Source organism: Pseudorasbora parva, chromosome 4, assembly GCF_024679245.1.
Source record: "Pseudorasbora parva isolate DD20220531a chromosome 4, ASM2467924v1, whole genome shotgun sequence".
Classification (NCBI taxonomy): Eukaryota; Metazoa; Chordata; class Actinopteri; order Cypriniformes; family Gobionidae; genus Pseudorasbora; species Pseudorasbora parva.
The window spans coordinates 40,124,587-40,252,531 of NC_090175.1; the positions used below are offsets into that span (position 1 = coordinate 40,124,587).

At 38.5% G+C, this 127,945-nt stretch overlaps 4 protein-coding genes across 10 annotated transcripts; 3 read left to right on the plus strand and 1 right to left on the minus strand.

The window, feature by feature from the left end:
* Positions 1-3,409: 3,409 nt before the first annotated feature.
* Positions 3,410-61,614, plus strand: gria2a (glutamate receptor, ionotropic, AMPA 2a). Of its 5 annotated transcripts, none has more exons than XM_067441759.1 (16): positions 3,410-3,734; positions 3,942-4,082; positions 34,335-34,574; positions 39,108-39,304; positions 39,457-39,510; positions 41,194-41,352; positions 42,349-42,516; positions 42,610-42,714; positions 45,717-45,824; positions 45,915-46,121; positions 52,261-52,628; positions 53,219-53,417; positions 53,703-53,950; positions 56,224-56,338; positions 57,322-57,571; positions 61,303-61,442. In XM_067441759.1, exons 1-15 carry the CDS (start codon positions 3,662-3,664, stop codon positions 57,565-57,567), a joined length of 2,628 nt encoding a protein of 875 aa, XP_067297860.1. In that variant the 5' UTR covers positions 3,410-3,661; the 3' UTR covers positions 57,568-57,571; positions 61,303-61,442. The 5 variants fall into 5 exon arrangements, with proteins under 5 accessions (XP_067297860.1, XP_067297858.1, XP_067297861.1 ...); XM_067441757.1 differs by having other exon boundaries at positions 3,411-3,734; positions 57,322-57,456; positions 61,303-61,614; XM_067441760.1 differs by lacking the exon at positions 56,224-56,338 and adding an exon at positions 55,660-55,774 and having other exon boundaries at positions 3,413-3,734; positions 57,322-57,537; positions 61,303-61,613.
* A 17,708-nt stretch (positions 61,615-79,322) lies between these two features.
* Positions 79,323-85,444, plus strand: tmem144a (transmembrane protein 144a). Its single transcript, XM_067441762.1, has 12 exons — positions 79,323-79,565; positions 79,665-79,817; positions 80,927-81,049; positions 81,177-81,276; positions 82,829-82,909; positions 83,044-83,122; positions 83,510-83,586; positions 83,858-83,976; positions 84,107-84,226; positions 84,337-84,434; positions 84,523-84,576; positions 84,673-85,444. The coding sequence occupies exons 1-12, from the start codon at positions 79,493-79,495 to the stop codon at positions 84,754-84,756; spliced, it is 1,161 nt and encodes a 386-aa protein (XP_067297863.1). The 5' UTR covers positions 79,323-79,492; the 3' UTR covers positions 84,757-85,444.
* A 295-nt stretch (positions 85,445-85,739) lies between these two features.
* med28 (mediator complex subunit 28) lies at positions 85,740-87,983 on the minus strand. Its single transcript, XM_067441763.1, has 4 exons — positions 87,766-87,983; positions 87,421-87,487; positions 86,507-86,619; positions 85,740-86,351 (listed from the first exon to the last, which is right to left on the minus strand). Exons 1-4 carry the CDS (start codon positions 87,925-87,927, stop codon positions 86,154-86,156), a joined length of 540 nt encoding a protein of 179 aa, XP_067297864.1. The 5' UTR covers positions 87,928-87,983; the 3' UTR covers positions 85,740-86,153.
* Positions 87,984-93,675: 5,692 nt separating this feature from the next.
* Positions 93,676-127,441, plus strand: npy1r (neuropeptide Y receptor Y1). Of its 3 annotated transcripts, XM_067441766.1 has the most exons (4): positions 93,676-93,893; positions 99,324-99,361; positions 104,163-105,008; positions 126,999-127,441. In XM_067441766.1, exons 3-4 carry the CDS (start codon positions 104,283-104,285, stop codon positions 127,413-127,415), a joined length of 1,143 nt encoding a protein of 380 aa, XP_067297867.1. In that variant the 5' UTR covers positions 93,676-93,893; positions 99,324-99,361; positions 104,163-104,282; the 3' UTR covers positions 127,416-127,441. The 3 variants fall into 3 exon arrangements, with proteins under 3 accessions (XP_067297867.1, XP_067297865.1, XP_067297866.1); XM_067441764.1 differs by lacking the exon at positions 99,324-99,361; XM_067441765.1 differs by lacking the exons at positions 93,676-93,893; positions 99,324-99,361 and adding an exon at positions 93,918-94,466.
* Positions 127,442-127,945: the final 504 nt, after the last annotated feature.

Consider the following 127,945-nt stretch of genomic DNA (forward strand, 5'->3'; position numbering starts at 1 on the left):
TGGGGACATTCCATAGACGTATAGCCTAATGGTTTCTATACTGTATAAACCCGATGTTCTATCCCCTTACACTGCCCCTGCCTCTAAGGAAACATTCTGCGTTTTTACTTTCTCAAAAAAATTCATCCTGTAGCCTATGCATTTAAAAAAGTAGGGACGGGTAATGCCCTCATATTTCACCCTTTCCATGTAACACCTATACCCATGTTATTATACACATTTGTGTCCTGATATTTAACAAAAACATGACCCCCCCCCCCCCCACACACACACACACACACGTTTCATCATGATGTGTTTATCATCATTATTTTATAATCAGTAATTTTTTGTTAGAATGCACCTTATTCATGCAAAACAAGGGCAATGGAGATTTGTTCTCAGATTCAAATCAGATTCATTCTATTTCTCTGAACACAAGGTCAAAAGTCCTCATCAATTGTAGCATATCCAAAAATGCAATATTAAGTTACAGTTTTTTTTGGATTGCTTACACACTAAAATTAAAAGTAGTACACTATTAGCAAAACCTTACACTTATGAAGCAAACCATATTTGAACAACTATAAGCACATTGTCAACCTCACACTTGTTGCAAAACTCTACACACAGTGATTTGCAAAACACTAAACACACTTAACATACATTACACACAAAAATCTATCATGTGGTCACTTCCTTGCAATACCAAAGCACTGACTGTCAAATTAGCGCACCATCCAACCAATTGGTTCAACACAGTCATCAGCTGTGCAGACACTTGTTTGCTTAATTGTAGACACACCAATCAGGTGTATAAGCACTATAAAAAGCAGCAGGTGAGGTCATCGGTCTTCAAGCACAATGGAAAGAGTCAGAGAAAGAGTAAGACGAGGAGGAGGACAAGGCGGAGGCCTGTGAGCAGATGGAGGTAGCAGCAATGCAAGGATGGATTCTTCATTCAAGACGTTTCTTTCCAAGGTGTCTTACTAATGACAACATTGTTGATGAAAATCTGGCCAGATCAAGCTAGGCGAAGAGACAATGTCTAGGTTGTTTTTTGTTTTTTTACAGTAAGCTTACAGTACAATATGTAAAGCGACATTTTGTTACAGAATTACAGTTTTTTTGGATTGCTTACACACTAAAATGAAAAGTGTCGTACACTATTACAGTTTTTTTCAACTGCTTACACACATTTTCCAAAGGTTTCCTCTTTTTTTCAAAACTTAACACACAAATTCAAGAATTCCACACACAAGATGCAAAATGCCTCACATCTCTTTCAAAATGAAACAACACAGTCAAAATATCACAAACATATTTCAAAAGCAAACATTTGTCTTACGTTGTAAACACCTTTACCATAATGTTATATTTTAAATTGTCATATACACACTGTTATTCAAAACCTAAAGCTCTTCTTTTAAAAGCTCACATGTACATGAATGAATGTAATTGGGAGAGAGCTGTTGAATATATAAAGTAAAAACAAAAGCAAAATTGAAACCAAACTTTTTATTTATGTTTTTATTTTTTTTGCTCTTTGTGGTTGAAAATGTAGTATTAGTGTACACAGTTTGAAAAGAAGAAAAAACACATCAAAAATATGTAGTGTTGTAGCATGTAGTGTAAAACCAAACATAATGTGTGTGCTTGCAGATTGTTGGGTGTATCTAGGCTCCATCTCTCCTCCGGGCTGGGTCCGGCCACAATACTTCATCCACGTCACATGCTATATTCCCTCTTGCCAGACACCGTGGAAAGAACCTTCTTGTATGGCGTATCCAACCTTGGATGGAGGCAGCATCAGTGTCTCCACAACTCCTCTTACTCTGTCTGCATTGTTTGCATCCATTGTCCAAAAGCTATTACTTGACCTTTGGCCTTTTTATAGGCCACTACTAAAGTTATGATTGGTTGTTGTTAAGTAAAGCAACAAGTGTTTGCACATGTGAGGAGTTAGTGTGAGGCACTGATGAATTAGTGTGGCATTTTGATTAGTTGTGTTTATAAAAGAAAATCAAGAAACTTCCTGTCAGATTTTTGTGTGTTGCCTAGAAAATTGTGTGTTGTGTTTTGCAAAAAGTGTTTAATGAAATTGAAAACTGAATAAAAGGCCAAAAAATAGTGTATGGTTTTGCAGATTTAGTGTGTGGTTCTGGTGTTTGAGTGTCAGGTTTTAAAAATTGTGTGTAAGCAGTTGAAAAAAACTGTAAAAAAAAACCTTACACTCAAGAAGCAAAACATCACCCCATATTTGCACAACTATAAGCACATTGTCAACCTCACACTTGTTGCAAAACTATACACACTGTGACTTGCAAAACACTAAACACACTTAACATACATTACACACAAAAATCTATCATGTGGTCACTTCCTTGCAATATCAAGGCACTGACTGTCAAATTTTCTCTATTTTTACAGTGTACAGTACTATATGTAAAGTGACATTTTGTTACAGTATTATGCATGTTCATGTCAACATTTTGGGCGAGTTTCTTCAGTCTGCAACGCTGGTCTTGTGTTGTGTTTGGTGGATTTATATTATATTTGTACTTTGTTGATGGTAGCCTACTCCAATCATAGGGAAGTAGAAGTGCTAAAAGTGTTTAGGTTTATCACAGCAGAGTGTAACTCGTGCAAAGAGAGTATAGAAATGTGAAACGTGTGTGTTTAATATGGTTACAAAGTGTGGTTTATGAACAGAAGTGTATAGTTTTTACAAGAGTGTTTAATTATGAAAAGGATCTGTATCGTTTCGCTATGTGTGGTTGTGCTAATTGTGTGTAGAGTCTTGAAAACACTAACCCTGTTTTGAAAATTGTGCTTAAGCAATCCAAAATAACTGTAACATCAAAGATACAGTGAAGAAAGTCAAATTCAGCTACATGTTGTACTTTTGTCCCTTTCATATTAAAATGCATGTGACTCAGTAGGCTAATAATTGTTTTAAATGCAAGCAGCACCATATTACAGTAGCTGTAGGCCTACATCAAGGCTACCATACATGTTCAACTGCAAATAATTTTACGCAGGGATCATGGCTCCATCTCGCTCTCTGCCAAGATGTCATTGGTGTGAAAAAGCTCAAAGAGCCCAGTAATATATGTAATGTGTGTATGTCAGTTATTGATTATTCTGGGTGAGGTGGTTAAGTATTCAGTGTGTATTTCAGAAGATGGGACTATCGGATTGCAGGGGAACATCAGTCACCATTTTGCCTCTAGGACACACATTAGCTTTTTTAATTCAATAAACTCATAACCACAAGAAATCACGAGACATATAGTCTATTAAACAAAGGAATAAGATCCACGAATCTCAATTCTATTTCCTGAAGCAGCTGAGCCGAGGTCCAAGAGCGAGAGCGCGCCTCTCTCTGCGCGCGCGGTCAAACTACGAGCAGATTCGGCTCCGCTCGGCTCTTTTCGTCTTCATCAGTATTCTTACCGTGTCCACTGAGTTGAAACGATTCTCAGGGACGGAGCCGCAAAGGAGGAGGGCAAGACTCCCGCATCATCGCTCCCGCTCTTTCCCTCACCAGCACCGCGGACTAACGAGAGCCTCTGCGCTTTAACTCTGGTTAATTCTAATATGTGTCGACTCTGTATGGTTCCCGCTGTTTTGTGAACAGTGCGCGTTTGGTGGATGTGGTCGCGTGGATAAGCAGAAGACGATGATTTTGTCGGGTCTCCTCTTCCCCGCGTTATGGGGACTGGCGCTCGGCGGATCTCCGAGCGTCCAAATCGGTGAGCGCACTCCACCTTTCTACGCCTTTTAGATCACGCTCATCAAATCTCGACTTCATGCGTCTGATAACAGAAATTTGATTATAAACGTCCTCTTTACTTGGGTACCATGTGAGAATTCCATGATAAACGAGATAAATCAGTCTATTGAGACGTGATTCTTCTTGGGATTTAATTATAAATCATTTTATTGTATTCTTTTCTCAGGCGGCCTGTTCCCCAGAGGTGCAGATCAAGAGTACAGCGCATTTCGGATCGGAATGGTCCAGTTCGGCACGGCCGAATTCCGCCTCACTCCTCACATTGATAACCTGGAGGTGGCAAACAGCTTCGCCATAACAAATTGTTGTAAGTCAACATTGAGTTTTTTCTACCGCTTGAACGAATTATATCCCCACACAGTACCAATCTAGATGCTGTTATAAATGAGCCTACCTATGCACAGGTGTGATCATATAGCCTAGGCAGTGTTCCTCCCTGTATTATTAATTCATTCTGCATTCATGCCATATTAAATATTACAGGAGCTTGTACGGCAGGATCTGTGTTGTTCATATTTGAGTTAACAGAGGATAGCTATATTGCCTGCATACATATGTTCTATTATTAACGCTGGCGTTGTATATTCCTTTACGCAACCCATGAAAGAACCGGGGGCTGGATGTGGGCAGTCACTTGGTTTATCATTCAAGCACTTTAGGTTGTAATGAGGCTGAACTGTGGCACATTTTGGTTCTGGCTGTCTGGTCGTGTAAACTATGCGTTGTTAAGATGGTCGTTATATAAACCAGTTTTTTGGGGGGTGGGGGTGGAGGGGGTAATTGGCATTCGCGGGAGCAGCATGATGATGGTTTCCACAGTAACGGAGGAGAGGAGATGGCCCCGTTTTACAGCATCTGCACAATTCGATGGCGAATGAAACAGCAGGTTGCCTACTTCGAAAGTATTTGTGTCATTCCTCGTTGAATGTTTTACGATTGAATTTCTAGATTTTGCGACGGCCTATATATAATTAAAGGGTTTTTGAGAAACGTTTGCAAGGCACGAGGGCATAAAAATGGACCGCGCGCTTCCCTCCCCCATGCGTCTTACATCTGAGGCATGAAGACCAGGAGGCTGCTGAACGATGAAACGCCAGCCGCCTTGAAAATGCGATTAATTATTAGTGCGTTTGAGTTTGTCACATGATTCTTCGAAATTGTTCGTCTTAGAGTCAGTTAGAGTTAGATCTCTTTAAAGGGTTAGTTCACCCAAAAATGAAAATTACCCCATGATTTACTCACCCTCAACCATTCTAGGTGTATTTTTTCCGATGAACACAATCAGAGTAAAAAAAACTATGTCCTGGCTAATACAAGCATTATAATGGCTGCTCAAAATTTGAAGCCATGTAATTCACACGGGTCTTTGGGGTTAATAAAGGCCTTCTGAAGTGAAGCAATGTGTTTGTGTAAGAAAAATATCCATATATATAATATTTTATAAAGTAAAATAGCTAGCTTAAAATGGATGGATGCACTTTTTTGGGCTGAAAAGGAAAACGGTTATTAAATGCCCATGAGAAGGATACAATACTAATGCAATGCAAGAAATTGCAGTTAAGGCATGACTTGGACAGTGAAATGCTCATTGGGTTAGCAGGGTTAACAGGAGTCAAGAAAATATGCATGTTAACTGCAAAAGAATTAAGAATTAAAGGTGCAATATGCAACTTTCCGTCCAACTGGAAGGCGCCTATTCTAAACAAAGGCGTAGTTTGATGACGCCAAGTGTGAGTGCAGTATCTTGGGACATGTGGTCTTCACCTCACAGCCAGAGGAAAATAGGACTCGGGCAGAAATCATGTTGATGGATGCGGTTATTAACGTTACTGTAGTATGAAGCAGAGCAGGACTGAGTGTTGTGGAGCTGAGCACGGCCGCTGGAGCGATTGTTATCCGAACACACGGCTCTCGAGTACCGGGACTTTTATTATGATGGGACGGGACACAGTTACCGGGCGGGCGCACTTCCGCTTTTTCCGGTCATGATTATAAGGTAAAGCAGCTCTGTTTATCATATTATATACATTTAAGTGTGTTTAAAATGATGTTATGAAATTACTACGTGTGCGTTCGCTCGTCGCTGCTGTGACATGTTCACACTGCTAAGAGAAAAGCGTTTCTGCAGAATAAAACTGAGGGTAACGCAGATATGACGTGATTGACAGGCGACTCGCTCAAACGCTATGCTGAAACGTCCTGGTCCTTAGTTAAAAAAGCAATTTTCTCACAATTTACAAATAGCTGGAAACATTTGGGATATTGTAAGTAATTGTAAGTATTGTAAGTATATTGTAAGTACAAAATATATAACACTGGCCTAGTGTTTTTTGGATATTTTACTGCAAAAATACTACAGAGTACCTTTAATTTGAAGAATTAAGTGTGAAACAACCAGGTACCCTTTAGTCTCCAGCACCACCATTTCCAGAACAGCAACCTACCCAGAATCTCCAGAAGTGTAAGGTGTTAGGATCTTAGAGACTTAAGTGAGGTAAAGACTCCTAAGTCCAAGTGACTCCCACTTGAGTAGAATCACAACGATGGTGTGTTGTAAAATCTGAAGAAGTGTTGTGAATACGGAAGACGTTTTTTTTTTAAAATAGGCAATATAGGCCAATTTGAGAGTGACTCTTGAAGGACCAGCACCATATCCTCTCGAAGAACTCATCTTCCAGAATCTGGCAGCAAGTTTTGGGAGTTCGTTTTTTAAAATCTTACTCCCAAAACTTACTACCAGATTCCGGAAGATGAACAATAATTCTTCATGTATTTTACAACACTTCAGCTTGTGATTTTCTAAAGTGGGGGTCATTTTTTAGGAGTCTTTACCCAACTTAAGTCTCTGAGATCCTGACACCTTGCACCTCTAGAGACTCTGGGTAAGTTGCTGTTCTGGAAAATGGTGATTCTTATGGTGAAATCTTAATTCTTTTGCAGTTAATGTGTCTTTTCTTCGCCTCCTGTTTTTGTCTGACCCTGCTAACCCAATAAGCATTTCACTGTCCAATGGTCATGCCTTAACTGCAATTTCTGGTATTGCATTAGTATGATAATGAATAATTTTTGCATTTTTAGTCTGAGTTAAATCTCTTTTTTTGGATCATTTTATCTGTAAAAGAATATGTGCCTAATAATTCTGCACACCTGAATATAAGGTGTTTTTCCATTTCTAGCCTTCATGAACAATTATATATCATAAATGATTAAAAACCAAATGAATAGTAGTTATTAGGATTAATGTGGTTTGGAATTAGTAAAATGTAACTGAAACAAAAATATGATCAGAAAATCAATGTGTTATTAACAAATAATTCCGCACGTGTGTGTGTGTGTGTGTGTGTGTGTGTTTATATATACATTTATGAGCTGAATCATGGCTGCAACAGACTGAACTGGGAAAAAACATAGACTTAACATAGATTTTACATTACATTTAAGATACATTTCGATGCATACATTTTAGAGTATTTATAATATGTCACATCAGAATGTCAAAAAACCCTGCTACGATATATTTACATCATATTGCAAATAAATTATTTATATTTTTTTGTTTTTGAAACAAACTGTTGACATGATCCGATTCTCAGAAATGAGTCAGACCTCTCATCCCCGCTTTGGAATCTAACAACAGGCTTTTGATGAATGATTAATATTCTATAGATATGTTACGTTTTGTTGAACGATTGTACAGTAAATAATAAAACAATTTCTAAATAGAAATCTATGCAATCAAAATTATACTATTTTACACTAGCAATCAAACACATTGCTTGACTGATCTATTTGAAGACAGAATCGAGCAAATCTGATCCCTGGAGACACTAGATTTGGCCTCTTTAGTGCAGTTTTCACCCAATTCAATAACCTGAATGAGTTGTCTCTCAGTGGGCATGGCTCCTTTTGATGTCAAACACTGATGCTTCACAATGTGAGCTTCACTGCGACAAGTCAGTCTCAGTGGCTTGAACAGCCGCTGATTCATGTGAATGGCCTGCCCACTCCCACACACCCGTCCCACATACACACATCACACACACAAAAACTCAATGATACTTCAGGCCAAGGTACGCATACAAAACATTATGGAAATTGTGTAGGCATTTGATTGTGTGGAATGGCGAGCTGTGACTGCATAGAAAATCTCTATTCAGAGCACCTGAAAGATGAATAGGCCTATTATTTTGTCACGCTATATGCAAACATGCTTAGACCTATAATGTTGTACTGTATGTTTATCGCACACAAGGGATTTCCTTCGGTGTTAGTTGTCACCCAAGCTCATTCACATGCAGATATATATAAGGATGGCACTGAGCAGGATTTTCTTTGAAATAAATAAGCATTATCATAAGAAACGCACTGCCAGAAAAGCCAACTATTTAGACATTTTATGGTCTGCCGTAGCAAAAAACACATTTATGGTGTAACATGCACTCTGTTATCGCTTGTTTGTAGCCTTGAGGTGGTTGAAGTGACTCATCGGAGACCCATCTTCTATTGACAGATATGTGCCCTAGAAAGGTTTTAGCATTGTTGTTGCTGTTATATGTTGTGTATTCTTCAGTGTGCAGCAGTCTCAAACAATGTCAACGAAATGTTTGTTTTTGGATAGTCCCATTTGCTTATGCATATTCCTTGATGATGTTAGAGTTTGTGTTCCTGGAACACAGAAGCCTTTCTTCAAAAGACTGAATAACACATTAATGTTAACACTGATTATACTATGCCTCCAGCTTCCCGCCAGATATGACACGCTACCACCATATACAACAACAACCCTTTATTGTGACGCATCAGCGATTGTAACATACCACAGCTCTGTGGATTATTTGATTATGGTTGGTTAATCGCAGTATTATTAGGTTAACTTATTTGTCTGGTTTACCAGGCAACTGATTTTTCCCATGCTTGTTTCATGACTCGTGTATCACTCGCTAGATCCTTTCTTGTCACATTATAGAACTCAGATCAATATTTATGGGCATTTATTTATTTATTTGTTAAATACCGGTAGCTCTGTAATAAATGGCATAACGTACAGTCAGCACTCAGCCAGTCATTTATTAAAATTGAAACCCCTTCAGGGTGATTACACTTTTCTGCAATAATGACTGACTGACTGACTGGACATTATGGATATTTTTTATTCTATTTTTTAAAGGGGTGATGAATTGAGAAATCAACTTTCCATTGAGCTTTTGATAGATAAAAGGTCATATAAGAATATCATGTAAGTTTCAGAGCTGAAAACTTCCTTGTTAGTCAAAGAAAAGCTTTTATAGACACCAGGCCAGAAAACAATCGTGTGCACATCTATACGTCATCGTGTTGCGAAACACCGCCTCTACAGAATAATAAGCACATGTTGTTCAGTAGCCCCGCCCACCGACTCATGGAGCTCTTTGAATCAAGCTAGCCAGCAGCAATAAACATGCCGAAGTTAGCAAGATGCTATTCCTGATTATGGAAGAACACAGTCGCTGCATAAGCTTCCTTCGGATCCTAATATTAGGAATGTGTGATACTCTTTAGAATGTATTTTTAATGAAGTTCCAGCTCATGTGGGGAAGACAATGTACGTCTGTTTGCTTTATATAATTGCGGAATCGTTTGTAAACAAGTCTCAGGTAATGGATTTGCAGACATAATTTGAGATTAAAACACAATGCTGGGCCTTCTATATTGGATCTGACAGGAATGGTGCAACACACTTATGTGATTAAAACGTGTTTCTATAGGTGATAGTATTGCATTGTTATAGATCGTTTTGATTATGTGTCTTACAGAACATAACTTTAGCACGCTGGACTCATGTCACGCGGCTGTGTGTTTCCAGACGGGCTACCAAAATGGCCAGTGAATCTCAAATAGTGAAATAATATTCCTTTCCTAATCTGTGCTGTTATACTCTCTCTTGACTTGACATTTGAAGGGCGCACACGTGGTTTGCGCTTATATTCACCAATCGGGCAGGCCATGTAATACAAACTTAATATTCCAATTAATATACTATTAATTAATATAAAGTGGGTGGATGAGAAATAAATCATTGTGTTTGTTTGATAAAGATGTTTACGAGCCCTGTGGTAAAAAAAATCATTCCGGTTGCCGCCTTCAAAACAATCTCTCCCTCATGGGAACTGAACTGACAGGGATGCTGAAGCTCATTAAATATGCAAATCTTATCCAATCCTAGCTGTGGCTATTTACTTCTAAGTCTTCAGTGTGTCACACCCATCAAAACACAGCGTTCAGAAGAGAGCCTCAAAACCAGTGTAGAAAATAGCCTATTACTTATGAGTTATGATGTTTTTGAATGTAAAAACCACACGAACATCATTAGGTATCATTAGAACATAGAGTGGTCTGAAATTGTCATCGTAGGTGCATGTCCACTGTGAGAGACATAATCAAAAAAAAAAAAATCACAAGTATATCAGAAATCACAATATATGATTTTTAAAAACTATTTATTTTTATGATACAGCTGCAAATAAGTATTTGAACACCTGTCTATCAGCTAGAATTCTGACCCTCAAAGACCTGTTAGTCTGCCTTTAAAATGTCTACCTCCACTCCATTTATTATCCTAAATTAGATGCACCTGTTTGAGGTCGTTAGCTGCATAAAGACACCTGTCCACCCCATACAATCAGTAATAATCCAACTACTAACATGGCCAAGACCAAAGAGCTGTCCAAAGACAGTAGAGAATTTTTTTTAAACCTCCATAAGGCTGGAAAGGGCTACGGGGAAATTGCCAAGAAGCTTGGTGAAAAAAAGATTCACTGTTGGAGCAATCATTAAAAAATGGAAGAAGCTAAACATGACTGTCAATCTCCCTCGGGGGCTCCACTGGGGGCTCCATGCAAGATCTCACCTCATGGGGTCTCAATGATCCTAAGAAAGTTGAGAAATCAGCCCAGAACTACACGGGAGGAGCTGGTCAATGACCTGAAAAGAGCTGGGACCACCAAGATTTCTGTTGGTAATACACTAAGACGTCAGATGCTTAAACCAGCACATGTCCAGGCCCGTCTTAAGTTTGCCAGTGACCATTTGGATGATCCAAAGGAGTTATGGGAGAAAGTCATGTGGTCAGATGAGACCAAAATAGAACTTTTTTGGTCATAATTCCACTAAATGTTTTTGGAAGAAGAAGAATGATGAACACCATCCCAAGAACACCACCCCTACAGTGAAGCATGGGGGTAGTAGCATCATGCTTTTGGGGTGTTTTTCTGCACATGGGACAGGGCTACTGCACTGTATTAAGGAGAGGATGACTGGGGCCATGTATTGCGAGATTTTGGGGAACAACCTCCTTCCTTCAGTTAGAGCATTGAAGATAGGTTGAGGCTGGGCCTTCCAACATGACAATGACCCGAAGCACACAGCCAGGATAACCAAGGAGTGGCTCTGTAAGAAACATATCAAGGTTCTGGCGTGGCCTAGCCAGTCTCCAGACCTAAACCAATAGAGAATCTTTGGAGGGAGCTCAAACTCTGTGTTTCTCAGCGACAGGCCAGAAACCTGACTGATCTAGAGAAGATCTGTGTGGAGGAGTGGGCCAAAATCCTTCCTGCAGTGTGTGCAAACCTGGTGAAAAACTACAGGAAACGTTTGACCTCTGTAATTGCAAACAAAGGCTACTGTACCAAATATTAACATATATATATATATATATATATATATATATATATATATATATATATATATATATATATATATATATATATATATATATATATATATATATATATATATATATATATATAATGTATAATGTATAATATATATGTCAAGCTAGACCATGACACCTTTAAATCATTTTTTTTAGCAAGGATGCATTAATTTGATCAAAAGTAACTGTAAATGCATAACATTACAATATATTTCTATTTCAAATAAATGCTGTTGTTTTGAACTTTCTATTCATTAAAGAATCCTGAAAATAATTATATCAACTTTACACAAAAATGAGCACCAAATTGGCATATTAGAAAGACACTGGAGAGTAATTGTAAAATTACTCTCCAGTGTCTTTTCTAATATGCCAAAAATTCAGCTTTGCCATCACAGAAATAAATTACAATTTATAGTATACTAAAACAGAAAACAATTTAACCAATAAATGCAGCCTTGTTAAGCATAATATACTTTCAACAATCTTACAGACCCCAAACTGTTGAATGGTAGTGTTTCATTGAGCCAGTCATTCTGAGATGAAACAATTTTCCCACTGATGCTCCATTTCAGTTATTTAAATCAGGGTTTTTAAAAAACTTTTTGATGCCACAAGATGATCTTGTGAGGGAGGGGCATAACATTTATATGTGTATTTCAATTGATACTGTGAAAAATGTATACTTTATAAATACATGTAAAATATTTTTCTTCCCACTACTAGATTACCTTTATATGTATAAAAGCTTAAGAGAAATATGAAACTCTAGCTTTCAGTAAAATAATATATCTAATAATCTCAAAATTGTTGTGGGTCTTTAAAAAAACGTGAACGAAAACGTTGTATTCAGAATTCTGTAAATCTTTTTGTATACTATATGTGACACATGAAAATAACAGTTTCTGCTGGCACACATATACTGTAATATACTCAGCATTTTTGAGATGATCTCTATGTAACTTCTGCTATTTCTTTCACACAACCACCAGCTTGTTGAAGGCAGCATGATGATGATGTGTATGTGTGTTGTATGTGTGTGTGCTATATTAAAGATATTCACATCAGCGTGTCCAGAAGGGGGTGTGGAGAATTTAGTGCTGAAGACAGGATGAAAAACGAGTGACTGAGCATTTTCTCTCCTTTACTGACAGTCCTTCAATCCCACGATCTGCAATCACCTTGAGAAACAAAGGGGGGTGGGGTGGGGGGTTCATTTAAAGGGGTTAATTAATCAGGAGAATACAGCTGACATTTGAATGAGGAATGTGTGTATGATGTGATGATTTGGAGCTCTGCAGAGAAAACGGCTGCTTTAAAGTCATTAATATGTGTGTGCCTGCAAGGATAACCTGATCATTACGTATATTTTTGAAGGTTAAAGAGGATTGTGTGTTGTCAGAAGATGAATGAAGCCATCAATCAGTTCAAAAGTAAAAGAATAAGAGAGTAGTGGGTGAAAAGACATGATGTCACGTGTTATTAAGAGGTGTGACACGCACATGTCCTTGGTTGTCGAGTAATGTCACAACTTGGTGCCTTAATACAGTATATAATTCAATTTATGTGCCATCACAGGCAAGTTTTAAAACACAGTTCGTTTGTTATTAATAATCGTGTGTTTTTGGTTAGCATCCATCAAGTTTGAGAAAAAAGAAGAAGAGTGAGATACTGTAATTCTGTAATTATTTAAAAATAGGCAGTGCCACGTGGTTGTTAAAAACATTATTAGATTTCCAGCAAAAATAACAATATTAATCAAAATCACACAAGCAAGTTGTTTTTTCTGGGTACAATAGGAACAGCTGTGCTGGTATTGCTTTTCAGTTCAATAAACAAAATTAGGATTGAGTAACTTACCTTGTAAACACAATATTGCCAATTACTTTGTCTACTTTCGCTTCGCCAATTAAAACTTTTAAATTAAGTCAAATCAGAAATGAGTCTCCGAGCAACACAGTAGTGGTGTTAAGTTCCTGATTTAATTTTAATTTAGTAAAATTGCCCCCAGAAAATAATAAGAATTGATGGAGCCAGCTAGACCAGGAACTTGATAGAGTTCTAGAGGTAGTTTTAGTAGGAGCAGCAGAAAAGAAAATTGATAGTATGACAACGATAATCTTCAACTTTGCCAGAGAACACTACAGCATAGAGGAGAGAAAGGGGATCAGTGGATCGCTTAAAAAATAGTTCAACATTAGGAAGAGAGAGATCTGCATCTGATAAAAGAAATAAAGAGTCTTAACAAGCAAATTTAAAGTGCAGATTAAAAGGAGGGCATAAAATCAATCAATCAATCAATCAACTTTATTTATATAGCGCTTTTACAATCACGATTGTGTCAAAGCAGCTTCACAGTGTCAAACAGGATAATATTGCGACAAAATTAGATTTGGCTGTACAGTCGTACTGGAGAAAACAGTGATGTTATCAGCTTATTTTAATTTATCATACAGCAACAATGTTGGCAGATCAGTATTTAAGTTTATAGAATTAAATAAGACCTAATTCATACATTTTATTTGTATAATAAGTTGAATAACTTTAATCATATTTTTAGTGTCCCCAACTGAGCAAGCCAAGCCAAAGGCGACAGTGGCAAGGAACCAAAACTCCATCAGGGCATGATGGAGAAAAATAAACCTTGGGAGAAACCAGACTCAGTCGGGGCGCCAGTTCTCCTCTGGCCTATAAAAGACCAGTAGACTACAAAGACACCTGTGTAACCTGAGGCCAAAGAGGCCAATTAAGCTCATTTTAAGGCAAGCTTAGTTTATAAAGGACCCATATAGGTTCACCACAACTTTGTTGGGAGAAACATGGTCTATTTCCCATATCCTTTTTATCATGGGAATTAACCTGCTTATAACAGTAGCAGGGAAGGAATCCAGAGGGACATTGATGGAGTCCAACATTTGTCGACCTCCAATAAGGGTGACCTAACTATAACAACTTCAAACCATGTACAAGTTAGGTAAGTTAGGTGGAACCTAAAGAAACTTGGTGATGTGGAAGCATGGGCAAGAATGAATTCAAGGATGTCAAGAAGTATGATGATCAGAAATGGAAAAGAGTGAAGGGAGAGGTTATACCATCAGTTAAGGAAGACCTAGCTAAATGCCTAGGGAAGTGGTATGATACCTCTCTTAATGATAGAAGCAATGTATACAGAAAAGAGAGAGGTGGAACAATGGTTACTCTTAATGAGTAATGGGTGTATTTTAGGTGTAACATGCAATAAACCAATCAGAGACTCATCTCTCATTCCCTTTAAAAGCAAGTTGCACTTGCACCGTGGCGGATTCGCTATTTACATGGCGGAATTTGTGAGCGGGAAGACTGAACGCTTCTCCAGAAAGGAATCCTTTTGTTCAGCATGGTCTGTTACCAAGAATTATGTGGCTACTGATAATTTCTGAAGTGCTTATGACATTGAGAGAAGAATGAATAAACACCTTTGCAGGTGGCTCGGAATTCCATGAAATGTCACGTTAGTTGGGCTATTCATCATATAACCATAACTACATGAAACAAGGCGGTAACATGCAACATTTTAGTAATTTTAAAGAAAAGTGTTGCAACAGGTTTAGTTTTACTTGGCGTGAAACATGGAAAACCAAACTTAATCAGCTGCACTTTGCTATCAAAACAAAATATCAGTTGCTCTGTTGATGGGCTGTAATTCTGGTGGTGCATCTGAAACTGTCTGCAATATGATTTTGTCAGGTAAGTAGCATATTTAAATTTCTAAATAAAATTATAGCAGAAACTCATTTCATAATTTCCTGATATTTCCAGTTTTTTGTTTAGTAATCTGTCCCAGGATAGCTGTATACAAGCATTTGATGAAGAAGATGAATAACAAGTCTTAATTAAATCTAGATGAAGGAGAAGTAGCAAACACAATCATAAACACTGGGTGCGTTTACATGCACGTTCTTAAGCCGATTATGTCTAATAAGCCGACAACGAACATGGTCATGTAAACGAGGTAACCCGTTTTCTTTAGGAGTAATGTCATAAACGGTGTAAGCATAAACCTGTCGGAACAGGTAGTTTTTTGCCTCTTACCTCGATTTCGCGCTGCATGTATACACATTAACCTGCTTTCTGTCGGCTTATTGAAGTGCGCATGTGTGAAAGGTGACAAAAACGTAAACTTAGAGCAGATTTAAATGCATACAGACAGAGCGAGCTAGCGTTTTGCATGAAATAAGGACATATATCACAAACGCAGACTCGTTTAAGACCCAGAAAATTGTAAAGAGGTGTTCTCTTTTCTCATGCAGCAGAAGTAGCCTAGAAGAGCTTCAGTCAGAACGCTGCATAACTGCATATGGGATAATATGAGCCGTAAATCTCCCGCTGACACGGTGCATGCTTTATTTAACATCACAACTGACGTAACATTTGAAAAACTCAGAGTCAGATATATGGACATAATTTTTTTTGCCGGCACTACAAGGAAATAACCCGGTTTATAAATAGTCATGTAAACGCGGTTAACTTGCGTTGTCCGTTTATACTGGTTTGCATGTAAACGGGGAAAACTGGTTATTTCAATAAGCTGATTTTTTTGGAGTTATCAGCTTACTGGTGTGCATGTAAACGCACCCACTGACAATACTGGATGATGACCTGAACAGAACTCAGTTTTTAAATAACAGTGAGATAACTGGAATAAAAGAAACAGGTGTGGGATTTATTATCTAATGATCAGGGACACAGTTAGTCCCAAGACAAGAACAGAGAGAAAACTAAACCTAAACAGAACATATACCTTACAGTAATCCCCCCCCCCCCCCCATAAAACCCTGAACCATCATTAATCAAGTTGTGGAGGAAGGGAAGGGGGCATTGGAGGTGGGCGTGGAGCTGATGGACCAGCAGGAGTCAGTGGAGACGGACACAGTGGTGGTGCCGATGATGGGAGGAGTCAAGGGCTGGATAGAACCCTAGGGACTGATCGACAGAGGAGGAACCTGGGTGCATGGAGTATCCGGCAGAGCAGAGAGGCTGACAGACCAAGGCAGCATTCATGGCCTGGAGGCCCAAGGTGGAGATGCTGGTTTACCTGACTGAGGTGGAGATGGGGGCTTGGCAGACCGGGTCAATGATGGAGGAATTGAGGATGACAGATGCAGCTGGAGGGAAGGAAAAACCTGCTGTGACTAATGGGGTGGAGGGACAAGGCGCAGCCGGAGACCCGGAAGTAGGGACAGAGGCTGAGCGACGACTGACAGAGATTGATCTGAAGGTGCTCGGAGGAGTCCTATGCCACGGTGGAGCCGAGGGAATGCAGAGCTGGGGCATAGCCGATGCTAAGGAGCTGGACGACACTTTCCAAACCAACAGATCCAGGGGACTTACCAGCAGAGGAGATAGAACTAGAAAAGCAGGTGAGAACAACAGTCGAGGGGCCTTTCCAGACAGTACCAGCAAAGCAAGTGAAGATTGGGGGTGAGGGGGTCCGTGCCTCAGATCTGTTCCTCGATCTGGACCGAGCAGCACACGTAAGCTCCGGGCCTCTGAAGGTAGCCGGGCCTGGTTCCTGGACGAACATGGTGGGTGCCTCGAGCTCGCAGGCAGTGATGGGGAGGCTGCCTTTCCAAAGCGTCCAGCTCAAATACCCCAACAAATTCCGGTTTGCGGGTTGGAGGTGAAGACGCAATGCAGGAGACCATAAGTTAACTTTTGTTGGTCCGCTATTCTGTCATGGGATGGCTGTAAGTGCACACAACAAAGAAGATGAGAAACAAGTAAAGTATTTATCAAATCAACACAAAGGATACGTAGCAAACACAACTATTAACAATGATGGTACCGAATGATAAACTGAACAGAACTCAGGGTTTAAATAACGGTAATCAGAAGGAATTGGAAGAACAGAAACATGTGTAGTTTTAATTAACTAATGAACAGGAACACAGACAAAAGGTAAGAGAGAGAAAACTAAACAAAATGCACGTTACTTAAACTCAATTGCGTATCCAGTAATACTAGAATATGTACTCCGTAGTTAAAAATACCTAGAGTAGCAGCTATTAATACACAGACTGTCTGGAACTCGCGAACGCAAGCTGTATGAACAATAACCACCAGTATTAGTAATGCCGTTACTGATAACATACTATTTGATCAGGGGGAAACATTTTGTGCCCTACAGTCTGTAAGTTCTGAGCACATGAATGACCAAGCAAAGTTGTATTTAAAAGTGGGAAACTCTGAATTCTTAATGATACACAAATCATTACAGTGAAAGGAGCATGCCGATTTTAAAAAGGACGTGAAAACGGATCTATAGGCTAATATAATATATCTGTAATTGTTATATAGAGATCAGTGAGAGGAAAGCAAACCTGTAGCGAACATTTTAGAGTATTGCACAATTTTATTTGTCATCCCTACTTTGAAATGTGTGAATGTTCATGAAATATTTACTATGCACTTATGAAGAGAGACTTTGAAACTAGAGCAAAGTGCCTTTTCTTTCATAAAGTCTCAGAAACATCTGCATATTCAAATTAAAAATGACAGGGGTAGAGTAATATGTTAATGCCCAGGAAGATATGCAAATGCTGGTGCATCTCTCCCTCATTCAAGGTCACATGTTCAAACACCCATTGTTTCTGATCACCACTGATTGATGGATAGAATTTCTTATCATTTGAATGTAATGTTTATACCAATAACAGCTGACAGATCCAATCAGTTGACAGTTTACCCGCTTATCTTTAATCTGAAAATCCATAATACTTCAAGCAAAAATATTTTATGTATATTTTTGCATTCAAACTATATAATACAATACGCTCTTAAGAAAATAGTTGTAAACCATACCAGATAAGGTTTTTTTTTTAGCTTGTAACAATAGCATATCATGGCACCTGTTAGTGGGTTGGATATATTAGGCAAAAAGTGAACATTTTGTCCTCAAAGTTGATGTCTTAGAAACAGGTAAAATGGGCAAGCGGATTTGAGCAAGTTTGACAAGGGCCAAATTGTGATGGCTAGATGAATGGTTCAGAACATCTCCAAAACTGCAGCTCCTGTGGGGTGTTCCAGGTCTGCAGTGGTTAGTATCTATCAAAAGTGGTCCAAGGAAGGAACAGTGGTTAACCGGTGATAGGGTCACAAGGCTTATTGGTACATGTGAGAAGTGAAGGCTGGCTTGTGGTCCAATCAAACGGAGGAGCTACCATATTTCTTGAGCTCAAATTGCTCAAGTTAATGCTGGTTTTGATAGAAAGCTATCAGAATACACAGTGCATTGCAGTTTATTGCGTATGTGGTTGCATAGCCACAGACTAGTCAGGGTGCCCATGCTGTGAACCCTGTCCATAGCCAAAAGTGGCAACAGTGGGCACGTGAGCATCAGAACTGGATCACGGAGCAATGGATGAAGGTGGCCTGGTCTGATGATGAATCACATTTTCTTTTAAAGGGGTCATGAACTGAGAAAACAACTTTTAATTTAGCCTTTGATATAGCCTTTGAAGAATATCCTGTATGTTTTAGAGCTGAAAATGTCCTTGTTAGTCAAATAATATTTTATAGACACCAGGTCCAACAAACACTTGATCTCAGAATGTGCCAGGCTGACTTCTCTGCAGAAGAAGATTAACGCCTACTTCATCACTGCCTGTTAAGCCCTGCCCACCAATTTGTGCATGACATGATGCAATAGAATAGATAGCCTAAAGTAGCATAGGCCTAGTGTAAAACCAGACACCAAGCAATAAACATGCCGTTGAGGATTATAAAATATTGTGCAGTGCATGGGCTCGACTGTAATGCAACATGAAAGTAACTGTGTTCATTCTAATGCCTGATCTGAAATGTAATGATTCATGTACAGTTAGATGTTATTTGTGTGTCAACTTGCGTTGTTTCTCTTAGTAGGATGAAAATAATAATGTTATTTATTAGTGATTAAATTCTATAAAAAAAGCGATCAAAGAAAGCTTCCTTTGCAATCATTGGAGCAGCACACGCTGGAGCTGTCAATCAAATGGAGAGTTTATCAGTGACTTGCATTTTATTCAACAAACCTCTTAACTATGTCATGTTTGCACTGTTAGTGAAGATGAAAGCATTCGTTAGTGTACATAAACTGAGTTGCAATGATGAGATCACTGCTTTTATGCGCTCAATAACACCCCTATCACTGCAACCTTTCATGCCACGATCTTAATTTAATGCCATTGATCTAAATGTAATGCAAGACTTTTCACTATTAGTTAACCATGAGAGATGTAATAGTAAAAATGCACTAAAAGAGAGATTAATACTATATCAAATGGAAAGACGTTAGCCAATCACAGCAGTGGGAGTTTACACACAGAGGGTTAAAATCAGACTAGGAAAAAAGCCTTTTATTTATAAATTATGACAATTTTGGATGTAAAAAAACATTCTAACATTATAAATGCACCCTACACTGTAAAAAATTATATGCTCAATAAGTTATGACAACACATGTTTTTACATTGTTTTAACTCATCAATATAAGTTAAGAAATGTTTAACTTGTTTTTATTAGTTATACAAGATGTAACTCATTTTTTAAAGTCAGTTTAACATAATTTAAGTTGAAATAACAAACATCCAAGTCGATTGTACTGCAAAAGTTCAAAATTTCCCTTTTTTTTTTACAGTTTAGGAAACATAAAACAATAAAACAACGCAGTTCATGACCCATTTAAATCACGTGGATGGCCAGGTGCATGTGCATCTCTTACCTGGGGAGCACATGGCACCAGGATGCACTATGGGAAGAAGGCAGGCCAGCGGAGGCAGTGTGATACTTTGGGCAATGGGTTAGAGGAGTCCGTGCCTCAACGGGTCAGGGATGTTTTAGAAGCAAAAGGGTTACCAACACAATATTAGTTCATATATAGAAAGATTTCACAGTGCTTCACTTTTTCCTTTCCTTTTTATAGCCTAATTCAAAAAGATTAGATTAAATTCATTATTTTCCTTAAAACTCTACAAACAATACCACATAATGACAATGTGAAATAAGTTTGCTTGAAATCGTTGCAAATTTATAAAAATAAATAAATAAAAAATTCACAGTTGAAGCACCTTTGACACCAATTACAGCCTCAAGTGTTTGAGTTTGATGCTACAAGCTAGGGACACCTATTTTGGGCAGTTTCTTACATTCTTCTTTGCAGGACCTCTCAAGCTCCATCAGGTTGAATGGAGAGCATCGGTGCACAGGTTCAAGTCTGGGCTCTGGCTGGTCCACTCAAGGAAATTCACAGCGTTGTCCCATAGACACTCCTTTGTTATTTTGTCTGTGTGCTTAGGGTCATTGTCCTGTTGGAAGATGAACCTTCGCCCCAGTCTGAGGTCCAAAGCAGGTTAATCTCTGTACATTACTGCATTCATATTTCTCTCGATTCTCACTAGTCTCCCAGTTCCTGCCGCTGAAAAACATCGCCATATCATGATGCTGCCACCACCATGCTTAATTGTAGAGATGGTATTAGCTAGGTGATGAGCAGTGCCTGGTTTCCTCCAGACATGACACTTGCCATTCAGTTTCATCAGACCAGATAATTTTGCTTCTCATGGTCTGGGAATCCATTAATTGCAATATGTCTATATGTTTTAGACCTTCAGGTGTCTTTTGGCAAACTCCTGGCAGGCTGTCATGTGCCTTTTACTGGTGAGTGGCTTCCATCTGGCCACTAGATGTTCTTCTGGAAGATTCTCCTCTCTCCATAAAGATACGCTGGAGCTCTTTCAGAGTGACCATCGGGTTCTTGGTCATCTCCCTGACTAAGGTCCTTCTCATTTACATTTACATTTACATTTAATCATTTAGCAGACGCTTTTATCCAAAGCGGCTTACAAAAAAGGGGAGAGTAATAGAAGCAACGGAACAGACAAGGCCAAAAACCTGTAAGAGCTGTAAGAAATCTCAATTAATTAGCACAATACACAACAATTTTTTTTTTTTTTTTTTCTTTTTTTTTTTTTAAAGACAGACATCTACAACAAAAACTCATGTCCGCAAAGTGCCGAACACTGGATTTTGATAGCTATGATAACAACCCATTAGGACTAAGGCTGTTGCCCCAGCTGTTGTCGTTAATGCAGATTCAGTGGCCCAATGGGTTGGTTTTGTATTCTAGCTAAACGCGCAGCAATAGCCATCTACAACAAAAACTCACGTACGCAATATACAGAACACTGGATTCTGATAGTTATGATAACTATGTAACATACCCGCCTGAAGGCACAAATCCGGATGAGAGACGTAGATATGATCCAGGAGTGTGCGCTTTTTGGTAGTTGATGTGGTGATCAGTAAGTGCTATTCTGTATTGGTCAAGTGCAAATGGAAAAGATGTGTCTTAAGATGTTTTTTAAGAATGGCTACAGACTCGGCAGCACGAATTGAGATCGGCAGGTCATTCCACCAGGTGGGAACGGTCCAGGAAAATGTCCGTGAGAGCGATTTCATGCCTCTTTGGGATGGAACCACGAGGCGCCGCTCGCTCGCAGAACGCAAGCTTCTGGAGGGTGTGTAAGTCTGAGCAAGTGAGTTTAGGTATATTGGTGCAGAGCCAGTGGTTGTTTTGTAGGCGATAACTAGTGCCTTGAATTTGATGCGAGCAGCCATTGGCAACCAGTGCAGTTTGATGAAGAGAGGCGTAACATGCGCTCTCTTCGGCTCATTAAAGACCACTCTCGCCGCTGCATTCTGGATCAGCTGCAAGGGTTTGATAGTGCATGCTGGAAGCCCAGCCAGAAGAGCATTACAATAGTCCAGTCTGGAGAGAACAAGAGCTTGAACCAGGAGTTGTGCAGCCTGTTCTGATAGGAAGGGTCTAATCTTTCTAATGTTGTATAAAGCAAATCTGCAGGACCGGGCTGTTGCAGTAATGTGGTCAGTGAAGTTTAACTGGTCATCAATCACAACTCCAAGGTTTCTTGCTGTCCTTGATGGAGTTATGATCGATGAACCAAGCTGAATGGAGAAATTTTGATGAAGTGCTGGGTTGGTTGAGAAAACAAGTAATTCTGTCTTTGCAAGATTGAGTTTAAGATGATGCTCTTTCATCCAGTCAGAAATGTCTGTCAGACAGGCAGCGATACGAACACTGACTGTAGGATCATCTGGTTGAAATGAGAAGTAGAGTTGAGTGTCATCAGCATAGCAGTGATAGGAGAAGCCGTGTTTCTGAATGACAGAACCTAATGATGACATGTAGATGGAGAAGAGAAGTGGTCCAAGGACTGAGCCCTGTGGAACCCCAGTAGCTAGATGATGTGACTTAGACACTTCACCTCTCCATGACACCCTGTAGGACCTACCAGAGAGGTAAGACCTGAACCACTGGAGAGCAGATCCTGAGATCCCCGTCCTCTTAAGTGTTGACAGGAGGATCTGGTGGTTAACTGTGTCAAAAGCAGCAGACAGATCCAGCAGAATGAGCACTGAGGATTTGGAAGCTGCTTTTGCCAGTCTCAGTGCCTCAGTTACAGAGAGCAAGGCAGTCTCGGTAGAGTGGCCGCTTTTGAAGCCGGATTGGTTGTTGTCTAGGAGGTTGTCCCGTTCAAGAAACATAGAGAGTTGATTGAACACAACTCGCTCAAGGGTCTTTGCAATGAAAGGCAGAAGGGATACCGGTCGGTAGTTTTCTAAAAGTGCTGGATTCAGAGAGGGTTTCTTAAGCAGTGGGGTTACCCGAGCCTGCTTAAATGCTGTGGGAAAGGTTCCCGTGTGAAGAGAAGTGTTGACAATGTGAGTGAGTGCAGGAGTGATTGAAGAAGAAATAGCCTGAAGGAGGTGTGTGGGAATAGGATCAAGTGGACAGGTAGTAGGGTGATTGGAAAGGATGAGTTTAGAAATATCTGCCTCGGAGAGTGGGGAGAAGGATGGAAGCGTGTTCGTGTTAGTTGTTCTCCTGCGATCGCACAGTTTGGCGAGGCAACCAGTTCTAGTAAGAGTCCTGGTGGTTCCTAACTTCTTCCATTTACGAATGATGAAGGCCACTGTGCTCATTGGGACCTTCGATCCTGCAGAATTTTTTTTGTACTTTTGGTGTTATTGAGTGACTGTTTCTCTCTTAAATATTTGTTTAAGTAAAATCAATTAAGTTTAATTTAGGCCAAAAGTACCCTTACGCAACAAAAATATATTTCTCAATATATTAGTTGACAATATATTTCTCAATATATTAGTTGACAATATATTTCATGTGTCTCCATATATTGTGAAATTTACATGGTAATATATCATATGATATATTATATAATAATATATTATATATGCAAGTTATATATTGCAATATATGGGACAATACTGCAATTATTGCCGTTTTCATATATTGACTAAATACATATCATTATACTATTCAATATATTGCTATGTATATTGAAATATATCCTACAATATATGAAATTATATATTGGAAGAGTCATTGTATATGTAATATATGTAAAATTATATGAGATAATATACCTCAATGTACTGGATAATATAATCAGATTTATATGGGAACATATGTCTTAAATATATTGATTTATATTACATAGTATATAATTATCATATATATTGTATACATGGTAAATATGAAATAATCTAATGTACACTGTCTGTCATATATTTTAAAATATAACAGATTAAAATATAATATAGAAATTAGGGCCGCGACTCGATTAAAAAAATTAATCTAATTAATTAGAGGCTTTGTAATTAATTAATCGCATTTTAATTGCATATAAATATTTGACCTGAGAACAATGAGAAGTAATTTTTCACATGTATTTTTAGTATACCATTGAATAATGACTGAATACATAAGCTTAATCAACAAAATATTGTTTATTTATTTCAGTCCAGCAGACCAGTGCATGTTTGCCAGTTTAGCTAAAGCATTTTTGTGATATTTGAGGCTCAATGTGCTGCGGTGATACGCGAATTCCTTGTTAATAGCTTGCACACAACCATGCTCTTGACGACGCTTCCATTCTTTCGTTTTTTAAAACAAAATTTCCCATCCACGGGGCCAAGCAAAGCAGTCTCATCAGCTTCTTCGTTCATGTTCACATGGTTCGTTGTTGTCGTGACTCCGGAGCGCTAGTTGGTGTTCCAATATAATTGGTCCGTCGAAACTCATTCATTGAAAAACGTTCCGCGGTGCAAAAATAAGTGTGGTAAAAAATTTTTTTTTTTTTTGCGTAATTAATTAACACGTTAAAGTCACGTAATTAACGTTAAAGTCCCGGCCCTAATAGAAATATTTTCTAAATATAGAAAATATATTGAATGTCATGCACCATCATATTTTCTAAATATAGAAAATATATTGAATGTCATGCACCATCTGATTTGGGCTATTGTTAATCAACCTCTGTAAACATATGCAGGAGCTTGCTTAACTCACAAAAAATACTTTGTTTCAATAAACATACATGAAATAATTCAGTTTTGTTTGTATATCAATGTATTTTAATATATGAATCAATATATAGCAATAGGTTGTCCATCCATATATTGCTATATATTTTCAAATATATGAGGAAGTTTCTGATACATTGAAATATATTTTCTAATGTATTGCAATATAAATTCTAGTATATTGCAATATATTTTTGTTTCGTAAGGGTAGCCATTGTGAATAGACAGTATGTAAACTCTTCACAATGTTAAAAGGATAAGGAGATAAAGGTCATGGGATAGCTTGAATGTTTTTGTGACTGGGCGTGTTTATGCATAAACACACAAGTAATAATTGAAAATTTGCGATATAAATCAGAAATTTAATATCTATATTTGGAGGATAGAAGTATCCTCAACTGAACAAAGCTATCACATATTCTGTTAAAAAAAACAGGTAACACTGTACAATACTAATATGCATTATACATATTAAGAAGGATACCAAGTACCTGTTGAGAGTGTGTTTACAGTTTAGTTGGATGTTTGAGCTCCAATAATAAAAGTTTAGTCTTTAAAAGGATAAGTAGCAGAAAAAACAGATTAAAACAAGAAATGAAAAAAAGGCAGGAATAAAGAACTATAAACTCATTTAGGCATTTCAGTGTGAATATGTTCTAAATAGGTCTGTTATTATGTGTAAAGAAGAACCAGTTTTTTTAGAGTGTAGAACAGGCATTTGGGTTTTTGAAATATTTATATTTATTACATATCCTTTAGTATCCTCACTTTGATTATACTGGAAGAATATGCTGGAAGAACATTGTTTTCTGGTCACGATTCCCAGTAAGAATATGGCATACAAATTGCCATATTGAAATTCCCTACTGTACTGACAAGACGTTTAGACAGCTAGAGCAATTGACACACAAATGAATCCCCAGTGCACATATGTTCACACACAGGCATATCCCATAAGCCCTGATGTGTGGCAGTGCCAGCTCAGAAACAGCAGCAGGAGCAGCAGGCTTTCTCTACTGTTCGGTGTGACTGCTGATCAAAGTCTCATATTTAGCTTTCTGACTGCATGCAGACTATCTGCAGAACACACTGTGTGAGCAAAAGTTGCAGCACAGTTTATGAATATGTTTCATAGTTCGATGAGCACACACCGTACATATACACATGGAATTACATAAGCAAAGTAGGGCATATAAATAGGGCATAAGTGGCCTAAATATACACACACTGATGAGCCAAAACAGTATGACCAAGGTCACAGGTAAAACAAATGTTATTGATCATCTCTTAACAATATTAACAGATATTAAGGTGTGGGTAGATTAGACAAGCTGACCATCATTTCTCGTAATCAATATGTTGGATGCAGGAGAAATGGGCAGGAATAAAGATCTAAGGGACTTTGACATGGGCCAAATTGTTATGCAAGGTGACTGGGTCAAAGTACAGTGCATCCAGAAAGTATTCACAGTGCTTTCTTTTTTCCGCATTTTGTTATATTACAGCCTTATTCCAAATGGAATTAATTAATTCAATCAATTCATACATTTTTTTGAAGCACCTTTGACACCAATTACAGCCTCAAGTCTTTTTAAGTATGATGCTACAAGCTTGGCATACAATTTTTTGGGCAGTTACTTCCATTCTTCTTTGCAGGACCTCTCAAGCTCCATCAGGTTTTCTATTGAGAGCATCAGTGCACAGCCATTTTAAGATCTCTCCAGAGATGTTCAATCGTGTTCAAGTCTGGGGTCTTGCTAGGCCACTCAAGGACATTCACAGAGTTGTCCTGTAGCCATTCATTTATTATGTTGTCTGTGTGCTAAGGGTCATTGTCCTGATGGAAGATGAACCTTCGCCACAGTCTGAGGTCTAGAGCACACTAGAGCAGGTTTTCATCAAGGATGTCTCTGTACATTGCTGCATTTATATTTCCCTCAATCCTGACTAGTCTCCCAGTTCCTGCCGCTGAAAAACATCCCCACAGCATGATGTAGGGATGGAATTGGCCAGGTGATAAACAGTGCCTGGTTTCCTCCAGACATGGTGCTTGCCATTCAGGCAAAAGAGTTCAATCTTTGTTTCATCAGACCAGAGTATTTTGTTTCTCATGGTCTGAGAGACCTTCAGGTGCCTTTTGGCAAACTCGAGGAGGGATGTCATGTGCCTTTTACTGAAGAGTGGTTTCCATATGGCCACTCTACCACACAGGCCTGATTGATGGAGGGCTGTAGAGATGGTTGTTCTTCTGGAAGATTCTCCTCTCTCCACAGGGAAACACTGGAGCTCTGTCCGAGTGACCATCGGGTTCTTGGTCATCTCCCTTTCCAGGGCCCTTCTCCCCATATCACTCATTTTGCCTGGGTGGCCAGTTCTAGGAAGAGTCCTGGTGGTTCCAAACACTGGTGGTTCCGACACTGTTAATTATGGGACCTTATATAGACAGGTGTGTGCTGTTCTAAATCATGTCCAATCAATGTATTTTACCACAGGTGGACTCCAAAAATGTTGTAGAAACATCTCAAGGATGATCAGTGGAAGCAGGATGCACCTGAGCATCATGGAAAGGCTGTAAATACTTGTATGCATATGATTTTTTTCAATTTTTATTTGTAATAAATTTGATAATATTTCAAAAAAACTTCTTTCATGTTGTCATTATGGGGTACTGTTGACGAACTGAGGAAAAATAATGAATTTATTCTGTCTGTGAATACTTTCCGAATGCACTGTATGTCTAAAATGCCAAGGCTTGCGAGTTGCTCCCCATCAGCAGTGGTGAGAATTTACCATAAAGTCAGAATTTCCACAAACTGGCGACAGGGTGCGGGGCGCCAGAGGGCAACAACGGCTATCCTGTCTGGTCTAAGCCAACAGAAGGTCTATTGTGGCACAAGTCACACAAAATTTAAATGATGGTTATGGGAGGAATGTGACACAACACAGTGCATTGCACTTTGCATATTGGTGCTGCAAAGCCGCAAATCAATCAGAGTGCCCCCTGTCCACCGTCAAAAGCATCTACAATGGGCACAAGAGCATCGCCAATGGACTCTGGAGCAGTGGAAGAAGGTCGCCTAGTCTGATAAGTCCCGTTTTTTAATTATTATTTTTTTTACATCAAGTGGATGTTTGTCGGCAGTGATGGCACCAGGATGCACTGTGGGACGATGACAGGCTGGTGTAGGGAGTGTGATGCTCTGGGCAGTGTTCTGCTAGGAAACCCTGGGTTTGGCCATTCATGTGAATGTGACACGTGTGAAGGATCTGCTGCTAATATATTGGTGCCAGATATCACAGGACACCTTCATGGGTCTTGTAGATCCATGTTTCTCTGGGTCGGTGCCGTTTTGGCAGCATGCGGATGACCAACAGCATATCAGACAGGTGGTTATAATATTTTGACTCAACTGTGTATATATGATCATATATCTTCCTCTTCAGTGCATATCTAAAATCCAGAATTATAAATGCTACCTGTAATACTGATAAATAATTAGTATTTAAAGTCACCATGAAACAGAAGTTTGCGATAGTCTTCTCTTCCCTATTGTGACTTGTGATCTGAGTAAAACGTCTTCTTAGACAAGAAAAAAATATGTTCGGAGCTTGATTCTGTCCAATGGAAATTGATTGGATCATTGGATTGTTGTGGTTTGCTATTGCTGTGATATCATGTGAGTGACAGTTCATCCCGCCCTCGCATAAATAAACAAGTTATCAGAGAATGTCGGCGCAAGAGGGAGGGGAAGTATTTTGATGAAAGATTACAGGGGAACATGAATTAAAAAAGTAATAAACGATGTGCACAGATAAATCATTTCCAATGAATACTGCAATTTTCCATAAAAAGAGGGGCCGGGGTGTATTTGTACACCTGCTATAAATATTCATGATGTAACCTAAAATGATTGGAACTCCATATATAATATTCAATTTAAAAAGGTCGTCATGGCAAACAGATTGCAGACTTTGTTTATGCAATATACAGAACACAATTTAAAGCAGAATTTTCACAGCCAAGCAATCCTCATTGTTGCCATTAAAGCATTAAAATGTAGCATGTCATGAAAAACATTTTTAATTTCTGGATAATTAGGGTTGCCACTCTTTTTCAGTGATCATTTTCCAGGACATTTTACTACTGCCGGAATAAAGACAAGGATCATGCTAAATACTGTTCTCTTAGTATTTAAAAGGCATACAGTTTATTGCCATGATAACTATAAAAACTGTTTTTAATATGAGCTCTTAAAGGGGTACTTCAGCGCTGGGAAGATGAATCTGTATTTAAACTGGGTCATTAATGTAGTAGAAATGTGAAATTATTTTTTAATTTGGTGCTTTCTAGACTGAGAAAAAGACAGAGCATTGATTTTTGTCTCTTGGCAATGGGGGGGGGCACGATCCTTCAAATATACTCCAGGGTTTCTACTGATAGAAAGCCATATGCTAATCGCTGAAGTAACCCTAATCATACATTATGACTATGGAAGCTTGTTTTCTTAGACTGGGTAAACCCAGCCTGATCTGTCGGCGATTTGATTTCGCCCTGCAGCTCAGTCTGGAAACCTTTACATTCAGTTCTACTGCTTCTGTTACACTATTATCACAGACTGGCTAATCCACATGGCGCACTATTGGCGGGTTTAACATGATGATGGATAGAAAAGCGATGGGTCATTGCCTGTTGATCACGCCTCTTATGGTTTGATTGGTTGAAGAACTATTCAATTGGGTACAGAGTCATTTAATTTATCCTAATACATCACGCCTCTTGTGCAGTAGAAAATACAGAGCAGACTCCAAATTTTACTTGTGTAAAATCGCATTCGCGAGTTTACACAATTGTGATATAAACTTGCAGCAATTGCCTGTTATAAAGTCAGAATTGTAAGATATAAACTCGCAATTCTGAAAAAAAGAAGTAATTTTTACCTTAGAATTGGACTTTAGGCTATATCTCGCAATTGGGAATTTATATCTCACAATTCTGAGAAAAGTAGCAAGAATATCATAATATAAACTCACAATTGTGAGGAAAAAGTCAGATTTGTGAGTTTACATCATGAAATTCTGACTTTATATCTCACAGTTTTGACTTGACAGGTTTTCAATGTTTTTTCAGGACGAGTGGGAACCCTTATAATGATTTCATGCAATTTGTGTGCTTAATTCTGGAATATACAGTGGTGGATGCTTTTCTCTTAGCAGTAACGTCATAACATCATTTTAAACACACTTAAATGTGTCTAATATGATAAACAGAGCTGCTTTACCTTATAATCATGACCGAAAATGCGGAAGTGCGGGCACCCGACGACTGTGTCCCGTCCCATCATAATAAAAGTCCCAGTGCTCGCGAGGCGGTTATTTGTGTAACAATCGCTCCAGCGGCCGTGCTCAGCTCCACAACACTCGGTCCTGCTCTGCTTCATACTACAGTAACGTTAATAACCGCATCCATCAACATGATTTCTGCCCGAGTCCTATTTTCCACCGGCTGTGAGGTGAAGACCACATGTCCCAAGATACTGCACTCACACTTGGCGTCATCAAACTACGCCTTTGTTTTGACAATAAGTCTCACCTGCTAATGACACTGTTGCTGATGGCATTAAATGGCTAACTTTAGCATTATACATTATTGTGCTTATATTAAAGATGCATAATCTAGTACATGTTTGTGCATGTATTCAAGATGCAACACCCCAAGTTCATTCTCAGCAAACAGGGAACGTATACTTTCACTAACGTTCTTTAAAAATTGTGTAAATGTTAGGACAAAACATTCTTAAAATAATTGTTTTGGAACGTTCTTTTTAATGTCGAGAGTTCATACATTTTCTTCTAATGTTGAAAGAAAAGGTTCTTAATGCCTTTTAAACATTCTAAACGTTTTTTTTTTTTTTAATGTATTAATAAGCATGTTTGTTCTTAGTTAATGTGAAGGTTAGAGGAACATTGCATTCTATAATGTTGAAATGTTATGAAAAGGCTATTTATGAATGTTTTCTGAAAGTTCAAAACATCCAGCATATAAATAACTTTTGAAGAACATTCCTGGAAGTTATGGGAGTCTTCCTTTTTAGCTGGGTTTGAACCTATTAAGCAATCAGGACTTTAATTTGATCTGTTTAATTGAGTCAACTGAGTTTTTGTTCTTTTTTCTTTGTTCTTGTTTAACTTTGTGTGGCTGTGTTTTTGCTTTAGAAAATGTAACCTAAGCTTTATTCTTTACAATTTCATGTTTTGGACTGTTTCACAGTTTAGTGTATTACTATAGTAAAATTTGAATCTTAAATTAAAGCTACACTGTGTAACTTTTTTAGTTTATTCTTAGCTAAAAAACACTTTCTTTTTCACCTCTTTCACCTCTTTTTCAAAAATATATGTGCTCATTAATGTATATTTAAATATTTCTAGTAATAAGTATTCTCGTAAGTTTATAATATGCCATTGAAAATTCATACGGGTGAGGGGTTCGAATGCTGGTCGCCATGTTGCTCCTCCATCTTGAAAGTACATTAGCCAAAGAGGGACATACCAAAGTTTTGAAAAACGGTATAAAGTGGGCGTGGTTTAGCGGTGGAGTGCAGGGGGGTGAGGGGAGACTGACAGCTGACAGCACAGCAACAGCCTTTTCAAACAGTGTTATTTCGCTCTCATTAAAAGCATCAAAGCTTCCCACAAATGCACGCTGCAAATGACCATTACGTTACATGCAACACAATACACACAAGGATTTGTAAGCTCACCATTACACAAATACATATATCCTGTGACAACTATATCTCAAAGCACAATTTAATGCACAGCCATTCGCAATTTGTTCTCTGCTTTGTGAGAGACACGCTGTGAACACGCTGTTGTATAACTTTGATAACTTAAGTTAATAGTTGTATGTGCCGTTTAGCCGGTTAAATAGCCGTGAATAGCGGTTACTTTCACAGCGCGGACAAATCGCGTTTGTGTGAAGTGGATCTCTCACTTACAGTATGCAATATCTCTGTTTGAAGCAGTGCTGCGTCAGTCAGAGGAAAATGCCTATCAACGCTTCCTGTCATGAATAATTAAGCGCGTGCTGTCATGAATTAAGCAACGCGTCTTCTTATAGGATAAAGACGCGCAGTCTCATGAATAATTATGAGACAGCGATGTGTCATCGCCGTACAATAGTACAAGAAAACATCACAACCTATGACGTTGACATGAAGATTCATTTAAACCAGGAAGTTGAAAATAGAGCAAAAAGGCTTACAATTAACTAGTTGTCTCCCACATTCAAAACTAACAGATGGTAACATTGTCTTCCATGATGTTCAACACACATACTTCTGTTAAAATCTCAGAAAATTAGGTTTAGGGTTTCACGACCCTTTAACGCTCGATGACCCCATGTCGAATGTGAAAACCTGTAAGCCTTTTTGAAAGTCTGTTGCTGATGGAGGATCACTCTTATTCTCGCCGATATGTATCAGAGTCGCCAAGGAAAAAGAGAATTAAAATGGCAACGCAACAGGCAAATCGACAAGACAAAAGTATACAAAATACAAGTGAAATTGGAAATCAGTTAAGCAGCCTATCACTATTAGAATGTGTTTACATGAATATGTACACAAGAATAATTTTGACCTATTTTTGTGTGTATTTGTCCATTTAGCCATGCACAGAAAGCTGCCTGTCAATATGCGAATACTGAATATGAGTTCTCTTTTGCTGCATATTGCACTTTTAAGAATGCTGTAATGTGCCAATAATTCCTGCCAACTAAAAGCTGCAAAGATATAATTGCATACACCAATATATAAATGATATAGAAAAAGTAGAATCAATTCCATGATCACGTCGTTATATCACCCAGTCCTAGCAAGCATTAATGCTTAAACACATTGCTTGTTGCTAAAGTAGAGAAGTTCATAAAACCAACAACAATTAGCTCTCAAGAAGACAATGCTTAAGCTATTTTTCCCCTTGCCATTGCTTTTCTATTCCTTCATGATGTTCCGTTTTAACCACGACCATTACATCCTTACCTTATTGTATTCCTTAATGCAGAATATGTGTTCAACCAATTGTACAAGCTGCAGCTCTCATGCATCAAAGTTGGGGTTGGGGGGCTTGAACTTGTTGATACAGGAAATCAACAGCCTAACAAAAAGGCTGACTGGCACAAAAGTATTTTATGTGTTTTGAAGATGCAAACATACTAAACTTAACTGTATTTAAATGAAAATTACATTTGTTTTTCCCCCCAAAGGTTTTAGAATACAAACTAGTATTTTGAATACATGTCTCCGAAATACAGTTAGCAGGTTCTCCATGTGTGGTTAGCAGGTTCTCCATGTGTCAGTGTGGGGTTCCTCCAGGTACTCGGAAAGAGTAGGGGTATAACCCTGGCATCCTGGCCAAATTTGCCCAATGGCCTCTGTCCATCATGACCTCCCTATAATACATACTGGCTTCATCACTCTGTCTCCTCTCTACCAATCAGCTGATGTTTGGTGGCCGCTCTGGCGCAATATGGCTGCCGTCGTATCATCCACGAGGATGCTGCACATTGGTGGTGGTTGAGGAGACCCCCCCCACCCACCTCCATGTTAAGTGCTTTGAATACCCAGAAAAGCGCTATATAAATGTAACATATTATTGTTATTATTATTACTCCATTTCCCCCCACAGTTTAAAGACATGCAGCAGGTAAACTGGGGATACTAAATTGTCTGTGTGTGAGCCCTGTGATGGACTGGCCATCCGTCCAAGGTGTCTCCCCTGCCTGTGACCCAAGATGGTGGGATAGGCTTGGGCTTCAGCAACAGCACAATCCTAGAGAGGATAAGTGTGGAGAATGGATGGAAGAGTAGAAGAAATGTTCCCGGGGGAATGTTTAGAGGATTTTTGCATAACCAAGAAAAAAACATTTTAAAACGTTATATTTGGATGAAAATACATTTATATAACCTAAATTTGTTAGCTGGGTTGATGCCAAATGCCGTCGGCTGATAAAATCTGACTATAGAGAATCATGTTTGTCTAAAAGGTTTTTACAGAAAGTATTCTTGTTACCAGTATATAAAACCCCATCAACATTACAGACTAAAATTGAACCTTCAAAGTACAAGTAAACACACTTTATTCTGTGTGGCTTTATTCTATTTAGTGGCTTTTGTCAAAATGAGTATGTGTATAAACTAAAGACTTAATATATTAGGTTATTGGCAGTGGATTGGTTTAGTGTGTATATCTTGTTTGCATAGATTTTTTTGTGTCTAAATGATTTATTGTAGCATCTGCGCTTTAATATATTATGACATAAATGATTGCGCTGTGAAGAGTCAACTTCATTTACAGGTTATGTTTTTTTGTTTTTGTTTAAATTGTGGTGAGTCAATTATTTGTTTGTGAAAATTTGAGAACACTGTAGTATTGTTTTTGTGTGTTTATTTTCAGTTTGCTCACAGTTTTCCAGAGGAGTATATGCCATCTTTGGCTTTTACGACAAGAAGTCGGTGAACACCATCACGTCATTCTGCGAGACGCTGCATGTGTCCTTCATCACGCCCAGTTTTCCAGCTGACGGACTCAACCAGTTTGTTCTTCAGATGAGGCCTGATATCAAAGGCCCTCTCATCAGCCTGGTGGAGTATTACAAGTGGGAGAAGTTTGCCTATCTGTATGACAGCGACAGAGGTAAACATGCTCTCTCTTTTGAGAAATGTATGCATTCTTTATCTTTTTTTCTCAGGCAAGGCTCTTTGAGTGCAGTTTTACACACGCTTGCTGCTTGCACACACACTTCAACACACATACACTAGAGAATTTAATCAATAGTCCTATTACTTTGTGGTGAAACACCTCTTGGAGAAAGAGCATGTGAGTTGGGAGTGCTTACAGATAAACACATTACAGTCTCTCTCGCTCACTCTCAATCTCTCTCTCTCTCTCTCTTTCTCTCTCTCTCTCATGCATTTTTTTGCTTTATTCATACCTGTTTATTATAGATCATCATTATTTTTGCAAGTTTTGTTCTTTATACTTATGTTTCTCTTGACACAATTTAGCTGTCCAAATTGAATGTAAAACTGCTGTGCAACACACAACACAGTCATAGTCAATCAGATAACACTGTATGTAATGTTGTGTGATGGGAAACAAACATAGAATAAAATAAAAGCTTCAAGTTTGTCACTTGTCACGGTCTCAGCTGATTAAGACACAATGGGCATTCTCATTTATCAATGTAGAAACAATCAGAAATAATCTGAACAACAGGGTTCATGTGTGACTCATGAAAAAGTCATATGCTCATCATACGAATGATCATACGTTGATAAATATGGCGGCTGAAAACAATCATCATTTAAATATCACAGTTTAGAAGCCTTTCCCCTTGGATTTACAACATGGAGAATCATAACCCGACCAAGAAGAGGAAGTAATCTCATGAAAGAGATTTTCTTAGTCCAAAAACACCCATTAACCTCGTAATTGCAAAGAGTTACATCAGTTTATATGTATATTAAATACTGGTAAATTAAACAAAACATTTAAAAATATTATAAACACTATTATAATATAGTGTTTATAAAATAGCATAGGCTATTTTATTTCCCCTTACTCTACAACAAATCCTTTAAATTGAACAGTATTCAGAACAAGATAAGAATGAAAAACAAGTAGCCATACATTATTAGATTAGATTAAACTATAAAATGAAACAAATCAGGCTAGTGGCATTCATTATAAACAACATACAAACATAAAGCCAAAATGTATTTTATTTAAAGGGAAACTGAAACAGCATTGGGCTCATCTCTCTCATTAGGCAAGAATCCAAATATGTTTCCATATTTGCCTTGTAACTTGTAACATTTGATTGCTAAACTATTATTCATTATGTAAACAAGGCTTTGCACTTTACTCATGTTCTAATATTCACGTATAACAGCATCTTTCACAAGTGCAAAAATGTATTTGGTTAGGCGCCAAGCATGCTGATTTTTACAGTGGACCATTTAAATTGAGCATATGTTTGCATGACTGCATTTTAATTTGATGAATGGCTGAAATATCAAGTTAGCAACGCTAGAACTATATGTGCGTGTGCTATCAGTTGAATTTAATAAAATAAAGATATATAAAACAAATACAATTCATTAGTGTCACAAAAACGAGTGTAGCTTATACTGCTTGTTGCACATTTTTTTTCTTTTGTTAATCCGTTAATTATTTAAGTGAAATACAGCTCTGGAAAAAAATTAACAGACCACTGCAAATGTATTAGTTTCTCTGGTTTTACTATTTATATGTATGTGTTTGGGTAAAATTAACATTTTTGTTTTATTCTATAAACTACTGACAAAATGTTTCCCAAATTCCAAAAATGTGCATTAGCATATGTGATAAAAGTGATAAAGTATTTTCCATAATGTAATGATAAAAATTAAACTTTCATATATTTTAGATTCATTGCACACCAATTGAAATATTTCAGGTCTTTTATTGTTTTAATACTGATGATTTTGGCATACAGCTCATGAAAACCTAAAATTCCTATCTCAAAAAATTAGCATATCATGAAAAGGTTCTCTAAACGAGCTATTAACCTAATCATCTGAATCAACTAATTAACTCTAAACACCTGCAAAAGATTCCTGAGGCTTTTAAAATCTCCCAGCCTGGTTCATTACTCAAAACCGCAAGACTGCCGACCCGACCCTGTCCAGAAGGCCATCATTGACACCCTCAAGCGAGAGGGTAAGACACAGAAAGAAATTTCTGAACGAATAGGCTGTTCCCAGAGTGCTGTATCAAGACACCTCAGTGGGAAGTCTGTGGGAAGGAAAAAGTGTGGCAAAAAATGCTGCACAACGAGAAGAGGTGACCGGACCCTGAGGAAGATTGTGGAGAAGGACCGATTCCAGACCTTGGGGGACCTGCGGAAGCAGTGGACTGAGTCTGGAGTAGAAACATCCAGAGCTACAGGTGCCGCATTCCCCAGGTCAAGCCACTTTGGGCTGCAGAGAAGCAGCACTGGACTGTTGCTCAGTGGTCCAAAGTACTTTTTTCGGATGAAAGCAAATTTTCCATGTCATTCGGAAATCAAGGTGCCATCGTCTGACCATGGTATTACTGTGCTCAATTGGCCTCTCCTGACCTGAACCCCATAGAGAATCTGTGGGATATTGTGAAGAGAAAGTTAAGAGACGCAAGACCCAACACTCTGGATGAGCTTAAGGCCGCTATCGAAGCATCCTGGGCCTCCATAACACCCCAGCAGTGCCACAGGCTGATTGTCTCCATGCCACGCAGCATTGAAGCAGTAATTTCTGCAAAAGGATTCCTGACCAAGTATTGAGTGCATAACTGAACATTGAAGGTTGACTTTTTTTGTATTAAAAACACTTTTTGGATTGGTCGGATGAAATATGCAAATTTTTTGAGAAAGGAATTTTGGGTTTTCATGAGCTGTATGCCAAAATCATCAGTAAAAGACCTAAAATATTTCAGTTGGTGTGCAATGAATCTAAAATATATGAAAGTTTAATTTTAATCATTACATTATGGAAAATAATGAACTTTTATCACATATGCTAATTCTTTGAGAAGTTCATATTCATTTTTAAACAACACAATAATACTGTTTTAACTTACCATCCTTTTCAATATTATTTACACTGCACTCATAAAGAGCAAAGCTATAAAACTATAAAAATTACTAGGACTTTTCCTGACCTGGTAATCACCAAGAGTTCAAGAGTGTCTATTCACACCAAGTGCAAATAGCGTGCCTTGTTGGCAAGTTTTATTCGCACTATAGCTCCACCTAACAATGCCTGGTTGGGCCAAACAAGTAAAAAAACAACAACAACACACATTTCAGTGTCTTCAGTGGTGCAGTCAGTAAAGCGTAAGGCTTAAGGTCCTTGGTTTTGATGCAGTAGCCTGGTTCGAATCCGCCTTTTGCAGAGCTTGCTGTTCGCCCTTTTCTCATCACAAATCAGATCGGAAATCTGCATTTACTTTCAATAAAAAATAAGAAAATGTTCTAAATGTGGAAATAAAGTGCCTAAACGAAATGTTTAATACTAATATTAAAAGCATTTATTGGGTAGGGTTAGGGGTAGGTGAAGGGAGGGCTTTTATTGTCCCATTAAGACAGCATCCATTTAATAAACATAATTAGTTTACACTGTTATTTTTGCATCCTGTTAATGTACAACAATACTGAGGTGCAATATCTGTCAAAATAAAGTATAAATGACATGTAATTACTATTTACACATATTGCAAAGAACTGCTACTTTTATATTTACTTTTTAATATTAGTATTTACACTTAGTATGCTATTTCCCTTCGTAAATAGCATCTACACTAAGCATCTACACTTAGTGTAAATATTATACATTATAAATAGAATCTAGTTGCTATTAACACTTAGTCCAAACAGCCGCTGCCTTTAACATTTCCAGATAAGTTTGGAATCAATTACAATGTCTGCTTGGTTGAGATTTTTTTTTTTACTGTTAAAAAATACATCTTTTAAATAAATAAATATTTCTATGTAACAACAAGTATTGTAAAACAACTAACAAATATTGTAACTCAGTCTTGGACATATTCTGTGAGATCATACTCACAATTTTTGTCAGTGTCAGAATTTCTGCCATTGCGACTATGTTGGCTGAATGTTTCACTGTTAACTGGAGTGTCCGTTATGTGCTGCATCTCTGGTTTGAGGCGGAGAAATAAATCTCTCCCCCAAGACCTAGATATGAAATCAACCGAGAGAGAAAGAAAGAGAGAGGGAGAGGGGGGGGGGGGGGGGGGGGAGATAAGCTTAAGAGAAGAAGAGTACGAAAGGGCAAATGACCAAAAGAGAGAATGTTGTAATAAAGAGAGCGAGGATGAGAAATGATAAATGAAGGAGAAAAGGTGTCTCAAGGGGCCTTCTAGTCCAATAAAAATACCCCTGGTATCAGGGTCTCTGGGTGTAATTTGGAGTGGTGGTTGATTAAAGTAGAATAGTGGTTAAAACAAAGAGTAACCGTAATTGAGATTGAATCTCATTTAAAAAGACACAGTGAAGCTAATATACATGGGGTTTTAAAGCAGGTTCACTTTAGAAAGGTAATTAAAGCTTGAGCAGATTGATGACAAATTTTATGAAGGCATTTGATGTGGAGCTCTCTCATGCACACTGCTGTGTCTCTCTCTATGTAGGTCTGTCTACCCTGCAGGCAGTGCTGGACACAGCAGCAGAGAGAAAATGGCAGGTAACAGCCATAAACGTTGGAAACCTGAAGGATGAGTGGAAAGACGAGGCATATCGCTCCCTCTTTCAGGACCTGGAGAACAAGAAAGAGAGGAGAGTCATCCTAGACTGTGAGCAGGACAAAGTCAAGGACATTATGGAGCAGGTGAATGGCATACTAAAAACACATTACGGTATACGTGTAAGGTCAGAAATGTAGTTAAAGAATGATATATTGGGTACACCTTTAACATTCATTATGTGACACTTTAATTAAATTGCTCTTGTGAACGTCATTTCTTGCCTGCTTCTCCTCAGGTCATTACGATCGGTCGACATGTGAAAGGATATCATTACATCATTGCAAATTTTGTAAGTTGTCAAGAATATATATTTTTAGTGTGTGTGTGTGTGTGTGTGTGTGTGTGTGTGTGTGTGTGTGTGTGTGTGTGTGTGTGTGTGTGTGTTGTGTGAGAGAGAATGAGTGAGTTTGCATTTTTGTTTGTGATAATAATACGACAACTCACAGTCTTGTGCAACTTAAAGGGGGGGGTGAAACACTCAGTTTCAGTCAATCTCATGTCAATCTTGAGTATCTATAGAGTAGTATTGCATCCTTCATATCTCAGAAAAGTCTTTAGTTTGATTATATTTATAAAAGAAAGATAGGCTGTACCGGGTCTTTCCAGAAAAAAACGAGCGCCTGGAGGCGTATTGTGTGGGCGGAGCTAAAGAATGACGAGTGCGCACAAAGTGGTGACGTCCTCAAGCGTGGAGAAGAAAACGCTACCCTAAATGAGATTCAACTAATACAGATATGATCCAGAATCAGATCCGGAGGCTGAAATAAATTGAACAGGGGAAGCAACAACAGCAGTATGTCCGTCTCTGTGGTATGTACTGTATTTAGTGGCCTGTCAACATTTGTGTGTCTTTACTCGCAGTTTATGAGGACATGATTCGGTTTATGGACTATTGTATGCGACTAAACCTTAGCAGTAGCAAGCAAAACGGTTTTGCACGTCAGACTAGTGTAACGTTATACATAGAACAACAATGGAGTAACCGTTAGCGCATTTGAATGACGAAGCACGCTTTGTGAGAACGCTAGGTTTAAGTTTGGGTGGTTTTACAATAAATAAACTGACACCTATAGCTAAACAAATGTATTTAAACACACACCATAGATCGCATGCTCCATTGATAAATTCACTAACGTTATGCACGATCGTGTCGTTTACTGATGTTTACTTACGCGACGATAGCCAACAGCATAGACACTTGAAGCAGTTTTACTCACCACCTGCTTCTAAAGCACGGCCGCGAACCTTTATCGTTAACGCTCCATCAAAAACACTTCTTTGGTAACTGTTGATTTCGTGAAGTCCTGACAGCAGTGACCGTGGAGATCCACTTTTGCAACACGACTGAAGCGTGATGTTGTGACGCTTCCCGTCATTTCTGCGTTCAAATCGGTTCAAATGCAGCGCTGCCTTCCCGGAATGCTGTGCTGAAGCGTTGGAAGTCGCTTGACATCAACCATAGGAATAAATTGAAGCGCGGCGCGACAGAAGTGTTCCACGGACGACTGGATCTGCACCTGAGAGCAGTGTTTTGGCCGTGCATTTGCTCTTTCGCCAAATGCGCGCGCACCCTTCTGGGAGAAGAGCCCGTACAGCCCATACAAGGACCTTCCGCTCTATCGACGTCAAGTGGACCCACACTCGAAAAAAAACTCTCCGAAACTTTTGAGAAAACGTAAGGAGTAGTTTTGACACAGAAATACTCCATCAAACGTCCAACATTAGTTTTTGAAACTTTGTCTATGTTTAGGATGGGAATCCAAGTCTTTAACAGTGTAAAAAGCTCAGTATGCATGAAATAGCATTTAACCCTCCCTTTAAATTATGTTATTAGAAAGGGTTTCTTTGTGTTGTGTGAGAGAGAAAGAGAGAGTTTGCACTTTTGTTTGTGATACTAACAATACGACAACTCACTGTCTTGTGCAACTTGAATTATGTTATTAGAAAGTGTGTCTGTGGGTGTGTTTTTCAGGGCTTTGTGGATGGAGATTTGTCCAAGATTCAGTATGGAGGAGCGAATGTATCTGGATTCCAGATAGTGGATTTTGATGACCCGCTTGTTGCTAAATTTGACCAGCGCTGGGAAGCACTGGAGGAGAAGGAGTACCCAGGAGCAGACAGCAGAATCAGGGTGAGTTATTGCAAATATTTAAATTATGCTGCAATAAAAATGCGGCTCACAGCATTTTTGAACGTAGTCATCAACAAACCTCTATTTGTTATGGATGTTAATATTATATCTATGCTGCGATATACTCACAGCTAAGTAATTCGGCACTCCAGAAAAGTCATGTCACGTTTATTTATATAGAACTTTATACTATAGATTATTTAAAGGCAAGCAGCCTTAAGCATAAGTATTAAACATGAAAAAACAGTGTCAATGTCTCTTTAGAATTAAAGTAAGATTATAACTTTTAACAGACTAAACAGAAGAAATTGACCATAGATTTTCACGTCAAAGAAGGCGGAGCCTCAGAGCGCACCTACCTACTATGTCATTGCCACAAACCAATAGAGTGGTGCAGGTATGATGTCAAAACCTGGAATTCATCGCCGGTTCCTTTGAGATTTTCCAATGGGGTTTTAAAATGTTTTTTGTTTATTATTTATGTGTAAAAGAAACCCTGTACCAAACGTAACTTAACGATACTTTGACCTTTGGTCTACATCGTAATTACGCACATATAGTGATAATGTGAATTTTAAAGCAGTTATGTTCATTTTTAAAAATGTATGTTTCTAATAAGTAACTCGATTTGACAGTTTAGTGTGTAAGTCAGTTTATGCTGTTGAACAAAACGTCAAAGTATTATCAAGTTATGGGCTTTATTTTATTCATAAATTGAAAAACCCCATAAAAAAATCTAGAAAGAATGGTGAATTAGTCTTCCGGGTTCTCACGTCATACCTGCACCACTCAATGGTAGTTCAAAAGATGTTCACCAGCCTGAGCTAATTTTTACGAAAAGTTTTTTTGGCAAGCTGTTTCTCCCAAACAAACTTTACTTTGTCCTGATTTTTGTATGAAATTATGTCACCAGTTCTTCCCGATTTTGTATATCGGGGCCTTTAAACGGCAAGAGAGAATATATTTTTATGGTCTTCATATTTCTTTACCTTGCAGTACACTTCCGCTCTCACGTATGATGCTGTGCAAGTGATGACAGAGGCATTCCGCTTTCTACATAAACAAAGGATTGACATCAGTCGCCGTGGCAACAACGGAGACTGCCTGGCCAATCCTGCGGTGCCGTGGGCTCAGGGGGTGGAGATAGAGCGTGCTCTCAAACAGGTCCGCCCTGCCAACACATTACCAATGCCTGTTGTCTGTGAATGAGAACTATTGCCATTTAATATTTGTGTGTGTGTGCATGTGTTTGCTCAGGTGCGTGTGGATGGGTTGACAGGAAATATTCAATTCGATCAGTACGGCAGAAGAGTGAATTACACAGTCAATGTCATGGAGCTGAAAAACAGTGGCCCTGTGAAGGTAACAGATGACTCATGATCTCCCTGAATACTTCTAGTAGGGATGGGAAATTGAAGAATTCTTACTGGTCCTAATTATATAATAGCTAAACTAAATAATGCTTTTTGATAGCATATTTTATGTTTTTGCTTTTTCAAACTATTATCTATTGGATTAGGAACTAAACTCTAGTGTATTTTTACCTACACTACCGTACGGTTTTGTTTTTTACTGAAAAAAAGTATTCATCAAGGATGCATTTATTTGATCAAAAATGACAGTAAACTATTTAAAATGAATGCTGTTCTTTTGAACTTTCTATTCAACATTCATAATTATAAGACATTTTTCTTGACCAATGTTTCATGAGAAATCAGTGCATTAGAAGGATTTCTGAATAATCATGAGCCATTGAAGACTATAATAATAATGAATTAAAAAAAGAAAATAATTGTTATAATAGCTAAATAAATATGATAGTTTTTCTTTATTTTGAATCAAATAAATGCAGATTTGCGAGCATAAAAGAATTCTGCAGAATGAGTTTTGTATCAACCAATCTGAAAATACTTCACTTTCATTGGTAGCTGAAAACATAGGCTTAATTAAAAATATGTTTTCATAAAATAATGAATGCATTAGGGGTGAGGGGGAGATGAATAATCATGTATTAATGCATGAATGATAGTTAATTCAACATGAACTCATGATTAGTTTAGATATGAACTAATCATGAACAAATGAGGAGCTATCCTGAACTAAGACAGGAGTCACGAGGATTCATGCATGAATAATAGCAGCATTAATACATGTTAGTACATGTTTGATAGTTAATGCATTTATTAGCATGTATGGGTAAACTAAATCAAACAGGCTCCCTAAGAAGGAATAACAAATAAATTTTCAAATGTATTATTATCATAATTTAAACCATTTTTTATGAGAAGCTTCATCATAAATATTACTGAAAGCCACAGGATTCTTTTTTTCATTACTTTCACTGATCATCTAAATCTGCTATATTTTATCTCAAAAGGTCTCAGCCTGTTTTGATATTCTCTTTCCCATCAAACTAAACCTACTGTGACTTATAACAGTCCCTGAGGAATCAGTCTCCAAAAAATAACCAAACAGGAAACATTCAGTAAAGTCAGTAAGTGAGGGATCCGTACAGTTCTCTCTCCACCCAGACACAGGTCATGATGATACTGTACCTCCTTTAGCTTAACTGGGCTGAATACTAGTTATACTAGTTACATGTGTATTTGATTGTGCGATAGTTTATGATAATTCATGAGCTGAATTTGGTAAGTAGTTAACAGTGAATTAATCATGATGTGCCCCCTCAAATAAAGTAATGACACAATGATGCACTAACAATCCTTTAATTACAAAATGAATTAACATATACAGTAAGAATCCTTATTCCTTTACACCCTTGGTACAAAAAACAAAAATATACAAAAGGTATTTGTAGGCTAGTTCTTTTATTTTTATTTATATAATTAAACATTTATGGACTTAAAAGAAAGCCCAAACATACCTGTAAAGACACACACAAGGCACATTTACATGTAAAGCAGAGCAGATACACCGGCTAATGCACTGTAAAAAAAAAATGCTGGTTTCTGTTGGTTTAAGTTAAAAAAGTAAGTAACCTGGTTTGCTTAAAATTTTGAGTTTATTAAAATTAAAAATTTTGAGTTAATACAATGAAGGAAATTTGTTTAATAAATAGAAACTCAAAATATTATTGTATCTGAATCACATAAAAAATTTGATAAATCATATAAAACACACAATTACCCAATATGCTTACAAAATCTTTTAATAATCTTTTAATAAAGGTTGTCGAATCTCAAAAAATTTTCAATGTATAAACTCAAATGATTTCAATGAACTCAAAATTTTAAGGCAACCAGTTAACTTTTTTTCAAAGTATTTTTTTTTACAGTGTGCACCTCCAGAAATATCCCAACACAAAAATAATACAAACATGTCTTAAATTATTTTTTTGGTTAACCAAAGCAGTCCACATTTATTATTTATTAAAATTGCCAGCATTTACCGAAGGAACACAACTAACACGCTAGGAGCACAGAGAGCGCCTCTAATAAGACAAACCCTACATACTGTAGTTCCGGGAAGAAAACTATAGCTATGACTAAACGTAATTGAACTATAAAAATCAGAAAACGGTTTATATCAAATACATTTTTTTTAGTGGTAGTTATTAGTCTATTTTCCACATTTGATTAGACAAATCTGTGTAATTAATGGCTAAATAATCATGGTATTTCTCACAAAGCTGCAGATATGGCAGATTATAATACAGTTTACAATTAAAATTATGACAGTTTTAAATCACCTTTACTTTAAAGTTAGAGTATCAAACATGTACTAACATGTATTATTGCTGCTGTTCATGGATGAATCCTCATGACTCCTGACTTCAGGATAGCTCCTCATTTGTTCATGATTAGTTCATATCCTAACTAATCTGAGTTTATTTTGAATTCACTATTAATTCATGTGTACATGATTATTCATGTCCTGTTATTGTAAAGTGTTAATATTAAATCAGATTGCACTGATTGTGAAGATGGGGGCAACACAATATAAAGGTGTGTTGACAATTTATGGTCTTTGTCTTATTTCACTGCACACAGTCTTTCTATTTTATCACATTCACGTCAGACTACAAGCAGATAGCCCAGTTCAAACATAATTTCTTTTTCTTTGGCACTGTTGAATCAGTCTGGCCACAGCACCATTACTGAGTAGTGATGTTGGCAACACTGTCTGAATATTTTATTATGGTGTTCTGTCCTTATTTGCATAAAAATACAGACATTAACGAGCCACTAACAGGCACCCGATATCCCAAAAAACAAAAGAACAGTTCTGAGTAAGGTTCTTGACCTCAACTCTTAGCATCTGTTAAATTAAACATTAGACTTTTTGCTTTTTTTAGTCACAACAAAAGAGCACTTTCTATTTCATATATGTGTACTTTTTCTCAGATTGGTTACTGGAATGAGGTGGACAAGATGGCCGTGACGAAATCTGACCTTTTCCCTAACGACACCATGGGAATGGAGAATAAAACGGTTGTTGTGACAACAATCCTGGTAAGATATATTCCATGATATTCCATATCAAACACTATTGAAATCACTTAAATTTGTAGATATGTCAATATATTTCTGTGCATGTTGTAGGAGGCACCGTATGTAATGCTGAAAAAGAATGCAGAGTTATTCACCGATAATGAACGTTATGAAGGATACTGTGTGGATCTGGCCGCTGAGATTGCAAAGCATTGTGGGTTTAAGTATCAGCTGAGGATTGTAGCAGATGGAAAGTATGGCGCACGAGATGCTGAGACCAAGATCTGGAATGGCATGGTTGGGGAACTTGTCTATGGGGTGAGAAGTACATCATACACTCACTCACACTAGTGCACTATTGACAAACAGTGAACACCAGCTCCAGGAAAATAGGATTTTCATCATACACTAAAGGTCAAAAGTATGGAATAATTTAAGTCCCAGGGTAGTTAATACTTTTATACCTTTTTATCCCATAAAACTCTAGCCTGACAAGCCAGACCCACATCAAGATGTTTGGTCTGGAAACTCACCATAGACAGAGCTCAATCCGAGGGGCGGGATAAACGGTTGTCTTTCAAACTCCCTCTGCACGCGATAGGATAGCGCTACACCAACCAGAGCAACGAAGGTGAAACAAAGCTTGTTGATAGATTAAACATTCACCGTATCCGGTCGGCTGAACTCCGAACACATATTCCCTTTTTAAGAATGACTTCAGTGCCGTTCTTTGTTCTTTTCTCGGAAAAAAGCTTAACTCCAAGTCTTGCAGAAACGCAGTCAAAGCTTATTCGAAAAACCGCCGCCGTTCGCCAGTTTCTGTGTTTACTAGAAGCACGCAAACGCAACTCGGCCGTCATCATTATGGCCCCGCCCGCCGACTCTATACATGATGTGATTGGCCCGTCCAGACTGTGAGGAATACAGCTCAGAAGGGTATTGAGAGTTCCTAGACGACACTTGTGGGCAGATTAAATTTGCTGTCGCTAGGGTGCGTCTAGATTTCTAGGCTAATAAAACTCATCTTTGATCACCAAAATGACAAACATTTGGTGATAAAGCATTCTTCATACCTTAAAATAGCTTGAATATAACTCTACACCCTTGCTTCATTTAGTATACGCAGACACATGAATATACACATTAGCCCCGCTTTCACTCACTCACACCAGCTCAGAATACCTGTTCCACTTGCTCAATTTTACTATAGTAAATGTGGCACAATGGCAAGTGGAAATCCTGGTTTAATTCCTCCATATATATTTGAACCAGAATTATACAGGCTCATTTAAGTCAATGTATTAAAATGGTAATGCATTTTATGTATCGCTCTTTACAACATTGGACACATAGCAGTAATTAATATGATTAGCATTTTGCTTGACTACGTTATCAAACAGCTAATAATGTGTTGCTAATGATACACAAATCATATTCCCGTTTGCCATCTCGGAGTCAGACAACTGCCTTCTGAAAATAAGCATCATTAGAAATGCTTTGAACAACTTCAACATCAGAAAGACATATAGTTCATCATAACCAGAGGTGTCAAAAGTACTCACATTCATTACTCAAGTAGAAGTATAGATACTAGGGTTTAAAAATACTTATGTAGAAGTTGAAGTATCAACTCAAGCTTTTTACTTAAGTAAAAGTTTAAAAGTACTGGTTTCAAAACTTACTTAAAGTATAAAAGTAAAAGTAATGTAAGGAAAAAAATGCCAAGAGACAAGCTTAGGCCACACCAACAGGGGCCTAATAGTGCACTACCCCACCTCCTCAAAAAACAATTTTCTAAAGTCCACAATGACTAGAATGTTATATTAAAATGTTAATGTTGAAAAAATTGGCATGCACTGGCTACCTGTTTCAGCCGCATATATACCCATTGAAAATTAATGCATTTTAGTACAATGGAAATATACCATATGTGTACTGCATTAACATGTTTCCTGAAGCAGAAGATATGATGACTAGTTGCCTATTGAATTTTTGTACCATTACATATGTAATGTAATGGTACAAAAATTTAAAATTCAGAGGGATGTTATCAATAACCTTTTTTGGAATGTAAATGTAGGATACATGTGTGATCAGTGTTGCCAGATTGGGTCGATTATTTAGAGTCCTACATTTCTGCCCGAACCCGACGGCCCCTGACTTTTTACGCCCCTATAGGGCCAGGCTTTGGGCCCACTGTCAGCCGCTGACTGCTTGATTGTTACTTTAAAAAAATAAAAACTTTAATTTAACAAACAAAAAATTATCCAAACATTTTTCTAAATTAACTTAATAAAGAAACTAAACGAAATATAACTAATTGGACATTAAAAACAAAGCTGAGGATTCAAAAAAGAAACTAAACTTGAGCTCCAGTCGGACTCGGGCCGGGCTAGGCAATTGAGGCCTATATGGGCTCAAGGCTACCTTTGAGAGTTGGTTCACTCTTCCACTCCTTACTGTAGAAACGGCTTGTATACTGTATGTATGCCACTTTAGCATAGTGATCACTTGAATATAAAGCTATGAAGAGTTATTATGCTAAAAACGAGTCATCAATGAGTGCGTCTGCCTGCTGATCGCTGATTGACTGAAAGTGCGTGCTCATCCGCTGGAACCCGCCCAATCTGACAACACTGTGTTTGATTTGTGCTGTGAATCATGTGCAAGGGCGGCGGATCGCGTAGTAACCAATAGGGTGTTGGAATGGTATATGTTTACACTTCTCATCCAACCACGATCAAATTCACACTATCCGGATGACGCGATTTATCTGCATAGTTTTTTTTTTAAACAAGATGAAATGAAAGAGGAGTAACAGGCTATTTTTAAAAAGTAAGGAGTAGAAAGTACAGATAATTGCATGAAAATGTAAGGAGTAGTTGTAAAAAGCAGGCAGAAAAATAATTACTCCAGTAAAGTATAGATACCCAAAATTTCTACTTAATAAGTAACAAATTATTTGTACTTCGTTACTCTGATCATAACATCGTAATATAGGCAAGGCAAGCTTATTTATATAGCACATTTCATACATTCATACAGTACTTTACACAGGAATTAATATATTCATTAGAAATTAAAATATAACCTGAATCACCCCTATCTGGAGTGGAAGAAAATGGAGAGTCAAGTAAGCGCTTTTGCTGCTTCTATCCCTTAAATGTGATGTATAATGAATATCTATTTATCTTCTATATTGCTAAATGTACCTGATTTTTCATATCAACAGAAAAATATACCGGAATAACCTAGCTTCTCTTGAGACATAGTCATAGTTCTCGGTCATATATAATAATATGTTATTGCCTGCCTGTACGTTGATGTGATTGGTAGAAGGTAGTTTGTGACGTAAGAAACACCAGCGATTTTAAACCAAGTTTTTGAGATTGTCTTTGGTTCAATGGAGTTGAAATGGAGTCATGAAACCCCCTGTCTCAGCAGCAGTCAGTTCACACCACAGTTTTGAAAAATGCTGTAAAAGTGGGCGTGGTTTAGCGGTGGAGTGGAGGGGGACGAGGGGAGACTGACAGCACATCAACAGACTATTTTATTTAGCTCTTATTAAAAGCATCAAAGCTTCCCACAAATGCATGCTGCAAATTAACATTAAGTTAAACTTAAAACAATATACGCAAGGATTTGTAAGCTCAGCGTTACACAAATATATCCTGCGACAGCTATAATTCAAAGGATAATTAAATGCACAGCCATTCGCAATTTGTTCTCTGCATCGAAAATATATATGAACACGCTGTTGATAACTTTTGAGGCTTATTTTGTGGAGCTTTGTATGCCATTTGGTTGGTTAAATGGCCGTAAAGGGTGGTTACTCTCACAGTGTGGATGAATCGCATTTGTGTGAAGACTCGGGGTCTATTGAAAAGAACGTGGGCAATGCGACACTCATTAAAAGTGGAAAAAAACACTCGTTTTTGATCCAATAATGCATCTCTCACTCACTGTTGAACGCACCAGTCAGAGGAAAATGCCTATCAACGCGTCCTGTCATGAATAATTAAGCGCGTGCTGTCATGAATTAAGAAATGCGTCTTCTCATAGGATAAAGATACGCAGTCTCATGAATAATTATGAGACAGCGATGAGTCATCGCCGTACTATAGTACAAGAAAATGTCACAACCTGTTACATTGACATGAAGACGAATTTAAACTAGGAAGTTAAAAATAGAGCAAAAAGTTTAAAACTAACTAGTTTTCTCCCACATTCAAAACTAACAGATGGGTTAGGGTTAGGGTTGCCTTCTATGATGTTCAACACACACAATTCTGTTCAAATCTCAGAAAATTTGGTTTAGGGTTTCATGACCCTTTAATCTGGAAAATCTCCGCAATGTTGTTGACTTGTGAATTTGCTCATGGTTTGTCTTAAAGCATATTTAAAACACACCATAGACATATACAAACATTAAAAACTTAAGTTTCACCAAAGGGATCTTCAAGGTTTTTGTAAAAAGTCTTTTCTGGATATGCTCACCAATGCTGCATTTATTTAATCAAAAATAAAGTAAAACAGTAATACTTTGCAATACCGTTTTTCTATTTTAATATATTTTAAAATGTGATTTATTCCTGTAATAGCAAATCTGAATTGTCAGCATCATTACTCCAGACTTCAGTGTCACACGATCCTTCAGAAATCCAAAAGATTTGGTGCTCAAGAAACTATTTTTTTATCCTTATCAATGTTGAATACAGTTGTACTGCCTAACATTTTTGTTTTATATTGCCATTCAAAAGTTTGGGGCAAGTAAGATTTAAAAGAAAAAAAAGAAAGAAAAAAAAAGATCACAATGGACCGTAAAGAGATTTATGATAAAAATAGAATAAATTATATAATATTAAATAAAGACATGTAATATGTAATATCGTGAATATTTCACGATATTACAGTTTTTACTATACTTTTAATTTAAAAAAATGCAGGCTTGTTGAGCAAAAGAGACTTCTTCCTAAACCCTTATAAAATCTTAATAATTTAAAAATTGTAACTGTTAATGAATATCTCTTATACAGTAGTTGTCAAAATTGCTGGAACCCCGATGAAATATGGCTGTAAAAAATAAATTTGCATTATTTATCCTTTTGATCTTTTATTCAAAAAAATTACAAAAATCTAACCTTTCCTTGAAGTAAAATAATTGAAAATGCGGGGTAAATCACATTATGAAACAAATGCTTTTCTCCAAAACATGTTGGCCACAATTTTTTGGCACCCTTTTATTAGATAGATAATTTTTGCAACCTCCTTTCCCCAAGATAACAGCTCTTGTTATCTCTTGAGAGTCTTCTCCTAAAATGGCTGATGAGTTTGGAGAACACCTGACAAGAGATCAGAGACCATTCCTCCAAACAGAATCTCTCCAGATCCTTCAGATTCCCAGATACATGCTGGTGCTTCTTCTCTTCAGTTCATCACTCATTCTCTATAGAGTTCAGATCAGGGGACTGGGACGAACATGGCAGAAGCTTCATTTTGTGTTCAGTGGCAGATTTGTGTGTTGATTTTGATGTTTGTTTTGGATCGTTGTCCTGATGGAAGCCCATTATAAGATTTCTAGAGATTTTTTTTATTTTTTATCTGTTGGTATTTGCTAGAATCTATTATACCATGTATCTGAACAAGATGTCCAGGACCTCAATAAAAATAGGCCCTCAACATTAAAGTTACAGTGGTATTTTACGCCATGGGTGTTATGGGGTACTTTTTATCCCTGTTTGCACCAAACCCATCTGGTATATTTGCTGCCAAAAAGCTATAGTTTCATCTGACAACAGAACCAGGTCCTGTCTCAAGTTCCAGTACTGGCTAACAACTGAATATGCTGGAGTTTGTTTTTTAGATGAGTGAGGAGGATTTTTCTTGAATCTCTCCCAAACATCAACAACTAATCTCTGCGATTCTCCATCTGTGATCCTTGGAGAGTCGTTGTGCACTCAAACTCTCCTCCTCATCGTGCATTAGGACGATATAGAAACACGTCCTCTTTCAGGCAGATTTGTAACATCTTAAGTTGATTGGAACTTGTTAACTATTGCCCTGATGGTGGAAATGGGGATTTCTATTTCTATTTTGTAAAGCTCAACAATCTTTTGCTGCACATCAGAACTATATTCTGTGGTTTTACTCATTGTGATGAATGATTAGGGAATCTGGCCTGCTTCCTCATATTTATACTTTTGTGGAACAAGATATCATAGCTGGACAGTTTCATGTTCCTTGTCACCCTGGTGTGCTACAATTTTTAATATTAATGTAAATATACTTCAGAGATATTTTACTATATTTAAAGATCAAAAGGATAAACAATGCAGATTTATTTCTTGCAGCCATATTTGATCATATTTACCAGGGGTACCAACAATTTTGACCACAACTGTATGTGTGTGTGTATGTCTCTCATTTATCTAATTCCTTGTCTCTTTATTGTTGACAGAAAGCAGACATAGCTGTAGCTCCTCTTACCATCACTCTTGTCAGAGAGGAGGTGATCGACTTCTCGAAACCTTTCATGAGTCTGGGCATATCCATTATGATCAAGAAACCCCAGAAATCCAAGCCCGGTGTCTTCTCTTTCCTGGACCCACTGGCCTACGAGATCTGGATGTGCATTGTGTTCGCCTACATCGGAGTTAGCGTTGTGCTCTTCCTTGTTAGCCGCTTCAGCCCTTACGAGTGGCACACTGAAGAGTTTGAGGATGGGCAGCTGGGCCCTAGCGAATCTACCAACGAATTTGGCATCTTTAATAGTCTGTGGTTTTCTCTGGGCGCTTTTATGCAGCAGGGATGCGATATTTCGCCAAGGTTGGTGCATGCAGTGAGCGCTAATGCTAGCTGGCTAGCGCGTGGGGTGTGCTTTCGTCTTTGTGCACCAACAGTTTTCCCACAGTTGCCGTGGTTTGTGTACGTTCACGCTCCTGCAGTTCTCTCTTCGTATCCATCTCCACTGGGAATAATCTGGATGTTATTTAACTTGTAAAAAATCTAAATTATAGTAACTTCAGTGTTACATGGGTAAGAAGAAAGAGCTAACACAGGATTAGAAATGTTTAATCGAAGTTGTGGTTTAAAATTTGATTGAACATTTCTTCTGTAAACATATACTCACCCGGCTGGGAACATTAAAGTGCACAAGGTCGCCGTTTCCTGCCCTCTTGGAGTGGTACCGTGTTTCGGCTGCATATTCCCCATTTTCTCCAAAGTAAAAGGGTTTTTCTTTTTTTCTTTCTTTCTTTCTTTCTTTCTTTCTTTCTTTCTTTCTTTCTTTCTTTCTTTCTTTCTTTCTTTCTTTCTTTCTTTCTTTCTTTCATTTAAAATATTACAGTAACAACATGCTTGTTCTTGGTGGAACATGTGAGCATTTGTGTGTGGTTGACTGTGTTTGCTGTGTGTAGGTCCTTGTCAGGCCGTATAGTTGGTGGTGTGTGGTGGTTTTTCACACTCATCATCATCTCCTCCTACACGGCTAACCTGGCTGCCTTTCTTACTGTGGAGAGGATGGTGTCACCTATCGAGAGTGCTGAAGACCTGGCCAAACAGACCGAAATTGCCTATGGGACATTGGATGCAGGCTCAACCAAAGAATTCTTTAGGGTGAGTGGACCAAAGTGGTCTTAATTCTTAGGTTGGCAGACATCCTGTGTTCTGAAGTAATTAAAGGGTAACTTCACCGATTAGCATATGGCTTTGTATCAGTAAAAAACCCTGGAGTATATTCGAATGATCGTGAAAAAACAAGGCAAGATCGAGGCAAAAACAACAACATCATGTCATTTACTGAACTATTCTTGAGATTCAGATCTAGACTGAAAAAGTTGGCAGTGCTAACCCTCATTTCCTAAACCTTTCCTTTTCTTTGTCTCTATTTTTTTTATCCAGAGATCCAAGATTGCTCTCTTTGACAAGATGTGGCAGTACATGAAGAGCGCTGAACCTTCGGTGTTTGTTAAAAACACAGTAGAAGGCGTTTTGCGTGTCCGAAAATCCAAAGGCAAATATGCCTATCTTCTGGAATCTACTATGAATGAATACATCGAGCAGCGCAAGCCCTGTGACACCATGAAGGTCGGAGGGAACCTTGACTCTAAAGGCTACGGCATCGCTACACCCAAGGGATCTGCTTTAAGGTGGGTGGAGTAGTATAACAATATGGCCCATGTTGTTATAGTATCCCACCTACCCTGATGTAGGCCGGGGGTCCCCTTTTAAAATGAGGTAAACTAGGTAATAGCAGCACTGAGTGTAGGGATAAATGGTAACCTAGGTAGCAGCAGTGTAGAGAGTTACCAAGGAAACTGCAGAGATAGTGAGGGCTTTAGAAAGTGTAGCTGACAGCTGACAAGAAGGTTACCCAGCAACCGGTGCTCTCGAGAATGATGGCATAGAAAATGGAGCATAATGTTAGTCTCTTATCATAAGCTTAATAACAAGTTAAGATTTCAATAGGAAGCAAGTTAGCACTATAATAAAATGCACAATGAATTAAGATTATATATATAAAAAATATTAGGGCTGTCAGATTATTCAAATATATTTTAAAATTAATTTCATTATTTTTTGTAGTTAACATGTTAACACATTCAATTTCTTTTTTAAGAAAATAAAAGTTTGGATAATAAGTGTAATTACTGACTTTGGTTATTAGTGAAAATATGTTCATCTGCGTTACATAATGTAACAATTTTCTTGTTTTCAGCTGAACGTCTCAGATTAACGAAAAATGCTTAAATATGGACAAACATTAGTCGAGGGAGTGGTGATTAAGCTGAAACACATTGTTTTCGTCGTGTTTGCTTATATATGTGAAGAATCGGTTAACTGCTTTAAACATTTTAATTAATTGCTAGTTCTAATTTTGACAGCCCTAAACATAAAAGATTAGGTCATGTGATTCTTTTCCAGGATTTACCAAGTCTACTCATGGAGCTCAGTATATAATTGAAGAGAAGGTTTCAGATGTGTCTTCCCCCCTCCCCAAATAGTCTACAAATTCTGAAGCCTTTTTTTCATCGGGTTTGCTGATAATCATCTGCCATGTGTTCAATGAAGCAAACATTGGCAAACGGTTAAACGATTTATAAAGTTATTAACTATATATACTACCAAATAGCTTTCCACCCCCTCTAAACCAAAGCATAGTGTAGTAGTCAAAAGCTGGAGACAAGATTTACACTTATAAAAGAGCTAATATGCTAATTTGATTTCAGTTTAACCCCTTCTTCTCATGTTTGCCATTAGCATCTGTTTTATTGAATGCATGTCTGTTCTTAATGACTGAAGCAATGGCCTCTTGCAACCAGACTGTGTTGTTATGACAAATGCTATTATTATTGATAATCAGTAATAATCAATGCATGTGTTTGGGCACTTTTTGAATGGTCGCCATAAGCATTACAGAATGCTGATTTAAGCTGCTGATTCAGAGGCTGAAAACAGTAACTTGATTATGAATGCATTTGATGATGCACTGTTTGAACTATGCATGCTGTCTTTCTTGATACTTCTAACCATATTTGTTTGCCTCAACGCTTAAAGTGTTCTCTGCTAACTGATTTAAGGATCTGTATGTGCGGTGTTATAACTGATACTATTGCTGATCCTCCTCTGTTTTAGCCTCCTGCCTCAAGAGTTTGAGTTTAAAAAAGAACTCTTAAAGCTCGACCACCTTACATTTTAATGGGTTGTTTAACATCATTTTGATGGGTTGGTTGATTTGATTGATGGATTGTCTAACCCAATGTTCCATTCATTCTATGCAACTTGTGGGGGGCGTGGCCCGCTGCAGCCCCGCCCCCCCTCATGCTGTCTGACAAGTATGTTTTATCGTTTGTTTAAGAAACGCGGTAAACCTTGCAGTGCTAAAACTGAACGAGCAGGGGCTTCTGGATAAATTGAAAAACAAATGGTGGTACGACAAAGGAGAGTGCGGCAGCGGAGGCGGGGAGTCAAAGGTCAGACCCGTGCTTGGGACATATGGGTAAAAAATGAAATGAACAAAATGCAAATGAGCAGGAAGCACTACCAGCGATCCCAGAAAACAAGCCGAGGCACCTATACTCACTTGATTATACCATCAATTGGTCAACGAAGATGTGTCTTTCAGTATGACACATCTACACTAAAATAAAATCTAGACTGCTTTAAAAAAAAAAAAAAACATTCCCAGAGGTATACAGCTCGTTGACGGGCACTGTTTCTGCTTCCTGCTCAAGGCGATGAGTCTGTGCACATCTGGCACGGCAAAGCCGCGTTTGCCGACTGCCAAATGGAGCGCAGACTGCTGATCGCCACCACGCTCAGGGCTGAATCATTACCAGCGCTGTTAGCGAGTGCAAATGTTACTGACAATAACATAAAATAACATTGATAATGTTATTTATGTTATTTCCCATACGCGAAGAACGCCAGTAAACCTTGCAGTATTGAAACTCAGTGAGCAAGGCATCTTAGACAAGCTGAAAAACAAATGGTGGTACGATAAGGGAGAATGTGGAGCCAAGGACTCTGGAAGTAAGGTCAGTCACTGCAGGGAGCGTGTGTGTGTGTGCGCGCGTGCGTGTGTGTGTGTCTGGCAGGGCTAGAATGTGTATGTGTGTGTGCATGAAAACTTGTGAAAACACTGTCTCAGTTTGGGTGATCCAAATCCAAATCAGAAGACTGTGTGTTTGGGGGGGAAGGTATTTTTGTATATGAGAGGATACGTATGAGTGTGATGACGAAAGAAGTGTGTACAAAAAAGAATTACAGCCTGTGGGGTGTGTGTGCGTGTGTGCGTGTGTGTGTGTCAAAGCAAGTCCCCCACACAGATTTACCACCGCATGAATCAGAGCCTGACCTGTGTATACAATCAATGATGCCTATACAAGCAGGGATGTGATATAAACACCCAGTAATGCATGCAAGAGACACATAGCGAAGACATATTTTATATCCACTAAAGTGCGTACTTGATCCACATTCCCCTCCACAAACACACATACTCATACCTGTATAGGCTCAGAATTTCCTTGTGCTCCTTTGTATTTGTGCTTTATTGACAACTTGTCCTGTTACTTTTTATTTTTTGGTTCTTACACTCTTTCTTTCTCCCTCCTATCTCTCTTTCTCTTTCCCATGCGGTCTCTCCTTCTCCCTCACCAATGCTGTAAATGTTGTTTGTATATTTGCCTTTTACTTCAGCTGTCTTTAATTGCAATTTTGTAGGTGGCGTCTTTTTTCCTTCTTTATGTGCACACACTGCACCGCACTGTCCTGTTGTACTTTTGTAGCCGTCTGTGTATTCTATGTGATTAACTGTTAGACACTCATATACACATTTAATACTGTACTGTTTTTGTAGTCTATTTAGAGCAGTTACCTTTAAATTCATAATGTATTTTTAAAATTAAAAGTCATCATATATATATATATACACAGTGATAATTAGTATTATTGACATACTGTCATCCTTTCTCTCCCTTATTTTTGACCTTTGACCTTTGACCTTCACCCCTTGCAGGAGAAGACTAGCGCCCTCAGCCTGAGTAACGTTGCGGGCGTCTTCTACATCCTGGTGGGCGGCCTCGGGTTGGCCATGCTGGTCGCTCTGGTGGAATTCTGCTACAAATCTCGCGCGGAGGCCAAACGCATGAAGGTTGCCAAGACTCAGGCTCTAAATCCCTCCTCTTCCTCGCAGAATTCTCAGAATTTTGCTACTTATAAGGAAGGGTACAACGTTTATGGGCTGGAGAGTGTTAAGATCTAGTGGGGTAGGAATGGCAGAGGTTATATTTTTGTCGTTTGTTCACTGTTTTTTTTGTTTTTTTTGTCATTTTTTATCGTATGCCAAACGCTTCATCGCCACTACACGATTCTCTAGGCATCACGATTTAAAGGGGTCATATCATAATTTTCATATCATAATTTCTTTGTTTTTCTTTGAGGTCCACTGGCAAGATTGAATTTTAGGCCATAATTTAGTTATACACAAGTTTTTCGCTCTCGCTTTGACTCTTAAGCTGCCTTTCCACTACACACAAAAAATTACAGGCGATAGACCGGAAGTCATTCATTTGCTATAGAGAGTCGCACAGGGGTTGCCTGACAAGCCAGACCCACATCAAGATGTTTGGTCTGGAAACTCACCATAGACAGGGCTCAGTCCGAGGGGCGGGATAAACGGTTGTCTTTCAAACTCCCTCTGCACGCGATAGGATAGCGGTACACCAACCGGAGCAACGACGGTGAAGGGGAGCTCGCTGACTGATTAAACAGTTCTTTTCTCAGAGGAAAGCTTAACTCCAAGTCTTCCGGAGGCGCGGGCAGAGCTGATTCCAAAGACCGCCGCCGTTCGCCAGTTTCTGTGTTTACTAGAAGACTGTGTTACTAGAAGCACGCAAACGCAACTCGGCCGTCGTCATTATGGCCCCGCCCGCCGACTCTATAGCCTACCTACACGATGTGATTGGGCCGTCCAGATTCTGAGGAATACAGCTCAGATAGGAATTGAGAGTTGCTAGACCACACTTGCGGGCAAATTAAATTTGCTGCCGCTAGGGTGCGTCTAGATTTCTAGGATAGCACAGGGGCTGTGTGAGGTGCAACCATCTGTGGATGCAGAATTTTCGGATCTGATTTGAGCTTTGGATGTGTTAAAAAAGTGAACACTGTAGGCGACACACCGACCAGATGTGATGTATTTCAATTAGATCACTGTTGATCTAATTAGAATTATTAATACTATTTGTTTAACTTTATAATAAACATTTGACACTTTTAAAAACATAAAAAATGTATGGTTATGGAGGTCATTCCAAGTGAAACTAAATATTGAATAGAGGGCAGGGATTTATTTTAGTGCACCCTCTCCATCCATCGCTCATAGCAAACTGATTGTTGGAGGGGCGTATTTAAGGATATTCAACCCAAACCGTCAAACTGACATCTTCAGAGAAGAAACAGCAATTTCCAGATTTTGTTTAAAGATTACCATGATGACAATCATTTTTTTCTTTTGGTGTGTACTACTAACTTGCATGGATTAGTTGTTCATCACAAGACTAGATATGTGCACTAACAAAGATAATAGGGTACATTTTGGATGAATTCTGACAGTCGTGTCCAAATGTCGTGAGCAGTGGAAAGGCGGATTTAGAATTAAATAGGACGTTTTACCCCCCCACCCCACCCCCCACACGTTTTTTTTTTCTTCTTCAAACAACATTCAAATAGAACCAATTTACTTAAAGCTACACTGTGTAACTTTTTTTGTCTATTCTTATCTTAGAACACTTAGTTCTTTCAAAAATATATGTGCTCATTAATGTATATTTACTTCTTTCAAGTAATAACGTATTCTCGTAAGTTCATGATATGCCATTGAAAATACATACGGGTGAGGGGTTCGAATGCCGATCGCCATGTTGCTCCTCCATCTTGAAAGTACATTAGCCAAAGAGGGACATACACATAAATTCAAGCTTCGCCTTTCACGTTTTAACACTCGATGGCACCGTGTCGAATGTGAAGAGGGGGATTGCCATGTTAATCTTGGACTAAATCGGCCACCGTAGGAGTTAAAACGAAATCAGAATTGAGAGGAACAGAAACTATTCTTCACTGCATGGTCATATACCTGTTCACCGCTAGATGGGGGAAAATATCACACAGTGTAGCTTTAATGAATGTTTCTGGTCTGTGAATGATTCAATAGTATATATTACTGTAAGAAAAAAGTCTGTATAATATAAAAACAAATTCCCCATCATCTTCTTAACAGCCTTTTTGCAAAGTATGTATTACAATGTGACAGGTTCACAAAACAATTCACAATTGAATGTGCTACTCAAATTATTAAAGTTACAATAACTTTAAAATAATCTTTTCCAGCACTGGGATCCTATGGAAGTAGTTTATCATCATTCTGCTTCCTTCTCTTTATTACTTCACTGCAACAGGCAGATCAAGTTTCAAAACACAAGGCAGAATTTCAGTAGATTATCTTTTTGGACTAGGGAGAGATTTTTCTGTTTTGAAATATCTCAGTATTATACTACTAGCCTGACAAGCCATACCCACATCAAGATGTTTGGTCTATGAACTCACCATTGACAGGGCTCAATCTGAGGGGCGGGATAAACCATCGTCTTTCAAACTCCCTCTGCACTCTTCAACCAACCAGAGCAACGAAGAAGGTGAAGTGGAGCTAGTTGATAGATTTTCGCCGTATCCGGTCGACAAAACTCTGAACATATTTTTCTTCCTTAAGAATGACTTCAGTGCCGTTCTTTGTTCTTTTTTTAGAGAAAAGCTTAACTCCTACTCTTCCAGAATCGTGGCCAAAGCCGATTCGAAAGACCGCCGTTCGCCAGCATCTTTGTTTACAAGTAGCATGCAAAACCTTCACATTTCTGCCGTCATTATGTTAAGCCCGCCCCCCGACTCTATACATGATGTGATTGGCCCGCTCACAATCCAATAAAGAGTTGCTAGACTACCCTGGCTGCCAATTAGATTTGCTGCCGCTCGGGTGTGTCTAGATTTCTAGGCTATCAAGCTACACTACTATTAAAAAGTTGGAAAGATTTATTTATTCATTTTACAAAGGATGCATTTATTTACTTAAAAATACATAAAAAGAGTAATATTGTGAAATATTATTAAAATTTCAAAATGTTTTTCTTTTTAATAAATTTTTAATTTTTATTTATTCCTGTAAGGGCAAAGATTAATTTTCAGCAGCCATTTGTCCTCTGTCACATGATACTTCTGAAATTATTATAATATGCTGATTTGGTGCTAAATAAACATTTCTTATTATTATCCATGTTAAAAACAGTTGTGCTGCTTGTTTTTACTGTCACTATTGATCAATTTAAAGCATCCTTTCTGAATAAAAGTATTGATTTCTTTAAAAAAAAATCTTACTGAGCTCAAACTAAATTAAATTAGATTTTTCATGATATGACCTCTTTAAAAACAGAATCACACAAGCAATTGTTTGACAGCACAGTTTTGGTAAACTGTGACCACAAACACGCTGCGATTTAAGATTTAAGATGGAAGATTAAAGAAATGGCGTAAAGGTGGACAAGGGATAAACAGAGGGAGGGTAAAATGTATTGAATGAAATAAAAGATGGAGGGTTTATAGATAAAAAAAAAATGTATAGCTCATTTCGTTCAACTGGAGTGACATCATTTTTCCGTTTGTTTATCATCATTGACGCTTGTGGTTGTTTGTGAATTGGCTGCACCGCTTGCTTTTGATATAAAGCTCCGCCATCTTATGGGGAGACCCATTAGCTGTCAGTCATTCTCCACCCCATCTGCTCCTCATAAACATCTACAGTTTATATAGATGTAAATAAAATTCTGTATTTCATATGATGCACTGTAACACTAATGAATGTTTATGTGTTTTCTTTCTCTCCGTGTGCATTTGGGTGTGAATCGCTGTGTATTTATATATTCTGTTTGTGTGGGTGTGTGTTTGGTAACAGATGACGTTCACAGATGCTATGCGCAGTAAGGCCAGGTTGTCTATAACAGGCAGTACAGGGGAGAACGGGCGAGTGCTGACTCCAGACTTCTCTAAAGCCGTCCATGCTGTGCCGTACCTGAGACCTGGCATGGCAATGCCTCTGAGTGTGAGCGAGATGTCCTGAGTGCCTTACATACCTTACATCATACACACACACACACACACTGGTGCAAGCATGTTGTACCCCAACTTTCATACACATCCACAAATGTGTACATAGTCTTACACACAAAAACTATATATATATATATATATATATATATATATATATATATATATATATATATATATATATATATATATATATATATAGTTTATTATTAGTTAATTATTCCATATTCAATGAATCATACACAGGATGTCAGATCCATACATGCATAGACACACTTTAACACGTTTACTGTTCAGTGCAATCATATTTTGACCATCGGTCATGTGTACAAATATCATTTGCAAAAACATGCTGACAGACACATAAAAAAGGTATACAGGCACATTGCTGTGTGTACATATGCAGACAACTTCACAAACTTTCTGTAGCCGCACTTCTATAAAGTGTCTTGTTGTGTACATCTTACATAACTCCATTTCCAAGTTCTCATTTTGTCACACACTTGAACACGCACCTATAATATGACCTCATTTTGCTCATATATTCACTCACACAAACACACTTGCCCCATTGCTTCGGTTTCCATTGACGTTTTTCACATTGTAAGTGATGACATTGCAATGCTGCACTGAGGAACAACGTTACACATTGAAAATAATTCCTATGGGAAAAGCTCGACACCTGTTTCCATAGCAACATGTTTTTGGAATCTCTGATTCTCAAGAACTCAAGCACACGAAACATCTGCATCAAATGTGATTTTGTTTACTCGATCTACATGATATATTAAAAATGTTTGAAGAGTCATTTCTTATTATATGAGATATGTATAATAAATTATGTATATAAGTACACTTTTGTTCATTAGATGTTAATGTTACCATGCAAATGCTTGACTTTAAGAAAAAAACAAAATGATTTGAGTGGTTTTGTTTCTCCTCCTCACTGGTTTGATTTCTTGTGATGTTCTTTTTTGGATCACTGTGTTCGGATCCGTTTTTCTTGCCTATGGACAATGCAAGCAGTAGTTTTATAATTGTCTTTTAATTTAAAAAAAAGATGAAAAACTTTAAATAATATTGTACCTTCTGCATTTCACCATTTAGATAATATATTGAAATTGTTATATTAAGATGGATCTGTATATGAACTTCATAATATATTACGATATCCCAAAATGCCAAATATTGCAGTGTGCCAAAATATGTCAAGGCATTTCAGATGCATTAATTAATATTGTCTCTCTATGGGGAAATGTAAAGACTGAAAATTAGCACCCTATACTCAAGGGTTTGTTATTTATGTCATTGGCTTTTTTGTTTGTTTTGGTTTTCATATCAAATGCATTGTACTTTTAATAAGGTGCACTACCATATGCAGTTTTAACTGTGAAAAGCATGACAACCTTTAGTTATGTTTGTTTTTATAAAGCGATGATTAAGTATATCACTGATATTAGTTAACTAGGAACTTAATTTTTGTAGTCCAGTTATGACCTGAAGAATAAGAGATGGAGATGATTACAGATAGTTATATTGATTATTATATTGATAAATTATATGCCAATCACCCTTTTCTATGCCATGCTGTGTAACTGAAATCTTGTTCATTAGTTTTATATGTATATGTACTGTACATGTAAATAGAAAACATTAATGTGTATAACTTAAAATCTTGGATGATACACCAATACACACAGACGCACACAAAGAGGATTGCTCATATTGTGCATTTTGGGAGTACTCTTGGGAACCTACGAGCTAAGTACCAAGCTGTCTCTCATACAGTCACACAAATGGACTTGTCATCACTAGCATCATTTCAGTTGGAAAGTCTACCATGGGATGAAATGGTGGGAATTTTTCTAAACGGAATGTGGACTGATTGCTTTATTTTTTGGAATCTTTTGGAATAAACAGAGACTGAGAATCCTCTGATATTCTGTTTTTACTCTGTTTCATGGGAAGGAGAAAATTGCCACAAGAGGCGCTTTTCACATAAATTCACATCCTAAGTGTCACAGACTTCCTTTTAGTTTGTTCTCAGTTATCTGTTTTCTTTTGTTCCATTTTCTACTCTTCATTTGTTACCATTGGTTTTGATTATTTTGTTTGTTCGTCATTGAGTTCTTGCACCCTGTGCGTTTAAGTTCCTCATTTCATTGAGTTTCTGTTCATGTGTTAGTAAAAGTAAAGATGGATATTGCTTTAATAAATATTGCTCCGATGGGGAATTTTCACAGGCTCTCATGGGCCTTATTTTTATTTTTCAAAGGGGCAGAGACTTTGAGGAATCAGGCCCAAAGTATGCAGCATCTGTCATCACACCACCTGCAGTGCACGTGGAGGGATTCTGGAGCAGACTGGACAATGAGATTCATCTGATCTTGCCACATGGTAATTCTGGGTGGACTGTGAGGGATTAGGTTAACTTCACCCTGTGGGTGGATCCTCTTTTGCGGTGAGCAAAGAAGAAGAGGATTCCAGGCTTTCTAGTCATTACTAATCCAGAGGCCACACCCACCACGGATGAGGAACCAGAGCCACTGCCGATGGAGAGACCCAGCTTATGCCCTCCACAGACACCATGCCTGAGCCAATGCCTGAAACACAGCCACAACCAGCAGCCTCATTCGTCCAGGAAGAAAAGCCTAGGGTCCCATCTGACTAGGTAGGTGCGTGAGCCAGCTATTACATCCATGTCTGTGGGAATATTAGTGTTGCTTGAGGATGAAGGTGGCTGATGGACTGGGAAAAAGAGGAACAGCTTCCCCTCCCGATTCCCGCCCACGAACCTCTTCTGCCTCTGGAAGTATCATCTAGCACAGTCTATTCTTCATCACCACTGATCCCTTCCAGCACAGTGTTATATTTATTGGCATTATCTTCATTACAACCATCCCTCTCCATCACCAAGTTGGTCTCCGCACACAAACTTCCTCTCCTGCCTGCTCCACCGAAGTCACCCATTCATTCGTGGTCAGTCATCACCACCACCATTGCCACGGACTTTTGGGCTGTCTGCTGCACTCCATCCCTCCACCCATAAGACTCCACGTGGTCCTCGATCACACCGGCATCACCTCAGTCCTCTGGCCCCACCTCGGCCACTCGTCGCCAAGAACTTTGCTTTGGTCTTCTGGTCCCTCAATGTTGCCGAGTCTCTGTCCAACGGACTTCTCCTGGGTCTCGCCATCGCCCTGCGTCACATCAGTTGTTCACGCTCAAATCTACATTTTGGCTGTCCCTCCATCACTTCCGCCATGGGGAACATTCCTCCTGGTGGCCTCCTGGGTCGCTCTAGACTCCTCCATGGATCCTTCCACTGTCTGCTCCTCCATGGGGCCTTTTTTACCATAAGCTTCTCTTTAGCTCCTCCTATCACCTACTCCTCTCTGGTTTCTCTGGCCAGCATCCCTGCCTCTTTCAAGCTCTACACCAGCTCCCTTCCACCTCCCTCTCTTAGTCAAACTGTTACAGTGCGAGGTTGGACTTTTAGTTTGTTTCTCTGTTGCTGTTGTCCTTTGTTTCATTTATGCACGTTTTTTTATTTAATTAATTCACTTGTTTGTCATTGATTTATGCTGTGTATTTAAGTTCCTCATGTCATGATTTTTTTTATTTAATTGTTGTCTGGTATTGTTTGTGTGTTGTGTTCTACATGCTGTTTAGTTTGTTTCTTGCTGTTGGATTTTGACACTGGGTCAACAATTCAGATGGATAAAGGTTTTTTTCTTAGTTCATCTAGGAATCCTTTTTCTTACAAAATGTGCCAACATTTGAAATATCTCAAATTTAGCTAATAAGCCAACAAAATCTGTCATCATGGCCACCTAAATAATCCCATTAGGACTATTTATTTTGACTAAAAATAATGTAAAATACAAAAAATTCAAATAATTGCCAATACATTTATCTATTTTTTCTTAATTCCCCTACCATTTGTAGATCAAACATTAACTCTGACTGAATATACAAATAACATTTCTTTCTTTCACTGCTTTCTCTGCCTTTTTTTCAATGGTGAGTGTACTGACAGAGTTCTGAGCCAATGAAAAGGGTTTGTTGATTTGTTCAAGCTAATGTGCTTTGAGCAGCTCTGTAGCACAGGAACAGATGTGGCCCTGTTCAGTATGTACTGGGGACACAGTGTTGTGCTTCAATGTACTCATAGACAAGCTATGGTATTTTAACCAAGTGTTTCTGATTGCCTGCTATCTTTTGGGAGGAGGCACGTTACCAAAATGTGTGCCTTCTTATGAATTCTTAATGAAAAACCAGTGGCTACTGCCTGATGTTCAGTTCTGGTTATAGTTATAGTTCTGGTACATGTGCACACACACACACATACAGTCTCTTTTCAGGCTAGGCTCCCAGGCAAACAGACTGGCATAGCATCTGCAGCTCAGCAGTTGAGTTTCCTCTTGCTGTGCCTAGTTCCTTATTACCTTCCTCAGCCAATAAGAAATCAGTATTCCTCTGTAGCCAAACAAAATTGAGTCTGTTGCAGCCAATTAACGTTCAATTTCAAATCAATTGAAGTACGGTATCACTCAGTTTGTAATTATGGTTGCATTCATGATTACACATTTACAGTCTACACAAATGTGCAAACACAACCCAAGGTATTTATTTGATACAGTGGCTAAATTAACCATAAATAAAGCTTTAACTTCTGATATGTGTAAGCAGCACAGCAGTAATGACTTTATGAACTTCTTTACTAGTAAGATTGATAATATTAGGAATACAATTATAACCATAAAGCCATCTACTATAGTATCACATCAGACAGAATTGTAGTGTCACTGAGGAAAAATGACATTCTAAATTTCTCATTCACTGCTATAGAAGAGGAAGAATTGGCTAAACTCATTGCTAAAATTGGCGAAATCATCAAAATCAACCACATGTTTGTGACGTGATACCGACCAGGCTATTAAAAGAGATGCTTCCAGAGGTCATAGATCCTCTTCTAAATATCATTAATTTATCCTTGACATTAGTATATGTACCACAAACTTTTAAAGGGTTACTTCAGCAATTAGCATATGGCTTACTATCAGTAGAAATCCTGGATTATTATTTCGAATGGTCGTGATTTAAACTGACAGAGTGTCTTTTGTTTTTTGACTAAAATATTGTAAAATTGCATCCTCTGTAAAATTTTTGGAAAGAGGCTAAAGACTACAGCCAGCAGAGGGAGCTATTTCCACATGTTTTCAACTCGCATTGGGAGTGGGATCGCACTCACAGCTCAGCTCACAGCTGAACGGAGAACGGAGCAGCCGGCAGAGCAAAGTAAGTGTTTTAACTTCTCAAATTAATTCCTATTAAAAGTTAAGCTTCCAAAGGCATGAACTGAAAACGCGGCAGACTGAACACGTGCTGAGAACTACTGCTGTGAGTGTGGCCGTGTAACTCTCATCTTGAGAGCTCTTACCTCAGCTCATTCATCACGATGAGTGTAATCTTACTCCTGCTGCTTTTGTTACTCTCACTCAGCGGCTAAATCAAATTATATTGAACAGACACGTTCTGTTTTTAATTGTAGTGTCTGTTCTAGGGATGTCAACGAATAATCGATGATCGAATAATTGTCGATAAGACATTTAATCGATTATCGATCATCGATTAACCAGGGTCATGCACGTGCGTGCGGCTCAACCGCCAAACAGGAGGAAAAATGAAGCGAGCGTGCCCGAGTTCTATTTGGGACCATTTTACAACTGGAGTTACACCTTCATCATGACTGCAAGTTTGCATGTGCATTTACAGTCTTTTGTTTTGTGCAAATGTAAGTTGTAATATTGCTATCTATAGCTGATTTATTTCACAAACATTGCATTTGGTTAATAATTAACGTTAGAGGCGAGCTTGCAGCTCCAACAGCAATGCACAACTAATAATGACTATGATTGGAACTGTCATATTACACAACATTAATGAGAACACTATTGTAATAAAACATTGTGATTGTTAATTATCTGGGTTATTTGCCCATTTACATTACATTTATTTTGTAATGTTATATATGTGATCAATCATATAAGATGGGATTCTTTTAGCGAAATGAAACGCACTGGCAAATGGCTTTAGTGTAACGTATGGCTACCGGTTTTCATTCAGTGCTTCGGCTTTAGCGCATACAGAGCAATGCATAATAATGATTGGGACAATCATATTATATAACATAAACGAGAACACTATTTTAATAAATGGTTGTAAATTCATTGGGTTTAGGTGCCGTGTTCAGAGCGTTGTTCCAGGAAGAGTGCGTGTACGCGTCTCCCATTCTGAATATGAATATCAGCAACTTAATTCAAGTTCACTTGTGCATTCTCATCATTTTGTGCAGATATAATTTGTAATACTTTGTTAACTTTATATAAATCTGATTAATCTCATATATGAAATTTTTTGTTGAGTTAAAAAACGCGCTATAGCAAAGAGCTTCAGTGTAACCAGTGTTGATTCAGCGCATCCGCTTCAGCTCACGCAGTTCAAACAGCAACGCACGACTAATAACTATGATTGGGACTGTCACATTGCATAACATTAATGAAAACAATATTGTAATAAATCGTTTTGAATTTATTGGATTAAGGGTTGTTTCAGCACGTTGTTCTTGGAAAAGCGTCCACACATTCTGAATAACAGATCTAAGGCGGCGTTGATGTTGTATTACAGGTTATATTTGGTTATTAAATTAAAGTCATTTTATTAAATTATAAATCACATTGACTAATTTTACAATCCCATAGCCCTTTGTTTAGATGAAAAAATCCTTTTCATTAATTTGGTGAAGAACATGGCATTTTGAGCAGCATTTGCACACCATCATGTTGTCAGCTATAAGCCACTGCTGTAGACGCATATTGCACTATTAAGGTTAACTATTAATCGATTAATTGATCGTTAATTTAAATGACAATCGATCATGGGAATTTGTGAAAATTGACATCTGTTCTCTAACTGAACTGATTTTATGAAGATGAATGCAGTGGTGGGAAAGTGGTCAGTGATTCAGTAGCGGTGGCTTTGGGAATGGCCTCACAGGGCAGCGAAGCATTCTGGGAATTGTTGTCTTTCATCCCCATGAGACAAAAATACATTTTCTTTCTTTTCTCAGAATAGAAAGCATCAAATTCAAAAATAATTTCAAATTTCTACTACATTAATGACCCATTTTAAGATTACAGATTCATCTTCCCAGCGCTGAAGTTCCCCTCTAAGTTGGCTATAATTAAACCACTTATTAAAAAAACACAACTTGATCCTACATAATTAGTCAATTACAGCCAATCTCAAATCTACTGTTTCTGTCAAAAATACTAGAAAAGGCTGTGTCTTCACAATTACATTCCTTTTTAGAAAGAAATGATATCTGTGAGGATTTCCAGTCAGGATTTAGACCGTATCATAGTACTGCGACTACTCTCATCAGAGTCACAAATGATTTACTCTTATCATCTGATTGTGGTTTGCATCTCTCTATTAGTGATACTCGATCTTAGCCCTGCATTCGATACTATCGACCACAACATTCTTTTGAATAGACTCGAAAATTATGTTATTTTGTATGCATTAGTGGAATTGCATTGGCATGGTTTAAATCGTACTTATCTGACCGTTATCAGTTTGTAGCAGTAAATGAAGAGATGTCACACCGATCACAAGTTCAGTGTGGAGTACCGTAAGGCTCAGTGTTAGGACCGTTGCTTTTCACCCTGCATATGCTACAACTGGAAGACATTATTAGGTAGTATGGCGTTCATTTTCATTATCGCAGACAATACTCAGCTCTATATTTCTTCATGCCCTGATGAAACTGACCAATTCACAAGATTACGGGAATGCATAGCTGATATAAAAAATTGGATAAATAGTAATTTCCTGCAACTTAATTCAGGAAAAACAGACTTTTTAATTACTGGACAAAAAAAAACTTCACAAGTAGTAACCTAGAATACTGTCTAACACTCGATGGCTGCTTTGTTAAGCCCTCGTCGTCAGTGAGGAACCTGTGTGTGCTCTTTGATACCAATCTTTCATTTGAAAGCCATGTTTCTAGCATCTGTAAAACTGCATTCTACCATCTTAAAAATGTACTATGGCATACACATAAAACATTTTTTAATTTTATTTTTCAAATCAATTGACTGATTGTTAGGCTGCATTATAGGTCTGCCGGAACCGGGAACACTTCCCAGAACACCTGATGTACTCGTTACATCATAAAAAGAGTGGCATCCACACTAATGTTAGGCCGTATGTCCACCAAAGCGTTTTTTCACGCTGCTGGCTGGCTTTTTCAATTGTTTTCAATGAGAGCGCCGCGTTTTTAGAACGCCTGGAGCGCACCGAGGCGCTGAGCAAGTATTTCACGCTCACGCGCTGAGCGCTCAGCGTTTTTTTCTGGTCGCCGGGAGTTGAAGAATGTTCAACTTTGAGTAAAACGCAGCGCTCATCACTGTCACTCTTCACTCAGCCGTCCAATCACAGTGGAGGAGGGGCGGGACTAATACTACACAGACCAACTGCCACATTCTGCGTGTTGTCATCAGATGAAAACAAGCAATAATAACGCAACAAAATGATTTAAAACAAAAGCCAGAGCAAATACTTTACATTGGATCTGCAGTTTTATATAGAATCAATACAGAAACAAACTACCTGTGAGAATAATAATCATACACTGTTTGTTAATAGGCCAGAGGAGAACTGGCACCTTGACTGAGTCTGGTTTCTCCCAAGGTTTATTTTTCTCCATCATGCCCTGATGGAGTTTTGGTTCCTTGCCACTGTTACCTTTGGCTTGGTTTGCTCAGTTGGGGACACTAAATTTTTTATCTATGTTTTCAATTAAATATCCAAATAAAATTAATTATTAAATGAACTATATCAACTATATCACTGATCTGCCCACTATGTGATAAATTAAAATGAGCTGATGATGACATCACCATTTTCTCCAGAGCGACTGTACAGCCAAATAAAATTTTGTTGCAATATTGTGCTGTTTTACACTGTGAAGCTGCTTTGAAACAATCGTCATTGTAAAAGTGCTATATAAATAAAGCTGACTTGACATTTACATGCACACTGTTTTTATTTGTTATAAAGCATATTGTATTTAATCAGATCGTGCTGGGCCCATTCCTCTTCTTAATATACAAAACATAGCTGCCTGTGACCTTACATCCAGGTACATTGGTTTTCCTACTGCTGCTGCACTGATACACAGCTCTGCTCTCATTCCTGCGTGACAATGCTACAGGGGCTGCACAGATCTTGAGTGAAGTAACATCCTCCTAGGCTCCTCCTACCACCTACTCCACACTGGTTTCTCTGGCCAGCATCCCTGCCTCTTTTGAGCATGCCAGCTTCCTGTCCACCTCCAGTGCCCCCACCCTCCAGCTAAGCCAAGACAGAGCTCCCCATCTTCCCAGCCAGCTTTGATCACAACATCACAGTTTAGCTAGGCTCATGAACAATAACACCATCCAGGATTATGGACCGGGCCAATGCCTTGGGGCCTCAGACTTTCAAGGGCCTCCAAAGTCTTGAAGTTCTAGACTTCCAAAGGAAGCTGAGCCAGTAGTGCATCAAGTGTGATCTGAATACTAGAGCCCCTAGACCGCTCTGCACATATGGCAAGAGAAGGCAATTTTAGTCTAATGTTTGCTACCAAAACATATGGTTGCTCCAGCAACTATTATTGTGGTTCTGCACATATGCTTACATTTTGTTCAGAATACATGTTATGCACATAAACAAATATGCTAACTGAATTGCAAAGATTAGGGTTAATACAGAACTTTGAGAATCTCAAATCTAGTTGGATTAATTCATATTGACGACATTTTTTTCATGTAAACACTCTCTCACTCAACTGAATTTTTATTTTATTTTTTTACAGTGTACTAGTCAGTGTTGTAGTCGAGACCAGTTCATTTGAGTCCGAGTCGAGTCCGAGTTAAGAGAGGGTCGATTCCGAGTTGAGATCGAGTTCAGAGAGGGTTGATCCCGAGTCGATTCTGAGTTCAGAGAGGGTCGATTCCGAGTTGAGTCCGAGTTCAGAGAGGGTCGAATCCGAGTCGAGTCCGAGTTCAGAGAGGGTCGATTCCGAGTCGAGTCCGAGTTCAGAGAGGGTCGATTCCAAGTTGAGTCCGAGTTCAGAGAGGGTCGAATCCGAGTCGAGTCCGAGTTCAGAGAGGGTTGAGTCCGAGTCGAATCCGAGTTCAGAGAGGGTCGAGTCCGAGTCGAGTCCGAGTTCAGAGAGGGTTGAGTCCGAGTCGAGTCCGAGTTCAGAGAGGTTCGAGTCCGAGTTCAGAGAGGGTTGAGTCCGAGTCGAGTCCGAGTTCGGAGAGGGTCGATTCTGAGTTGAGTCCGAGTTCAGAGAGGGTCGAGTCCGAGTCGAGTCCGAGTTCAGAGAGGGTTGAGTCCGAGTCGAGTCCGAGTTCAGAGAGGGTCGATTCTGAGTTCAGTCCGAGTTCAGAGAGGGTTGAGTCCGAGTCGAGTCCAAGTTCAGAGAGGGTCGAATCCGAGTCGAGTCCGAGTTCAGATAGGGTCGATTCTGAGTCAAGTCCGAGTTCAGAGAGGGTTGAGTCAGAGTCGAGTCCGAGTTAAGTGAGGGTCGATTCCGAGTTGAGACAGAGTTCAGAGAGGGTTGAGTCCGAGTCGAGTCTGAGTTCAGAGAGGGTTGAGTCCGAGTCCAGAGAAGGTTGATTCCAAGTTGAGTCCGAGTTCAGAGAGGGTCGAGTCCGAGTTCAGAGAGGGTCGAGTCCGAGTCGAGTCCGAGTTCAGAGAGGGTCGATTCCGAGTCAAGTCCGAGTTCAGAGAGGGTCGATTCCGAGTCAAGTCCGAGTTCAGAGAGGGTTGAGTCCGAGTCGAGTCCGAGTTCAGAGAGGGTTGAGTCCGAGTCGAATCCGAGTTCAGAGAGGGTCGAGTCCGAGTCGAGTCCGAGTTCAGAGAGGGTCGAGTCCGAGTCGAGTCCGAGTTCAGAGAGGGTTGAGTCCGAGTCGAGTCCGAGTTCAGAGAGGGTCGAGTCCGAGTCGAGTCCGAGTTCAGAGAGGGTTGAGTCCGAGTCGAGTCCGAGTTCAGAGAGGGTCGATTCTGAGTTCAGTCCGAGTTCAGAGAGGGTTGAGTCCGAGTCGAGTCCGAATTCAGAGAGGGTCGAGTCCGAGTTGAGTTCGAGTTAAAAATATTAAAAATATCAGTTGAGACAAATAAAAATTGAGCAACAATGTGACTTTCTAACATAGTAAAGATTATAAAAAGAAAGAAATTAGGTATTGAAACCGCCAGTAGGCGGCATATATTCACTGTTTTAATGAGTGAAACACTTAAATCGTTCATACATCCAATTCGTTCAAAAGTCAGATTAATTTAGGAAGAAAACAAACACAGATGTGATTAATTTTGTCATTGATAATTACAGACACTATTGAAAAATGAACTAGCATGACAGGCGGCTGCTTTAATTGGTAACTTGTTATACTGATAGTTATAGCTAAATACATTGCAATGGATTAGCTAGCTAAATATATGTGGTGTGTATTTAGCTATTACACAATTCTCATACCTCATTCTCGGTAGGCTACATGCTTTATTTATTTTTTGCATCCCTCTCTGACCAGCAGCTAAATATACTCCGCTGTGCAGCACTTTTCTTCTTTTTGGCGCTAACGTTTGCTCTCCCATTCAAACACCACTCGCGTTGTTGTTTTGGTGAAAGTGCGACTCATTGTTTGGGTGTTATCAGTTCAATGGAGGGAGAGTGTTTTATGTCCGATTTATTATGACAAACTCATATTTGATTAGGAACAAAATTATTGTTTCAAAACAAATTAATTGTTTCAAATGAAATGAAATGAAATCTGCTGTCAGTTATATAAAAGAGGAACAAAATCAATCTTGGGCTGATCAGAACAGATGAATTAGCCTACTCTTCACCTTCGAAATCTGCTTTTTTTCTGAGCGCTTGAATAATAATAATAATAATAATAATAATAATAATAATAATAATAATACATTTTATTTATAAAGCACTTTACATTTTAAAGAAATTAAATTTGTTTTCAACACTTATTCATTCTTTATTCAGTTTTTTTGTGATCATGATCAAATAAAGACAAATAAAGACCACTTTCAAATAAAGATTAATAGAACATTTCTAAAATAATATTTAAAAACACAAATCATGATTGTAGAAGAATTTTACTTTTGATTTAAAACATTGAGTGGTGCATGAACAGGAAACCTGAATGAAATCAATGATTTCGGATAAAACAGCATGGGTTCCACCTTGTTTGCTGTTTAATTAGCCTGATTGCTCAGGATACCTATTTCCGTGATTTCTGTCTGATGGTTGGGACATTTATGTGTGGTATTAAAAAAAAGGAATCACTAAAGCAATAGGTCACCCAAAAATTTAAATTAATTTATTATTTAGGTACTCACTCTCATGGGTTTCCAAACTCATACGACTTTGGTATCTATAAAACAAAAATTTGTGTTGATTATTGTTTAGATGTAAATCAAAGCCTTAATTAAATCTGTTCATTACATTAAGTGATTGCATCTTTTCACACGACATTTGATTAAATTGTGTTATTCATATGGATTAATTTTACAACGCCTTTATGACATTTTTGTTTACCTGTAGGAAAGATGGCCAGAAACCGGTTTCTGGGATATTAAAGGGGGGGTGAAACACAATCTCATTTTCAGTCAATCTCATGTCAATCTTGAGTACCTATAGTATTGCATCCTTCATATTGCCGAAGTCTTTAGTTTTATTATATTTATAAAAGAATAGGCTGTACAGAGTCTTTCCGGAAAAAAACGAGAGCCTGGAGGCGTATCTGGGCGGAGCTAAAGAATGACGAGCGGTGACGTCCTTAAGCGTGGAGAAACCCATGGCTATCGATCTCAGCTAATAGATATGATCCAGAATCATTCAGAGGCTGAAATAAATTGAACAGAAGAAACAGCAACAGCAGGACGTCTGTCTCTGTGGTATGTACTGTATTTAGTGGCATGTCAACATTTGTGTGTCTATACTCGCAGTTTATGAGGACATGATTCGGTTTATGGACTATTATATGCGACTAAACCTAAGCAGTAGCAAGCAAAACGGTTTTGCACGTCAGACTAGTGTAACGTAGAACAACAATGAAGTCCGTTAGCACATTTGAAGCAGGACCGAACCTTTATCGCTGGGACTGCTCCGTCAAAAACACACTTCTTTGGTATGATTTGGTGAAGTCCTGACAGCGGAGTCCTGCGACGCGACTGAAGCGATGTTGTGAAGCTTTCCATCATTTCTGCGTTCAAATCGGTTCAAATGCAGCGCTGCCTTCCTGGAATGCTGTGCTGAAGCGTTGAAGTCGCTTTATGTCACCCATAGGAATAAAGTGGAGCGCAGCGCGGAGTGTTTATGGGCGTGCATTTCCTTTCTCGCTCTAGTCACGCGCGCGCGCACCCTACCGGGAGAAGAGCCCGTACGGCCCATATAAGTCTTTAACAGTGTAAAAAGCTCAGTATGCATGAAACAGCATCCCCCCCCCCCCTTTAACAAAGATTAACCAATGTAAATAATGAAAGAATGTTTAGGTGAAATGAGCCTTTAAGAGAAAGAGCTATAAAAGACAAGGCTGATATATCCAAATCAGATCATTTCCCCCCTCACATTTAGCACTGCTTATTTCTGAGATGACAGAATGAACAACAAAATCACACGGATTCCGACATTTTCAATTCAGAAATAAAGATGATATAAAAATCAGTTCATCATCAGGGCATTGTATTCACTCCCCGCCTGGTCACCATGCTTTTTTTTAAGTGATCCTGATGAGCTGCTTAGATTGTGTATTCTCTACTCTTGATTCTAAATGGTGGTGCTGCTTACCATACCTTTCCAAAAACTCAATGTGTCAATGAGGTGTCAGAGAGAGAGAGAGAGAGAGAGAGAGAGAGAGAGAGAGAGAGAGAGAGAGAGAGAGAGAGAGAGAGAGAGAGAGAGAGAGAGAGAGAGAGAGAGAGAGAGAGAGAAAAATTGGTGACAGTTTTAAAAAAGAAGAAAGAATGAATCTGGAATTATCAGTCTTTCTTACGCTCTATGTTGTGGATGTGTAAAATACTTCGTGAGAAAATGTATGTGGTGGCATTGTTGAGACCAGTGCTGCCCTCCAGTGGTGGTTACTAGGCATAGATGGCAAGAGAGAGAAGAATGATCCAGTATGTTTCAGGACTGCGGTTCTAGGACCACTTTTCTGTACATACAACACAGTGTTATAGTTTTGAGCAGCCGATGCTGTCTTTTCACACTGATTGTTTTAGTTTAATGTGTTATAGTTATAGTTTTACCAGTACTTTCAGCACTTACCAAATGTGTGGTTATTGTGATTAAATATTATAATCCTTTCCTGACAGCACTAGTTTTATTTTTGATTATTCATGTACAAATATGTTTGTTACAGAGCATCTGCTTTATTAATCTTCAGTTTATGAGGTTTAGATAACTGTGATAAGCCACTGCTCTAATGGGGAGATGGTAATTTGCCTAATCATGTTTATCACATGCATAGAAGCATTTAAGAAACAATAGAATTGAATAGAATTTCGGGTCCTCAAATGTTATTGGCTCAATGCTGCAGTGCTCAAGACAGAATGCAGCCTTGTTTAACACCTTTACTAATTAAAGGAAGTGTATGTAAGATAGTGACCAAAACTGGTACTGCAATCACTTTCCCCTCTCCTCCTCCCCCTGACTCGAGTTTGCCAGATAGGCTGCAGGATCCAGCAGGAACGTTTGTATCTGCAGCTATGGTAACTAGAGCAGATCTGGCAACCCGGATACAGAAACACTACTGACTTCATGATTGGTCGATAGGTGGAGGGTGGAGCTTCAGGCCAAAACACAACATGTCAACATCAACATCAGTTGAGGGCTGCAACAACAACTTTTAAATGACAATATCCTGGCCGGACTACTGTTGTCAGTGATATAAGTATTTGAAATTAACATGATTTCTTAATGTCTAGTGACATACCAGGGCCATTATATAATTAATTAAAATACATTTCTTACACAGTTCCTTTAAACTGTGTTTTCTCATTCTGTTTGAACGGTTGCTTTCATTGATCCCTCAATGACTTCCATGTAGGCTATAACCAGTTTGGTCAAAATGGTACATTAAATAGGTTATTCCTTAATAACATAGCCTATTATATTAACTAATAATTTAAATTAACTTGTTAATTACCACAACCGGTAATGCAATTCAATTTCCAGTTTTAATGAATCATTAGATAATGATTTACAAAGGTATCATTATGTTATGAATTTACTTGTTGGGGCCATAGAGGTTGGGGCACATAACTATTAAATATTTGATTAAGTAATATTGTTATGTGTAGCCTAGTTGTAGTCAGGCAATGAGAAGTCCAAGACATCCAAAACTAACGAGTTTGTTTATTCACAAAGACTCATAGAACTCAGAACAGAATATACACGCTGGAGAACTGAAACTACATAACACACTTGCTTCTAACAAACATAAGAACAGACAATTAGTGAGGGGAGTGAGTCCAAAAATAAAAGGTGCGCTAACGAGAAAGACCAGGTGCAGGGAATCCGGGGAGAGCAGGAGAGATAATGAGGAAGTGAGTTCAGGTGTGAGACAGGGCGGATCATGGGAGATGGAGTCCGGGAACGGGAGTGACCTTGACAAATATGTAAATATGGTTATGGGCCCCTTGACCCCTTGTGGTAATTAACACAGTCATTTACATTAGCCTATTAGTTAATATGTTATTAAGGAATTAACACATAATGACACATTTAACTAATAACAATTTAATGATTAGGCCTACGTAATCTATTAGGCCTAATCATGTAGAATCTATAGTTGCTGATGCAGTAATCATTAATAAATGGGTTAGTTCACCATAAGTAATATATTAACTCATGATTAACTGTGCATTAATTAATGCATATTAGTGCACCAGTATTGTAAAGCGTTACCCTTTCTTCTGTGTGTTCCATTAAGGTAATTCTCATGTTGTTGCTGTTGTCACAAGACTGTGATTTTGCAGAACTCATGTCCAATCTGCTACTGGCCAGAATCAGGTGGTTTGTCTTCGTCTGGCATCACAGCTGAGAACTGTCCACTATAAGGAGTAGTATGAAGCTGCAGACTCGGAGCCTGCATCCACAGTCCCGCACTCAGAGTCCCGCATTCTCAGACCCCTCGTGTTTAAGAAACAGCGCCTCCTGCTGTTCTGAAGACCGTATAACACCCTTATCCAAATAAGATATATTATTACGGTGTCGTTTCATTTAAAGTTTTCCAAATAAATCTAAACATATTAACGATTTTGCAAACATCTTTGCATTCCCTAAAAATATCATTGTTTTCTCTGACTAAGAAAGTACCCAGTAGTTTTTGTTTTTTGTTTATTTAAATAAAAGAAAATTACTGATGGAAGATATACAATTACAGATTGAAATATACTTTGAAAAATGTTATGTGATATTATATCGCTACAATGTTTTTTTTAATTCCAGTTCCAATGTTTCTTTCAGGTCAACCTATGCTAATGGTCTAATTAACATATTATACATTGCTAGCATTAAAAAAGCCTGTTGATATCTGGAATCCAAAGCAAAACTCAAACAAGAATAGACTAAACACCAATAATAAACAAATCTGTACAATTCAAAAATGGTATTACAGTAGTATTTACAGTAGTTATTATTTTACCTTATGCAATTGAAGATACAAAGTACAGCCACTAACACAATTCTTTCTTCCTTTTTTCTTTGCTTTGTCCTGTTTACCGCTTGATGATGTTTAGGTGATAGTTAAAGTACAGACTCGTTTATTATTGGTGTTTTGTCTATTCTTGTGTGAGTTTTGCTTTGCATTCCAGATATAAAAAAATATGGTTTTGTAATGTTAGCCTTGCGTATTATATGTTAATTAGACCATTAGCATGTGAACCTGAAAGAAACATTGAACAAAAAAAAAGTATTGTAGCGATATATCACATAATATTTTTTCAGAGGATAGTTCAATCTGTAATTGTATTTTGTCCATCAGTAATTTTCTTTCAATTGCCCACACTCTTTATTAAATAAATAAATAATTCTACTGCGTACTTGGTCAGAGAAAACAATGACATCTTTTGGGAATGGAAAGATGTTTGCAAAAGCGTTATTTTGTGTAAATTTATTTTTAAATGAAACGATAACGTAATATTGCATCTTATTTGGATAAGGGTGTTATACGGTCTTCAGAACAGCAGGAGGCGCTGTTTCGGGGAAAACGAGGGGTCTGAGAATGCGGGACTCTGGGTGCGGGACTGTGGATGCAGGCTCCGAGTCTGCAGCTTCATAATGTTGGATATAAGTGACCCAACCTGTTCTGAAGTAGGCCTATCAGTGGCAAAATTGTACTCAGCATCACTGCAAGCAAGCACGTCAAACTGAAAAGCATGACCATAGGTTATCTAACGTTACTGTTTAAAAGCTTATGTCAACTGATCAACTGTAATTTGTAATAATTAATACTTTATTGTACGTAACAGTTGCAATAATTCATTACCCCTCGTAAAAATTGCACATGGCACCCCTGAACCCTCAAATAAGAACATTTTGGCATACAATTGTTTATAATTTGTTGGGGAAATAAAGCCTACAGTAGCCTACAGTCAATAAACACGCTGTTTAACTAAAAAGCAAAGTTCTTATTTATCCCTCCTTTTCAAACAGCCCCACCACCAGCAAATATCTCCACGCCACCCAACAGTGAAAATGTCACTAATCATCATATTCAAATGCATGCGGTTCATCCACGCGTGCTGATGCATGCGATCATGTGATTATGACTGTCAGCTGACACGGAAGTCAAGGCACTTATTCATTGAGAAGCTCGCGCTAGGAATACATTATTTCAGCTATCTTCGCATGAACGCGGTTTTTACTAATATCTTTTAGTTACTTGAATGCTGTTACGTGTGTGTCTATCATGAATCCTCGCGTGGCAGCGTTCATAATTTCGCTCCTCTGCGCGATCGGCGCCGCGCAACACCTGGACACAGGTAACGTAAGATAATAATAACAAATTATTTAATTGAATAACTGATACTTTGCTGACTTTAATGAGTAAAGCACAACGTAATGTAACTGTGTTGCATTAGAGGGACTGTCAGACGCGCCCGTGCACCTTCAGCAAGAATCCAACAACAACACCAACTCGTCTGATCTGACTTATGGATTCATATCCTGCGCCGTTTCAGTTGTCTTTTTCGGGAGCAACTTCGTACCAGTGAAAAAGATTGAGACTGGTGATGGTTAGTCAATCTTTTCTTATTTTACTTTGTTTAGCTGTTGACTTCCTGTTGATGTTTTTGTTCAGATTCTCAACTTTTTCTTGCCAAAGTAGCCTAACCTAAGACTATGACCTTAAAATGGTTCTTAAACCAGCATCAAACCTGTCTGAGATTGTTTCTTCTGTGGAACACAAAAAGAGATCATTCACTTTCATTGTTTGGAAAAAAAGATGAAATGCAAGTGAATGGCTGTCATTCCCTAAAAATGTGTTTTTATGTTCCATGGTAATTATACAGGTTTGAAACAACACAGGGCGGGTGGGAATTTGATGACATAATTGTCACACTTTCCCATACAAATAAGACTGTATATTGCAAAGTAATAAAGACAAATTAAAATATATTATTTTCTGTTTAATTTTTAATGTTGATTCTAGGGACTGCGATTTCTAACAAACAGATAATACCTTGAAAATGTTTCATAAGACATTCATAATGTTTAGTGTTTCCACAAGGCCCAAACAGTGGCCTGCACCATGATGGTAGTTTAACAAAATCAGGGTTACAGGTTTAGTTTCGAGTTGACAAAACCAAACCAATCTATTCAGACTTTGTTGGTACCATGATGCTGATCATCAGCTTTCTCTGTCAACTCAGGGGGAGGAAGGAGGAGAGGGACTTTATTGCATCAGAAGTGTGTCAGAACCAGAACATAACCTGCCCTGGAGCAGGTTAGCCGTGGAGCGCAAGGGAATATGTCAATTAACACAGCGAAAAGCCAAACCACTTTAATGGTACCTAAAACCCCAGGATTGGGTCAAAATAAGCTTAAACATATCTGGCTAGCCAGCTACTTCATGGTATAGGCTCCAGGTGTGAACACATCAAACCTCAGCAAATACAGAATGTTTTACACAAATGTTAATATATGGTTCCCATTAAAAATAAATAAATAACCAATTATTATCAAAAACTATTAAAACAACTAAAAACTATTATATGGGCATCTGTCAAATTAATCTTCTTCTTTTTTTTTTTACTTGAAATTGGATCATGCACTGATGAGAGAAAGTTTGCTCAATAATATTTCATTTATTTTCAGCTTTACACCCTACTGTATATATGTGCAGGAATGTTTTTCCAGTGGATTCTGTGTGCTGCTATATGGACAGTCTCCTTAGTGGTGAACATCATTCTGAACAGTCCAAAATTTTGGCCTCTTGTTATGCTGGGAGGAGCCATCTGGGCTACTGGTAACATCTATTTATTATGCCAGTATAATTTATCATTTGATAATTACTGCTTGAGATAGATTGTGTGATTGTTTTTCAGTGATGATACAGTATATATCCCTGTTGCATGTTTGTGTGTTTCTTATAGGTAATATAACTGTTGTTCCTATCGTGAAGACTATTGGGCTTGGTCTTGGGCTTCTTATATGGGCTTCATTTAATTTGCTCTTGGGTTGGGCCAGCTCACGGTAAGCAAAATTGTCTTTCAGAATCCACTTAAAGTCACAATATGTTAGATTTTTAGATCAAAATATCCAAAAACCACTTACTGTACATCACACAAGTGCTAGCTTAATTCTAATATTGATCTAGATACTGCAAAGTGAAGTCTCTCATAACAGACACTGAGCAAACACACAGAGTAATGTTAAAACATTACTTTCAACACACTCAGAAGTATTTAGTGTGATTGTTTTAACCATGCAAAACTGCACTGCGTTACCTCACATAACGAAAAGAGCGGAAGCTAGCAGCATAAGCATAATAAAAGCTTTGCTGGTCTTGAGAACAGTGTTTCACGCAAGAGTCTTTCGTTAGCAGTCTCTTCCACGGCACAGGTCTCGGAACGTCCTGCTTCATACCACCGTTAATACATTAGCTCATCCATGAAGACGACTTCTGCCCGAGTCTGCCGTTGGACTCCTTTCCGTTGGCTGTGGAGCTGAAGACGACAACTCCCATGATCCCATGCTCTTTCACAGTGTCATCAAGCTAGGCCTTTATGAATAACTGACCCCTAGTGACAAACACTTATACACCACTGAAAACATTGTGGTTTGTATTATATTGCTAGCCTGACGTGGTCATACTCAATTCTAGTCAGAATATGAGTCTGAAACTGCTCCATTGGGCTGTGATTATGAGGCGTGTTTAAACCGAACCAGGAAAGACATTGGACAGACCTACAACCAATCAGAGCAACGAAGCGACACATTGTCAAATGTCAACAGAGTTCAACTGCACTGTGTTGCCAAGTCCACGTTTTTTCCGCGGGTTGTTTTCTATGTCCGCGGGTTGAAGCGACTATTATGTAATGTATAGACCCATGAGTGTGAATTTTAGCATGCAACCATGCCAAAATAACACATTTTACCCCCCAAACGCCATTTTTTCCCTGGAGAACCCCCCGAGAAGCTATTGTTTAGGGTTAGTAGTTGGCGCGTTTTGTTGTAAAAACTTGGCAAACCTGTCTGCACGTGCGCTAAAATCCGGCTGGAATACACGATCTTTGCCAATGTTGCAAAATAATTTAATGATACACAGAGTACTTACCCAACATGATAATCATTTCTGAGAGAAATTGTGATGGTGAATGCATATACAAACAAGCTCTCCGTTTAGGATTCAAACAAATATAATCCAAGCCCCTTTGATGAAGTGATGATTACGTTACTGTTGATCATCTGTCCGTCATCATCTAAAGCCCGCCCTGATGATTTCATTGGTCCAAACAGTTTCTGTTCGGGGATAATTACTCCTCTATGGAGCAAGGCCAGACCGAATTGTCCGACCTAAAAAAAATGTGGGCGGGGCTAAGTTAGGCTGGCATCCAGGCTATTATATTGCATTTTTGTCAATAGATTCTCATAAATACTACACACTGACTGCACCTTCAAGGAACTTTTATCTTTTGTATTGATTGATATGCTGTAAAATGAGATTGCAACCAAAACGTTTCACGTTTGCTCAATGTAAATATTCTTCTTTGTAGCGTAAACTGACTCTTACTGCTGTTTTTAGGTTTGGCTGGTTTGGTATTGGGGCTGAGACTGTTTCCAAACCAATACTGAACTCCTGTGGAGCTGGTCTTTGTTTAGTTAGGTATATGTGATGCATTCATATAATTTTATTTTTGTTTGCCACAAAATGTGATGTTATTTTTAAGTCTTGTTATAATGTCTGTTCCCTTTTTTCCCTCCCCCTTTTAATTCTGTTAATTTTGTATATCTTTACAGTGCCATTGTTTTTTTCTTTGTGAAGACTGATGTTCAAAGGTCATCAACATCTGAAGAAACACCTTTACTAATAGACCACGTATGTTAACATAAATTAAAAAAAGGTTTTTAATGGCGCCCCTAAAGGGAACATGGTGGTGATTGGAGAAAAGGTTATTTTGGAGGAAATGAGATTGGAGGAAAAGTTATATTTTGATGCTTCTGCATTCCCACAGAAACCTTTTGCAAAACTTTTGCATTTCCCAGAAAACTGCGTTCGCTTGTAAAAGTATTTTTTTGTGAGCGAACCAAAGTGTCTTGAGTTTTTTTTTTTTTTTGGCATAACATTTTTCGGGGGAAATAGAAAAGCATTTAAATCTTTTTTCATACATTTTCCATCACCAAGTCCTTTCAGAGGCTCTGCACATTTTTAAATATTGCATGTTTAAATTATTCAGTTAAATTATTTTATCAATTGAATCCGAAGGCTGTGAACTCAGAAAGTGTGGTGGCAACAGATGATTCCTGGGTGGATGCATTAAGTCCACGTACAAAACGTCTTGTGTATGTACACATCACACTTCTATCTTGCATATTGGATGAATAATTTAACTTACTTTATACAGCATAAGCATCTATATTTTACAGATTTAAAGCATCAAAAATTTACTTTTTGTACTAATGATCAACCTTAGAGTAAAACTCTATCAACCTTAGACCACAATAAAATTCAAATTAAATTATTAGAGTATCTGCATGCATATACAGTATCTAATAAAATAATGTATTCATAAATGATTTGTATAATAAGAGCTTTAAATGTTATGTCTTGCAGTGGGACGGTTCTTGCTGTTGTCGCTGGAGTGCTGTACGGAACATCATTTGTTCCAGTTCTATACATTAAAAATCATGCAGATGATCCGAAAAGCCCTTACAATGGGGCTAGCCAGTTTGGTAAATCAAGATTGCCTCATGATATCACAGACAGAAACATTGCATCAGCCCAGATCCGACACACATCTGATACCAGTTTTACTTTGACTGAATTTTTTAATATGAACTATAATGCTTTTTGTTTATGTAGATCTGGATTACGTTTTTGCACAGTATAGTGGGATTTTCCTCACCAGTACAGTGTATTTCCTCGTGTATTGTGCCTTAAAAAGAAACAAACCACAAGTTTTTCCAAAAGCAGTGCTGCCAGGTAAACCCCATCACTTCAGTTTAATTTGCACTTCCTTTTGAATTGTTTATTATCTTTCTTCACCATACCTCTGATGTCATATAGTAGAATGATGTTTTTTTTCCGTGTAGGATTCCTTTCAGGCATCATGTGGGGTGTGGCCACATGCTGCTGGTTCTTGGCCAATCACTATCTCAGTGCTGTAGTGAGCTTCCCTATTATCACTACAGTGAGTGACAGATCTCAAAAGGCAAAATTTTTATTTACCCCACATCTCCCACACACACTTCAAATAATGCGCATTTGCTCCATTCCAGGTTCCTGGACTGATTGCAGCTCTTTGGGGTGTTCTAGTGTTCAAAGAAGTGAAGGTAAATACTTGTGTGTATGGTATATGATTTCTGCTCCCACTGTCTATTGCTTTTATATTGTATTGAACTCCCAATCTCATCCTCTCTTTCCCTCAGGGTTGGCGAAATTACATTGTCCTCATTGTTGCTTTCTGTCTTGTTCTATCTGGGGCATTATTGACTGCATTTTCAAAGGTTTAAACCTTTTGAGATAAGAGCAAGGAATGTACAGAAAAGCTTTAGTGGGGTGTTTTAACTTTTTTATTTTTTATATGAAATTACTGCTGTTTTAAAGATTTTAAATCTTGTAATTGAGAGATTTATTATGATGTTAATACAGGTTATGCAGCTACAATAACCTGATAGTATACTCAAGAAGAAATAGTTTATATTAGAGAGGGATATGAAAAATACTTGAAACGTTACAGCAATATTAGCACAAATGTTATGTTAATGTTATTGGGAATACAATTATATCACTATTTTACTTCTATTTGAATTAATACACTTTTTAAAAGTCATGTTTACACTCAAATGGACCTCATCTCACTGTATGTTTGCACATGTAATGGTTGATTTTTTTTTATTTTATTATTATTATATTGATGGATTTGATTGCACATGATAAAAGAAGGAGGACTGTTACAAAGAAGGTGATTTAAAAAGGTAATTTGTTCTTTGACAATTATGCACATTTTCCAAATTCATGTTTTTTTAAAGTTTGTTTTACATTTGCAATGAGATTACATTACAACATTGGGGTAAAATGACATTAATATCATGATAAATCTGCATGGTCTGAAAAGTTTGTTTTTCTTTATATAAATTTTAAATGTATGCATTTTTTACTGTTTGACTTTTTTAATGAAATAATGTGAAATTTTAGCATGTAATATACAGGTTTAGTCACTTAATAATAATCAATACTGATCTGTTTTATTGTTGCCAAAATGTGTCAAAGGCCTTTTTTTTTTCTTTACTAAAAGGGAAATAAATATTCAAATAAAAAAGGTAATGGATTCGCAGTTTGTCAGTAATTTAAAAAAATCTGCTAAAATTGATATAGCATGTTATAAAGTGAGAAAATATGCAATAAATGTAAAAAAAAGAAAAAAAAGAAAGAAAAGAACAAAAAACAATATTCACATAAAGCTGGACTGCCATGCCAGGAAATACATGAAGACCAAAGATACACATTTTTGATTGACAAAAGATGTTTATTTTAAACTGTACAAAATGTTTTAATAAAATAACAATGTGGGGGAAATAAACTTCATAGCCCACTTCATTCTCTCTAACTAAAGCCCTTTCTGGTCATTGTAGTTTTTCTAAACAAACTTGTAAAATTAATTCTAGTAAATAGACTTACGACTAAATGTTAAAGACTCTTGAGTTCTTTAAAATGACCACCTTCTGGCAGACCTACAATCCCATCATGAGAGATTAGAGGCAGTAATGTCCTTTAGTAGTTCTTGAAATGCGTTTTCACATCACACATCTCTTAACAGAATCTACAGCAAGGCCTTATTGTCCAATTTTCTGGGTGGAGAGAGGAAGTGGCCCCTGGAACAGTCTTGTTCTGGATCTCTGGGTATGCATCAGTTTGGTTTCATGGGAGCGGGTAGGTTTGCTGAGGCCTGCTCCAGAAAGGCCAGTGGACCCTGTGGCAGTTCTGTGGGCTTCTTGTGCTGGACGTTGATGTCCTCCAACACCTGCTGCCAATGATGGATCTTAGCGAGGTGTTTCTGAATCAGCATCTCCTTCCTCTGGAGTTCATTCTTCAGTTCTGATGCATCCTGAAAGACGGAACGGCACACATAGTTTATCTGCAGTATGCAATGTTTCAAATGTCACAATGGTACTTAAAAGGTTATACGGCGGTATTGGTTTAAAAAATATATGGATTTTTAACAATTCTGCAGAGAATTCAAAGGCAAAAATTGGAGTTTACCTCTTTTTCCACCTGTTCTGGTTTCTGTACAGACAACTGCAGTCTCTTCTGAAGAAAGAAACATTCAGTCTGTCTGGCCACATCCAGAAACTTCTGTATGCACTGATCAACCCCTAGAATACACAACATGCGATATAATTATGGCAAGACATTTACAGGTAAAACCATTGTTGATGTTTTGTAATGCACTGGAAACTGCTTTCTGCTTTCATAACATGACTTTCAGACAACTGGGGGGGAAAAACATCCGAATTACAATATTTGCATCTGTAGATTTATATTACAATATATATATTTAAAGGCTTAGTTCACCCAAAAATGAAAATTCTGTCTTTAATTACTTACGCTAATGTCGTTCAACCCCCTTAATACCTCCTTTCATCTTCGGACCACAAATTAAGATATTTTTGTTGAAATCCAATGGCTCAGAAAGGCCTTCATTGACACCAATGTAATTTCCTCTCTCAAGTCCCATAAAAGGCACTAAATACATTGTTACAAAGCCCATCTCGAAACTTTGTTTTGAAATCGGCCCATCACTTTGTTATTATTTAGTTGTTTTTTTGCACACAAAAACTATTCTCGTCGCTTCATAAAATTATTGTAGAGCCACTGTCGTGTGATGGACTGTAGTGTGATGGACTGACGTCTTTAGTGCCTTTTATGGGTCTTGAGAGAGGAAATGACTAGCGTCAATGAAAGCCTTTTTGGGTGAACTAAAAACTTAAAAATTTAAAGGCAATTTTCTCATTGAGCCAGAAATCTCTGGAATTCTTTGAAGCAGCTTAGTATAAAGTACATATAAATATGGTAATATTTTAGTATTAAGTATTTATTAAAGTCCCTTGGTATTATAATACAATTCATATAATATGGCTTAGTAATGTTTTTAAGGAACGAATAAACAATTTTACCAGTGCGAATTTCTTCCTGGTCGGTTCCATTCACATAGTCTTGACTGACAAGAGATGCAAAACACGCCTAGGAGAATTAAAAACATTAAAGAACGTTTTAAAGAAAAAATATAGATCAATAACACATATAAAGAAAAAATAGATCAATAACACCACATATATAATCAACACTGATAATAATGACAACGTTTCAATCTACTTATTTCTATTGAATGTATGAAACAAGAATATATATAATGTCCAATGCGTGCATAACTTAATCAGTTGAATCTATCTAAGTTACCAATGATAATTGCACAAAAAACATCACTGGCATGTTAGCAGCAGCAATTTTCTTGATCTCACCTCGAAAGAAGCTTCCAGCTCATCTACTAAAGTGTTATTTGTCCCTCTATTACCGGGAGGTCCTGTGAGAAGTCCTGGCTGACCTGGAGCGCCAGGACCTGTGGGTGGATGAGATCCAGAAGGCTGCTGACCAGTGAACATTCCGCCCATGGACGACGCCATTTTTCCACTAACACCACGCTTCTTCGCGTGCGTAAAAAGACGTCTCTGTCTCTTGAAAGTATAATGTGTCGCCACCTATTGCACAGCGCGTGCAATGCAAGTCATACGAACCGAATAATAGATAATAGCCTACTTATACTATTTTTACCACTTCATTGACATCTAAATATTTGTAGGCTACACTAAAAATATTATTCAAAAAAATAGTAAGGATAGTTTCTAACATACAAAGTAGTAAATTTGAATATCTTGCTCATTTTTATATAAAATCAATAGCCAATATTCACAAACTACTCTGATTGGTCTATCCTGGACATACAGTGAGGCAACGGCATTTACGTGCGGTTTCACGTGGGCTGTAAACATCTAATTAATTAACATCTAAATAGTCATAACCTAATATATTTAATAACTTGGAGTTATTAAAATGAAAGAAAAACGTTTATATATAATAGACTCCTATCACAATAGAGACCATTTTGGAGTGGACTGCAAAGCTCAGCCTGCTTTCAGGTATCGTCTGTTTAATCTGTTAATGATTTTATATGCCTAGCTAAATTTTAAAAGAAGTAACCTATACAATGTCAAATTAACGAAACAGTGTGAAGATATGAAATAATTGTGTATATTTATTGTATAACATGCTAGATATAAAGTTAATATAAAAAAAATCTTGATCACAATCACGTGTTAATTGTGGTGGAAACGTTTTAAAAAATAATTTTCAGGGAATATATTTTTAAATGCAAATCTTTGTCTTACTCTTCATTTATGACATGCATTTTTTTTAAAGGGTCAAACAATAGTCTGTACAGAAATATTGTGCAAGACTTGTAAAAATTCAGGTTTAATAATAAAGTAAACACAGCTTTAATAAATCTGTTTAAATAAAATCAACCCATGGGACATAATAAAGCTTACCCAAAAGATGTATATTTTTCTGTTTTCTACAGCCTACTGCCCATTGCACCCTAAAAACCCTACTTTGTAGATTTTAGCTTTGTGCCATTGCACATTTTTCATTACACACACAAGGATGAATAACAGCTCACAGTTCACCCATTTTGACCTTCCCACTGACTTAGGCCCTTTAAAGAAGTTTGAGAAAAAGAACCATGCAGATAAAAAGTGACAGCTCATATAAACAGGTCAGAGAGAAAGTTCACTGACATTTAAAAGAGCTTGAGCTCCAGAGCTGCTAATGTAAGTGGCAGAAAAATCTATAGTGCTTCTGTCTAGTTGTCATTTTGTGTGTAAGAAGAATGTTTCTCAGCCTTTTCAGTGACCTGTGCACTTCCATTCATTGAAAAATATAGTTTTACCAACTTTAATGTCTATTTAATGAAAATAATAATAATAATAATACATTAATAAATTAATAAATTAAATAAATAAATAAAATGACAGTAAAATATTTTAATGTAACCCTGTATGTAGTAATAGTCGAATAGTTGTTTTAATATGCCTGAAGAAATTTATTTAGGAGGAAAACCTTTTAAATAAAGTAAATCCATTTTACTTTATTTCACCAGGTGGCGCTGCTGTATTCATGAGAGCACGAGAAATTTCACAGTACGCCTACAGAGGAACGTTTTACAGGGTATTCAGCTGATTCCACAGCATTTGTCAGGGTATGTTTATTTTTAAAAGCCAATTTCTGAGAACTGAAAGTCTTGGCTAGCAAAATATATTTTGTCCATTTCCGCTGTTATTGCTCAGAAAAAAAGATTCAGATCCGTAAACACAGCTGGAATTGTAAAACCTGCTTCAGTAGCCTGGCATACTGTCACTGTGAATATTATATTTTCATCATGATTTTAACTGTAAATCAATTAAGAAACACAACAATTTAGGAAGCAGCAAAAATGTTAAAGGTATGTAAAAGGTGTATAAATTTGCATGTGACAACTTGCCATGACCTGACATTTATGAAAAATGCCTTTGTCCTGAGAACACAATTCAACCTTTTGGTTAAAATCATCTTTACATAGTTGACTTGTGCCTGAGTATATGTCGGTGTGATTTATTGTGTTCACTTGTTTATCTGTGGATCTGAGTGCTTGGCACAGGTGCACTTAGGGCATGTCTGAATCCACTATTGCTAGTTTAACAATGGAAAAAACAGTCGGCATGCCAGGCGCATCTTCCAAAAGGTTTGTACCTATTTTCTTAAAGGTGCCCTAGAATGAAAAATTGAATTAACCTTGCCATAGTGAAATAATAAGAGTTCAGTAAGGACATCAAATACTGTGAGTCTCAAACACCATTGCCTCCTACTTATTTAAATATCGTGTTTGAAAAACACCACAAAAAATAAGTGCTTCTCAACATAAACCCAACCGTGACGCAAGCATTGTGGCTAAACGCATCTCGTTGTCATGTAAGGGCACTGTTCATGTTGGACAGACATTTTAATAGCATTTTGTGTCTGTTAAGAGGCACAAAGACACCCTTTTTTATGCCCCCAAAGCTGCCATTTTAACTGAGGGGGGGCTCTGGGCATTAACTGTAATAACTCCGTGTTGCAAGCACCAATCCGTTTCGTTTTTCTTCTTCTATAGACTGTACTCACAAAGATATAACAATCAAGATAAACTTAAAAATTTGCCGGAGTTGTCCTTTAAGCCCTGCCAACCGACTCTGTACACGATGTGATTGGCCCGACCAGAGTTTGGTTTTTACAGCTCAGAAGTTTATTGAGAGTTGCTAGACGACACTCACGGCAGATTACATTTGCTGCCGCTAGGGTGCGTCTAGATTTCTAGGCTATGCTATGTAGTTATTTTGTTCAAATGTAACACAGAAGAAAAACACAATATTGTAATGCGCAATATTGTGGTGCATTGTAATAAATGATTAATTTAAATGTTAGAATGTAGTAATTAAAGACACTTAATATCAGCGTTGTGATGACTTACCACTCGACTCATAATCAAAGAAGACTTAACTTAGACAACAACTCGATACTTGACTTGATAGCAAATTACATCTGGCCCAATTGTTGTCCACATGTCCCACATTCTTCTGGCCCACATACCTCATGGAATGACGGTGATGACTCAACCTGAGTGTGGCTGGCAATAGCATACATATCCGGGCCTCATCTGGGCCAATGTCACATATGCATGGAGCCATTGTGTGTGGGAGGGACAAGACCCACCCACTTTTTACAACCAATGATATTGGACCCACTCACTTTTATCGTCTCTAATTTGGCACATGTCTGTTTACCCTACCCTACCCTTAACTGATAACTTATTATTAAACACATATAGACGCTTTATTTCCACTTTTCTAATATTTTCTTCATTTTATTGAAAATAAATGCCTTTCCGGTCTGATTTGTGATGAAAAAGGGAACAGAGTAAGTTTGGCAAAAGTTGGATTCGAACCTCGGGTCGTTTTACGTCAAAACTTGATACCATGCGTCTTACCCCTACACTATCGACACTATAAATGGTTCAGTGATTTCCGTAATTTTGTCTGGCTCAATCAGACAGTTTAGTAAACGCTGGTATATTTGTATTTGTAATGTAAATGGCATCTACTTCAGTAAAAAAAAAAAAAAATGAAGAGAGAATGGACCTGCCCACATTTTTTTTTTTGCTTCCGATCTCAGTTCTGGCAGTGGCAAAGGTCACATGGGCCACATCTTGGGCCACACACAGCAAGCCACAACTCATACTAAAAGTCGCTTGATATACAGTCCCTGAAAAAAGTCTTGTCGCTTGTGTACAAATTGACCTAAAGTGCCGCTGAAATATATTTCTAATCAAGATTTTTTTTACAAGAAATGGCTCATTTTAATCCCACCAGCTTTTGTGATAATGTTTCAGTGAAAAACTAAACTTTCAAAAAGTATTCTAATATTCACAGCTTGGTAAAGCCCATTGAGTCAATTTTTGCAAAGACATAAGTGTTGTCGCCTTGTCATATGAGCTTCACCTTTGACTAATAATGGATCAATTAGGTCTCAAGTGTGTGTAAAAAGAACCCCAGTACGCTAGACCTTCACATCAACTGCAACTAGACCTCTGCAAACATGCCTAAGATTCACCCTGAGACTAAAGTTTTGATTATCAAGAGGCTGAAGACCAGATCCGCTGCTGATGTGGCAGACACCTTCAATGTGTCTCAGCGTCAAGTACAGAGGATAAAAAAAAGATTTGAAGAGACTGGAGACGTTTTTGACAAGCCCAGGTCAGGCAGACCCCGCAAGACAACTGCTCGAGAGGACCGTTTGTTGGCTCGAAAATCCAAGGCCAGCCCATTTTCCACTGCAGCAGAGCTCCACGAGACCTGGTCACCTGAAGTCCCTGTGTCAACCAGAACAGTTTGTAGGATTCTGTCTCGAAATGGCCTCCATGGTCGAATCAGTGCCCAGAAGCCAGCACTAAACAAAAGACAATTAAAAAACCGTGTGGCATTTGCCAAGGCCCACCCGCCTGCTAAAAGGATGGACGCTGGAGAAGTGGCAGAAGGTGGATTTTTCAGATGAATCTTCTGTTGAATTACACCACAGTCGCCGCAAATATTGCAGGAGACCTACTGGAGCCAGAATGGATCACCCAGAAAACAGTGAAGTTTGGTGGCGGAAAAATCATGGTCTGGGGTTACATACAGTATGGGGGTGTGCGAGAGATCTGCAGGGTGGAAGGCAACATCAATAGTCTAAAATACCAAGAAATCTTAGCTACCTCTTATATTCCCAACCATAAAAGAGGCCAAATTCTGCAGCAGGACGGTGCTCCATCGCATACTTCCATCTCCACATCAAAGTTCCTCAAGGCGAAGAAGATCAAGATGCTCCAGGATTGGCCAGCCCAGTCACCAGACATGAACATCATTGAGGATATGTGGGGTAGGATGAAAGAGGACGCATGGAAGACGAAACGAAAGAATATTGATGAACTCTGGGAGGCATGCAAGACTGCTTTCTTAGCTATTCCTGATGACTTCATCAATAAATTGTATGAATCCTTGCCAAACCGCATGGATGCAGTCCTTCAAGCTCATGGAAGCCATACAAGATATTAAATTTGGATCTCACAGCACCACAACTTAATTTGCTGACATATTTTTGTATTTGCTGTAAATTTGTTCAATTTCTGTATAGGCGACAAAACTTTTGTCTTGCCAAAATTTGACCTTTCCGTCTTGATTAAATGATAAATATAATATTTTTTCTGTGAACATTATTTATTTCAGTGCATTAAACATCATTTTGGAGGGTTTTAGCTTTTCATATGAGCTATTTCTAACACCAATTAATTAATTAAAAGTCAGGTTAATATCAGGTATTTCTAGAAAATAGAAAAGCGACAAGACTTTTGTCAGGGACTGTAAGTAGGCCAAATACGGCCCATTTGACCTTTGCTGCTGCCAGAATCCGAGCCATATGTGCCAGAGTTGGCCCAGATGAGGCCCGGATATGTATGCCATCTGTGAGTTAGAACGTCGTTTATGGTCTATACCTTCTAAAAACCAGCGATACTCAAGACTTAGGCCTACCTGTGACTTGCATAACAATGACTTGGTCCCACCTGTGCATAAAGTGGAACTGAACCTTTTTGTGCAATGGAAAGGTTCCATCCAAAATGTTAGATGTTATTCTTCACCAGATGCCAATAAACAACCTTTCTTTTTAAGAGTGCAAAGAGCCTCATCAAATGATAAAGTCCTGTGAATAGTTGCTCAAAATAAACGAACTGGAGACATGCTTACACCAGTTCTTCAATACGTGTCATGCTATGCATCACGATGGCACGCTGTGACTCGGTGGCGTTTGGTGCTCTCGGACGGCCATGGACCCCCGCGTGAGTAACGCTTGTGCAGAGGCGCAGTTGAGCCAGCTGTCAGTTCAGTGCGCGCGGAGAAGTGTCAGTGATGCACACACACGTTCACTCACTCAGACTGATGGAGACGCTCGTGTGCCTTCAGGTCTGACCGCGCGTGAAGCGCTTCAGGTAAGACTCTCGAACGCGCTTAATTGGAGACACGCCGGATCTCCACTCGATCGTAATAATCTCTTCGGTTTCCGTTTACGAAAATGTCATATTATTTAATGGCAGTCAGCCACGCAATGCGGTCTATTCTACCTTCATATGTTTGATGTTATTCTAAGTTGCGATTCACTGTCTATGACACGTTTTAGCTTCTGGGGAAAAACGCGTTGAAATAGAAACATGGAATATGCTAATTTTATAATGCGTTATAAAATAAAATAAAAACTTTGAGCACACAAAAGCGAAATACCGATCTCATCTGGTGGTTAAGAAGAAATGAATCATTGGGCTATGAGGACTAAAGTACCTGCAGGACTTTGACCCGTTTACGATACACTCAATGAAAGCACTTAACTCAGGAGTTTGAAGGTAACGCGCAATAATTGACTTGAATGCTCTCATTTGAAGCTGTGGGAACTAAAGGACGGTGAGGAGATGCCTCGCACACCTAGCCTAAATGTTTTCATTGGATGGGCTTATCTTTCTCTTTAGGATTTAATGGAACATTTCAGATTGTTAAGAGGAGACATTAAGGTAATGTGTTGGTGAGCTCAAATCAAATCTTTGTCTTGTCAAGATTGTATTTCAACACTAGATATATAGTATATTGTTTCTCTGTGGATTTGTCTTTTATGGTACTCTATAAATGTCTGGTGCTGACTGAAAATATCAAAGTTCATTTTGTGTCATCATTCAAGCCGAAGGATGTCTGGTGCTATGTGTTATGAAAGACAGATATGATGTTTTCATCAGATTTCATAACTGTTTCATGTAGGCTACTTTAGGGAATTCATTTTAATATTAAAAACATTGTGTGTGTGTGTGTGTGTGAGCCTGTTTATGTGGTTTATGAGGACACAAATTTGTATAACTACATGGGTATTACACTGGTATTACTCTATAAATGTGGTTTATGAGGACATATCAAATGTCCCCATAATTCAAATTGCCTTAAAAACATACTAAATGATGTTTTTTTGAGAAAGTAAAAATGCAGAATGTTTCCTGTGATGGGTAGGTTTAGGGGCAGGGGCAGTGTAAGGGGATAGAAAATACGGTTTGTACAGTATAAAAACCATTACGCCTATGGAGAGTCCCTGTAAACCACATAGACCAACGTGTGTGTGTGTGTGTGTGTGTGTGTGTGTGTGTGTGTGTAAACAATTTGGATGATTAGAACCATATATATATATATATATATATATATATATATATATATATATATATATATATATATATATATATATATATATATATATATATATATATAATTTTTTTTTTTTTTAAAGATAGGCCTATTGTTTTTTTCTCCTGCTAAAATTGGATGATTAGAGGCATTTGCAACTGGCTCATAGCTTATACTTGTATGTGGGATGCAGTTATACTAAAACATTGGCATCAGATATCATTTATAACACTTGTTTTTCCATCCTCTCTTTCTCTCCACCCCAATCTTATTCTGTCAGTTGATATGTCAATGTGTTCTCCCATCTTTCTCCTTCTTCACCTGTACGGTTCCCATGGCGCCCAATGGCTCTATTTGGAGGACATTTTGTGTCATTTTTTTGTGTGTGTCATAAACTCATGTATGTTTAAGGCTCAACTTGTGATGGGAGCAGTGCTGAATAGTAAATTTTTGCATGTAATCTGAATTATGTAGTCTGATTTCAAAAATTATGTTTTTAAATACTCGTTATCAGACTAGTACACTTTTTATTGATTACATGCTTACATGTTATACTCACAATGGCAGTAAATTATGCATAATTCAATGATTCTCCATACTACTTTTTATCTTTTAAATGTTCCTATCTAAAAAAAAAAAACACTACTGCTTATACACAACCTTCTTTTATACGAGGTCTTCCAGGTTTGTGGAGTTGCACCCACAGACCAGCCACTGGTCATGTCTATCACTGAAACTGAGACCCACTGCATTTATAGAAATCATTTCTCTTTTTACTTGTTTTCTCAGCATTGCAACATTTCATCTAATCAACACCTGATGAACATTAATTATTTTAATTATCACTCAGTGAGTCATTTAACCATGTGAAGGCTTCAGCCCGACTGACAATTTAGTTTTACTCAAATATGTTTAGGGTCAGTCATTTCACTTTAATGCAATGAAAAGGTTATTAGGCAGTTCATGAAATATTATATATATAAATATATATATCATGAATTCTTTTTTCAGTTTTTTTTTTTTTTAAAAGAAGTCACTGACATGACAAATTTAAAACATAAAAAGCTCATTTAAAAGAAAAATGTCAGACAGACTTTCCATCTTTTTTCCATCTGAAGTCTTTGTTTATTGTTGTCTTTAGAAGGCTTTTGTTTTGCAAACCCATTAAAATAAACAAATTCACCTAATTTCATATTTGCAGGGAACTTTTTATCATCTTAAACTCTTTGACCTAATATATTTACTTGAAGTACCCATGAGATTTTGACTTAATAACTTAAGTCAATAATACATTTAGGTCAATATTAATAATACATTAATTTCACACTTCTCTGTCGGTTAATGGTCGGTTAAAATAAATAATGATCATATGACATGCAGGTAAAAAAAAAGAAAATATTTTTGTAATCTTTTTTATAAAGTGTTTTATCTTGATTTTTCTAAATAGCTTTTCATCAGACTCACAAAACCCTGCAGTTTCATCACGAACCCCAGTCTGGGAAACCCTGACATAATGTAATATTTAATGGACTTCGTATTGTTAATAAAAAAAATAATGGAACATATTATTTTTCTTTGAAATTTTTATATAATTATATCATATGGTACAAGTTTGTTCTATTAAAATTTAATGTGATAAACAAATTAGGTCAAAAGTAACAAGTAGTATTATTTTACCTTAAATTTGTAATCTATTTGAATACATTACTAACTCCTTTTGTCATGTAATTGGAATGGACTACAATATGCAGGTAGCACTGAATGGAAGCATAGCTTGTTTTCAGATGTTTAGGCTAAAAGTCTTGATTTGAATGCCATTCATATCAGCTTCATTATGCACACATTCTCAGTTTCTTTAATGAGTTTCTCCATGGGGTTCTAAAAAGACCACAGTTAAGGACCTAATTATATTGCCATGGCAATGGCATTAAACGCCTCTGCTGATTCATTCACAATAAATTAATGAATGTTATAGTTTATCAATTAATTTAAAAAAACGGGTCCATACTGACCATACTTTAATGTGATATTGTTTGGGCTGCCAATAATCACACGTTTCTGAGACAAAACAGTGGCATCATTTATCTTAAAGGAGTTAACTCAATGCAGGTCTATCTCACGCTTCTGGTTGTACAAAGCCTGTATGACTTTCTTGTTTCTGAAGAACACCAAAGAAGATCATTTAAAAGAATCTTCACACAACTTTTTTTATATTCAACCGCAGATTATGTCCAATGAACATATGGACAATGCAAAGGCAAAAATATACACCCATACTGTTTAATTTTCATGTGCAGCCTCAGTAACAAATACAATATTTGAATAATAGAATAAGCATGTTTGATTTATTTTATTGCTATGGGCAACATATGGTAAATTCTGTCACTATTAAATGTTCAGTGGAGCCTTGTTAATATACTGTGAGAATAACAGTCTCTTATCTCATTAAAATTTTGATTTTAATCTTTTAGCAGACTGTTTAATTCAAAGTGACTTACAAAAGAAAAAATAAATAAATATCAAAAGCTGTAAAAAGTACAAGCTGTTTAAAGCCATATGCTATTTTTGTGTGAGGATTCGGAACAGACAAAAAAAAAAAAAAAAATATTAACTGATTTTTACTTCCGCTGGGCTTCTCGATGTCAGTCAGTAGCTTTGTCCGAAACCTGGAAAAGGCTGCCTTCGGAGGACACATTTGAAGGCAGGAAGGCATCAATCGACGTCCGAATCTAATGTTAGCTTCATTCCTGTCTCCTGCATGAGATACCTTCATCTGATGGATTTTTGAAGGCAGCATATATGTATCCTTCACTGCCTTTGATATCCCACAATCCTGTGCTTTCCATTCAGTGACAGTTGAGCTGGGAAAATAAGATGGTGTGTGAACGTTGCGTTTGCTGGTCAGTTTGTGTGTAAATGTGTTTTTTACCAATATTTTCCACTTCTGATGTAATTTCTAGCGAGAAATTACTAATGTAGTAATTAAATATGTGTTTAGTTCTCACTAAAGCTCTTTCTATTTTGCTGTAGATCATTAAACTGCTACACTGCCTTAGAAGTCTGTCCGAAATCAGTTCCGTGAGGTGCCTTCTTGCACAGAATGTTGCCTTACAAGCCATTGCCTGATAAGGCAGCGAGGCAGCGAGTCATCTGCCTAGGTTTTGAACTAGATCAGTCTGATTTCTAAACCGGATCACCTGATTGAAATGACTCAACTCATAGAATTAATGTTTTAATTGGCTTCAAACATTCTATATATTTTCAAAGTTACTTATAAGGAAAGTTTTTTCATTGCATTTTTCAGGCTGGACCAGAAAATTCACATGTTCAGTCATAAGCTCACATCTTAGAACACTTCGCAACCGGAGCTTCTAACGGCAGCTGCAGTGATGCAATTACTTTACCAATTAGCGATTGGCTCTTATAAGGCAGGGATTATTCCGCCATATTGTGTGTTGCACTTTTTTCCATACATAAGATGCGTCTTATTTCAAAGGCTGCGTCCTCCAGAGGTGGCATTTGAATGCTGCATTCGTCAAGACGTTTCATGTGAGAAAAATAACCGTTAGTAAGAAAATTAATAAACAGTTACAGTATTTTACACCTCACAAGGAATAACCATCAATTTATTACCTTTAGTTTTCTTAAATAAGACATCATTGATGACACAGCTCTCCGAAATGAGACACAGCTAATGTAATATGATTGCACCATCTTTGTAGATTTAAAGTCTTTAATATATCCTTTTGAATATATATTTGAATGGACTACTTAAGGCCGCGTGTCCTCCAAAGAGTTTTTTTAGCCAGCTGAATTACATCCGTGTGAAATGTGAGCCTGATCTCACGAAAATGCGTATAAATAGTATGAGTTTGCAATCTCGTGGAATGTATACGCCAAAATGAGTTTTGGCGTGCATATGGTAGTCGGTTTTTTGCGCGCATATGATACGCACTTTATGGCGTATTATACATACGAACGCCCCACCCCACCACCCTAAACCTACCCAAGAGCGTGTCATATGCACGCAAAAAACTGCGTAGCATTTGCACGGCAAAATGAGTTTTGTCGTATCCATTCCACGAGATTTCACACTCGTACTATTTATACGCATGACCATGAGATCGTGTTGGAAATGCTTTGGTGGACACACAGCTTTATGGTGCATCAAGAATTTTTTATCATTTTTATTTTGTTTCCAACAGAACAAATAACAGCATGCAGGTTTTGAAAAAACTTCAGGGTGAGTAAATACTGACCGCATTATTATTTTTGGGTGAACTGACAAACTTCTGGGTAATGTGGACTACTGGCCTACTTAGCACAGTTGGGAAATAAGTTTGTGACCATCAACAATACAAGAACTACAGACACTACACACACACACACACACACACACACACACACACACACACACACACACACACACACACACACACACACACACACACACACACACACACACACACACAAAATAAAGTATATATATATATATATATATATATATATATATATATATATATATATATATATATATATATATATAGTTTTTATGTTATATATACCACATGTGGTATTTGTAATATGATAGGACAAACCGTGCATTTCTCTTCAAGTATTTTCTCTTCAAAACGGCAGCAGACCAAAGCTGTTTCGTACTGTCACAAAACATGGAACCAATCCCGTATGTGGGACGGCCCAGGGCTTTTCCACAGGGATCACAAGAACACCTTAAATGGTTAGTTCACCCAAAAAATGAAATTGATGTCATTAATGACTCGCCCTAATATCGTTTTACACCCGTAAGACCTCTGTTCATCTTCTCAACACAGTTTAAGATATTTTATATTTAGTCCGAGAGCATATAAGTGAATGCACACTTTACTGTCCATGTCCAGAAAGGAAATAAAAAGATCATCAAAGTAGTCCATATGTGACATCAGTTAGTTAATTAGAATCTCTTGAAGCATTGAAAATAAATTTTGGTCCAAAAATAACAAAAACTACGACTTTATTCAGCATTGTCTTCTCTTCCGCGTTTGCTTTCAAACCTCAAATAAAGATTAAAACGGTCATGAATCAGTGAATTGATTCATGATTTGGATCACGTGTCAAACTGCCAAACTGCTGAATTCACGTGACATTGGGGATCCGAATCATGAATCAATACGTTTTAATCTTTATTTGAGGTTTGAAAGCAAAGGTGGAAGAGAAGACCATGCTGAATAAAGTCGTAGTTTTTGTTATTTTTGGACCAAAATGTATTTTCGATGCTTCAAGAGATTCTAATTAACTAACTGATGTCACATATGGACTACTTTGATGATCTTTTTATTTCCTTTCTGGACATGGACAGTATAGTGTGCATACACTTATAAGCTCTCGGAGTAAATATAAAATATCTTAAACTGTGTTCTGAAGATGAACGGAGGTCTTATGGTGTGTGGAATGACATTAGGGTGAGTCACTAATGACAAATTTCCTTTTTGAGTGAACTAACCCTTTAAAGAAAGGACAAGAAAAATCAGGTACATTGTAGTTATTTTTTATGCCTTTCTCAACTGACATTCTATGATGTTCAAAGCATTCCTAAGGAGGCTGATTTTTAGAATGCAGCGGTCTGACTCATTAGGGTATCATTAGCAACACATTATTAGCTGTTTGATAACGTAGTCATGCCAAAGGCTAATCATATCAATTACCGTTATGTGTCCGACGTTGTAGAGAGAGATATACATAAAACCCATTACCATTCTGATGGGCCTACTTGGTGATTTGTAGCTGAGCCTGAATAACTCGCTCTTCCTCCTCTTCTTCTGAATCAGTTTCTGGTTCAAATATATATATGGCTGAATTGTGCAGCATTTGCTAGTTGACCGAGTGAATCAGGTAGTCTGAGCTGGTGTGATTAAAGGGTTAGTTCACCTAAAAATGAAAATTATTTCATTAATTACTCACCCTCATGTTGTTGGACACCTGTAACACAAATTGGAAACACAAATGAAGATATTTTTGTTTAAAGCTGATGGCTGAGAAAGGCTTCAGAAAGGCCTCCATTGGGATTCAGTACATTATTTCCACTGACCCACTCAGAAGACCCAAACAAGGCACTAAAGACTTCGTTACAAAGTCCATCTCACTACAGTGGCTGCAATTTTACGAAACGACGAGAATAGATTTTGTGCGCAAAAAAAATAAAAATAATGACAACTTTTATCCGACTTTATAGTGAGTAAACATCAGTAAACGGCACGATCGCGTGCTTCGTCATTCAAATGCGCTAAAGGTTACTCCATTGTTTGTATAACGTTACACTTGTCTGACGTGCAAAACCGTGTTGCTTGCTACTGCTTAGGTTTAGTCGCATATAATAGTCCATAAACCGAATCATGTCCTCATAAACTGCGAGTAAAGACACACAAATGTTGACAGGGCACTAAATACAGTACATACCACAGTGACAGACGTCCTGTGTTGCTGTTTCACCTGTTCAATTTATTTCAGCCTCCGAATGATTCTGGATCATATATCTATTAGCTGAGATCGATAGCCATTGGGTTTCTCCACGCTTGAGGACGTCACCGCTTTGCTCGCTCGTCATTCTTTAGCTCCGCCCACATGATACGCCTTTTTTCCGGAAAGACTCGGTACAGCCCATATTTCTTTTATAAATCTAATAAAACTAAAGACTTTTCTGAGATATGAAGGATGCAATTCTACTCTATAGGTACTCAAGATTGACATGAGATTGACTGAAACTGAGTGTTTCACCCCCCCCCCCCTTAACTATATGCATCTATTTAATTTTATTTAAATTTAAATGTATTTGAATAATATTTTCAAAATGCATTTATTCAAATGTCTTAAAATCAAAAATAAATCTGAGATTATGGCTGGCTGTGAAGCAATAAATATTTAGTTAGCTAAAATGTATTAGATTTAATCAAATTGGAATCAGTCAATCAAATATTTTCAATTATATCTTAGCATATGTCATCAGAGAGAGGTGTGTTGTTTTAATGTATAATTTAAATTTTTTTAAATTAATAACAAGGTCAAATAATTAAATAAAACATCGAAGAAGATCGATAACATGCATTTAGAAAATAGATTCCATTGTATGCTGCCTTGAAGGTTCTCTGACTTTTAACATATTTTTTAAAAGACAAACAGACCTGTCAGATTGTCTTTCAGTGAATGCTCTGTTCAAGTAAACATAACCCAGATATGCTTTATGCATGCATTAAATACCCAAGATACCCGAACAGCCAGGTGTCTTTCAACTTTCACAAAACATCTAAAGACATCTCTTCCATGAGCACTCGACTCAAACCTGCAATAGCAATAACACGTAAAAAAAAAAAAAAAACATTCTTTCCCCGCTTCTCGCTTTTATCTCTGTCCTAGTGTGTAGTTCTCGGAACAATCTTGGAACGTATTGCAGCACTTTTCATGTTACCACCTCCTTAGGATGAATCGCTCCTCATTTGTAAGTCACACTGAATAAAGGAGTCTGTTAAATGATTAAAGATGAATGTCAGTGCGATAAGAGGCTATTATTCATAAAGTTTATGTATTAATGAGGCTCTGCTGGAACATTAAACAATAGGGTGTGATATTTGTCATAGCATTTGCCATATGTTGTCCATAACAATAAAATATACTTACGATAATTGTTAACTACCTTTGCACGTTCCTTGGGTCCCAAGTGACATTTTGAGCAATTTCTCAGTAGCTGAGTATCTAATTGAACGTCTCTGGAATACATTTTTAATACGTTGCACAGTGTATTCGTTTTTTCCCTTTACAAGCATGCAAAGACAAATGAATGACTCTAACTTCATCTTGACATTTAAGTGGCTGCTTGAAATGCTTGCATGTTCCCTTTGTAGCGCACTCTACTCTTAAGGTCACTTTGTAGAACAGCACTGTCAAGGGAATACTCTACACAGAGCATGTGACTGGCCTGCCATTTAGCTTCAGTCTGTTGGGATTATCCACCATCTAAATGTCCCATTGCAGTTCACGTGCAGGGGACTATTATACTGTAAGCGAATTGGCTGGCGTTCAAATATATTCTCATTTAATTTATTCTGATAACTGCTGAATGATAAACCAGTGAAATCGGAGACTTGAATTTGGCTGCGGATAGAGACAGAAGAAGAGGGAGATGAAAGAACCAGAGACCAGGAGGCTTTGTCACCTCTGTTACCTTGACAACCTGCTTCACACTCCAATATATAGACCAATGCGAGTCATTCGTAGAGTTTATGTCTGGACCGTGTCTGTGCTTATGTCTGGAAGTAAATGGTTTAAAATGATGACACCTTTATGATGTCTGTGTGTGTTCATATTGTGTATTAAAAAAGAAAATAGAAATATGTGGGTCAGATTGCAAATGGCTTAATCCACATACTAAATAATGCCTTAATGAATATGTAAACATGCAGAAAGGGTTTAGGGGATAGAATATATCATTAGCTTATTCTGAAAACAATGGAAGTCAATGGAAAACGCCTGTGCGTGTGTGTGTTTGTATGCATGCACTCTGAGTCTGTGGCAATGTGCCAAAATCAAATAGCTTTATTCATATTATTCTCAGTAGCTCAGCCAGGACTATTTGATGGCTTAATTTTAAACATACAAATAAAATTAATCAAATGCCAAAATCTTAATTAACTTTTAATTTCCCTGCACACCGACGCAGGCTTAATTATAGCTTTTAGAAAGGGGAAACATTATTATTCTTTTTTTTCTCTTTTAATATTAATACATCGCCTGAGAAATGCTTTTGGATGATTAATTATTATTACACAATTAAATGTGTTTTAGAGGTACTTGCCCTTTAAAAGTGTAATATAAGTCTTAGAAATGAGGTCAATAACAAAGGTGATGCAAGAAGATTGAAATAACTCTTTATTAAATAAAACTGAAGGGAACCTTTATTGATTTTTATAACTGGATTGCTCCGTAATCAAACATGACAGCAGAGACGTCTTGTCTTTTGTGAGTATTGATTTTAATGTTTTCTTATGTCCCCACAGTATGTTGTCAGAATCGCAAAAACATCCTAAAACGTCCTGGAAAGGTTGTTACCTGGAGGGAAGGAGTCTAAGATCACCTGATTTAAACCAACACCAAATAACTGCGGAGGAGGCGGAACAATGCCGGACTCCGCCCTGTCTCCACCAATTCCACCACTCGCTGCTCTGAACTGCTCCTCGGACCTATCGAATTGCTCTTTCGCTAACCTCTCCGCAATTGCATATGCCGACGAGTGCTACGGCAGCCACTCTTTGTTTGTTATCATGGCGATTGCCTACAGTGCCGTGGTACTGTTGGGTGTGGTGGGCAACCTGGCTCTCATCCTTGTCATTGCTCGGCAACGGGAACTTCACAACGTCACAAACGTCTTAATCGCAAACCTCTCCGTTTCGGACTTGCTGATGTCCCTCGTGTGTCTGCCGTTTACCTTCATCTACACCTTCATGGACCACTGGGTGTTTGGGGCGGTCATGTGTAAACTCAACAGCCTGGTACAGTGCTGCTCTGTCTCAGTGTCCATCTTCTCCTTGGTTCTGATTGCCATTGAGAGGCACCAGCTCATCCTGCACCCTCGCGGATGGAGGCCCAGCCTGAACCATGCCTGCCTGGGCATCAGCCTCACCTGGGCCCTGGCCGTCCTCACAGCCACGCCCTTTCTGTTGTTTTCCAGGGTGACAGACGCCCCACTGAAGCAGCTGCCCTCTGTGTTTCAGGAACAGTACAGGGGAAAGGTGGTGTGTGTGGAAGAGTGGCCCTCCAGAGAAATCAAGCTCACCTACACCACTGGCATGCTGGTGCTGCAGTACATCACTCCCCTCACCTTCATCTTCATCTGTTACCTGAAGGTAAGAGCAGAATGACGAGCAAGAAGAGGTTATGTCTTTGATTGTTGTTGTTTTTTTATTGTAAGAGTATAAATGTTCATGTACAACATAGCATAGTCTAGATGAGTGGTTCTTGACCGGTTTGGCCACCCACATTTCCCTGCGGTCATTACCTGCAATCCCATATTTTATAACCTAATTACTAAAAAAGTATAAAAAGTTACATAAATACTGTCCCTGATGAATAGAATGAACATTTAAATCTTTCCCAGCTACCACACAAAATACCAGTTACGGGATTTATTTGTTCTTTTTAATTGATAACATAACCATGACATTGAATGGTCATAATTTCTTTTGCGCTTTATTTATAACGAAGTGATATACAGCACGCAGTGAGCACAGTATAATGGCTGACAGGACAGGAACGTTTTTCTTAGGTGAGAGACTTTTTATTTCGTAACAAGTTACGAAATTAAAGTTTGAATAATGTCACTGACATTATTGCCTGACGACATCTCATCGGATCGCAGTCCGCAGATACTAAAATCAGATAAAACATAGAATTACATTTGTTGTCATTTGTTTGACTGCACACTTCGAGACGCGACTCACGACCCACCAGTTGAGAAACACTGGCCTAGATAATATGGACTTATGTATAATATGAATTTACAAGGATGCACTCAATTGATCAAAAGTGACATTTACGTGACTTTTACATTGTTCCAAAAAATAAATACTGTTCTTTGTTAATCAAAGAATTCTGAACAAAAATATTAAGGTTTCTACAAAAATATTAACTGCCAGCATCCTAATAGTGGGATTTGACTGCCTTTTACATCCTCACACATTTAGTAATCATAATTTGAGCTTCATCACTCAAAATTCATCCTGTGAAAATCGGACATTGTGATGTCATGGAAAAAGTACTTTAAAACATTTTAGCTGGCTAAACTTTGTAATATCAGCGTAAAATGTAGAACACAACGTGTTAGATTTAGATTAGATTTAGGTTAGATTTAGCATGCTTTAAAGTCAAAATCATTTTGTGAAATATATATTTTGTATAAAATGTTTTAGTTCAGTGCATTTGTTTTATGTCAAATGTAAACTTCTGTAACTTTTTACACTTTCATTCTTTGAAGTGCTTTTTTTCTTTAAAAAGAGATCAGCCTTATGCCTGTATTCCTACGCACTAAGGAATTAACTAGTAAGTTCACATCTAACGGTTTAAGGGATTTTCCAACAAAACAAAAAATGCAAAATATATCATCATTTACTCACTCATTATTATGTCAATGCAAACATGTACACATTTCTTTTTACAGAACACAGAAGAAAATATTTCAAAGTTCGTTGGTTACAAACAGGTTTTTTTTGTCCATTTGTACTGAGAATATTTCTAATTTGCTATTATTATTTTTTTTTAATAATGACTGAAGTCATTATTCACTGATCAAATTCACTAATCGGATATGACGCATATGACGCAAGTTGAGCGTCAGTAGTAGCATCATCATTAGTCCTTGACTGTCTCTTACCAAGTGTCGTGATGTAAAACCCTACACGTCATCATAGGCGAAATATTTGATTTGAGAGCTGCTGCCGAGATCAAGATTATGAGGGAATAATTTACTTAAAAATCGGCCTGTTTCACACAAAGAGCCATCAAATGGCTTCAGAATACTTCTTAAAATAGTGCATGAATCATATAGACCAATTTAATAGAGTTTTTGTTTCTTTAGAGAGCTTATGTGGTCACTATGAAAAGCTGTTTGATGGAAAAGGAAAATATTTGTATCTTCCTCTAAAAATAAATGTACAGGTTTAGAATAAATGAGGTAGAGTAATGAAAAAATATATTTTTAATGTGAACTATTCCTTTAGAAGTCTCCAGTTCTCCAATCTCAAGTGAGAACAAATTGAATATATCAAGATTACAGAAGTTTTATACTAAATAAGTTTTATACTAAAATACTTTTTTCTTGTTTACTTTAGAATACTATCTAAAGTTGTTTTTATTTCTGTTAAAACAGAAATTAATACAGTTTCCCATGACCCTGAATAATGTAAACTTAATAAATAAAATAATCATCTTATGGGTGCTGCAGGAATGCTCTATTCTCTGTCAGGACTCTGTGGGCTGCGGAGAGCGCAATTTATTCTATATTCCCATGTTAGTCTGACTCAGAACTGAACAGAACAGAACAAATCCCTCCTACAACATCCTGACTGTTGTATCACAGCCTAGTACACGTCTCTTGTGGAAAAACTATGATATTCAAGCAGATGTGCGTTACATGTTTGTTGCTCTTTTCTTGTCACTGGGGAGTTCAGCTTTTGTCTGACCAGCGAGGTTAGGGGTCTGTGAGATGTCACTGAGAGCTTTGCGGTATGACATTTATTCAGGCTTATCTAAGTACTTATTTGTAAATGTTAAGCTGGCATACTTCATCGATTTCAATTTAATAGTCAGTAGTTATCCGTTAGAAGAGGCATATAAGGCAAAAATGTAGTCTAAAGGTAAGGTGATAAACCCAGTAAAGTGACAATATAAATGTTTTTATTAATGTGTGTAAAGATGTATTTGGAATTATTTAATGTGTGGAAGCCAAACCCATTGATGGAACCCCCAATTATGATTCCTTTGCGAGGGACCGCATTACTCAAATATACATATTAAGGCAACATGTTTTTTAATTATTATTAAATATCTGCCTTGTATATTGATATTACACTAAAGCTAATTATCTGGGAAATATAATTTTTTGTTTAAGTAGACGGCATGTCTTTTTTCTATTACATTAATTTTAGATGTATGAACCTTTAAAATAAAAACAGATTTTATTACTGTTAGAAACGAGTGCTGTCAAAACAGTAAAATGAGAATGATTAATTTTATACAATTTCAAAAAGCAGAAGAAAACAATACTTTAAAATGTGTTAAATGTTTTAAAAGAATTTAGAGTTGAAGATATTTAATTGATATCTTAAATAAATTTTGACAGCCCATAATACATCATAACAAATTTCTATCTCAAGTTTCCACGTACTCCGTAAATTTCTTCCATGGTAAATGATGCGTTATGCATTCCAGTAACAAGACACTTTATAAAGCCTTGAGCAAAAAGAGCAAATAATTCAGTCAGTGTGTGACCTAGTGTCTGGTGATGCGAATGACTGACTTGATTTCACATTGAAATTGAACTCATTGTGCGATTGTGTAAGTATGATCTACAGTTTTACTGTTACTTTTTTGGTGTGGGTTGGAGGGGAAGGTGTGTGTGTGTGTGTTGGGGGGGGGGGCACCTTGCTGTGAATGGTTTGGTTTGAGTTGAAGCTCCATTATTTGACAATATTTTAAAGCTGTAATCCATACTAATCATCTGCTTTGTGCGACTCAAAACCAAGTGGAGGCTGGTCGTAAGAAGTCAAAATGAAATTAAAATGTACCTATGTACTATACACGTTCATGGTCTTGTTAACTACTTTTAAACTATTCTTCAGTGCTTATTTCAGAAGAGAATTAGTTTGTCTTAAATTTAGTCAATATTTAATAAAACTTAAATACCTTTCTCACTGATGTCACTTAAAGGCCATGTGAAGTATTGGAAAATGTTTACTATTATTTAAACAAATTCACATTCGGTCTGACTATTCTGTAAATCTTCTCTTTTCATTATCCAGTCTAAAATTATTAAAATCAACACTGTTTTACTCTTAAACACTGATTATTACCAGTTTTCGGGGTACCGCGTTACAACTAAAAATTACATAATTAGATTAATTTTAATTTTAATTTTTTCAAGTAACATGTAAAGTAATGCAGTTACTTTTTCAAATAAGCAATGGAAATGACTTTGTTTTCCCATTTATTGATCAAAACCTCTCCTGTCCCCATGTTGAGAGAAATCGGGAGTAAGGTGCAGAGCTGTTTCCAACATGATGGTTATTGTAGACTAGACTAAATGCGAGCATGCATTCAATAATCTCTTGCACAAAAACAGATTCAGTATTTACTCAAAATGAATAAAAAGACTAAAATGCAAACTAAAATCTAAAATATTATGTAAACCTGCTATATTTAAATATACTAAATAATGTACTTTATGTATTTAATCTTATTTTATTATTAAAGCTGGAGTCCATAACTTTTTTTTGCATGGTTAAAAATTATCTAAATAATTTTTTGAACAAGTATATAACCAGCCAGTGTTCAAAACTATCTCCTTATGTTAGCCCGATTCACAACATTAAAGGTGGGATAAGTGTTATTTCAAAACCGTTTTAGAAAAAGGACTAACAAACTTGTAGCCAATCAGCAGGTAAGGGGCGTGTCTATGGTGAGAAGAGAGGCTATGTGCACCTCATTTTTCAAAACACACAAGTCACACAGGACGGACATTAGCCGAGAACAAGCCTAATATATGCTGGCTTTTGCTTGATTTGCATTTCCACACCGTATGGAGCATCTAAATCCCCTCACTGTTTCAAGGTTTCAAGCGGCAGCTCACAAAATGTGTCCGACAAGTAAGATACTATACTCCTAATATATGTTTGTTTCCTCTTTTCATCTATGTGACCCATCCAGTCATAATTGTAATATGTCGTTAGCTGAACTATCGAGCTTGTATACTAACATTATCGTGTTGTTCATGAGAACGGTTTGTGTTTTGTGATCGCTATAACTCTAATCTTGTCATAATATGTCGTTAGTTGGACTGAGGGCTTGTGTTCTATCGAGTTGTCATGAGAACGGTTTGTATTTTTGTGATGGAAGGGGGGACTTTTTCATTGAATATTTGACCTGGATTAGTAACACACAGATTCTGCCATAGTCGTTGCCTATGTGTGGGGCGGAGCTATCAAAATAGGGCAGAGACCCTTTTTGGGGGTAGGGGTGTGTTTGTTTTGGTGATTTGAAATATCAACAACGGTTACCAGATATCACTTACCCCACCTTTAAGCCTTGAGAAGTGTTGGTGGGTTTCTGCAGAAAATTCGTATACATAAATAAGGAGTCCGGCTGATAGGCTATATCGCATGTGAGGATGCTGCAGGTGGTGAATCATTTATTGGCTTTCCTCTCAGCAGCTGAAATAATTTAACGTATCATTTTGAAGGAGGATTGTAACTTAGAAAATTCCTAACGACAATCATCAGTGACAACTGGAGATTCACCCATAGTCAAAAGCAAAACATTAAACTGTACGGAAATTGAAAATATACCTACAGGTAAACACACTAAATGCACAGTCACACGGATTAACAATTTGAGAACAAAGTATAACAACAATAATAATTTGCAAGATTTGATGTGATATGAGCTAAGCGATCGTTAAATTCATTCACCATTGGTAGCACGTTTTATTGTAATGCTTTTTTCCTCAGTTGGTGGCAGACATGTTACTTACTTAATTAAAGTGGCAGACATGTTTTTTCAGATGGAAATTATTATTTTGGTCATACTCCAAGATGTAGAATCTGTGATTCCGAAGTACAGTATCCACACTGGTGACTGACAGCAAGCAGCACATGCTCCAATTCAACCGTACTAATTAGCAAAATTACTTTAGATAAACATCACATTTGTGTTTAATTGCTTTATTTTTTTTTATTTCTCAAGTAAGAGTGTTGAACTTTCTTCTCCTGTGTCGTTTCACTTTTAGTGTGAAAGGACCTTTACATTTTCCAAAAATAGATTTTTATTTTAATTTTTTTTGTGCTATTACCAACAAACAAGCAAGCCAAGCCCAGGTATTAAAAGTAGTACAAAAATAATGTAATATTTTACATTATTACAATTGCTTTCCATTAAAAGAAAGTTAGTTTTTTAGTACATTGTAATGCATTACTGTTAAAACTAACTTTCCCGAACTGCTCATTATAGAAATAAACGGACAATCCGTGGTGACTTGACACAAGTGCAGACACAAAACTAAATCAATAGAATAGCATACTTAGAAACACACACACACACACACACACACACACACACACACACACACACACACACACACACACACACACACACACACACACACACACACACACACACACACACACACACACACACACACACACACACACACACACACACACACACACACACACACACACAAACAAACAATAAAACAAAAAGGCATGTCTCTTCTGGTCTTCTGTATTATTGCTGAGGTTTTTTTTTGTCCTAGAATCCTTTGGACATAGCTTTGTGAAACAGAGTGTATGTTCTGACTGAACATGACCAGCAGCCAACATGACCTGCCACATCAGCTCATTGCCAACATAAACCCAGTACTGCAGGTTTTGAAGGAGAAGGGAGAGAGGGTGGGATTGGTAGGATAATGGCAGAATAAGTGAGTAAGAGAGTGAGACAGAAGATGAGAAAAAAGGGTTTGTGCAAAAACTGGTCATTTATAAATTCAAAGACCTAATAGATCACAACAATGAGTCATAATCACTCCCCTGCCAAGGGTACAAAAATAGTAATAATAATAATAATAATAATAATAATAATAAAAGAAGCGGGGAGAAAGGCAGCAATACAAAGGATTCAGAACTTTATGATGTATAAAAGAACAGCATAAATGAAAAGGAAGATTCATGTGACAAGCTCCAGCTTCCCAGCAATGGGTTTATTATGGAGATTATTATGCTAATAGAGTTGTAAGAATTAAAATGCGTGTGGGGTGACAGAATGAGCATCCTGCCGTCACTGTGACGAGTGTTCGCTGTTCAGATTGTCAAGTGCTGTTGAGCGTTTGTTGGTGTTCAAGTGAAATGACCGAATTTTGTCAAGGATGCTTGTCACTTTTACACCCAATTAACCACGGGTGGTTGGTTCAAAAATGGAGCAGCACTTACACCCACATGCACACATATCCATATTCGTCTCATGCTTTCTCTCTTTCCCTCTTCATCACTTATTTTTTTCCATCTCTGCCGTCCTCGTTTAAAAGTTGTGCTTTTTTGTGGTCTGGACCAAACTGCACCACAGAAAAACAAAAGCACTTTTCACACTCTTGCTAGTTTATTTCATTTTTCTATGATTGCTAATTATTTTAGCAGTGTACATGGATGCAATTTTGTAATTTTTCTTTTTTAAAAGTCATGGAAATTCAGTGGAAATAATGGTGATGGAAATCACATTTTGTGTCTTATTTAAAGGCTAATTTTATATCTAACCTTTCTAATGTATCCCAAATTTAAATATAATATGTTCACACTTTCTGGATAATTTTCTAAAGCATATTTGAAAATTATGCGCAAAAACAATGTTTTGCTTATGAAATATTTACCTTTATTGTATTCTAAAAACATTGTGGCTTATACTTCATCTCAATTCCTTAGGTAACAATTAGACTTATTGTATGATGTGATAAAATAATGCCATTAACTTTTTATTTTATTTTTTGTAATAGATAGAAATGGTTTCCGCACTATAAATAAATAAATGGTTCATGATTATTTTGCTCTTTGTTTAGATGGTTTTAAACAGGCAATAAATCTATATTTAAGTCTTTATTCTCCAGTTTTATCATCTAAATTTACGCTCACCTAAAGGATTATTAGGAACACCTGTTCAATTTCTCATTAAAGGGGGGGTGAAACACTCAGTTTCAGTCAGTGTCATGTCAATCTTGAGTACCTATAGAGTAGCATTGCATCCTGCATATTTCCGAAAAGTCTTTATTTTTTTATAATTATATAAGAAAGATGCGCTGTTCCGAGTCTTTCCGAAAAAAGCCGAGCGGGTGGGGGCGTGTCGTGTGAGCGGAGCTAAATAATGACGTGTGCAGCAGCGCGCTGCTATTGTGTTGAGTCGAGTGCGTCGTAAAGCTGTGTCATCCCTAACAGCGGGAAAAAAACTTTATTCAAAATAAAAATATGGCTTTTAATCAGATACAGCCATACATCTATGATCCGGAATCAGACCCAGAGGCTGCAGTTGAACAGGAGCAGCAGCAAAAACGACTAGAGCAGGACGTCTCTATGTGGTACAAGTTATACACTAACTATATAATATGCTTAGCGACTTGTGTTATTTACATATTTATACTTGAATTATATCGTCGTATTTTTGTCTTTGAAGGTGTACATGTGGGAAGTGCAGTTGTGCACGTGTGTTTGTGTGTTTACGCGTGGTTTGTGTAGACAGTAAGCGGAAGGCTAAGTCAGTGTTTACATAGAAAGACACGGAATAGTAGCGCATTTGAATGAAGAAGCGTGCTTATTTAGTTCAACATATTTCCCCCCTCTTTGTGTATTGTTGTTTGGAGTGCTTTTACAATACACAAACATAAAGTTACACATATAGTGGCCAGCTAAACAAATGTACACGCACAACACATCGCATGCTCCATTGATCAATTAACTATACGTGATCATGTTTGGGCTACTTAATGAACATAGGCAAAAACACAGACATTTGAAGCAGTCTCACTCACTGCCTGCGGTTCTAACGTTGGGACTGCTCCATCCTTCAGCATTAGGCGATTGGAAAATCCGGCGTCGAGCTGGGCCTTGTTTATGAAACAGTCGGCACCGAAATGCAGCGAACAGATATAAACATTCGCGCAACTCAGTTGCTGATCTGGAAAAGCAAATTACATCCACTGTTGCCTTAACGCGGGGTTTTTGGGGAATCTGTGCAGGACTGTCTTGGTCTGGCAACCAAAAACGCACTTTTTTGGTGACATTGTTATGTGCACATCACCTGGCAGCCTACGAGCCAGCGCTTTGATGGGCGTAGCCTGTTACTTTCGCTCTCTCCCTCTCTCTCTCTCACGCGCTTCCGGTAGAATTGTCCGTAAGGCCCATACAAGGAAATTCCGCCCCCATTAACGTCAAAGGGGACGCATGATCTCAAAAAACTTGCCGAAACTTATGACTAACCGGAAGTAGTATTTTTGACAAAGAAATACTCCCATCAAACGTCCACCTTAACTTTTGAAACTTTGTCTATGTTTAGTATGGGATTCCAAGTCTTTAACAGTGTAAAAAGATCAGTATGCATGAAACAGCATTTCACCCCCCCTTTAATGCAATTATCTAATCAACCAATCACATGGCAATTGCTTCCATGCATTTAGGGGTGTGGTTCTGGTCAAGATAATCTCCTGACCTCCAAACTGAATGTCACAATGGGAAATAAAGGTGATTTAAGCAATTGGAGCGTGGCATGGTTGTTGGGGCCAGACGGGCCAGTCTGAGTATTTCACAATCTGCTCAGTTACATACACAACCATTTCTAGTGTTTACAAAGAATGCTGTGAAAAGGGAAAAACATCCAGTATTCAGCAGTCCTGTGGGCGAAAATGCCTTGTTGGTGTTAGAGGTCAGAGGAGAATGTGCTGACTGATTCAAGCTGTAAGAAGAGCAACTTTGACTGAAATAACCACTCATTACAACCGAGGTATACAGCAAAGTATTTGTGAAGCCACAACACGTACAACCTTGAGGCAGGTGGGCTACAACAGCAGAAGACCCCACCGGGTACCACTCATCTCCACCACAAATAGAAAAAGTGGCTACAATTTGCACATGCTCACCAAAATTGGACAGTTGAAGACTGGAAAAATGTTGCCTGGTCTGATGAGTCTCGATTTCTGTTGAGACATTCAGATGGTAGAGTCAGAATTTGGCGTAAACAGAATGAGAACATGGATCCATCATGCCTCGTTACCAATATGCAGGCTGGTGTTGGTGGTGTAATGGTGTGGGGGATGATTTCTTGGCACACTTTAGGCCCCTTAGTGCCAATTGGGCGTTGTTTAAATGCCACGGCCTACCTGAGCATCGTTTCTGACCATGTCCATCCCTTTATGACCATCATGTACCCATCCTCTCTGCCATGCAATGGCAAAAGGCCGTAACTTCGTTTTTGGTTGAAAATTATTTATTGACATTTTTGGACCATTCAAGACTCCCTTTATCATGTGGATAAATATTGTTAGTCAATTCCATTGTTTTTCCGAGAAAATTATGGATTGTCATAACAGTAACTTCCAAAAGCCCAGGATAAACCAAGATAGAACACAGCAGTTCCCTTTCAGTCGGTCACGTTCGACGTACGTCAGAACTAGACCGACGAATTGGGATCTGACCTCAGAGACCTATTCACTTCGAGTGTATAAAAATGAGCCAATCGGAGATTGGCATGTGATCCACACATTCCACGTTCTGCCCCTCCTCGGGCCCCTCCCCCCTCCACTGTGCCGGTGGAGTTCCCGGAAGGGCGTGCTGACCTCTCGCGCGGAGTGCCAGCCGTCTCTTTCGGGGCTTCGGCGGAAGACAGGATGTCGGTCGCAGCATCGGGGGACGAGCTAATGGGCTCTGAGGATGAGGATTCGGCTGCGCTGCCCCCTTTGGGTGTGACAGCGTTGCCTGAGTCGGACCCAGAGCTTACGGCTATGCTTTCCCGGGCCGCCACAAGCGTAGGGCTCGAGTGGAACCCTCCACCATGTCCCAAACCTTCGCGGTTGGATGATTGGTCTCGGGACGGCCCGTTCTGGTTCTCAGCACCCCGCCCCGGTGCCTTTCTTCCCGGAAGTGCATCAGGAGATCTCGAAGTCATGGGCAGCGCCGTATAGCGCTCGTGTGCGATCGACGGACTCCTCCGTCCTCACTGCCCTCGATGGCGGTGCGGTGAAGGGCTACGTGAGAATCCCCCCAGCCAAGCGGTTTGGCAACGCCATCAAGGACTTTGCCCAACAGTTCTCGGTGGCCCAGAAGCAGACGGAGGCCATTAAGAACATCCTGCCCCGGCAACCTACTGCTGCCTCTACCCAGTCACTGCCCTCGATGGCGGTGCGGTGAAGGGCTACGTGAGAATCCCCCCAGCCGAGCAGTTGGTGGCGATGCACCTGTGTCCCAAGACCGCTGCAGAGACGCGGTACCCCGCGTCTCCCCTCCCAGGCGTGTAAGTTCTTGTCCGGGCTAACCGGCAATGCTTACACAGCCTGTGGAGAAGCCGCATCGGCATTGCATGCCATGGCGCTCCTGAAGGTCTACCAGGCCAAGGCGCTTATGGAATTGCATGAGGGCAGTTCCGACCAAGGCGTCATGCAGGAACTGCGTACGGTGACGGACCTCACTCTACGAGTGACGAAAGTCACTGCACGCTCCCTGGGTCGGGCGATTACCACGCTGGTGGTCCAGGAACACCATCTGTAGCTGAACCTGGCAGATATGCGTGAAACAGACAAGGTACGATTCCTTAACACCCCTATCTGTCAGGCCGGCCTCTTTGGCAACGCCATCAAGGACTTTGCCCAACAGTTCTCGGTGGCCCAGAAGCAGACGGAGGCCATTAAGAACATCCTGCCCCGGCGACCTACTGCTGCCTCCACCCAGTTGCCGGCCGCAGCTCCCCCGCCTGCTCGTCGCCGAGGGTGTCCCCCTGGCGAAGGACGTGATCGAGCCGGTTCCTCCAGCCGAGATGAAGACAGGGTTCTACAGCCCCTTCTTCATTGTGCCCAAGAAAGGGGTGGGCTACGACCAATCTTGGACCTGCGTGTCCTGAATTGGGCCCTGCACAAGCTCCCATTCCGGATGTGGACGCAGAAACACATTTTTCAATGCATCCGTCCCCAGGATTGGTTCGCAGCGATCGACCTGAAGGACGCGCACTTTCATGTCTCTATCCTCCCTCGACACAGACCGTTCCTACGCTTTGCGTTCGAGGGAAAGGGCCTCAAGGGGCTGCTGGTCCCCTTGAGTACTGGTCCGTACGGACAGCATGGCGGCCGTTGCGTACATCAACCGCCAGGGTGGTCTACGCTCCTGTTGCATGTTCCAACTCGCCCGCCACCTGCTCCTGTGGAGTCAGAAGCAGCTGAGGTCGCTTTGGGCCATTCATGTTCCTGGTGCGTTCAACCAGACAGCCGACGAGCTCTCTTGGCAGCCAGCACCTTCGGGAGAGTGGCGACTCCACCCCCAGGCGCTCAAGCTGATATGGAACCAGTTTGGGGCCGCACAGGTAGACCTATTTGCCTCTCCGGACTCGACCCATTGCCAGTGGTACTATTCCCTGACCGGGGGTACCCTTGGCACAGATGCACTGGCGCACAGCTGGCCCCAGGGCCTACGCAAGTATGCGTTTCGCCCAGTGAGCCTTCTTGCACAGACTTTGTGCAAATTCAGGGAGGACGAGGAGCAGGTGGAGCAGCCTTACTGGCCCAACCGGACCTGGTTCCCAGAACTTACTCTCCTCGCGACAGCCCCTCCTTGGCCCATTCCCCTGAGGAAGGACCTTCTTTCTCAGGGAGTTAAGGTCTTTTGCCTTTTTTGGGCAGCTCTGATGCCTACTTCCAACAGGATAATGCACCATGTCACAAAGCTGACATGGTTTTCAAATTGGTTTCTTGAACATAACAATGAGTTCACTGTACTAAAATGGCACCCACAGTCACCAGATCTCAACCCAATAGAGCATCTTTGGGATGTGGTGGAATGGGAGCTTCGTGCCCTGGATGTACATCCCACAAATCTCCATCAAATGCAAGATGAATGTTTTCAGCACCTTGTTAAATCAATGCCACGTAGAATTAAGTTCTGAAGGTGAAAGGGTGTCAAACACAGTATTAGTATGGTGTTCCTAATAATCCTTTCGGTGAGCGTATAATAAATATGATATATTTCAAGATTGAAAACAAATAGACAAGGGTAAAACAACCAAGTTTATGCAAAAGTAGCAAATATAAATTTATAATAAATATAAGTTTGTAAATGATTTTCAAGACCATGTAAGTTGAAGAAACAGCAACAAATAGTTTAATGATGAAAATAAGTACATTTAAATTAAATTCACACTTATTTTTCATCATATTTACATCAAATTTACCACAGTATTCAACAAAATTTTTTTTTAGAAACTGCACTTTTTACTGCAGTTGTTTGTAACAGGCAATCTCAAAATGGCCACATATCAGCCTATTAATTGCCCTGGTCAATATTTTGGTCTATCACTACCATAGAGAATGACTAAAGCACTTATATTTACTTGGATCCTTAGGTGCTACTGTCATCAAACCATCCCACGGTCCAATACTTCAGAATGTGATGCCGACAAAGATTCTGGCTGTCTGGTCAGGGCAGCGACTGTCGGATTGCATCAGATCAGTCTCTTTCTGTATGAGCCAACGACTTTATGAGTCCTAATGACTGAGGGACTTTTTTATGTTCAGCTGTCAGTAAAATTGACCTAGAATCAAATTTAATCAGCCCACAAAATAAAAGCCAGCTTTCCATGGACAATTATTTGGAGACAAACCTACAAATTACATACCATACTTTATACAAATTCACTATTCCAGTCTGGCTAATGCTGACTTTCAAATGTGAACTGAGGTAAATAATAAGTTGCATATAAACACTTGCATCTCAATCTGTGTATTCATCCTTTCTCTCTCTCTGCCTCTGGGTTTTGTGTCATGCAGTTATTTCAGGTCACAGGACACTGTGCCAGTGCTGCCATTCATCAAATAAAGAGAGGGAATGAAAACAGAGGAATGTAGAGCTACAAATAAGGAGGAGGGAAAAGTCTAAAGTCAGGCTTTAATCTGTTGGCATCTAATGAACTAATGATTCATTCATTCATTGTGTCTCTTTAATGCATACATGTGCACATGGTGGGTGGAGCTTGTACAGATGTTCTGTTATACATCAACAGAATGATTTTACATCATTGGGAAAGAAAAATGAGACTTCTAAGAAGGGTTCCTACATAGCCACACTAAAGCCCCTTTTCCAATGAAATTACTTGGAACAATTTGTACCAGAAACTTTTTTTACAAGAACTTTTTTTCCTCCAGACCTGCTACTGTCTGCATTTCCACTGCGGTCTAAAGTACCATGAAGATTAGGCAAATTATAGTCAGGTGATGTAGGACTGCACGCGACAGCTCCTCCCAGTCAGTGAAGGAGTGAAATCATTTTTACGTGACACTGTCTGCAACAATAACAAGCCTGGAGGAGATTCAAGCTGCGCTGCTTTTGCTGGTTATATATTGGTTTAATAGAGGTAATTAAAGAGGTCATTTTAAAGAGGTAATTAACAAAACGGTGGACAAGAGCACTGATAAGCGTATTCTGAAAGCTTATTATTATCAGCTATACGGATATTGACTGTGAGATGGCTGAGACAAACGCGCGGCATCAGAACGCAGGACGAACCTCGCAAAAGACTTTTAAAAATGCCGGTTTAAATAAAATGCTGCGTGAGGTAAACCGATCAGCATGTTCAGCGCCTAAGTCCCACCCTCGAAAGTTCCTGAAAAAGTACTACCTCGCGAGCAGGGCCGTTTGGAGGGGGAAATATTTACCCGGAACTTCATCTAGAACCTGGTACTTGCGGTCGAAACACACAGAGCACCACCCCAAAGTTCCTAATTCCTAGGGAAAGTTCCTGCGGTGGAAAAGTGGCTTAAATCACACAACTTAACATTGGGGGAGGGGGTTAAATATGGGGGGGTGATATGTTTTATGTACAAGCCTACCAAAAGGGGCGGGGTTGGCTGCCTATAAAGCTATGCAGAATCATCAAAATCTTTTGACTGAGCAGCAACTTAGCATGACTCGCTGGGTAACCTAGTAGCACGGCAAGCTAGGCAATGTTCATTCCCATTATAATTAACCATAAACATTCTTATTTTCGTTATGGTATGGTTAAGTTGTATTGCGTCAGTTTTAGCTGATGCTTATGGGGAACTTAATCCAATAGCAACGTGCTACAAGCACAGAATGAAAGCCGCTCTGCGAGCTGATGGCTTGCGATCACTCGATTAAGGGGGTTAAACCAGCCAGAGGTCAGTCTTAAGGAAGAAGGGACTAAAGGTCAGCTGACTTGAGCGGCTCAAACAGAGAATAGAAGAAGAATGGATACTCCTACTGTTAGGTAATAGCGGGCACACCATTTTTTAGTGAGTTCCTGGTAGACATCCGGGAATAATGGGGCTGGACGCTCGCTGCTGAGAGATCTGTTGGTGGTGCCCCGGCTGCAGGAACCACTTGTAGAGTTGGCTGCAGTTGGGCTCTTCTGGGGCAGATGTCAAAGCTGAGCTCTATTCAGTCCATGCGAGACCGTTTGTCACTCTGGCTGTAGAGGGACAGAGTCATCATCGAAGTTCACCCATTCTTCACCTCAAGTCTAGTTATTCCTCAGCCAAATTAAAGTATGCCACTCTAGATGAGGAGTGGTGATCCTCATGGGTGAAGAACACAGGGGCCATGTCATGTTGAGGGAACAGCAAGGAGCGCAGGTGATGGGTCGGCGTGAGCCCACTTTCACCCTGCTCCTCAGCCTTCTCCTTTTTCCTCGACTCTAGAGGGGATGAGATGAAGGAGCGGCAGGTTCGCTGAAGAGCGTGATCTGGGGGTGAAGCGTTGTGAGCTTCAGCTTTTTGCAGTTTCACAGTTCTGGGAGCTGGAGTCCAGAAGTGCCGTCTTGACATGAGCGCAGCACAGGCAAGGGGCATAGCTACTCAGATTGTTCATCAAGATCGAGCAGGTGAGCCCTGCATGAGCTGCATTCACGGAGTGACATTTGCAACAAATTTGCTTGAAATTTGCTCTTTTATTTTAGCTGCCGGATGACCGCAGGGGAGACGCTAAATCAGCTTGCTTGCAGAGCGGCATTTAGTCAGCTTGCTTGCAGAGTGTTCGACTGCGAGAAGTAGTGAGAAAGAGGCTTCAGTCTTCTTCAGAGCAGTGATATGATCTTCACGCTGAAGGAGAGAGATTCTGACGATTTAACATTTCTTCGTGGCTTTATAGGCAGCCAATCTTGCCCCTTTTTGAAATGCCATTTGTCTGTGAATAGCACAGACGTGAACCAATCAGGCTTCAGGATTCTGAGAAAACAGGATTTTCCCCCATAAGCATCAGCTAAAACTGATGCAATGCGAGTGAACCGTATCAGAAGGAAACATAACGAGCTCATTATAATTAATTAAACTGAACAAGAGGTAAGATACATTTTTATCATTCCCATTCCCATATGGAAATTGCATGTCTAGCACAGGGACACTGGAAGGCCCCTGGATCCTGATAAAAAACTTTGTGGAAAACAGATTCCTTCTTTTCCCCTTTACCTGTCTTCTGTTTGTTGGTAGAGTGCAATAAGAGAAATCTCCAAACATTTACTTTGTTTTGTTTTTGAGATGTTCTGTCTTCTTCCTGAGGCACATAACATTCTGTGACAACACAGGGATGTTGCAACACCATTATTTAGCTTGTAACGTTGTGTTTGCAGCCCTTAAATAGGACCCTTTGTATATTTTGTCCGTCAGTTTTTGTTGAGTCAATAATATAAAAGACATAGAGCCCGAAACCCACACGGATCATCAACTGAAATGTCAGAGCAGCTTTTCTCCCCACTGTGTTCTTAATGATGGTTTGCCCTCAGGTCAGCTATGGTGTATGAGCTCTGGCAAGCATGTCATAGGGTTGTGTACTGTGGTTGTTGGTGGAGGGTGTTGATTTTAGACTGCAAATCTAATTAAAATAAATATGATTAAAAAAACTAGATGTGGATGTGTACAACCTTTTTGATGAGGATCACATTAATGTGCCCCTATTATATTACTTTAAAGGTCCCTAATGTTGTTTTTGAGGTCTTCTACAATAGGTTTATATGCATCTGAAATCAAAGAACACTTTAATTTCCCCATAATATGGGGATCCCCTCTTTTCTCAAAGTGTCTAAAACAGTTCAATAAGGCTATGTTCACACTGTCAGTCTAAATCTATAAATTATTTCTGCCAGATGATGAGTCAGTTTTTTTCCACGGACCACGCAATCAGCCACCTCTAAGAGTGTTCATTCTCTGCCCGGCACCGCTGTCAAGCCCTCGGCTTCAAAATGCAGTTGCCAGTCAGCCCATAACGTTACTGCTACTGGTACACCAAGACACAGAGGCTTACCATCACCTCCGCCAGTAAGAAATCCACCATTCTCCTCTGCACCTTCATACAGTCTGGCCCATCCAACATTCCCTGCAATTGAAAAATGGACAGTTCTTGGAATAATGTGCCGTTTTCCAGGCATATAACTAGTACGAACCGTCAGCATGCTGCTCATGCTCACTCACTGTTGTCATGACACCCAAGATAAACATACATGCAACATTTTGAGAAATCAGACTCAAAAGAAAAAAGGGCCACTCTCGTCTTTTCTATAAGGCATATGATAAGAAATAATGCAATACTAATAAGAAAAACCTCCTGAAGTGAATATTGTGTACCGGTTGTCATGACTACAGTGCGTAAGCATGAGCGCAGGGCATGCTGAAGGTTCCTAGTCCTGAGTCAGGAACGTGCACAGAGTAACGGCTGAGTGTTTTGTATGAATAATAGCTTATTTCTCCCAAAACCTTATAGTATATCTCTTGGACACTTTCCATATATGGCAGGCATCTCACTGTATCATTGCGTCATACTTTTGTATAATTTTTGTTTGGTTTTACCATGGTCGCTTTCCACTGCCATAATAGGAAGAAGCGTGCAGAATTATTTGTAAAATTACTGCTTTTGAAGTCCGAAAGGGATAGAAGGACATAGGGCATTAAATCAACAGCAGGGTGAGTAAAAGATGGCTTGAATTTCATTTCAGGGTGAACTATCCCTTTAAGTGGGATCCAATTCTTTGAAAAATGAGTCCTCGGCTCAGTTTCCTGCCAATAAACAATGCACAAACCTTGATTTTTATCAAAGGTATTCAGAGATCTCAACCTTTGTGTATGGATGCCAGAAAATCCATAGCTTTAGAAATTCTGACTGGTTGAAGTGTATCTTCAATCTTCGCTTAGGCTATCAATCTTCAAACAGCGCCCTCACACTTGACACAATGTTTATCTTGGCTTTCTTTGGTTTTCTCAGGTGCTCTGAACTCACCATTACCTCCAATTTTGATCCAAAAGTCCAAGATCGATCAGTTTTAGACCGCAAATTTCTTATTTTATTAAACAAAGAAAGACAGAACAAACCAAAAGTCCATCGCATGTATATCTGCTTTCTCCCGTCACCTATACGCCGTTCCATTCTCTCTCATCTTACCTTAGCAACCACAATGGCCCAAAAAGGTCTCTCCCAACAGTTAATTCAAGCGCTCGTTAGATGGCCATCCGAACCTATATCTGGTCCAACCATTTTTATTTTAGGAAAGCCCAAGAAACCTAGACAGGGTAAACCCAGCCTGATCTGCCAGAGATTTGATTTCGCCCTGCAGCTCAGTCTGGAAACCTGTACATTCAGTTCTACTGCTTCTGTTACACTATTGCGGGAACCAGTCACAGACTAGCTTATCCACCTGGTGTGCTATTGGCGGGTTTAACATGATGACGGATAGAGAAGCGATGGGTCTTTCCCCGTTGATCATGCCTCTTGTAGTCTGATTTGTTGAAAGACTATCTAATTGCAAACAGAGTCATTTAAATAATGCTCTTTTATCTTGCCTCTTGTGCAGTAGAAATACATAGACTCCCCAGACCCTCACATTGGATGCTGAATGAGCTCATCACCAAGCTCCTCCCCGCAAACACTATTTTGCCGCTTCGTTGCACACATTTAGTTAAATTCACAAAATTTTATTAAATTCACAGGTTAAATTCACGGCTCCTGTCCCAAGTTTATTGGCTTTTATGGAGAGTACTCTGGGTTCTGGCCACATTCCGAGCTCGGAGACCTTCCCGGACAGCACACCAAATGTGCATACTATTTTACTATTTACCATTGGCACCCTTTCATTTTCAGGAATAATTGCATTGGCTTCTATGACAATGACATTGCAGCATTAAACCAAAACAACAACTGCAACATAGCGGGGTTTGCAATACAGATGTTTCATTTACAACATGGAAAGGGCTAAGTTCAGACTGTCAGTCCAAATCCAATTTTTGTACATCCGATTGCAATCCAATCAGGTTTAGCAATGACAAAATCCTTGGTTGGAAATCCTAGTCGACGTTTCAGTCGGCCTGATCTGATTTAGAATAAAGCCACATAGCATACTAGCCTATAATGCAGTCCATTCCAAATCATGCTGGGAACTACGGATCCAAGCCCATTTATGTCAACAAAAATATTTATAACATTTTTACACAGTTTTAAGTATATAAAGTAGATTGAACACAATGAAATTAAAAATCATGTAACTAGCTCATTTTAATAAATTAAACTGAACAAGAGGTAAAAATTATTTGTTGTGCATTAATGTTATGGTTGTTGTAGTCAGGCAATGAGAGATCCAAGACATCCAAACTAAATGGGTATGTTTAATAACAGAACCAAAACAGCGACAACGCTAGAGAGAACTTCACACTACATTAACATAAGAACCGACAAAGTGCATTGAGTGAGTCCAAACATAAAGGAGTGCTAACAACAAAGAACAGGTGCAGGGAATCCGGGGAGAGTGGGAGAGATGATGAGGAAGTGCGTTCATGTGCGAGAAGGGGAGGATCATGGGAAATGGAGTCCGGGAACAGGAGTGAATGTGACATTACCTCCCCCTCCCGCTAGGCACGTCCTCACGCCTAAGATGTAACACCGGGGAGGGGGGCGCCCTGGAGACCGCCACACAGGCGCAGACTGGTATGGAGGTCTTCAGGGTGGGACTAGGACCTCCGGAGCCTGGGGCAGCCATGGTGGGTCCGGAGCTTGGGGCGGCCATGAGGACAACAGGAGTACCAGGCTGGCGACTCCCAGTACTTGACCTGGGATCCTGGACGGGGTTGGAGTCCTGGGCTGGGCCGGGGCCTTGGATGGAGCTGGAGTCCTGGGCTGAGCTTGGGCCTTGGACTGATCTTGAGAACCACCCTATGCTCCCCGCCCACAGGCCTATAGCCCCCCCCAAAAAATAGTTTTGCACATTTAGGGCCTTGGCAGGGGGGCTTGTGGGCGGCTGGAGTAGGGTACTCGTGGGCGTCTGGAGGCGGCTCTGGGAAGCCGGGAGAAGCTATGCTGAGGGCCGGGAGCGGGCACTTGAGGGCCAAAAGTCAATGAGCCAGCCCTCCTCTGGTTCAGGTGTGGTGGTGGCCATTTGGGCTGGAGGCGTGGGCTTACTGCAGGCCCTTCTCGGCCTCCGTGGTTTCCTGGTATGCAGGTATGCAGGACCACATCAGACGGTCCACTGGAGGGATGAGTGGAGGCACCCGGCTGCTGGCGAACTGGCCCAGCCGCGGATGTCGTTGACAGGTCTGGATGAGGCACACACTCTTCGATTTCGTAAGCCGAACCATTAAAACAAAATTAGATTGATTGTTTCAACCAAGGAATACTTACAGGGAGCGTCCAGAAAATGAATGGTGTCCTCATCCAAACCCACCAAGAACACCGCGTTAAGCGAGGCATCGGGCCAGTTAACCAGAAACGCCAGCACAGAGAATTCCTCCACGTACCTCTCCAGCGGCCGTCCGTCCTGCCGGAGGTCCTACAACAGATCCACCGCTGCTGAGGATGATGCTGGCGCCATGGTAACCCTGGGGACAATGAAGATGCCCATTCAGAGTCAGATGTCTTGTCGGTAAGGTCGGTTCTTCTGTTGTGGTTGTTGTTGTAGTCAGACAATGAGAGATGCAAGACATCCAAACTAAATGGGTATGTTTAATAACAGAACTCAGAACAGAAAAAGCGACACCGCTAGGGAGAACTTCACACTACATTAACACAAGAACCAACAATGAGTGCAGGGAGTGAGTCCAAACATAAAGGAGTGCTAACGACGAAAACCAGGTGCAGGGAAGCCGGGGAGAGCGGGAGAGATGATGAGGAAGTGCGTTCAGGTGCGAGACAAGGAGGATCATGGGAAATGGAGTCCGGGAACAGGAGCGACTTTGACAATTAGCATTCCCATTAATTTCGATGAAAAAACAAACAAACATGCAAGTTCACATTTCATGTGTATTTTTTGCCATTCACACTTGCTAAATATAATTGGATTCCAATCGGATATCCACAAAAATCGTATTTAAACTGACAGCCTGAACGATGCTTAAAGGATTCAGTCTCTCTCAACCACTCCTTTCCAAAAGCCTATACTTTGCTTTGATTGGTCAAAATCAAATGATCAAATCTGTTGTGATTGGTTGTGACTGGCTGCACAAAGTAGATGTTGTTTGCGGGCTGTCAATGAAGATGATATATAGGCGTTATGCAAATGTGTTACAAAACTACAGGCTTGTGCAGGAAGTAAGACTGGAATTACTGACCACACATTTCAGGCAGTTCAGAATTGGTTGTTTCATTTGGGAGACTAAAGTTGTGTCACCAAGTAACAATATAACGGAGTAACCAGCAGGCAGGGAAAGGAGGAGAACATAACATGAACAAAGTAAATGACTATAACAGGGGAACAAGTACGGAAATAGAAAAATGAATTTTGCAGACATCATACATTTTACAAACAGCTATATAACACTACCTGAAAGGTAATAACAGAAAAAGCATAATTTGTGGCATTTTAAAACCCTCTTTGAAACTTCAGACCATTATTTTTGTGACTTGTCAAATACCTTTTATGTATAAACTAATGTTTTGCCCTTTTCTAAGATACAGATTTTCATTTATAAACTGTGAGAATCCATCATACAATATGCTTTATTACATGTTGAAAAGTACAAGTGAAATGAACAATCAACAGTTTTTACATCAATTATTTTTTTATATACTCAAACATTAATTATATGTGTATTGGATGCATAAAACTCTACGATAAAGTAATACGCAAATAGAATGTTAAAATAATAATATAAAAATATTAGCTCTGATTTTAGTCTTAGCAAGACAAAGAAGTCACTTTAATCCAAAAATGTGTTTATGGTATTTAACACAATACATTGTTTGATATGTGCTGGAAACTGTCATTATACTTAGCAAATTAAATTACATATTATTCTTGTGCTTTGCCATCGGACATTGGATAAATTATATAAATAATTTACTAACTGTCCACAGGGCCAAACGTATATAAATGATTGTTTGTCTGTCCCCCTCTTCTCTTCCACTCAGATCTACACTCGTCTGCAGCGGCGTAATAACATGATGGACAGAATGCGTGAAAACAAAAACCGTAGCTGTGAGACTAAACGGATAAACATCATGCTCTTTTCCATTGTGGTGGCATTTGCAGTTTGCTGGCTCCCGTTGAACGTCTTCAATGCCATCATCGACTGGAACCATGAAGTGGCTATGAACTGTACCCACAATCTCCTGTTCTCGCTGTGTCACTTAACAGCAATGTGCTCAGTCTGCATAAACCCGGTGTTCTACGGGTTCCTGAATCGCAACTTCCAGCGTGACCTCCGGGGTTTCCGACTCTGCAAGTCTGTGTCAGCACGGGAGAATGAATATGACATGGTTGCCATGTCGACTATTCACACGGATGTGTCCAAGATGTCATTGAAAATTAGTAGCCTAGATCTCTAGTACAGTTTTGTAAGTGACACTCGTGTCTGCGTTCTGTAAAATGCAATTGATAAAACGTCTTTTTAGATTTAGTTCAAAAAAGTGTGCTTTATAAGAGGGGTTGTAGTAAACGTAACGATTGATATTGATATGACTTATGCTGTGAGAAAGCGACTACTTTCCAAGCTCTGTGTTACAGTATAATTGTACAATTGTATATATACAAAATCAAGTGAGGATGCTGAATACATTACTTGGATACATCCAATGTCCCACATCAGTGAGGGCTCATTGGGACCAAGAGTCGGAAGACATAACAGAATTTGTATGAGGTTCAGACGAGTCAACTGAGCTTTGATCTCTCCGATGATTTCTTCCTGCTGTGTGCTTGAATTGGAGTGAAGAAAGTAGAAATGGAAATTAATGCAAAGCCCAAGAGGTCACAAATTCAGAAATGGATTTAAATGTATAATGAATGTCAGCTGTGACTTTTAAGAGACACTGAACTTCTATTTCTGAACTGGATTCATTTCTTTGAGTTTTGAGTGTTG

Coding starts and splice junctions, on each gene's coding strand:
- gria2a (XM_067441760.1), top strand. CDS start 3,662: ATGATTTTGTCGGGTCTCCTCTTCCCCGCGTTATGGGGACTGGCGCTC. Junction 42,715..45,716: donor AAAACAGTGGCCCTGTGAAG/GTAACAGATGAC, acceptor ACTTTTTCTCAG/ATTGGTTACTGGAATGAGGT. Junction 46,122..52,260: donor TTGGGGAACTTGTCTATGGG/GTGAGAAGTACA, acceptor TATTGTTGACAG/AAAGCAGACATAGCTGTAGC.
- tmem144a (XM_067441762.1), top strand. CDS start 79,493: ATGAATCCTCGCGTGGCAGCGTTCATAATTTCGCTCCTCTGCGCGATC. Junction 83,123..83,509: donor CACCTTTACTAATAGACCAC/GTATGTTAACAT, acceptor TTGAATCCGAAG/GCTGTGAACTCAGAAAGTGT. Junction 84,577..84,672: donor TAGTGTTCAAAGAAGTGAAG/GTAAATACTTGT, acceptor TCTTTCCCTCAG/GGTTGGCGAAATTACATTGT.
- med28 (XM_067441763.1), bottom strand. CDS start 87,927: ATGGCGTCGTCCATGGGCGGAATGTTCACTGGTCAGCAGCCTTCTGGA. Junction 87,488..87,765: donor AGCTGGAAGCTTCTTTCGAG/GTGAGATCAAGA, acceptor TAATTCTCCTAG/GCGTGTTTTGCATCTCTTGT. Junction 86,352..86,506: donor CAGAACAGGTGGAAAAAGAG/GTAAACTCCAAT, acceptor TCCGTCTTTCAG/GATGCATCAGAACTGAAGAA.
- npy1r (XM_067441766.1), top strand. CDS start 104,283: ATGCCGGACTCCGCCCTGTCTCCACCAATTCCACCACTCGCTGCTCTG. Junction 105,009..126,998: donor TCTTCATCTGTTACCTGAAG/GTAAGAGCAGAA, acceptor TCTTCCACTCAG/ATCTACACTCGTCTGCAGCG.